At 43.0% G+C, this 144,179-nt stretch overlaps 3 protein-coding genes across 3 annotated transcripts in view; 1 reads left to right on the forward strand and 2 right to left on the reverse strand.

Moving 5' to 3' along the window:
- Positions 1-37,876: 37,876 nt before the first annotated feature.
- On the reverse strand, positions 37,877-50,673 carry abhd5a (abhydrolase domain containing 5, lysophosphatidic acid acyltransferase a; the record flags this gene model as incomplete). The annotated part of the gene is made up of 8 exons (XM_080006098.1): positions 37,877-38,488; positions 39,259-39,445; positions 39,587-39,698; positions 42,755-42,909; positions 44,919-45,291; positions 46,219-46,304; positions 48,035-48,076; positions 50,642-50,673. 8 exons carry the CDS (start codon positions 50,671-50,673, stop codon positions 38,399-38,401), a joined length of 1,077 nt encoding a protein of 358 aa, XP_079862224.1. The 3' UTR covers positions 37,877-38,398.
- A 140-nt stretch (positions 50,674-50,813) lies between these two features.
- On the forward strand, positions 50,814-94,309 carry ano10a (anoctamin 10a). Its single transcript, XM_080006027.1, has 14 exons — positions 50,814-50,940; positions 53,095-53,250; positions 57,064-57,273; positions 57,781-57,915; positions 58,822-58,941; positions 59,162-59,346; positions 60,478-60,862; positions 60,970-61,025; positions 61,160-61,234; positions 62,692-62,880; positions 64,930-65,121; positions 65,213-65,341; positions 84,156-84,272; positions 93,148-94,309. Exons 2-14 carry the CDS (start codon positions 53,115-53,117, stop codon positions 93,187-93,189), a joined length of 1,971 nt encoding a protein of 656 aa, XP_079862153.1. The 5' UTR covers positions 50,814-50,940; positions 53,095-53,114; the 3' UTR covers positions 93,190-94,309.
- A 4,197-nt stretch (positions 94,310-98,506) lies between these two features.
- snrka (SNF related kinase a) overlaps positions 98,507-144,179 on the reverse strand; it is a gene marked incomplete at its 3' end in the record, with an annotated part of 69,057 nt that continues 23,384 nt past the window's right edge. Inside the window, exons 2-7 of the mRNA XM_080004888.1 lie at positions 135,240-135,381; positions 121,829-122,041; positions 112,570-112,704; positions 102,875-103,076; positions 102,559-102,668; positions 98,507-99,671 (exon numbers count right to left, since the gene is read on the reverse strand). Of these exons, the coding sequence (XP_079861014.1) occupies positions 98,507-99,671; positions 102,559-102,668; positions 102,875-103,076; positions 112,570-112,704; positions 121,829-122,041; positions 135,240-135,381 (1,967 nt within the window). The remainder of the gene's footprint in view (positions 99,672-102,558; positions 102,669-102,874; positions 103,077-112,569; positions 112,705-121,828; positions 122,042-135,239; positions 135,382-144,179) is intronic.

Raw genomic sequence — 144,179 nt, forward strand, 5'->3', positions numbered from 1 at the left:
CTTTGTTTCTTCCTTTCTTTCTTTCCTTCTTTTCTTTTGTTTGTCTGGAGCACCATAATGCCCCCCTGGTCTCCTTGAGTTCTCAAGGTCCAGACTGCCTGTCGATAAAAAACTCCACACAAAATAGACAAGTGTACAACGGATACGCACGGCGGTCCACGGTTGCTGAGTGAAGAACGCTCTCCAATGAACTCCCCCGGCTTTCGCGGGGAGTATTTTTCAAGGTCTGTTTAAACACAATAAGCCTGTCTAAGTGGAGGCTGATTCATTGAAGTAAGTAGTGGGATAAATCAGCGTCTACTGTTATGCTTGCATCAGACGATGTTTTTGTCAGAAGTCATTCTTTGAGGTCATTCCATAGGAGAGTCCACACGGAAGTAACGGACATGCATTCAAGATGTGACAAAAATTGACACAACAAACACAGATATCGTTCTCCCTCTTCACCTTCTCCTCAGGTCACTGCTCCTCTTTCTCCATGTTAGCCGAGCACGCGGATCCGCCAGCGTTTAATAATTTGCAGCAGGATGAACACAGCTGTAACGGGAGTCGTTTTCAGGTCCACCATGCACTGGCCCTGTGGTTACAGTTTCAGTGTATCTACTTGCAAACGTCTTCACCTTACTCCACCCCTTTTTACACATGAGGAACAGAAGAGTTAACAGTGAGAGAGTTTAAATGTCCATTAATGCGCCTAATGGTCATGCGAAAAGGGTTCACGTGAAATATTAAAGACTAGGATGGCCAAGGATGTCAAAGGCCAAAGTTAGCCACTTTATTCATCCCCATGGTAGGGCTAGGGTTAGGGTTACTTTGCAGTTAGTGTTAGGATTAGGTAATTCAGGGGGGTTCCGCCACCGTGTATGGTTTGCTTGCAATTGTCTTCCGGAGCAGGCAGCTGGGGATCGAGCATCTTGCTCAAGGACAGTTTAATGTAAGGGACGGAAACAGCGATCCTATCTACCTTCTGAGCCACGCACCTCCTGGTTGGTACCGATGAGTGTGGTTATATGCAGTAATCCCATGACTGGCAATAATCAGGTTCATAAATAATTTCATCCCTGGCGGTCTGCTTTCTCAGCTTTGTCCAACTAAAAGGGTTTTCTCCGTTGTGAACAAAGTGTTAGGTCGTGGAGCTCTCTTTGATATTTTGGCTTTAGTGCACAATTGTGCCTTATAGACAGTTTTGATGGAAAAATCTATTGTGGTTTCCCTCTCTACACCAGTGTTTAAAAAAAAAAGATCTGTGTCAATTCATCTTTGTGCACAGTTTTAAAGATCTTCATCTACAGGCCATTCCGTCGGTTGTAATTTACTTTGCCAGATCTAACTACACAACTCAAGCAGTTTATAAGGTTTAATAATATTATGTCCTCCATTAGCCCGTCGTTATGCCACTTGGTTTTAATAGCCTCAATTATCATCTTGTCGCTGTTTCATTTACGTCCTTAAACTTTTGAAATACCTCTGTTTCAAACATTGCATTTTCAATCACTGTTGAATGATCCTATGTTACAAATCAGTATGTTTTTTTCTGATCTGATGTTCAAATTGTTATTATTATTAGGGGTCCAGCCTGCAGGGCCCCTAATAATTAGTTATTCCTGGTTATCCAAGTCATTGCTGGGATTTTTTTATTTTTAATCTTCTCAGTGTTTTTGGAACACGGCAACGCATGGTACGCACAGACATGGCTGAGGTCTCGTTAGAACAGGGACACTTTAGACGTCTTGTTGTTCGAGTTTTATCAATAACGATATACATTTGGAGAAGAAATTAATAAAAAAACTGTCTCATTTTACCAGAAGTCGAAGAACGTTGAGGCGATTTGATCAGTTTCAGGACCGGCGGCTTTGTGACATCATCATCCGACGTTATATAGGTCCAATCTGAGTCTCTTAGAACTCATTCGCATCCAGCCACTTGCGAATGCGACACCTAGACGGCTTGAGCTGATGCTGCCGATGTTGCGTTTAATGGAGACTCAGAAAACTGTAACTTATGCTGCGTTTTACAAAACCCTGAAAACTATAATTGGTCATAAAAGGAGTCTTCACACCACAGGAAGTTCTAAGAACCTTTGGAGAATCAAGGGCTTGGTCATAGAAGGATCTTGATCAATTTCACAATAAAATCTTCCATTGATAACGATGAAAAATTAATAAGATTTTTATTTTGATACAGAGTCTGTTTTCCTCTACCTACAAAGACACAACATGAACAGCCAATTGTACAGCAGAGAAACAAACATGTGTCATGAACAGCCAATCGTACAGCGCAGAGAAACAACCATGTGACACAAACAGCCAATCGTACAGCCGGAGCGCCGGAGCTTCCTCCGCTCTATCACTGGCTGGGCAGCAGGGATGAGGCCCTACGGAGCTGACTAGGTGGGTCTTCCTCAAATGCTAATTTGGCTCCAACTCGCCCTCCTCCCAGCCCGAGCCCGCCGCAGACCCAATCCCCACAAAAGGAGAGCGATTAAAGAACATCTAACCTCTAACTAACCTAACATTGCTAAACTAGACCCCATGTATTGCTGCCTGCAGCTATATTCATAATAATTATAGTTGATGTTATTATTGTGATTATATAATAATAATAATAATAATAATAATAATAATAATATTTATAATAAATATTATTATTTTTATTCATATTATTATTACTATAAAGTAAATAAATACAGACACATTTGAGCATATAGATATGAAAGAAAAAAATCTGAGAAAAAAAAGTGGTAAATCTTGCTTTTGTAAAAATCTGTCTTGAAAACCATCTTTAATTCCTTGCTGATGTATGAATAAAGGAAAACTGCAATTGTAATCAGAAATGGAACTTACGGCGTTGAACCGGACACACAGGACTGCGCTGGATCCGCCTAGCTCTCTCCGAACTCTTTTATTGATTCAACTCCATTAAAAAAAATTGGCCAGATGAGCAATATTCCGAGAGCACATAATGGAAATAGTACTTGAAATACTCTTAAATCCATCAAATTCCTTGGTTGAAAGGAAATGCTGTATGTGTGTGTGTGTGTGTGGGTGTCAGTTCAGACTTCAACCTCTCCTACACCACAGGACCAATCATTTATCATACCATCACTTTACACACACACACACACACACACACGCACACACACACACTCCCATTTCCTTACTTCTTAGCCATTATCTCCATCGCTCAATCACCTTCTCCTCATCTCACGCTGTAAAAAAATAATAAATAAATAAATAAAATACCATCTTCCCTCCTATTTAGCACTGAGCCGTTTCAGATTTAACTTTCAGTCTTTGATAGTCCTCTCTGGGGAGAAGCCTCTTATTGTGTAACAGACTGTCTGTCCATCACCGAAACGCTGTGTAGGTGCAGAGCGCCCACAGTGCAGACCTGCCTGCCTGCATTTATGAATATATTACTGTGTGAAAAAAATAATAAAATACAACTGCCTTTTGGAACCACACTCGATGGATAGAGGAAGGCGGACGACTGAGAACCATAGAAATATGGACAAGTAAGGAGGAATGAAGCAGGAGCGGCTGGGCTGGGATCCAAGGTTGGGAATGCGATAGTTACTTTCAAAATAACGGTCAAAAGAAACCTTTAAAATAAAGAGATGGGTCTGCACGCATTTCATAAATGTATCTCTGCGCCAAATCAAATTGTTTTGACACCCTTTGAGGTGCAATCAATTTGAACCCTTTTTAGCTTTTTTATGTCAATACATTTATTCTTTGTTGCTTTTATACCATGACTTCTTGGCCTCAGGTAAAGCACTTTGAATGCCCTTGTGTGTGAAGATGTGCTATACAAATTAATTTGCCTTTCCTTAGCAATCTTTATGTAGTTTCTATGATTTCATTTTAGCAGTCGCTATTTGTCGCTAATTGCCCAATGTTACAAATTGGTGGTGTAGAACAAGGCAGGAGTGAAACACACCAAAAAAGAATATGTAAAGGTAGTTACATAATTAAAATATCATACATGACATATAAAAAAGGTAGCATGATTGGCATAACATCCAAAATTGTGAATTCTAAAATTGTGAATAAGTCGCATATATAAAATAATGACGTTATTAACATTAACGTTGGATGTCACCATATTCTCAATGCATCTCTTTCTATGTTAGTGAATTGTGTGTATTTATTTTTCACAATTTGCAAACACTATACAAAAGAAATTTTAAACTCACATTCATGGAAAATGTCAAGCTGAGCAAACTACTCACTGTACTAAAAAAACACATGTTGTGATGCCAAACTCATACAGTACGCAGTTCATCCGACGGCCACTAGGGAGGAGGATCCAACTGTCACGGATATGCAGTCGTTGTGAAGTGGGATTTAATAATTCCATATCGCACTGTGGCCATCGACAGGATTTTATTTATTTAGGTATTCAGATTACCGCATTTGTTCTATTGTGTTGTGCTACTGCCCAAACCGCTGCGGGGAACAGGAGAATTTATATACGAGCCGATATGGCGGCACTTACTGCAAATCCTAATTCTCCCCCATCTTTGCACTGACTCAATAATGCTCAGCTAGTTTGATATGAAAGATTGTAATCACTGGCTGCTACGTCTTTGGGCAGGGCGGCCAGTGGCGCAGTATTGCAAATTACACGGTTTGTCTCTGTGAACAGCTTGGGTCTCACAGAAAGCGATGCCCAAAGGTTTGTCAATGTCTCATCAGTGCTATATCAAGCAACGGATGGATGGATGGATGGATGGATGGATGGACGGACAGACAAACAGACAGACAGGGATGGATGGATGGATGGATGGAATTGGGAGTTGCATACTGGAATGCATTTGTATGTTCGTTTTGTGCCTTTTACTGCAGATCCCATGAGATATATTCAAAGAAAGCAGGGGTGAGTGTCTGCCAGAAAACAGCCATATCAGATTTAAGGCACCCTAATGACCCCCAAACACACACACAACACTAAGACAGCACTTCCTCCCCTGCGTAAAGAAGAATAGATACTACAATATACTGTATAGCGGCTTGCTTCCTGCTGCACTTTATCATCTCTAAATGTGATCTAGCTGCTATAATACCTGGGGAAGTAATCCCCGGGGCTCAAGACGAAGCTTGACATTACCGGGCCTGTTAAAATAAAAAACAGCAAAGAAAAGAGAACTGTCTTCCAGCTGCCCGCAGACTAAAAACAGCCGTCCCTTTAATGAGCGGATCAATTTGAAGAGAATTTAAAGAGAATTCTGTCTTTATATAGTTCAATTATAAATGGTTCAAGTTTGACAGAGACGGATATGGCACAGGCCATAATTTGAACATAAAAAACTTGTGTTTTGTGCTGTGGTTCAACTGCCTTTGAATGGCTCTGGTGACACTGAATGACAGAAAAGTGTGGGATTTATTTGGAGAGCTATTTATTGAGAAATATATAGGGGGTTGCGCTCTCTCTCTCTCTCCCTCCCTCCCTCTCTCTCTGGTGACGAAGGTAACTTTCGTATTGCGTTTAGTGATTTGAAGTAAGATTCCTTATAAAACTGACATCTAGTGGCATATTTTGTGAAATATAAATTATAAATCAATGCAAATATATGTAAGGGCTTTGCATTTATTTGGGAGTACATATACGCTACACATTTGTGCAATAATATATCACCAAAAATAAAATCCTTTATATCACCTATCTTTCTGAATAAGGATATATTTAAAATATATTACAAAATCTAACTCAGAATGACATATTATTTGGAAAACATATGCTTTTACATTATTATTACAATTGTTGATATATAATATAGTATATATGCCAAAAAATATATTTGCAATATGTCTTTTTTTATTGACATATATTGCACATATATTTTTTTATTATATTTTACTTTATGACACAGATTGCCAACATACAGTATCTCTTTGCAAACTCTTGAATCAGTGATATATGCATTTACATGTTGAAAATTTTAATTGATTAAAATAATTTAATGACTGAAAGACAAACAAATAAACAAAAAAGTAACAAATTCCCATTGGTGTAAGGGTAGATATACCGATCAGCCATATTATTAAAACCAGTGACAGGTTAAGTGAATAACACTGTTCATCTTGTTCCAATGGCAGCCCGTCTGGTTTGACTCCATAGAAGAGCTACTGCAGCACAAATTGCTGGAAAAGTTCTTGCTTGCTATGATAGCAAGCGTTAGAACTGCTGCGTATGGGCTGCGTAGCGACAGACCAGTCAGAATGCCCACGCTGACCCCTTCCCACCACCCAAAGTGCCTACAATAATGCACATCAGCGTCAGAATTGGACCACAGAATAAAGGAAGAAGGTTGGCCTGGTCTGATGAATCACGTTTACTTTTTACATCACGTGGGTGGCCGTGTGCACGTACGTTGTATACCTGGTGAGGTGTCTTGGAATGTGTGGTGTCCCAAGACAGTACCCATTGTATAAGATAATTATTAACAGACGGTGCCAGGGGTCTCAAGAGAGAGAGAGAGAGCCAATTGTCAGGGGTCTTGCTGATAAGGGAGGTGAATTGGGAATGGTGACCTATGTAGGGGAACTGGACATGCATAAAAGCACCCGCCCGAGTTTCATTCGACAGAGAATACATCTGTCTCGGTTCTCTCCTGAACATCCATGGCAAGACTGGTCTGACGCTTTTCTTTTGAAATAAACCTATTATTTTAATCAAGTCAGTGTCAGCGGTCACTCCTTTTTCATCAAGACATCAAATTCATCAAGAAATTACAAATTGGCGTCACAAACAGGATCTGTTGGGCCCCACCTGGCGATGCTGCCTGCTCCAGCTAATTACCACTTTAAAAAACCTCAGGGTGAGTGTTCCATCACAAATTGAGCTGTGTGTGATTCTTGAAGTGGTAGTGTTTTGTGCAGATAGGCTGCACTGACAAGAGCAGATTGTGCGGAGATGGAGATGATGTGTTGATGTGTGAAGTCATTTTCCGTCCAAATTGGGGTTTATTAAGTTGTAAAATACGTAAATAAGGGGAATAAGAGAATAATAAACGAAGAAAAAGAGAATTAAGTTGAAATAGAGAATAGAGACAAGAGAAATAAAAGATGAAGTTAAAAGTAAAAGTTAAAGGCTTAAAAGACGTGGAGAAAGTTGAAGTAAAAAGTAATTGTAGAATGTCAGAACTAGTAGCCAAAAGTTATTTAAATAACCATGCAAGACTAATGAAGACAGGGCCCGTATCTCCTTAAAGGGTAAGACGTGTACATTAAATGCTGTGTGAAAGTTGGCCGTATGAAAATATAATATAGTCAAATCTGTGTAGGAAAAACAAAGAGGAAATAACCCTGGCCAAATATAAAATTATATGAATGAAGATGAAAAGGATGAAAAGTGAAATAGAGATAAAAGTTAAAAGCCGAAAGTAAGATGAAAAAGATGAAAAGTGAAGTAAAAAGAATTACAAGTTAAAGGCTTAAAAGATGAAAAATAAAGTTTGAGAAAAAATGGGCAAAAGCAGGGCTGAACCAGCCTAGGAGAATGAGTGCACATTGAACATGCCTGCTGAAAGAATCTGATTAAAAAGATAATTGGTTAAAAGTTTGGCCAAAGTGAAAATTTACAAGTCTGGCCAAAGTGAAAATCTTGATGAAATTAGAGTGTGCTGCGGCTAAAGATGTGTGAAGAGATTTGTGTATTGTTTGTGTATATGTTTAAATGATAGATAGAATATATCGATTATTAAATAGGTATACATATGTGGTGAGCAATTGAATAATACATTCAGAGAAACATTTTTTGCCCCTTTAGTGATCAATATATATGAGCCTGTTTACGGACTTTGTAAAGTTGATAATAAAGATTATGAGCCTTTCACAGGACTTTATATATTTGATAACAAAATGAGCTTTCTTGAGAGAAGGACTAGAATCACCAGAAACAGTCTGCCTACACATGAATGTACACATTCAGAAAATAAAAGAAAATCTCCTGCTCTAAATTTTTGGGTAGGATTTGGGGATTGTTTGATTAGTGTGGGGGTTTTTTCTTTGTCTTTTTGTGCTTGGTGTGTGTGTGACGGTGCTTGCTGTGAGTCCCGTTGGTTAAAAGACCAGATACTCTTGTTGGAATAGAAGGAAAAGCTGGGTTTGGATGCAAGAAAAGAGGTTTTGTGTTTCGGCTGCTGAGTGAGAGAAACCAGCTTTGATTTATGACTCTGTGTGTAACTGCATTGGGCTGGGCTGTTCCGATGGGGAGCAAAAACAGGATGTTCACTCGCTGACAACCAGGGCAAACTGGAAGTTGTGCCTAAATTTAAGAGGTGGAGCAAGGTATGGTGCTTCATACAGAGTGGAACTTAGTCGACTCCCCCTGACAAGAGGGGCGGAGAAGAAGCGCCCTCCTCTCTCTCTTCTTTCTTAGTATGATAGAAGAAAATAAATAAATAAATGAATATTAAAATAAAATAAAATAAATAAATCAAAATTAAATTAAATTAAATAGGAAAATAGAATAAAAATAATTAATTAGAGGTGATATTAGATTGACTCATATACTCTTTAGATTTAAATGCGTCGTATGAATAAAAGTAACCATTGCTTTATTTCAAATGCGCGAGAAATAAAATAGCTGATAATGTATGTCTCATTGAATTGTATTATAGTATGTATAAGAATTTAGAGTGGTGGATGAAAAGAATGAGGATAAGAGGGCCAAAGAGAAGGTTTATAGATGCGCAGAACAGAAGGTATTATAGGTAGATAATGCACTGCGGCACCCCGTAAGGGGAGCAGCCGAAAGAAGAGGATAGTAGGTGGAATGAGGAAGTAAAGGAGCAGCTATGAAGATACACTGATGATTATCTTGATAAAGAGCATGACATTGAGAAAAGTGTGCCACATCTGACTTTACATTTACATTTACATTTAGTCATTTAGCAGACGCTTTTATCCAAAGCGACTTACAAGGGAGGATAACATTCAAGCTACATTGCGACAGAGACATTAGTGTAACAATAAATACTGCTAGGTAGTGCTAAGTAATTGTAGGTTAGGAGAGGAGGTACTCACTGAAGAGCTGGGTGTTGAAGTGCTTCTTAAAGACAAAGAGGGAGGTCCCTGCTCTGGTCATTTTTGGCAGCTCGTTCCACCAACGTGGAACTACAAATGAGAAAAAACTGGATTGCCGTGGCTGTATGGCCGGCAGAGCCAGGCGACGCTCATTTGACGAGCGCAGCACCCGGGGGGCAACATGTGCTCTTACAAGAGCATTTAAGTATGTGGGAGCATTCCCAGCAATCACTCTGTAGGCCAGCATAAGAGACTTGAACTTGATGCGGGCGGCTACAGGTAACCACTGGAGCTCAATGAGCAGCGGAGTGACATGTGCCCTCTTTGGCTGGTTGAACACCAGTCGCGCCCCCGCATTCTGTATCATCTGCAGTGGCTTCACCGCACAGGCCGGCAAGCCTGTTAAGAGAGCGTTGCAGTAGTCGAGACGAGACATCACCAAGGTTTGTACAAGCAGTTGAGTGGCATATTGGGTCAGGTACAGCCTGACTTTTCGGATGTTGAATAGTGCGAAGCGGCAGGACCGGGAGACGGCGGCAACATGGTCCGAGAATGTCAGTTGGTCATCAATAATGACACCTAGATTCCTTGCAGCCTTGATAGGAACAAGAGATAGAGAGTCGATTTAAATATCAATTTTGTGATAAATACCTTGTTTGGCCGGGAAGACCAGCAGTTCCATTTTCGCCAGATTTAGTTGAAGATGATAATCCTTCATCGATGTGGATATGTCAGCGAGACATTCCGAGATCCGCGTCGAGACAGTGGGGTCGTCGGACGGGAAGGACAGATAGAGTTCAGTATCATCCGCATAGCAGTGATATGAAAAGCCATGCGAGCGGATGATTGGGCCCAGTGAGGTGGTGTATATGGCAAAGAGGAAGGGTCCTAGCACCAAGCCTTGGGGCACCCCTGTGGTGAGGTCGTGAGGCACAGACAGCTGGCCTTGCCATGTCACACTGAACGAGCGCCCAGTAAGGTAAGATTCTAACCAGGAAAGTGCACTGCCCGTTATGCCCATACTTGAGAGTATGGACAGGAGTATGCTGTGATTGACAGTGTCAAAAGCAGCTGACTTTAATGTTGGCTGAAGGATTTGAGCAGAAGCATATAGGATAAATGATGGCATTTGAGACAATCAAACAGAGGTTACAAGAAGCTCCAGCGCCAGCGCTGCCAGACTACTCTAAGAACTTTTTGCTGTATGTGGCTACGTCCACTGGGGGCAAATATGCATGCGCAGTTCTTTGTCACCCCACAGAAACAGGGACAAGTCCTCAACCTGTTTCGTATTATTCTATTGCCTATTCAGAAGTAGAATTTGGGCTACCATTGTGCTACAGAGCAATTGTGGGAGTTTATCTAATGTATGACAAAGCATCATCAGAAACTAGGGGTTACCCAGTGACAATTCTCAGAAATCTTTTGAACTTTGGTAAATGTACATTGACCATGTCTAGGCTAAGAGACTATCATAGGCTCTTAGAGCAGGAAGATGTCACCTTAGTAAGGTGCGTCACGGTAAATCCAGCTGAGAATTTGCCAACACCAGAAGATGGGGAACCACATGATTGTGTTCAGGAAGTACAGAGATATGCAAAGCTCAGATCAGACTTGCAAGATTTACCACTGCATGTGTCAGATGTGGAGTATTGGACTGATGGGTCCTGCTATCGAATAGGTGACACATTGAGTGCTGGTTATGCAGTAGTCAAAGCCCAAGGAACTGAATTCGTTGTTGAGAAAGCAGAAGTAATACCACAACCTGCTTCTGCACAGCTTGCTGAGCTTGTGGGCCTGACGGAAGCTTGTTTATTGGCCAAAGGCAAGCGAGTGACAATATGCAGTATACAAATTCTGCATATGCACATAATGTGTGTCATCTATTTGGATCAGTGTGGAAAAATCAAGGATTTAAGAAAACCGAGGGTTCTCCGATACGGCATCATGTTCAGATAATGAAATTGTTGCATTCAATGATGAAGCCAAAGGAAATAGCTGTAGCCAAGTGTGCAGCACACAAAATTAACATGTCAAGGGTTACACAAGGTAACAAAGCAGCGGATGAGGCTGCAAAAGCAGTTACAGGAGCAAACAAAGCAGGCAAAGTTCTTCTTGTCACCCATGAAGTGGACTTGGAAGATAAAATCATGCTCAGAGATGTGATCTCGATGCAAGAAGTGGCGTCAGCCATAGATAAACAATTATGGTTGGACCGAGTGGCCACACAAGAGTCTACTGGTCTGTGGAGAAATCACGAAGGACTGATGGTAGCAACCCCCGACCTACTAGGTCTGATGATTCAGGAAGCCTGTGTTGCAAGGGGGGAAGTTAGGAGAAAAATCACGAAAGAGTATGGTTTTTGGGCACCATACTTGCTTGAGCAAATTGATTGTCATAGGCAGATGTACAATCTGTCTTAAAAACAATGTTTGGAGGGGTGTGTCCACCTGGTCACATTCCAACTCCGACAGGTCCCATGCGTGAGTTGGTTGTGGATTTTGTTGACATGATAAGACCAGTCGGAGGTAAAAGATACATGTTAGTTGTCGTGGATAGATTTTCACGGTGGACTGAAGCATGTCCAACCAAGCGTAAAGATGTTCAGTCAGTTGCCAAGCCAAGTTCTTGTGTCGTGAGATAATAAGCAGGTGGGGACTTCCAGATCGCATATCTTTAGATAATGGGGAAGAGTTTGTGGATAAAACAGTAAAATTAATTTTGCAAAAATTGGGAATTTAACAACGTCTAAGAGCTGTTTATCATCCGCGAAAAGCCAAGGTGTTTGTGAAAAAATGAATGATGTGCTGAAAAATCATATTGTTAAAATCTGTCAGCACACAGGGCTGAATTGGGTAGTGCTGCTTCCGTTGGCATTAATGGTGTGTAGTTAGGAGCTAACACTAGTAGAGAAATATCTGTTCTAAATATCTGATTCCGTCATATACTCAAACCTATTTTTAACTGGGAAAATGCATGGACAAAGGGGGGAAAAGGAAAATGATAATCATATATTGGACTAATGTTAAAGTGTAATGCAAAAGCGAAATTATTATACTGTATTTGATGTGTGTGCAAGATACTGGCTGGTGAATTTTTCTTTCAGGACCAGTCTGAGGGTGACTGTGTCCAGAGATCCTAACAGCCTAATGGACTTGAACACTCAAACATGGACATTCAAGATTGGAGGATGAAAATGGACGACAGACCCTGAATGAGGACATCATGATCAGGAGTGTTGAGTGAAATAGCATTGAAGATTGATGGTGTTAAAAAGCAACAGTTCAATACATACATATGTGTTATGCAGGTTTTTACAATATTGGAGTTTGTTTAAATGTAACCTGTATTATGGATGAAAAGTCTGTACTCTACAGTAGATAATTTTATATAAGCTAATATTTTAGATAATGATTTAGTATTGTTTTCTTTGAAGTTTTCTGTAAAAGGGTGAAATGAATATATTGGGACCTCAGGTGTTTTCTTTTTTTGCGTGTTTTGAGGGACATTAGTGATAGGCAGGGAAAGGTTCACTGAAGGTCCGATGGGTCGACCAGCCTGACTTTGGACAAAATTTTTGATTTATTTCTGAGGTTCTGAATGTATGCATTTAAATGTAACATCCTGTACAGTTTTCTAAACCCTTCTTCTTTGCCGTTAATTAATTTGGAGTGCAATAGGTGGTTGCCTGGGGCAGAGGGACTGTGAGAGAATTTTCCTGTCATGATTGTTTGATGAAAGAACTAAGAAAGGAAGCTGCCAGATGGGTTTTTCACTCCACAAATGTATTGTATTGCTACGACTAAGCATGTTCAGAAGGGTATATTATAATCAGTCTGTTTGTTAGTATGTGATTTCTGTTAAGCCAATTAACGACATTAGTTCAATTACTCTTCTCTCTGTCGAGACTTTGTGTAGTCTCGAAGGGGGGGAATATGAGGTGTCTTGGAATGTGTGGCGTCCCAAGACAGTACCCATTGTATAAGATAATTATTAACAGATGGCGCCAGGGGTCTCAAGAGAGAGAGAGAGAGAGAGCCCATTGTCAGGGGTCCCGGTGATAAGGGAGGTGAAATGTGAAAGGTGACCTATGTAGGGGAACCCAGATGGTCAACGTTGTCTCTGGACAAGCATAAAAGCACCCGCCCGAGTTTCATTCGACAGAGAATACATCTGGCTCGGTTCTCTCCTGGACGTCGATGGCAAGTCTAGTCTGATGCTGTTCTTTTGTAATAAACCTATTATTTATAATTAAGTCAGCGTCAGCGGTCACTCCTTCTTCATCACCACATCAAATTCATCAAGAAACTACACTGGTCAAAAGATGGCACCACGATGCACTATGGGAAGAAGGCAGGCCAGCAGAGGCAGTGTGATGCTTTGGGCAATGTTCTGCTGGGAAACCTTTGGTCCTGGCATCAATTGAAGTAACTTTGACAAGTAGCACCTACATAAACATTGTTGCAGACCAAGTACACCCCTTCATGGCAACACTATTCCCTAATGGCAGTGGCCTCTTTCAACAGGATAATGCACCCTGCCACACTGCGAAAATAATTAAGGAATGGTTTGAGGAACATGACAAAGAGTTGAAGGGGTTGACTTGGCCTCCAAATTCCCCATATCTCAATTCTAACGAGCATCTGTGGGATCAGCTGGAACAACAAGCTCGATCCATGGAGGCCCAACCTCACAACTTACAGGACTTAAAGTTTCTGCTGCTGATGTCTTGGTGCCAGATACCATAGGACACTTTTAGAGGTCTTGTGGAGTCCATGCCTCAACGGATCAGAACTCTTTTGGCCTACAGAATATTAGGCAGGTGGTTTTAATAGTGTGGCGTACATGTGAAAATGCCCAGAATTAGTAGGTAGTTTTCTGCCTCGTCATCCGCCGACAGCATGCCTAAGCAGGTGTACTATGTCATCCCTGTTATTTCCACATATTATTTGAACACAATTGAGCACTTAACACTCAACATAATGGATATGCAAAAATTATGATGTGCTAAATACGGCGCCTGCGCACCGATCGGGACGAATTCCAGACCGAAATTGAGGATTTGAACAGATGCTCCCACCCACCTGCCCCAAGTGGCGTTTCAGCTATGGCCAAAGTTAATGCTCCAGCTATAGTACTACTGCTGATGCTTTGGGGCCTGCTAGCGCTACCCCTACACAGCAGTGATTTATTTAGGCTATTTAGGTAAAATTATAGAGGTATTGATTGCAGAAACAGAACAGGTTTTTAATTTTTTATTTTTATTATTTTACAGAGTGGCAGAGACAGGATCAGAGGCAGTCTGTCTCAGGAAAGCACTCCCACTTCATTATCTTATTGTGCGTTTTCCACTACCCTCCCTGTCCTCCCAGACTCTTTACTCTCCTCTTCTCATCCCTCTGTCTGCGATCTCCTTACCTTCTTTTCCCTTTTTCCTTTCTTCTCTTCGCACCCCCGTCTATTCTCTCGATACCTTTTTCCCGTCACAACGTCACTGACCTCCCAGCAATTCTCACTCTGGTTTTATTCCTGCCTTTATTCCCCACAGCGCTCTAATAAAATCCCTCCTTTCTCTCTCTCTCTCTCTCTCTCTCTCTCTCTCTCTCTCTCTCTCGCCTTTCCTTTGAGGAGCCATTATAATTCATTTCGAGCCCAGGGACATCAGCCGTGCGTCTCATTTCTCAACTGGGCCCCAACCTATTTCTATACCTACGCTCATTCACATGTACGCTCCATTTAGACTTCAAATTGAAAGGGTGTTTCTTTTACAGTCTTTTATCATTTATTATTAATTATTTATATTTATTTATTTTATTTTTTATAAAATGTTCATGTATTTTTATTGTATGTATTTTCCTTCATCCTCGCCCATGATGAGGGTTTTACCCTAATCCTAACCCATACATTACCATACTACCTCACATAGTAACTTTCTTTTTTTTATGTATTTTTCTTTCTAAAGTGTCCTTCTTCCCTGTTTGCCATCGTTCGCCATGACGAGCATTTAACCCTATCCCCTAACCATAACCCCTAACCCCTAACCCTAACTTGGAGGTGAACCCCTAGTATACTGTAGCAGTGGGGAGTGCAATCTCCACCCAACAATGGGTAGGCTCATCCCCAAACAACCTAACCTGCGAGGGCCTTGTTACGTGGTGATCCCTCCCCTTCCTACTTCCCCTTAATTCCAAAACTTACCTTATACAGGGGAAACGTGTAGGAAGAGGTGAACCCCGAGTATAGCAGCGGCGAATGCATTCTCCACCCAACAATGGGAAGGCTCATCCCCAAAAAACCTAACCCTAACTCGAAGACTTTGGGTCCTCCATCAGTGTCAGATCCTTGAAACCCAATTTGTCCTCCTGCATCCGCCTTGATATTGCATAATGTGCAGCAAGAGAGAGAGAGAAAGAGAGGGAGAGAGAAAGAGAGAGAGAGAAATAGAGGGAGGGAGGGAGAGAGAGAGCGAGCAAGAGAGAGAGCGTGAGTGAGAGAGAGAGAGCATCCACAGTAGTTAGCCCATTAACCCTAATGTGTCGGAGGCATGCTGTGGGCAGAGATGGCTTACTCGCTCACGCTGTGCGACTCAGCACATCGCTTAACACAAACCTTGGCAGTTACTGTACATAATGTACACACACACACACACACACACACGGTAGTTAAACTGTGTCTCTTTTCCTAGCATTCTCCATTAATAATCTTATTTCTACTGACCGATTTGATTCACCAATCGCCAATGGAATAAAGCATGGAGAGGCTTTTGGATGGATGGATTACGGCTCTCGGACTGATTCACAGTCCGCGGGGATGGCTGACAATGAAGTCACCAAGTTGTTTTTATTTGGCTTGATTTGATTGATTTCAGAGATTTTATTGATGGAGTGACAGATCGAGGTCAAACGGGGTGGCACTCAAACTGGATAACGCAACATTACAGCAATGCATTTCCTCCTGCTCCTCCTCCTCCTCTGTAGTAGTAATGCTTCCATTTCCTCCCCTCTTCTCTCAGCCAGGGTGTGTCCAGTGTGTCCGTCTATATGTCCGCCCGTCCAGCTGGCCATGCAACGAGTGCTCCCCATCATGTTCGGCAGAGGAGCTGCCCCAACTGGCCAGACCCCCCTCTCTCATTACCCTGTCTACCCCTGCCTCTTCCTGAAAATGCACTTTTAAAGTGTAAAATCTTAATTGCATTGGGGAGATAACCCTTGTGGGGGCGCAAGACACGAAGCCTTGGCCATATAGAGCTTTAGGGGTCTGGATGGCAGAATGTGTGTGTGTCTGTGTGTGTGTGTGTGTGTGTGTGTGTGTGTGTGTGTGTGTGTGTGTGTGTGTGTGTGTGTGTGTGTGTGTGTGTGTGTAGTTTGTGGAATGGTGTAGTGAAGGCTCTTTGTGTCAAATCAATGGCCCATCCAGAGGCTAATGCAACTCTGGGCAACTCCTCAGGAAGCATTAGGACTATTAGTGCAGGCCTGACAGGAATGCTCGCTGGACACACACACAAACACACACACACACACACACACACACACACACACACACACACACACACACACACACATACACACACACACGCGCATTTTAACAAGCCATAAAAAAAACAACGAGAAAATCAACAAAAGACCATTCTAGGGATTTATTTCAGTAACTATTCGTAACTTTTTCAAGAAAACAGCAACAGACTTAATGCTTACTAAGTATTTCAAGACATTTCCTGTTATTTTTAAGATGACTATCAGGTGTTTTCTGTGGCTTTAAGAAATGTTTACAGAGTAAGATATACTCCATGCTCTCATCTCCTTGACACTTAGTTTTCATCGAGTGAAGTATTTTCTTTTCTAATTCTAACTTGTCTTCTCTACTTTTCCGTTTTTTATTTTTATTTGAAGTGTACGTAGATTTGCACAGACAAACAGAGACACATTTGTGCACACAACTGTGTAAATACATCTGCTGATGCCTCTGGACACATCATCAGTGATGTTCCTGGAATCATTGGGTGTTTCTGGTCTTTCAACATCATACACCCTCATCCAGGTGACCCAGCCGGTGCTGATCAGACCACGGCTTGTGTCCAGATGGCTAACTAACTACCATGTCTCCACTGTCAGTCATTCATATACACATTTACACATTTACACACTTACACGCACACACACGCACACACACACACACACACACACACACACACACACACACACACACACACACACACACACACACACACACACACACAAAGACTGTATTTAGGTCATATTGTTGTTGGTGTTTTTTGCATAGGCTTTCTAGAGCAATAATTAGAATATAAAAATAAATATCACTATTCGAATGCTGAAATTGACATATGATTGTGTATTTTTCTAATTTAAAAAATATGTAAATATTCAATAAATAATGGATTATAAATGTTTAAATTAAATAAAACTTAATACATCTACAGTTTTTATTTGCTTTATTTTGAGAAGATATCGCTCTGTTCAGAGCTGCGTAACCGTGCGTAATGCCCATCCATATGAAATTTGACCATTAAAATTTTCAATATATTGGAATATTAAAAATAATAACGCATACAAATTTAAATGGGGATTAAAGAGGTGTATCTGCAGCCCTACTCTGTGGCCTCTCTTTTAAATTGTAATTTTGCAGTTGTACAGTCAATTTATATATATATATACTTCAATCCTAAAAATCCAACAATAGCTAGAGCTCTCTATTCTCTTTTATAGGACAGATTCAGCGTTTTTCCAACGCAAATTTTAAAGAAGGCCTGGATTGAAAAATTAACTTTTTAAGAATCAACATGATCTGATTTAGACTGATATTAGACATGACATTAAAAACTGAATCACAACACCAAAATCATCTCCTGATGTTGTTTAGCCACAGCCGTGCCATTCTGTCCCCTGGTCTCCTCATGTGTCTCTCCTCCCTTTCCCTTCTAGTATGTTTAAGAAGAGGAACAATCTTTAATCGTCACACAGCACACCACATGCACGCACACACGCTTTGGATGGTGGCCGGTGAAATGAGGCCTCTGCGTTTAACCCATCCTGGCTGTGCATGTTTTTGGTGGGGGTCCTTACTGACATTAGGTGGAGGAAACCCCATGTGAGACGGGGAGAACATGCAAACTCCACACAGAAAGGCTCCTATTTGGGAGGGAATTGAACCCAGGACCTTCTGGCTCCTCATCCAGACCTTGTCTGATCGCACCGTCAACAAGTGTGCTATTCTCCAGACTGCGTGCTGTTGGAGTTGCATGTATTTGTTGCGCTTGCCCCTCCAGAAAACCTCCTGCCTTCCTATGCATCACCATCGGCCTGTCAACACTCCAAGCCCTGTGCCTTCAGACTGCCCACCCGGACCCCGAATTTTCCCCCTTGTAAATAAACCCTCTATACTTCCTCGTGGTGTGTGCTGCGTCTGGGTCCTATCCACCCCATTCATGACAAAACGATCAGACCCCCTGACTACTCAGTAGATTTCCGGGATCTTGCGGCGGAGACCAGGTGGAACGAGGATGCCCTTTGTGACGTATTTTTGCACGGTTTGAATGAAAACCTGATGGATGAATTGGCACTGCAGGATACATCTCTGGACATTCCGATCTCTCTTTCCATCCAGCTGGACCACCGCATACGGGAGAGACGCCGCAAAAATAACTACAGCTCGACCTCCAGCGCTCATCCTGTCTCCAACTCTGACAAGAGTCACTCCAGGTCCCCAGACCGTGTCCAGCTCTGCTCGTACCCTCGCCACTCCAAAGGAGGAGCTGATGCGAGTAGGTAGAGCCCCCGTCACACCTGCAGTCAGGTCATTTCCTGGCATCCTGTCCGGCCAAAATACAACCGTAGCCGTGGGTAGACTGGTGAGCTACACTTCTGAACCGAAGACCCCACCCCCAAGGTTGCAGGTCCAAGCCACCCTATGCCACAATCTACTAGCCCTTCCATTGTTAGCTTTGGTGGATTTTTTCGTTTTTTCATTTTTTCGACTTGCGTTTAGTCTCCTAGTACAGCATCTCTGTGGAGCCCCTTGATTGTCCCATGAATGTTGGTGCTCTGGATGGTAGCATTCTGGCATAGGTCACACACCAGACCAAACCCCTGCGGCTCATATTTTCTGGGAAGTACTGAAAATACATTTGTTTTTCCTCACCTGGTCCTTGGACACCCCTGGATAGGTCTGCACAGCCCCATTGACTGTCAACAAGATTGTTTTGTGGAGTTCCCTGTGCCTTTCCAAGTAAGGACCAGGTTTTCTCTGCCACCCCATTGCCTGTACAACTGTACGATTGATCTGGTGCCTCCCTGCCCTCCAGCAGTCTCTACAGCCTGTCCCGTCCTGAGTGTGAAACCATGGAGAGGTACGTCACAGAGGCACTCGCTGCAAGGATTACCAGACCTTTCTTCTCTGTGGCTAAGAAGGACGGGTCCTTACGACCCTGTATTGATTATCATGGACTCAATAACATCACAGTTAAAAAAAAGTATCCTCTGCCTCTCATCAGCTTTGCCTTTGAACCCCTCCATGGCGCCACAGTCTTCACCAAGCTGGATTTGCCTAATGCCTAGCACCTGGTCCGCATCCGGCAGGGGACAAGTGGAAGACGCCATTCAACACCCGACTAAACCACTTTGAGTATTTAGTGACGCCTTTTGGCCGCTCCAATGGCTTCTGGTTCTAGGCCTGGCTGGCACAGCTAATCCTCGTCACACTCATCACCAGTCTCAATAAGAAACCGGCTCCTCACCCAGACCTCGTCTGATCGCACCATAACCTTATGTGATATTTTCCAGACTGTTCTGAGTTGGATTCTCATGTATTTGTTGCTTCTTGCCTTATCTGACCCTGTCCGCCCCTCGCCTCCAGAAGACCTCCCACGTGCCTGCCTATGGCTCACCACTGGCCTCTTCACACTCCGAGTCCTGTGCCTTCAGCCTGCTCACTTGGACCCCGAACAACCCATCTACCCTTTACTCCATTCCCACATAATTTTGTTCCCCCTTGTAAATAAGCCTTCTATACTTCCCCCGTAGTGTGTCCTGCGTCTGGGTCCTATCCGCCTCGTTCAAGACAGATGTACTCTGTTGGTTCACCTCATATAATTTTATACACAGCTTTCACCGTTGAATGATGGACTCGCTGCAAACATTACTTCTCGAGATTCAATTTTAGATTCTATGTGCTCTCCTGCTGCTAGGGTAACGATCTAGAAGCACATCTAACTAGTCGGCGAGGCTATGAAACAATCCATTCCGGTTTTACCTTGATTGATTCATATGGTATGGGCAGAAATGTCACTAGAAAATGAATTTGAATAATTTGAATTGCTCAACCTGAATGATTGAATTATAAAACTGAATTTGAATCAAAATTTGTATTGTTTAACTTGAATAATTACATTAAATCTGAATTGCATAACTTAAAAATGAAATATTATGAAATTGAATTAATTTGCTCTGAAACACATCTGATTCTCACTGAAAATTCATTCAGTTCTCACAATTTCAGTTACTTCTGGAAACGGAGGTGTTCAAAAATTGGGCGGCCACTATTGAGCTCTATAGTCGTTACAGTACGTGAAATGCAGTTCTGTGAATCTACATTTCATTGCTTTTCCTCAACGAGTTGTCTGCTGCCCCCTTAAACAATATCGATTCAAATTCATTTTTTAGTGCAATTATTCAAGTTGAGCAATTTAAATTCAAATATAAATTATTAACATTCAGTCTGTAGTTACACATATTTCTGCCCAAAATAGAGTGCTGCAGGAATGAGTCCTAAAATCATTTGTGCTACAACCCTAGTTTTACAAATGAAGAACGAGAGTTCTTACTATGCCTTAAGCTGTCTTCAGACAGCTCCACTGAATAAAGCTGAAAGCCCTTTTTAACCAAGCAAGTCTCAACTTGGCGTTGACAGGCTGTGATTGGGCCCATCGTATGGCCCGCCCCCCAGTATATATACTGGGTCACCACCTGTCATACTCCCTCTGACATATTATTCAACTCTTAAGCGAGCTGGTCAGTGAGGCAACCGGTAAGATCAGGTAAAATCAGGGTTGTAGCACACAATCCACACATTTTATTTCATTTTGACCTTGAGTTCTTTCTATGTTATTGTATACCCACCGCGGGTGTTACCAGCGGGTGTCCTGCATGAACCTGAAAGCCAAAGTATGACTACCCAGTGGCTTGCCATCCATTCCATTATGACAGGACGATATGGCGGCCAGAGACACGTTGAGGGTGGACTGTTCCAAGCCTTTTACATGCAGACCTTGGAGGAAACTGAGAATGACCACAATATTACACAGTAATGGGTTCTCTTCGACCAGTTTCCAATTGTGGGGAGCGGGATGGAAGTTTTCTCCCACTGCCTGCTCGAGATCGAGCAGTACCGTCTGCAGCGCGACAAGGAGTTCAAAAGCAAGGAGGCTGCCGCGCTGGATTTCCTTCCCCCGTGAGTTTAACATCCAACAAGATGGAGGATTTGGCGATGAGCGCTGGCTTTTTGGCCTTCTTGGCTGCGTACTCTTCCAGGCGCTTCTCTTTGAGGCGCTCTGCGCCTCTTCATCGCTGCCGAACAGGTCTATGTCATCGTTGTCGTCAACGATGACATGGTTGACAACAACGACAACGATGAGGTTTGGCTGAGGCAGGAGCACCCAAGATGTACCCACGTCGAGGGAAAATGTCCGCAAACAAAGTCTGTGTCGGCCACCGAGGGGCCATAAGAACCAGTTCCACCTTGTCCTACCTCACCTTGTCCAGCACCTGCTATAACAGAGGGAGGGGAGGGAATGCATACAGACGAGCCCGAAGCCAGCGGTTAGATAGGGCATTGTGGCCTAATGGGGGGTCGCCATTCCGAATGGAGTACCATAGAGGACATTGAGCCGCATTTCATAAAGCGAATAGATCTACCTCTGCTTAGCCGAATCAACGCCAGATCATGTCCACGACCAGCAAATGAATGCGCCAATGCAACGCTTGAGGCCATCCTATCGATTAAATGTTTGCTCCCATGTTTTGCCTGCCCTGAATGTCAGATGCTGACAGGGAACAGAGGCTGAGACCTGAGGCTTTGGGCTCATATTTTTGTCTCGGACCTTGACACTCATATTTCTGAGTAGACAGGGGGCCTCGATAAAGACACTGGGAAAACACACTAGAGTGAGGGAGGGGAAATAAAGACTGTGTGTATGATGTGTCAATTAAGCGCATGGATTTTGCTAGCACGGAAATTGGTACAGCCCAATGTTTTTTTCGTGCTAAAACCAGAGGTCGAGCAGATGGTCCAGCGGCACGAATCCCCTCTCCGTGGCGGATCAGGTCCTCCACACCTTCCTGCCCCTCACGCCAAAGCCTGTGGCTGCTGGGGAAAGCAGAATGGATGCGTGTTCCAGCCCCTCATCCCTCGTCCCGCCCCGTCTCCCGGGCCGGAGCCCCTACACTCGGTGTCCACCCGGATCCTGACTGTTTCCACAATGAACAGGGGTTCTGCTGGGGTTCGCAAAAGCAGGGACTGCTCTAATTTGTGGGTCATGGAGTCCACAATGGGCTCGGATAGGCCCGACACATTCACAGTAGCATTCAGCAGCGCGTTCTTATCCTTCTAAGAGATCTGTTACAGATTCAGCCATAAGAGGTTGCGTTGCCACCGAAAACCCCATTACATGCCCTGCGTCTTGCGTTGGACCTTCGGCCATTGTGAGGCAGAAGTTGATGGCCTTTAGAAGTTGGACCCACGATTCGTGGATGGCCTTCCCCTCCAGGTCCCGTAGGAGCCTGGCCTGGTAGGCCTACAGCAGGCAAACTTTACTAAGCAGGGCCTCATCCTACCCCCCGGCCTTGTAGGATTTCTCTGCCAAATTCGCTTTCAGCCTGTATGCCTTGGATCCCCCGCCTCCATAAAATATGCCCAGGACAGCATGGAGGGAGCAGCATATTTGGGGTCTGCCAACAGGATTCCCAGCTTTGCCACAGCTTGCTCCAGGGGGCACAACAGCTCCTGGTGGAAAGGCCCCTGGGATGGTTTGTGAGTTGCACATTGTGCCTCCTCACCTCGCTCTTCTCCTTCCCCCTGCTCCTTCACCTCGGAGCCCTTCTGATCTGCATGGAAGTCCCGCAACTCCTTGTGCGCTGGTAACTCCTCCTTATCCACCTTGCACGTTTGTGGGGGGGTCAAGAGAGGCGGGAAAGCGCAGCCTTGAAACAAGCCCCAAGTACAGGAGAGCCGATTCCTCCTCTTCGCCCTCCCTCAGGACGCTCATAGGGAGGGAACCGCAGATGTTGGCCCGATGGCGGATGACTGTGAGCGGCAGACACGAGCAGTAGAAATTAAAGTCGAAATGAAGTTAAAGTGTAAATGTTATAGCATTTTTGAATTTCTGGTTTACGTGTCTGAAAGTCAATGGGTGTTTTGAATAGGTTTTGTATGGAAATAAGGTTGACCCAAGCTTAAAAGATTTTCACGTTTTGTTCTGCAAAATGAAATACATCAGTAAACAGCCCACTCCTTAATTTTAAAGCTTTTATGTGGCTTAAAAAAGGTAGTTATTAGCAAGTGGCTAAATGAGACTACAGAGGCTGTTGGGGACATTAAGTATCATCACGCTGAACACGTAAAAGTCTTCTACTCACTAATACACCACTAATACAGGCTCTAGTTGGGTTTATACTCGCACTCTTGCAAATATATATATATATATATATATTAATGTAGGCTGACCACATTTTAAAACCAAACTGGAACTCTAAAGTGTACTGCATGTTCATGCACGTGCACATGCATGCACCATCCAATCCATTCCTTTTTATCGAGGTAACCAGGTCGATTCTAACTTCCAGGTTTGCTTACAAAAATGGCACTCTGCAGCTGTAGCTGTGTGTAAGTAGTGCCATTGTGTTTTTAAGAACCAGATCCAATTTAGGTCGAAAACCTGGAGAAAGACTATGCTCTCACTTCATTGACCAGCTAATTAAACAGCTTAGTCCAATGCCTCCAACAATTCTTAGCCCCTGGAGTGTGTTTCAGGGTTGACAAAAAAATATTGGCTAATTGTTATTTTTATTTTTTAAAGGGGATCTGTTATGCTTTTCCTTATTTTCTGTCATATACTGTATATGATGTTACAATGTCAGATGTTCATACTTCGACGTTGTCAAAGTATCAAATAATGAGGTGAACTAATGACAAAGTAATCGCTGTGAACAAAACACTGAGGCTTCCAAACAAAACCAATAAAATTAGTGTCTTTTTATTGTAGAAGTATTTACTTTATTTCATTTTCCGACATTTACGTGAAAAAAAATCCCCACGTGCGAAAGTCCTGGTGCGGTGTCCGCAGCTTCAATAAAGCTTGAAGAACAGCAATGAAAGTCTGAACAAGTTTTTGAATGAGGGCTTGTAGATCTAATCTGAGTGAAGATTCAGCAACTGGATCACTTATTTCTCGCCTCAAATTTGTTCAGAAACAGATTTTGGTGACCTGATAAGGTGAAATCAGTCAAAGTTATGGAGTGAATAGAATGAAACCCAGAAGCCATGCTCAAACACCATTGGCTAACAGAATCCGGCACTCGTGCTCAAATCCCACTGGCTCACAGAACTAGGGGCCTCAGGAGGGTGGCTCACCCACTGAAACAGAACATCAGTAATACAATGGATTGAGAGATATGTTAGGATGGCTCTAATGCATAATCTGATTGATACTTTCAGCAACTTCAAAAACATGTTTTAGGGACCTCAGAGACCTTTGTTAATTTGTTTAAAAAGGAGCATAATAGATTGACTTTAAACACGAGAAGGTTTGAGTTAAATCTAGCCGATATCTTTGGACCTCCCAAATCATTATTACCCTGAGGGCAAACCGGCTGGTTGCCTGAATCTAGATTTACAACGGCAGCAACTAAACCCCGACGGTATGGGACTCTTTGGACTCTTCTTTTTCACCTTTTCAAGACAATTTTTTTGACAGAGTTGTTTTCATGTGATGATGTTTCCTTCCAACTTGCACAGCATTTTAATTTTTTTATTTATCACCAAAATCTGTTTTATTTTTAAAGGAGATGATGAGTAATGAGACTATGCTGTAAAATCATAAATGAATTATGATGTGTAGCTTGCAGAGCTTGTTTTGTCCGACAACTTGACTGCGGCACATGCTTCCACGCCCTTATGGGCCGTCCTATTTAAGCACGTCCCTCCTGTCCTACCTGCACAAATTGCTCTGCTGCCTGCTTGCTTGCTGTGTGACTGGCCTCTACTCTTCCATGCAGTGGGGGGATTTGACTTATTATATTTGTAGCCCACTAAGTATGCCTATGTTTGCTGTACACATCTCAGGGAGTGATGAGCAGTAGAGCCCAGTAACCAAATTCAAACATTGCATCACAATAATTATTAGGATAATTTCAAAGTCAATCTTGTCCGTCAGAAATAGTACTATCTATTAATACTAGTGGTGGTAACAGTAGAAGCTGTAATTGTTTTATTCAAGACACCCAAACCGAGTCCAAGTCAGGAAAAGCAGGGACTGAAACCTGAGTAAACATTGCGATTGTGTGCGTACATTTGTCCATTTTATTGTTCTTTTCAATTCCAGAGACCAGCATTTAAAAAAATAAGTTCAAAGTTTAAAGTCCTAAGCAAATTAGATTGCTCTTTATCTATCTCACTGTATGTTTTGATATTGATTCAATGGATAGTAAATATACCTTTCAGTGTTGGATTAATATGACATCACGACACCACACCGTCGGTCGAGTCAATACGCGGTCAATATCAAAAAGGTATTAAGTCCGAAAATACCTAATTTGAAGACGTGAGTCTTCAAATTAGGCTGTGCCCAGCCATGTTTTGAAGTAATATTAAAATACATTATAATATATATAATATATAATATAATATAAATTTCAATATAAAGTATGTTTACTTCTGCAATGGTGTGTATATGACACTTAAAGGATAGGATGTGGAAAAGACAATGGACTTTACAATTCAATACACTGGATGAGTGTGTGTTTGTGTGTGTGTGTGTATGTGTGTTTGTGTGTATGTGTGTCTGTGTGTGCGTGCGTGTCCATGTGCGTGTGTATGCATGTGTGGGCGTGTGTGTGCGGCCGATGTGTCCCCTACGCCGGTGTCTAGCAGTCGAGATGTTTTTTTTTCTCAAATGCACACAGCCACGCGCTAACACCCCCATGTGTCTCCATGGTTATGATGATGATGATGATGATGATGATGATGATGATGATGATGATTATTATTATACCTACCTGCTCGTGTCTGTCTGTCTGTCAGTCAATCACTCAGGTGAGAGCCAATGCCAACCCGTCATCTCGTCCCCAACCCCCCTCCGAGCGAGGTTGCCATAGTAACGCAGGAAATTCCAACAGAAAGGAGTCAGCAGGGTGGGTTGGTAGGTGGGTGGTGACTGAGACACACACACACACACACACACACACACACACAGACACGCAGGGCAGCAGCGCTGCGAGCAACTTGTGTCGTTTGTGTCGGTGCTATTTAGAATGTAGCATGTAGTAATAGCATAGGCTTTATTTCATTTATGAGGTTCATTTATTCATTTTAATAATTCATTTTTTATTTAACTTTATTAATGTAGTATTTAATATAATAATAAAAACATTTAAAATAAAAAAATATAATATATTATAATAATATTTATATAATTGAATGTTAATATAATATAATTGTAAATTTTCATTCATTCATTTAAATAATTTATCTTATTTAATCATTGTTGTTTTATTATTATTTAAATGTTATTTATTAAAATATTGTTTTCAATTTAGTTATTTGCTCGCTGTAATCGTCACTACCACTAGACAGCAAAGTCTGAAGGTGTTACTCAGAGAAGTGTGAGATGACTCACACATGGGCGACACACACACACACACACACACACACACACACACACACACACACACACACACACACACACACACACACACAACCACACACACACACACACACACACACACACACACACACACACACACAACCACACACACACACACACACACACACACACACACACACACACACACACACACACATACGCGCGCACGCGCGTGTGCGCCCAAGGAAGGAGGAAGGGAGACGTTTAAAGTACAGCCACCATATGCACCACCCACACAGACATTCACAAAAGGATCTCATGCTTACACCAGCACACACATGTGCACACACCACACACATACACACACATGTGCACACACCACACACATACACACACATGCATACATGAGACGGGATTAAAAATGATACATTTCTCGAAACGACCCAATTAACACACACAGACACACCCAATTTGCATTGCGTTGCGTTGTGTTGTCGAACTCAGCAGGCACATACTGTCTATGACAGCATCTGCTGTCAATGGTGAGTTTGTTATGAGGTGATTAAAAGACCAGGGTCATCGCGCGCGCGCGCACACACACTCACACACACACACACACGTGTGTGTGTGTGTGACCTGTAAAATCAGGTCTAGCGGACTTTCGGGGGGTTAGAGGTACAGTACATGGCAACACAGTGCCACAAAATGAGAGGAGAGAGGGGGAGAGAAGGGGAGTATGGTGAGTTAAAAGGTCCTTGGAGGTGGGGTGGCAGAAATGCTACCATCATCCCTCCCCGCTCCAGACACCCTTTCATCTCCACCTCGCTGTCTCAGTTGTCTGGCATCTGTGTCGCTTTGTAGACATGAGTCAAGATCTGAGCTTCCTACGTTCTCTCATGATCAATGATACCCAAGCGCAACGTTCATTACTCAAGATCTGACACTTTAGTGAGCCTAAAAGTGTGGAGGGATTTTTAGATTGAAGTGCAGTGTGAGAGGCTCTCATCGTTGGATGAATTTTTTGCTGAGCGTCTAATTGGCCGGATCACAAGCGGCCTCGCTGTATTTACAAGTGTAGTCTAGCCTCAGCTAGTGATAATCCGCCGCTATTTGAACCGTCAACTGTTGGGATGAACCCGAAAGGTCGGCATGGACGCTGGAGTGTATGATGTAGTGGGGGGACACGCCGGGGGGGCGGGAGTGTTGATGGAGAATGTGTCCCCATCATGCACCGTGCTTGTTTCGTTCCATAAGGAAACACGGTCAAAATAAAATATCCTAATTCTAAAATAAAAACAAACTGTTCTGCACTGTTTGTAGCGATCGCGGGCACATGTTTGCTGGCGGGCTTTGGGCACAGTCGGTACTGCAGAGAGGGAGTGATCGGGGCACGGGCCCCAGCTCTGCGGGGATATTTTAGATCGGGGGATATTCGTAAAACATTCGGGGCTGAAGCCCCGACGCCCACCCCTAACGATGCCACTGTCGCCAGCGTTCCATTACCCTAATGCGGTGGTACCTCGACTTACAACTGCATCTACTTACGACTAATCCAAGATACCAGTAGCCGCGAAAATTTGTATCGGCTTGCGACCGACTGCTCCAAGACACGACCGTGGAAATTTGCAGTTGGTGCGTCGGCGGCCGGTCAGCAGTCAGTCAGCGGGCGACCTACATCATGTGTGGACGTAGTTCGTGGCTTATCGATATTTTTTTGTGCTGTGTATTTTGTTTATTTTCACCCTTCATGATTTCATAATTTATATGGGAAAAATGGCTTCGACATACGACTGTTTTAACATACGACCGTTCTTATAGAACGAATACAGTCGTAAGTCGAGGTACCGCTGTACCTGAAAGTGGAGGCATAAAAAAAATCCCTGTCCCCCCTGTTCAGGCATCCCTGACAGTCAGAAGTCAACATTTCTTGGACAAGTTTGATATGGAGGAAAATGCAGGCATTGCAAAGAGATACCAATCAAAAAGAGATAAGAAATAATAAATATGTACATATCGATCCATGCAAGTTAACATGAAGTAGCACTATGCTAACTAGTTGCACTATTATGGCAGTTACAGTATTGTGGCACAATAGTAGTGAAAGAGGCATACAGAATGCAGTTAGCACAGGGCTGAAAGAAATATGAGAAAGAGTGGTGTGGGACTAGTAGATATCGTGAATGTTGATGTGTAGATATCTCTATTGGCCTCTATTTGCTTTAGGGTACGAACAAAATGTGTGGACGTTTGGAAACATACGTATGGCAAGGCATTACCTTGATTCGGACATGGAATCAGTTACAAGTGTTTCAAGTCTAATGTTTCAATATGTTTGAAGACCTAATAAGCTACCAATTATAACCAGATTAACAAAGCTTGTTCAAAGTGATAAATGGCGAAATATAAAAGGACCCCAGAGCTCTCTGTCAACAGCAATTTGTGTTTGCTTTAATTGAAGCAGCTAAATGTGCCAATGGGGACAACCAATTCCGCATGATTCACAAACAACTGAGTTTTGTGAAGCATTTTGAAGCAAGGGGGCAGATTTCATCTTGTGTGAGGAAAATCCCAAGCTTCGTGGCAATCTGTTCACTCGCAGCACATGCACTGCAGGTTCTGAGCCCATGGAGCCGTGACTCGGAGGCTCGGCTACACCCCCGAGCTTCGCTCCGTAGGTCAATGAAGACGATGGAGAAACTCCTGGCTGTGAATTTCAACGTTTGCGGGCGGAGCTAAATGCGGGGGATGCCACCGAGTCAGAGATTGGGATAAGAAGCGGAGGGGGCTTTGTTTCTCTGCATGTCTGTGGCTGGAGAACAAGTACATTCATCTGGCTGACAGTTTTGTTTTTTTCCATAAACCTGAGGCAGTGGCGGTAGCAGTGGTGGCGTCGGGGAATTACAATGAGACAAAACAAGCCGTTGGTTTTGGCTGAGCCGCGACGCATACGAGGAAAAAATAGGAAAATCAGAGTTGACGATGACTGAAGGGAAAAACTCTGAACTTCTAATTTCACATTTCCATTCCCTAAATATGGCTTGTTTTAAATCTCCATTCGCATTTTCTAGTTCTAGACCATTACAATCAAAGCCCAGCCAATCACACATCAATCACAATCTTAAAAATAGAAACACTGTATTTGGTGTAGGTACACCTTAGCGGTTGCCGTGCTCATATTAAACCACATTAAAACACAAGCTGGAAGCTCTACATTGCATTCATCTGTGACTGTTTAAAGTAGTGATGAAAAGTTTGGCTGTTTTTGGAGATTCGACTCTTCGCGAGTGACTCAGTAGAAATCTTTGTTAAATTTCCCGACTTTCCTGAATTTTCTTTGTTCGTTTGATCCAGTTGGTTTACAACAAGTCAGAAGAGTTGGTGGAGATCAACTTGTGGGTAGAGGTCGAGTCGTGAATGGTATTCTTGACAGAATGATGGCTGGCACCCTCACAAAACAAAAATAGGGGAACTAATACAGTAAATTTACAGTACATTCTAGGTTTTTAATTATTGCCTGTCAGCAATAATTGCAATATACATAATTGCAATATAGAGCATAATATGCTCTATATTGCAATTATATTGGAATTACTTATTACTTATTACTACTTTCCATACAAGTATAACTTGTATGAAAAGCAGTATGTGGAAAGGATTAGCTGCGGAAATATTTTCCACAAATTATTTTATTTTCTAAATGATTCTAAGTACATCTGTTTAATTGAAAATAGATGATGTGGAGTCCATCCATAATTTCACATATAGTTTTCAATATGTCAATATACAGTATGTTCAGTCTGTAAGGGTGATGAGGCCAATGATGCCTATTCTTTCCATGCAAGTGTTATATAATATTGTATCATTTTTTTACTGTTATTATGATCAACTGAACCATGCACTCTTCCCTTTGGTAGTTTGGTGCATTTCAGCACCAATAATAGAATATGAAATCAGTAGTTTCCACCTCCATTCCTCCCCCTCCGTAGGGTAAAACATTTCAGGAGTAGATAAGCAGATTCGTTACAGGCTTTTTAATGGCCTTTTAAAGAAAAATGAAATAAGATAGGTGTTTTGGCTGTACCCGGCATCACATCTCATCTGGTGGTTGGTGGTGTGGGGTGGTGATGGTGGATGGGATGGGAGGGTCAGTAATGGCCCCCATGGGTAAACCCTGATTTGCTGTGTCACTGTGTCTGTCCGCGCCGCGAGGAACGAGGCTTTACGCGGGTAGCGTCAGCGCATCTGATCTCATTGTGGCTGCAGCTCCTGGGAGGAAGAAGTCTCCTCCTAAACTGGGCAGTAGTGATGCAAGACTCACAAACGATTCGTTCATTGCGAGCAAGTCTTTGAAATGACTCGGGAGTCATGCCGGCAAAAGAGTCTTTGGTTCGCGAATGAATGCCTGCGTGTCACGTAGGCATTCACTGAGACTCTTGAACGAAAAGAGAGTCCCAGATCCCCCAAGCCCCACAGCGAATCTTCTACAGTATGTGCGACCAGAACACAACTGCCAAGACTTCAACGAATGTGAGAAAGGATGAAGGCATTTGGCATAATTCTTATTGCATGTGACTTCATATTGCATGTCCACTTTGTATTCTTCCAAAATTAATCATTTTCATAGAATTAAATGATTCTTGTGAGAATTCCATTCACAACTCAGAGACGAACCGACTCTTCTGACTCTCGCTACACTGACTGAATGAAATAATCGAAGAGTCAAAAAGTTGGAACTAATCTTTTCAGCAAGTTATTCGTAAAGAGCCAAATCTCCAAAAACTGACAGACTTTTCATCACTACCGACCAGGGCGGAGGAACGTGGATTTTTTTTTTACTACGAATATGGGGGAAACTATTAATCAGCGTTTTATTAATCAGAGAAACCGAGAGGAGAGGCAGGAGGGTAACGACAGGGAAACTATTTTACTTAAAGTGTTCCCTCACCCCAAACCTGTCCTGACCCCGCCATGATAAGACGATGCGTAATGGTCATTTTGAATGGCGCTATAAACAAAAAGGCATTATTGACTCCAACTGATTTAGGCCCTGTCCACATGTCGACTGCTTTTTTGGCCTCTGGGTTCACATGAAAATGGCGTCACTGGAAACAAGCTTATGGAAAACACCTTCCAGGGGGGAGGTTTTTCAAAACTGTTTTCCATGTACCGTATTTCCTCAAATATTGACCGGGTCCTTTGTTTCCCTCAACTGCAGAGGATACCAGGCTTATATTAGATGAAGGCTTTTATATCTAATTGCCACTGTTTTATATGTATATTTGATAATATTTTAATACGTGTAACGGATTCCGTGGGGACCCAAACAAAGAAAAAAAGGTTTATTTCTGGGATCAGGGATCATAGCAGCAGGAGGGACGACAGAAATGGCTGCCGGACGGAGTGGGAGGCAATGGAGAATCTGCTGCGGGGCCAGTGGTGGACCCGGGGCGAGGAACGTCCAGCCACCCCTCTTCCGAGAAGCAGCCTACAGAAGATGCCGGAGGGTGACGATGCCGAGGGATTCCTCACCACCTTAAGGACGGCGGAGCCAGCTGGGTAGAACCCTGAGGGGAGAGAGCTACACACGCTCCTCTTACTCACAGGGGAGGCGCAACTCGTGGCCCGGATTACCACACCATCAGGAGGGCAGTCCTGGACTGCATGGGGAGGACCCTGGGGTTCCAGGGACTGGACTATGCCACATTGGGTCGCCCCTTCGCTCACGACCAACAACTGCAGGATGGGGCCCGGAGGTGGCTGTGACCTGACCGTCAACCCGGTATCTGGTCCCCGGACCAGATAATCGACCTGGTGGTGTTGAAGCACTTCCTCCTTGACCTTCCGGCCAGGACAGCCCACTGGGTTCAATAAGACACTGAAGGACATGGTTTGTAAGGTTGTGCACGACGATAGCCGTAATTGGGATAAGTGTTTGGACCCTCTGTTTTTTGCGGTGGCTGAGGTTTCTCTGGCCTTCATGGTATTTTCTCCCTTTGAACTCCTCTTCAGTCGGAGACCCCAGGGGTTGCTAGACCTAATTTAGGAAAACTCATCATGGGAGAATTTGCTCCAGGCCCAGGATCGTCAGCACCGTTTATATGACATAGGGGCCCTAGTCAGACAATTTTCATCGGGTGACAAGGTGGTTGTATTGCTCCCTACATCCCTACAAGTGGCAAGGACCCTTCGTGGTCACAAGGCAAGTTGTGGATGTCGATTATGAGGTTGAGGTCAGACAGGGGTGGGGCGACTCAGATTTACCACCTAACCTCCTAAAGTAGTGGAGGGAGAGGGTGTATGTGTCTGGCCACCACGGTGATCTAGGGGGATGAGTTGGGGACGAAAGTTCCAAAAGCAACCGATCACACTTCGGCCACAGGTCAGGCCGCACGGCACTCGTACACCACTCCGGGGGTAAAAGTACGCTCCCGGTCGTATCGCCTGTCCAAGCAACAACGCAAAGTTTACGGGCAGAATAAGAGGCCATGTTTGACACGGGTGATAGAGAGTGGGCTGGTGGCCGGACGGCTCCCTAAGTCGGGTGGTGGGGGTATGTGACTTTTTATGTTCCGACTCAGCCTGATCAGCCCGCTGGCGCTGATTGGTCCGAGTCAGCTGGGAGAGTTTTCTTGTGTTGTGTTGTGTTGTGTTGTGTTGTTTGTCTTGCAGTGAGGATCACATGGTGCAGGAGCCAGGAGCGTGCGGAACGGATCATGGAACAGATGCCTCTTGCTGCCAAAAAATAAATTATTGTACAAGGCCTCCAGAATTATCGTATTTCAGGGCAGAGTATCGTACGTTCAAATCCAGACTGCGGCGCAACCAGAACTGCGTTTGCGACTTATATGTGCCGAGGACCCCTTGATTGTTTTAAATGGGTTTTTGCCTTCTCGCATGGACGGGCAGATTTTCTCCCGTTGGTGTGGCCCAAAAAAAAGTGTTTTCAGAAATATCCATACACGTGTGGACGAGCTGGCCTCAGATAAGTCACGTGGCGTCCTTGGCGAGATAGCGGCTAAATATACATTTGGATTCTCGAGTGATGTGTCGTCTTTGCTTCTGGGGCTTCGCTTGTCGAGGTGTCTGATGAGCTGATTAACAGTCCAGTACAAAGAGCCTAAATATTATAATGATTTATAGATCATATTGACATTTTTTATTATTATTATATTTATTCCCCCCATTACTTTGTTGTTCCATGTCACAGACAGATTTCCATTTCACCCGCTAATAAATCACTAAGGCGATGGCGTGAGGAACTTGTGAGGGATTGAGGGCACCGTTAGAAGTCTGCACATCTAGAGAGCACATTTTAGTAGAAGGCTGATGCATCATCGCTTAGGAAACTAGACTTTCTCTCGACGCGAGGCAATATGTGCAGTGTGTTTGTGTGTGTGTGTGTGTGTGTGTGTGTGTCGTCTTTTCTGTGCCTGGGAAGTCGCAGAAGCTCTGGCCTGCCTGAGGCTGGTAGTCACGGCTTGAGGAGTGAAATGGGGGAGGCACCGCTTCACGAGAGAGAGTCGAAATGAAAGGGAGAGACATACACGTGCAAGAGAGGGAGTAAGGGAGATAAGCTCGGTGGAGGGTGGGAACGATAACGGCAGATAGGGAAAGCAGGGGAGAGGCTGATGTAGACAGGGGAAGAGGCAGGAAGACAGAGGGAGAGAGAGAGGGAGGAGGCGAGAGGTAGAATTTAATAAATTAGATCAGGCGCCTTGCTGGTTTCCTAGCAACCCAGACCGGGCGAGCCTGGTCTGGCCTGGCGTGTGCTCCAGAGGAAAGGTCTCTCTCTCTCGCTATCTATCCCCTCCTTCTCTCGCTCCGTCCCCCTTTTCTATACCTTGCACCTCGCCGAATGCTTTCAAATCACCTCTGTGCTGAGTAAAAAAGAAATGATGATGGAAAAATAAAGGAAAATGACTTATCGTCACTTTACTGAACAAGTGTTTCTAAGAAAGAGAGAGTTGGTAATAGAAAGATGGAAAGAAATCTGCTGTTCATCTTTGGCAGCGTAAAGCGATAGCGTATCTTTTGGTTAAGTCTTAAAACTGCCCTATACAGGTCGCAGTTAATTACATACAACAGTTGTAGCCTTTCAGTTCAGCTCAGACTCATGTCATAAATGAGGCGCTTCTTGGCTTCAATGGGTTGGGGCAAATGAGGCCATTCGGGCTCAATGGAGGCGATTGTGTACTTGCGTTTGTGCAGAATGAAATCACATCATGACTCACGTTCCCATCTTGTCACTGCGTTTGTTGCATACATATTTTGAAAGTCTAGTCCGCTTTCATCCCTGTGCGTCCAGTTAAGCGGGTGCCGAAACATATTTCAAATGGCGGGGAGGAAGCAAACAAGATAGCCTTTTACTAAAACCTCCTTTAGCTGGTAATTTGTAAATGGTCTTTTATAAAAAAGACACACAGGCAATCTCACTTGCACTATAGGCCAAATATATATACATAAAATAGAGATTATCTGCCTTGAAAAAAAAAATAATAATAATATATATATATATATATATACACACACACACACACTACTTCTTCCTCCTCTTCTTCGTCACTGGGGGAATTTTGAACTGGCGCAATTCAAAATTCCACTTCGCCTCTACACGGGGGCGCCCCCCGGTGGCCGCGCACGGGAACTACAGAGGCTTGACGCTAAACAACTGATCGTGAACAGAAGCGCTTTTCCTCTGCCAGACGTCCGACAGCCGTGGAGCGATAAGGAGGGACGGAGGAAACATATCGACTCATCTGTCACCTTTGTTCCATCCAAGTGAAAAGCAAGGGGAGGGGGCAGAAGGATATAGCGTTGCCGAGTGTGGAGCAAAATAAAATTGGCCAACATTATTCATCGTAAAAAAAAAAGAAAGGAGAGAGAATAGAACAACAGGCACACAACACCAGACATTTTATTTTCACGTCTCTCTTATAAGCAAAAAAAGGGTTCGTAGAAAATTAAATGCATTCCTCATGTGATGAAAATTGTTTGTATTTTTTTTCCGCCAGTAAATTATTTTTTTTTAGTCCTCTCTACAGCAAGCACCAATGTCGACATTTTTTTTTAAACACGCGATTTCTTTGTGGTGCAATGGCACATCCCATTCCCAGTGAAGTGCGAAGTGAGGCAATATGGCATCATCCCATTTTTAAAACACAACTGAAGAGGTAGAACATGCTTTAAAATCAGCACTACGGCAGTAAATATACACAGCAGGATTTCCAGGATTGAGAAAAATAAACTGTTTTCTTTCATGCCCGAAATTCATGAATGATTGGCATATAACGAGATAAAGGGAATAATTAAGTTGCCTTAAAAATATACAGGGCACCGAAAGGAGGACAAAGGATAAAATGTATCTTGGAACGGATCTGATCCAATAAGCTTTGAAACAAAAATAACAAAAACTCTCATGCAAAATACTGTTCAACTGCAGGATGAGATTTAAATATGGCCTCATAGTCTCAGACCAGAAACAAATATATAATAATAATAATAATAATAATAATAATAATAACATACTGTATGTTGCCAAAACCACTTGCAACTGGCCCATGAGAATGATGGTATGGAGATTTGGGGTTCTGGATCATAAGCATGGGGCAAATCCACAAGCCACAGGAGAAAGAAAAGGAAAGAAAAAAAAATCACTTAATGGGAAAAGCTTAATGCACAATAAAAAGGCACTGTGTGTGGTGTGCTCGGACTAATATCACCCATTAACATGGATCCGGTTGCCGTTAAAACAAATTGACATGTAACTTGATATTATAATAACGCTGCATGGAATCGTAGGGACCATTAGTGGGATTGGCGGAAACACAAATGCTTAAAAAAAGGGCATACAGTATGTGCCAAGATAGTTTTCTTCGCCATAACATCTGTATATATCATTTTGTCCCCACAAATACCATCCTCATACTGTAAATCCATCCAACGTAATGTTTCAAATTCTATAAAAATTCAGATTTTTTTTTTTTTAGGCAGAACTAATTAACTACTTCAGATTGGGAAATTTTAATATAATATGGAATTAAATAAAATCATTTTGCCTCATTCATCATTGTATCTTTTCATGACATGTTGTACCACATAATCGAAGAACAGCGATGAGGCGTCTGGTACGCCCCACAACACCCCAAGAAAAATCTAGCGTGTCAGAATACCTTCTATTTTTCTGCCTGCCTATGTCGTGTTCCTTGACGTTGACCAATAGGATGACAGAGTGCTCTCTGGTGCACATATGTAAACATGGCGAAGAAAAAAGGGAGATGCTGCTGTTGCTGCCGTCATGTGGTACAATGAAAGCGAGGAAATGTTCGTTGAGCAGTGGCAACGATACCACTGCCTTTTTTTTGCATTTCCTCGAGGTTGTACCATGACAGAGTCAAAAAAGACAACTGTTGGCGAGAAATAGTGGAGGCCAGAGTTGTCAAGTCTCACAATTTGACCGTGAGACTAACGCACATAAACCTGTTCACACGCTACACCTTGTCGCGCTGAAAATCCCAAAATACGTAAAATGTCATTTAATTTTTTTTCTACGTTTTTTAATTTCCTCTCTTGAGCTTGGTTGAATGTCACTGTTTGCGTGGTGAACAGGCGATCCTTTCCGCACGCGCGTTACGTGAATGATTGGAGGTGAAACCAGCACTATTTGTTTTTATAGTTGTGTCTGGATGCTGCCCAATTGATTTTTTTTTCGGAACACGACCTCTGAACTCACACAATGTCGTGAAAGGCAGCTTGTAGTGCTGCCAGTCTCCCGGCCAAGACCTGGCAAGAATTTATGGCACTATCATCGCGTAATCTGACATGATGACCAGACCCGGCGCCAGAGGAAAGTAACTGGTCGGGCATTTGGTTTTTATGGGCAGGCCCCAGGCCGGGGGCGGGGGGGGGCTGAGAAAGGGTCCGTATTATGCAAGGGGCTTTTTTTGTTTTGTTCAATAAGGAAATGTGGTAAAATAAATACATCTAAAATAAAAACACACTGTTTTTATTTATTTTATTTGGAGGAACGGGGCGCGGGGATGTGCAGCTTCCGCAATCTCCGCTCCACTGCTCCGTTGTGCCCCGATCGCTCCCTCCGTGTTACGGGCCTGGCCCCCCTGGGCCCGCCCATAACACCAGGTCTGATGGTAACCGTTGTGAAAGACAAAAATACTGTGTAGTCTGATCCTGGCCTTACTGTTACAAGTTTTGCCACATGAATCAATTCGAAAGGCAAAAGAAAAGACCAAATTAATCAAAATAAAATGATCCGGCTCAGAGAGATTAGAGAAATCCGTTTGTACAATTTGAATATTGCCTTAAAGTGACTAGGACCTTGAGTCCACTAAAATCCACCAAAAACAGAACAAAAGAAAAACAGCCTTCCGGAATGTCTGGAGATTAATTGACTAATATAAACCTGAAATCATGTTTTATATTATGTATGAGTCAAAAATTTAAATTATTAAATCAATTTGCTGCTAATTCATTGTCTATGTCTTTAGTCCACACGATCGCATGCTTGCAGGACTCTGTGGTTGAAGTCCTCCGGCTGGTCGGCATACACGTAGTGTCCCGCCCCGCGGATCGTCTGAGGGGAAAGAAACAAACAAAAGCTAGTGAAAAGAAATGTAATAAACAGTCACAAAGTGATGGCTGAATGAACATCGCCAAAATTGTAGCGTTAAAAAAAGACGTTAAATACTTGAGGTAAACATGGGATTAATACAAACAAATAATTTAAAAAGACCAGATTAGCGCTGTCGCAATAATTACATAATCTTCCTGATCTCATCTGTGCGAGCGGACCTAGATAATTTTGTTAAATGGCGAAAGCCGGCTTTACACCGCATCCGACAAATGACAAAAAACAAACCGCAAGTTCATCCATCCCGATGGAGAGTCAGATTCCATGCACCAAAAGCTATGTGCAATTGGGGCTCCGGGAATGCATTAACATTTTTTGGAACTTTGTTGGAACTCTACGTTTCTGAGCTGACACGAGTATGGAAATTTAAGGTTTGTATTGGAATTGGGCTCAAAAATAAGTAAATAAATCACATATTTAATGACCTTATTAACATTAATGTTGGATGTCGCCATATTCACTTTCAATAAATCTAACTTTATATAAGTAAATTGTGAGGGTTTTTTTTCCACACTTTGCAAACACTATATAAAGGGGGTTTTAAACCATCATTCATGGAACATGGTAAATATCTGGAAAAGAAACACGCTCTCCCTTTGGATAAGGATAACCCGTGCTTTTCTCCTCAAATTCACACCCGAACCTCCACCTTTCTAACTAGAGCGACCTACAGGTCAGCGTGGTTCTATACAGCGAGTGAAGAATGAACCTACAGCGATCTCCACGTGAGAGTCCGGCCTCAGGTCCTTGATGGTGGCACCCGAGTTGCCGTCGATGCTGGAGCGCGAGCCGTAGATGACTGTGATGGGGATATTGGCTTGCAGGCCGCCGATCCTCTGCAGCATGGGCCTCTTGGCCCAACCGTACGGAACCGTCATGTTTTTAAACGCCGTCTCCCCACTGCGACAAGGAGGACACATGGAAAACAGCCGCGTCTGGGTGATTGCGCTCTATGCTAATTTGTCAAATCGATTCCAACGATTGACCTATTTCAACAACGAGATTATGTTGCATTAGATAAGACAAAATGTGTGCGCAGACCTGGGCGATTGCACGTTGAGGTGGTAGATGTACTCTGAGACCGTGTTGTCGCTGAACATGGATGCAAACTTCTTTTTGAAATCCGGCCTCAGGGTCTGCACCAGGGTGGGACCTTGGAGGGTTGACCCAGGATAGGATGTCATTCTTTCATGAAGCAACGTTAAGTTGAAAAACACTATGTTTTCCCATGACAGCGGGAACAACATTCGACAGTCGGTGATTCAAGGGGAGGATCTAAAGATGAGACTTAAGATATAGACGCCTCCCCAATCAATGGCATAGGAGTCTTGCATCATCAATGATTGATTGACTTGCGAACGATTCAGTCGTAGTGAACAAATCTTTGAAAATGTCTCTGCAGTCAACATCTTACTCGTACTGTATAGGTAATTAAAGAAAAACCTTTTCCAGAATATACAAATTTTTACCAAAAACAGATGACACTTTATCTCTACCTACCATGGAATGGCAAACAGACCTTGCTGTTTCCACCGATATCAACCTGTGGAAGCATATTTGCAACAACACCTATTTTATGACCCGCAATTCCAAAATGCAACTCATCCAATATAAGATTTTACACAGAGCTCATATCACCCAAGAAAAAATGTTCAAAATGGGGTTGAAGACGTTTGTTCTCACTGTTCCCTTAATACCAGAGATGACTACTTTCATCTCTGGTACTGGGGGGTGCCACTGGCCGGCCTGCTGCGCCCCTGCGTTGATCTGGTTGTGCTTCGCCTATCTCTCCCAGTGCCAAAACTAATACTCAGCACATATACCACACAATAGGCTGCAGGACGGGTGGGATGCGAGTTATGTGGGTGGGGGTGTGGTGGGCGGCTGCGATCTTGCTCGTCACACTCCTGCCCTGTCGTGCATCTCACCCGTCCCGAAATTTTTATACCACTCAATTTTACTCTGAACAACACTCTACCAGACCATGGTCTGCGGGGCAGGAGGGGTGTGAGTGACTCGGGTTCGACTTGCTTGGAGGACTCCAAGCAAACCCCACGGCCCGCAATTTAAACTGCAATTGCTAAATGCACACGTTGAGCACTGGGGTTTTCCTGGGTGGTGGGTGGTGGGTGGTAGTGGGTGCGCGGCTTCTCTGCGGCGGGTGCCCTGGGTGGTGGAGGGCCGACACATCTAGCGGCCTGCTGGCATCGGCAGGGGCGGGAGGGGCTGGCACTGGTCGCTGAGCACACTCTGCTACATGGATGGGCGATCGGGGCTCGCGACTTGATGGGGCGGGCCTCGCCCTTGCGCTCGCCTGTGGGGTGGGCGGTTCTGGCGGGGTGCCGCGCTTGTCGACGCGGGACCTGGCCCTGGGCCTGCGGTCCATGCCTGGTGCCCACGGCCCCATGTGCCTGCGTCCTGTGCATGCACATGGGGGTGGGTTGTATGTGTGTGCATTGAAGGTGCCGTGTCTCCTTGTGCTCTCTGGGACTGGGTTATGCTCCTCGGGGCCAGGCGTGGGGGTTGCTCTGCGGGCATCTGGCTTCTCTGGGGGCCGGGTGCTCGGGGCTTTTGTGAGGTGTCTGTACGGCTGCAGGACTCAGGGGTGGCTTCGGGGCCTTTTCCGCTGCTTGGAGGTGCTATGATAGAATACCGACCTCATACATCAGAACCAATTGTGACAAGTCCTGTACACTCACTGGTGGACACATCTCTCACACACACACAGTTACCTCAAGGTGGTGTCCAGGTACCCCAACACACTGCCAAAAAGACTATGGATACTGAGAAACGTCAGAATTGGCTGAAGTACTCTGAAGCCAAAACAACACAAGAACAAAACTGGATGGAAAGGATGATCGGCCTGATATTGGGATGGGATGGAGGCAGCTGGAGTACATATGATATTGCAAAGCTATGTAAAAACTAAAGTAGCAGAATAGGTAGTTATTATTGCCTTTTTATTTTTAATTACTGTCTGTCTCACACACACACACACACACACACACACACACACACACACACACACACACACACACACCACACACCACACACCACACACACACACACACACACACACACACAGAGGCAGTCTCATCACAGGAACACACACCACGAGCACCTGCTTTGAACACACCCCCAGCACCCTCCTGGTTGCATCCCTCTCCTTTCCTCCCTCATTTACTGCCATAACTATGACAGAAAGAGGCCACATGCCCAATTGCTGTCCCAGTTTTCCTGGACTTAATTAACTCTGTTTAGTCTAAACATGTTGTTGTCTGATGTTTATACTTTTCCATTTATGTTTTGTAGTTTTTTTCTTACATTTATGTTTTGTCCATGTACATGCTGTTGTTTGGTTCTATGTTTATTTTTCTCACCCGTGGTGATTCTCCCCCTCTTGGAGTAGTGATTAGTTTTTTTTTAGACCAAAACATGGTAAGGTCGTTTTTCAAAGAGGGGGGTTGGTGGTAGTTCTGTGTAACAAAAACTGTGCTCTTGTCATCCCACAGGTCATCCACAGGACAGTTATTGCAGCAATTCTTGATGATTAAAGAATAAATAAAGAGTTGCATTGCAGGTTGAACTCCACTTGCAGACTAACTCTGTCCTTGATCTAATAGCATACGAATACTCTGTGTTGTATGCCTAGCATGCTGACAGCACAGGTTTAAAAAAATAAATAAATACTGTAAATAAAATGGAAAAAAGAAAATGACTCTGAAAACTTGAGTTACTTTGACAAAAGAGTTGTTAGTTCGTTAACAAAGACAGACACAGAGTCCTTTACAGGGGCTCGAACCTTGATTTGTTTGATAAATGAAAAGCGCGACGTGCCCATACATGCTTGTTGAGTTTCAGAGATTCAGTGAGTGGCGAGCGAGAGAATTTTCATCTTCAATTCACGTTGAATGTGACTGATTTACACTTTGTGATTCACACACAATTTTGAATGAAATGGTTTTTGATTCTTCCGATTCTCGTCCATCGTGCAATGGAAGTCCTCCCTCACTCACACCAACTGAATCAAACGAGCAAAGAGTCAGAAAATTGAACTCATCTCTTTGCTGAGTGGGGCGTCACAAAGCGACTCTCAAAAAAAAGAGTCAAACCATTCATCGCCACTTACTGTCCCTGAGTGATGGCAAGGTAGCGCCCGAGTCAACAGACTTCTCCTAAAGAGGCACTGCTGCAATGCATTGGCCGTACCTAGCGGACCCACCATTCGCAGCCCGGCGAGGGGGTTAAAGGGACTGAGCATGGCGCCCAGGGCTTTGATCCACACGGGGATGGGCCGGTCCTGGTCCGCCGTGTCGGGTCGCTCAGGAAAGCCCCAGGGCTCCACCAACACCATGTGCTTCACTCTACAGCCAAGGGAAGGAGGGAGGGAGGGAGGGGGAGGTTAGTTTCCCTCTGTAAAGAGGGATTTTTTTCTTTCTTTTGACTGACGAAAATACCAATTTCATCCCTGGCGACGGGCTACATGAGGCCCCCTAACCCTAACCCTATCCCTTCGAGGTTAGGTAACGAAAGCCCTTCGGAGAAATAGTTCTAAATCTGCAATATGGTCTCAAATATTAATCAATTACAGTGTATAGCAATGTCGATTTTTTTTCTTTTTTTTATGGTTGAAAGTGGCCGCATCTCCTGCAAGATCATTTTCATCCTTTTTCCTTTCGTTACCAACCGTACTGACGTCCACAACCTACAGTGCATGGATGAATTCAGCCTACACCTTTTCTTTTACGCACGTGGTTCCACGTTAAATAAGGAGCATTTTATTTTTTATAACTCGGAGGCATTTGGAACATCGAGATAACAGCTGAAGGGAGGGCAGGGAAGATGTTTTGGTGTTACTGATGAAGGAGAGAGATAAGGTATTGAGGACATTTTAACTCGCCATCCCTCCCTGGCAAGAGCTGGGAGGAGGGTGAGCGAGAGAGAGAGAGAGAGCGAGCGAGCACTCGGGGGAGATACGGTCCTGTTGGGAGGCGGGGGGGTGGAGGCATGGAGGACAGTTCCGTTATCGCAAGCCGCCAGCACCTGCAGGCATGCTACGACTGCATCCTGTGAACACGACGGAATGTTCTGCCCCCGCGCTTTGCAGCTTCAATGAGACCTCCCTCCCCTCCCCCCAAACCCCTGTTTTACTAGCCTTCGCCGAACGCTGGTGTTCTTTGTGTCTTTTCATTGCTTATAGTCTCATACACTGACAAATAGCATTCATTTTAAAAGTAAAAATAAAAATTTGAGAGACTAATATAATTTTACATGCCACCAAATAACGGAACAGAGGCTTTTGCTGTCGCAAAGGAAGTGATGTAGATTAGGTGTCCAGTTGGATGGTCGACAACTAGAAGAAAACGGTTTTCTCTCCATTTTCGTATCTCTGGCCTTGCTATGAAAATGGCATGTCATACTGTTCTGTATCTAACACCTTTAATTGAACTGAAAATGTATCAAATGATCACCATAAGACTGGTTGACTCTTAAGCCCGATTCACACCAAATCGGACAAACGAAAAGAAGAAAAACGGAAGTCCATTCATTCCTGTGGAGAGCCGGATTCCGCACCGCAGTTGCAGCGTGCGTTCGAGGGATGCATTTCGGTCCGATGCTATGACCTTTGGAATTGGTTTTAAAACCCATTAAATAAGTCACGTATATAAAATAATAATGTTGTTACCGTTAACGTTGGATGTCACCATATAGGCAATCAATAAATCAAATTCAATATAAGTGAATTGTGCATTTTTTTTTTTTGTTCGCACTTTTAAAGGACATTTTTTTACTGTCATTCATGCAACACGGTTAATGTCCAGCTGATCAAACTACTCCCTGCTGTACTGTAAAAAAACCGAGCTCTCCAACCTTCTCAGACATACTGTATTTTGTGACGCGAAACTCAGACGCAGTTCATCCGACGGCCACTAGAGGGGAGGCTCCGACTGTCGGATGCGATTACGGATTCGGTACGAAGCCTCCTCTGAAGCTAGTTCTTCCTTGTAAAAGTTGAACAGGAAAGAACTTTGAGATATTTCGTTACTCGCAATATAATTAAGGAAAAATGAAACAAATAGAACAATATTTTTGTGATTTAAGAAATTGAATATGAATCTCCACTTTAGACTTGAATGCGCCCATGCTTCACGCTTAATGACAGTTGTGATTCACTCCAATTTGTTTTAGCCCACCGTGCGTTTCATCTAAATCCCACTGGGTGACTATCAAGCATATTGAATGCGCCGATTGCCTAAAATGAAAAGAAGCGTGCCAGAGTGGTGGTGGTGGCAGCGGTACCAACATGAATCAAAACAACACATTAGCACGGAATGAGAACTGAAATATTCTGAGAAACCCAACCCCTACTTACCTGTCTGGGTATCTGAGTGAATACGAGGCCGCCAGGTACCCTCCCAGGTTGTGTCCCAGCAGGATCACGGCATCCAGGCCCACCTTGGCCCTCCATTGCTCCACGGCCTCCACGAACTGAGCCTCGGCCTCGCTGGCGTCCGTGGAGAACGAGGGCCTGCTGCTCTGCCCGAAGCCCAGCAGGTCCAGGGCGTAGACGGGCCGCTGCTGGGAGAGGGCGTCCACATTGTGAGCCCAGAGGCCCACGCCGCCGCCGAACCCGTGGAGCAGCACCATAGGCGTTCTGCCGCGGGAGCTACTGTCTAAGGCCAGGGTCCACAGGAGGTTGCCGTCGGCGATGGGGACATACTGTTTGGAGAACTTGCTGCATACTCCTGGTTAGACACATCAGAGGACAGAAATACATGTTTTTCAACAATTTAAGAGACGTTAAAGGTCCTTCAATATGTAAGGACTAGTTTTATGTAAATATTTTCCTCAAAAGGTTGCTTTACTTATTTTTTACATTCTTGACTGTTGTTCTGTAAGTACAAGGGGCGGTTTAAGTTAAAAGCCCACCCGTATCCAGAGTGTTGCGGGGATATCATACAGAACAGAAATTCCTTCGCGAGTGGCAAGCTGGAGCTAACAGATGAAGATTTTAATGTGTTTTTCTGCAGTGGCCGGTCGAGATGGTGCTGACGACAGGAAATCTTTACAGAAACTTTGTCAAAGAACATTGGTGTCCAGATAGGATGTTTTAGCTTTATGGGAAAAGTTTCATTTTTCAGTGCTGGCCGAGTTTGTGTTCTCTCTTAGCCAAGGAGTAATCTGGGATCCCAGTGGTCCTTTTCAAGGGTTTCTTTAGTCTTTGGCAATCAATGGTCAGCCATGGCTCATTTCAATAAGCATGTTATTGTTCTGGTTTCGCTGGTCAGGTTGTTTCCAATAGGGAAAGATTCCATGTGCTGACGGATCCCCGCCCCCAGCAACATGATTGGTCGAAACATATAGGAAGTGAAAGAAGGTGAAACGCCCTGTTTTTGAAAATAGTCTGAAAAATTGGATCCCTAAGCGTTCAAATAAAATAAAGCATTTTCTTGAGTCGAGATCACAATGAGATTTTCCAAGTTCGAATAAGTCGAACCCTCAGCCAATCAGGGCAGTGGCTCATTAACACAAAAATCAACGGCGCCAGAAAACAAACTGTTTTCAGAGACATCTAACAAATAAGAGATTTAAACATATGTCAACATTTTTTTTTAAAGCAAAGGGATTTCCTAATTGCCAATTAAGAGAACAATATGTCTCAAGATGCCTACGTCGCAGCATCCTGTCCTCTGCGCTTCTCAGCTGATTCTGAGAGGTGGGGCACCACGCTGGCAGCCAGCTGGGGATCCAACACCACCTGCACAGACAGAGACACCCCATCACCATCCTTCAGTCCGTATCATGCGGGGCGAGGAAAGATTTGATTTTTTTTGGTCAAAAGCAGAGGGTTGACGCACAGGACGATCGGTTGGTTTGCCCGCCTTACCAGATGTTCACTGATTGGTATGCAGGGCTTTGCTGTAGGCTCCCCACAATGAGAAACGGCTAGATTGTAGTAATGCAAATGACAGATTTGCAGAAGAATCTCTATTAGCAACAAAGGGATTTCAAGTTGAGAATAGCGGCGAAAGCATTTGGGTGACAACAGAGAAGTTGTGGAACTTGGGTTGAAATCTGGGTACATACAGTTTTGAATACAGGCGTTTTTCCGTTAACTTATTCAATCTTTAAATGATTGACTGGGCAGGGGAAAAATTGGCTTGTAATTAGAATCTGAGTCAGAGCCAGCTTTATTCTATCTGATACATTAACATATACTAGGAATTAGTTCTGGTGAGGTTTGGAGTGTTACAATGCAGACTCACGAGAATAAAACAATTTAAATTAATAATAATTAAAAAAAAAACCTTTATAGCTGGAAAAAAATGAAGAATAAAACAATAAAATAAATGAAAAAAAATATTTTTTAAATTAAATTTTAATTAAATGGTCAAATAAATACAAATAGAAAAAAACATAGAACATAAACAATACGATATTTAAAATATATACAAATACTGTATACACAATGCAATACTATGCACAGCATAAATTATTGTTACGGGCATATATAGGGTATAAATTATAAATACGAATTATTAATACATGCTTACCAGCTTATTACAGTATGTTCTGTGTTGTACTATGTATAATACATTATGCTATTTTCCAAGCTGAGTTGATATATGGGTGTATGCTTATTGTTCTTTTTTGAGGTTTATTGCCATTCTGTTTACTGTTTTTTTTTCTAGGCTTACATTTAAGCTTTGGTCATTAGGTTTATTGTGAATTACCAATTTGTATTGTGTACAGTTAACCGTTTTATTTATTTATTATTTATCCATATATTGCCATTTTATTTTTTTTATATTTAAATAAGTGATCTATTCAATTATCTATCTATCTATCTATATGTCTATCGATCAGCTTTCCATTTGGGGTGCCAGGGCAGGCCCGGGAACACAGGGTTAGTTAGTAGCAGTCGCAGAGGAGGAATACATCACATGCAATTTAGTTATCACATTAGTTTCAATGCATGGGGGGTATCTATAAAGACAAGCTTTTCTTTAGGCTTCAACGTATGACAAAATTTGCTTCAGATTGGGTTCAATTCAAAAAGAGGATAATTTGAATTAATAATAAAATTTGTGTGAGGCAACAGCAATCCAGTTTGAAAAATATATAAAATGTGCTACATATTAAGTACTGAAAGTTATAACTAATACAAAAAAAGGGCGATTTTTGTTATTTAATTTGATAATTATATCGGTTAATTGTTATTCCTCTGGCTGTTTAAATGCATCAAAAAAGAGCAAATAATCATACCATATAATATTCAGAAATGGAAAAATTGACTATATGCCTACATCGGTCAAGGTTTGTCACGTTTACATCCGGGGTTGCATGCATATATGCATACATAAATCAATAGAGCTTTAATCAGACAAGTTAATTGCACAACAACAACCAAACAAATGCGCAATGGAGCGATGGAGGACACATGCGGGGGGGCTCACACACAGACACATGGGCGGGGGCTGGAGTTACCTCAAGGTGGTGTCCAGGTACGCCAACACACTGCCAAAAAGACTATGGATACCAAGAAACGTCAGAATTCGCTGAAGCACTCTGAAGCCAAAACAACACAAGATCAAAACTGGATGGAAAGGACGAACGGCTGGATATTGGGATGGGATGGAGGCAGCTGGAGTACATATGATATTGCAAAGCTATGTAAAAACTAAAGTAGCAGTTATTATTGCCTTTTTTCTAAATTATTGTCTGTGTCACTCACACACGCACAGACACAGACACAGACACAGACACACACACACACACACACACACACACACACACACACACACACACACACACACACACACACACACACACACACAATATCTGGAAAGTTTTCAGACCCCTTCACTTTTTACACTTTTTGTTATGCTACAGCCTTATTTTAAAATTGATTCAATTATTATTATTGATTATTGTTATTATTATTATTGTTATTATTACTCCCCCCAAGTCCAGGCTCTGGCCAGGACACTCAAGGACATCAAGACACTCCACTCCTGTGTTTTCTTGGCGCCGTGCTGAGTGTCACTGTTCTGTTGGAAGGTGAACCTTTCACCCGGTCCAAGGTCCTGAGTGCTATGCAGCCGGTTTTAATCAAGGATTCCGCTGTACTTAGCTGCGTCCGTCTTTCCATCGATCCCAGTCCCTGCTGCAGAAATACATCCCCACAGCATGATGCTGCCACCACCATGCTTCACTGTATGGATGGTATTTGCAAGGTGATGCGCGGTGCCATACATGTCGCTTGGTATTCAGACTTAAGAGTTCAATCTTGGTTTCATCAGACCACAGAATCCTGTTTCTGATAGTCTGAGAGTCCTCCCTGAACCTTTTGGCAAACTCCAACCAGGCTGTCATGTGCCTTTTACTGAGTAGTGGTTTCCGTCCAGCCACTAAAGGCCTTATTAGTGCTGCACACATGGTTGTTCTTCTGGAAAGTTCTACCATCTCCACAAAATAACTCTGCATCTCTGTCAGCGTGACCATCAGGTCAGAACCTTCGCCCTCCATTGCTCAGTTTGGCCCAGCAGCCAGATCTAGGAAGAGTGTTGGTGGTTCCAAGCTTCTTTCATTTAAGAAAGATGGAGGTCACTTTGTTCTTGGGGACATTCAATGCTGCAGTTTAGTTTTTTTTATATCCTTCCCCGGATCTGTGCCATGACACAATCCTGCTCGCAGGTCAAAGGACAATTCTTTCGACCTCATGGCTTGGTTTTTGCTCTGACACATACTCTCAACTGTGGAACCTTATATAGGCAGGTGTTCCTTTCCAAATCCTGTCCTATTAATTGAATTTACCACAGGTGAATTCCAATCAAGTTGTCGAAAAACATCTCAAGGATTATCAATAGAAACAGGATGCTCCTGAGCTCAATTGCGAGTGTCATAGCAAAGGGTCGGAATACTTATGTAAATGTGATATTTTTTTATAAACGTACGTTGGCAAAAAATTCTATAAACCTGTTTTTGCTTTGTCATTGTGGGCCATTGTGTGCACATTGATGAGGGGGGTCAATTAATTGAATACATTTTAGAATAAGGCTGTAACAACAAAATGTGGAAAAAGCGAAGGGGTCTGAAAACTTAGATATATATACACACATATACACAGCACCTGCTGGACCTGCTGCACATACTGAATGATATATACAACTTATTAACTTGTTAATGTACTTAAGTACATTTTCAAAGTATCTGTACTCACTTAAGTACAATAAGTTCCGGAGACTTTTACCCCACCACATTTGAAAGCAAATATATATGCTGTTTACTGTACTAAACTTCTAAGGATTGACATGAACAACAAACACATAATATAATAAAAAATAAATAAAATCGGGGACTAGATCTATCAAACTGACTATTTAGGATTGCTCATACATTATTCGTGAGGTCCATATCTTTGCAAATGACTATTGACACCACCTATACTATTTTTTTGCAAATTGAAATCAGGATATGCATGAGCATTAGTACTTTGTACTGTAAAATCTACTATGTATTATACTACTACAACTAGAGTAGAACTATGCTGTACTATACGCTCTGTTATCACAGGGCACTGGATATGACAGACACTTTTACTTTTAATACTTTAAGTATATTGAAGAGCAAGTTTTTATGTACTTTTACTTCAGCAGAAATATCAGTTAGTTAGTTTAGTGAGCTGTGAGTGCAACTCATAACAAGGAAATATATATACAATATATATATACATAAACAATTACATTTTAGATCAGTTTGAAATAAATGATCATAGTGAATGCAAAACAATCTGACTAACTTTCCAAACAGCGCACATAGACAAATGACGTCATTCAGTATTGCATTATCATAACGACTACAGCGTGACGATGTTTTTTATAATGTGTATAATTTATACCATGGTGCCTATAGCGATCACCTGAGTAGTGTGAATGCACAGAGTTCATAATTTATAATCAAACCAATCGGGCTGAAAACGGTACAATTGTGTGGACATGTAGCATACTGAACGTCATACACGTACAATCAGTGATATATAAATATAAAGATCGGTTAAATGGGAAAAAAAAACCGAATAAAAGTTGAATTCACCCTCTCTCTGTTGACACTGCCTGTTCGGCCATTCTGCCTCATGACCACGTGATCTGGGCCACTCGGTTTGGCCGTTCGCGACATCTCCGGCGGGCGGTGTTTTTCCGTTGGGGTTGTTTTTTTCTTTTACAGGCTAAATACGGCGCCGAAGCCTGGCCCCGTGGCGCGTCGAAACGAGCGCGCCGCAGCGACGCCTCCTGTAAAGGCGGAACACATTGCGGAAGAAGTTCTCCTGTCAAAAAATAAAAAATAAATAATAACATTTACCCAAACACCGCGTCCGAGGGAAGGAGAGCTTGGTATGTGCACAACGAGGCGATTCCTTTCAACGAAGCGGAACGCGGGGTTATTTGTGCTGACGCTCGTCATTCTACGCGCACCCCTACTTCATAATAATAATAATAATAATAATAATAATAAATGAGTTGGTTTTCACCAGTTGTGGGAAAACCCGTCTGGAGCTTAAACGTTAAAGAACCAACTAGAAGAACTATGGTTTGACAGGCAGGACTGGTGTGTTGAAACGTGTCCCACGCCGTTGTGTTGCGTAGAAAATCGCATATTATACATAAAAACAAACGAGAGGGTCAGACAATTAAACATGTATCTGTTTTTTTGTGCACAGAAGTAATGACTCGTGGTTTACTCAGCGAGTCAAGGTTTACAATTACTGGCTTCGACTGTATGATCATATTCAGCTTGAAAGCAAATGTCTGTGTTGATCTCAATACGATCGTGTTGATGCTGTTGTACCAGATGGTCAAAGAGATGATGTTATCATGAGGCGTTATGCTTGACGACCCCCGCTAGCCTACGCATTGATTTCTTTTCTGTCCGCGGAACCGTTTGGACAACCACTGTCACTGTCCTCAGATCAGTTCGCTTGACTCCAGAGGGTGTGTCGGTGATGTGTGTTATCCTTTCGACAAACCCCCCTTTTCCTCTCTGTATGTACATTTCTAGGTAGTAGGATGTCTTGTTGAACCCTATAAGAGAGCACTGTGGACAAATAAATGTTATAAACACCCGGGAGCATGCTCGTGTGTAACATGCCTTCTCTTGAGCCCAATAAAGTTATCTTTATTTGTTCCCTCACCGACATTGGAGGTTCATTTATTAAAATAGAAAGGTGAATTTCCACTGTTGGGTGTGTCAGCGAAGTGACGTGGAGGTCCAGTAGCTCAGTGGCTCCACATCATCAAAAACACTCATCGATCAAGAGTCAGTTGATGCGGCTATAGAAGTAAAAGATATTAAAGGTTTTGTTTCATTGGCACCTCTTTTTTTTCTAAACACACACGACCAGACAAGTGGCATGAAAACAGACACAATGAAAGATGCATTAAAAAGGAGTTGGCATCAAAACAAATGTAACACTTAATAATAAAAATAAAAAAAACATAGAAAATCTATAAGAATGCAGAGGAAAAAGTAAACACAATAAAATATAAGTTAAAAACAAACAAGCAGATAAAAACGGCAGTATTTTGAACTTGATTCTATTTAACAGGGAGCCAATGAAGGGAGGCAAGAAACGGAGTGATATGGGACTATTTAAGATTTAAATTTTTTTTTATTATGTCTGTTAGTATAATATTGCTCATCATCAAGTTGCTTGTAACTTTTCAGCTTTTATTAGGACAAATCTGCCCTGTGTGGCTGCCACATAAGCTCCGCCCCTTCTCTAGCTGTTAAGATCTCAGCTGTCACTGTCAGTAAACCAGTATCTGCCAGCTACTCTCCCGGACAGCCGTTCAGTTATCCCGATACCTCATATGTAAAATAAATGCAGCAGATCAGATCCAGACGGAACATAAATTGACTGAAGGAATATCTGACAATGTGAACCTTTTATGGCTTGGATTAGACAACACATACTTGTGTGGAGCACTTCTTGGCACACCTTCTTGTCAGACCTCAAGTCAAATCACACTTTATTTATAAAGCACATTTCATACCAGGGCATAACAATGTGCTTTACAGAGAAATACAATCGAAGAAAATATATAAAATGTCTGCGCAACCATAAGAACAGTCAGTGCAGAATAAATAGATCTCACAGCATACAGAACACACACACACACACACACACACACACACACACACACACACACACACACACACAGAAGTCAATGCAGAGTATTTACTTTGACTCAAGCACTTCTCACGGTAAATTTCCATGTCATGTCTTTAACATCTTTACCCAGAAGTTATTTTTGTAATCTCGGGCTGCACTTTATCTTTGTTACTTTACATACAGTATATTACCTCTACATGGTAAATTGTCCCTGTTGACGTGATATAAGTTTTATAGCCCAAATGAATTTGACTAATTGTCAGACTATTCATTATTGCCATCACAACTAAAGTAAATAGCAATAGTTCAATGTAACCTTTCCTCAGTAAGATGGGTGTCCATGCCTATGACATTTTCTTCACTGTGGCTCGTGCAGGCTCTTTGGGAGTGGAGAAGATGCTGGAACAGCCATCAGTGTATGGCGATAGCTTGAAGTTTATCCCTCTTGTGGCGGTGGAGCTGGCCTCAGATGCCAAGGAGGAAGCCATTGCGTGGCTACTAAATAGGATCAGAGACAAACAGCGGAATGGAGGTATGACCACAATGAACTATTTGCCTTCTCACATTGGGCTTATATGCAAGCAGTCCCAAATCTGACATAAGCAACAGAATGTTGCCCATGAACAACAGTTATACACTGTTTTTATTTAAAGGAAACAAGTTAGATTCTCCTTTGAAACAAAGAAAGTCAACCAAGTTCCCTTTGCATAGGTTTCTATTTGAAAACATGACTAACTTAGATCTAAACTTCAATGTGGTTTCAGCTCCTGTACAGATGCATATTGAATTCATAAGCACACATTTGCTGTGGGCGTCTATATTTTCCAGAACAGAGGCAATGGAAGACATTTAGCTCAGAAGTGGGGACTACCGGGACAGAATTACCGATTTCTGACTTCCAATGAAATGCAGTATCAGTTTATTGGTGGTGGAAGAGGCGACACCTTTGCCAATGTAGTTGTAGTTGCTATAGCTGCCTTTAGTGTTCCATATTTACTGGTTGCTCCTTTAAGAATAGAAGAATCCATCATACAGTCCACTGTAATGGGTGTAATGCACTTGATTGTGGAGATATCCTGTGTACCCAATGCTGCCACCGCCATCCTGAAGCCACAAGAGGCAGTTATCATGGTGCATTTTGATTCATTAGTCAGGACACTGAGGAGAGCCATCACACTCACCACTGTAACTGACATGGAAAAGTAGGATTGCGGTTATTATCATCTCGAAGAAAACTGCATCTCCGTTTTCATATACAAGACTTTGCAGCTAAAACGGCCTAGATTTCTCACTCCTTACAATAGGAGCCACTTGAAAAGGGCTCTTCCAGCTGGCTGACAGCCGAATTGCAACCAGCTTCCAATCAACTTCCAGTCGACCACCAGGCGCCTCCCAGTCGGCTGCCATTCGGCTGGAACCCCCCCCCCCCTTCTCATGTGTCCTGACAGGGCGTGTTTAATTTCAACTGTAAACACAGCCATTTATAAAATTTCAGCGTGTCACCATGAGATGGCGCTAACTTTAGGAAAACACAATCACATTCCGAAAGAGATTTCAGATTTTCACTCCTACACTCCTCCCACCCTAACCCATTACCTGAGATATTGTCCTTTGAATCCTGACCAGAGGTCATCTTTCAAAGTTCAATTTATTTTTTGTCATATGAATAAGGACCAGTCTTAATGCTTTATTTTAATCTACATGTTGCACAGCTTTTTAATTTCAAAATGGGAGCTGTTTTTTATTTTTTTTTAATTTAAATTTTTTTCAATAGCTTTGTAATGAGAGCGCTCAAACTAGGTTTATGTTATTATAGTTTCAAGTTTATTGTCAAATACTTGATAACAATGCAAGCATCATTACCAGTAATGAGATTCTTAGTCTCAGAGCTGACTCAACTTTACATAATATGTAAAATAAGGGTATAATAGTGAGTAAAATAAAACAGTATTTAAAAACAGAATTTAAAGAGTATTTAAACAGTTCATTTTTAAACAAAATGTAAAAATCTAAAATGGAAAGTAGTAGTGTAGTATAAGTAATATAAAAGTATTTACCTAAAGGAAAGATAAAATAAAGTGCAGACAATAATGACAGTAGGTCAACTGGAGAGTGGACATCTTAAATAGTCGTGGGCCTAATATACTATATATATATATATATACACACACACACACACACACACACACACTGCTCACAAAAAGTTCGGGATATTCGGCTTTCGGGGGAAATTTATGGAAAATGTAAAAAGTTCACGCTACAGTGATATTATATCATGGAAGTAGGGCATTTAAGTAGAAGCATGCAATGGTGATTTCCTCATCTCAAACAATTTATTGAAACAAAAGCCAACAACAGTGGTGGGTTTACCACAACAAAAAATGTCAATGTCTCAATAACTTGTCATGTGCCCTTGAGCATCAATTACAGCTTGACAACGACGTCTCATGCTGTTCACAAGTCGACTTATTGTCTGCTGAGGCCTGGCACCCCACTCTTCTTGAAGGGCGGCCCTCAGGTCATTGAGGTTCTGGCGGACAGAGTTACAAGCCTCTACACGGCGACTCAGCTGATCCCATAGGTTTTCTATGGGATTCAGGTCTGGAGAAAGTGCAGGCCCCTCCATTTGAGGTGCCCCAGTCTCCAGCAGCCGTTCCCTAATGATGCCACCTCCATGAGCTGGAGCATTGTCGTCCATGAAGATGAAATTAGGCCTGTGTTGTTCATGCAGGGGCACAATGACTGGATTAATGATGATATTCAGGTAGTATGGGCTTGTCACTGTACCATTCACCAAGTGTAGGGCAGTTCTGTATTGACTAGACACACCTGCCCACTCTGTACCACCACCACCACCAAAGGCCCATAATTTCTGCTCAACGTGAATCAGCTTTCATCAGAGAGCAGCACTGAGGCCCACTGGTCACTCATCCAGCGTAAATGCTCCCTGGCCCGTGCAAGACGATGATGCCTGTGCCTGGTGTGTGGTCAGGTACCCTTGCAGGTCGTCTAGCACGTAGACCATGCTGATGTAAACGGTTTTGAATGGTCTGACCTGACACTTGGGTGCCTCTCACCTCCCTTAAATGTGCCTGGAGTTGAGTGGCATTCATCATCCGGTTCCGCAGGGCACTGTTCACAATGAAGCGGTCATCAGTGTGGGATGTGGCCAAAGGACGTCCACTTCTAAGCCTTTCTGTGACTCTTCCAGTCTCTGTATCTCTGTTGCAACCTGCTGATGACACTCGGTGACACTCTAAGCTCAGTGGCCACTTCCCTCTGACAACATCCTGTTTGAAGCCTCGCAATGGCGAGGTAGTGTTAGTCAGTTAATCAATTGTTAGTTGTCCTCTTGGTCTCATGATGTCAAAATGTGAACAGCATGATGAAGAGGACTGTTTAAATACCAATTCTAATTGAACCAGGAAATGTATTGGTCGATTCATGGATCAAAAACCTGTCGTGAATTTTGCCGTTCAGCTCCTTGTTAGAGAACAGCAAGTTGTGCAAAAAGTACTGAAACATTGAACAGTTGGACATGTGCATTCAAAAGTTTAGAGAAGGTCAAATTAAGTTCACCTGTAAAGGTTATAGTGCATTTTAGGTTCATCCTGAAATTTCACCCGAAAGCCGAATTTCCCTAACTTTTTGTGAGTAGTGCAGTCCTCTGCAATCTGCTACATATATATATATATATGTGTGTGTGTGTATATATACATGTGTATATATATATATATATATATATACTTTTAAGAGGTAAAAAAATAAAAGTTAGGCAGTACTTGATAAATTAAAGTGACTAGTTTTGAATTTTTACAAGCTTCTTTTTTAAGTGTGGGGATTTTTAGGTTCTAGTCTTCAGCCTTTTGAATCCAAAATGAGGGGTTTTGAACTATCAAATTTTTATTTTACTTAAAATAATTGTGAAATATCACAACAAATTTCTGCACTTGAGCCTCTCTGTCAGAGAAACGGTCCCCCCGATCTAAGAGATTGATTTTCCAATTTCCAAAAAAAACAATGGCACAATAAAATGGTAAAAATCAATCAATAAAAATAAATCAAATAAAATCAACACCAGGGATATAATAATAATTTATAAAAACGTTAAAGAGACTCAACAGTATATGGGTCCTTCTGAACACTCAAGATTGCTTAACTGTTGATACAGTTTAAACTCCATGGTTTACTTCACAGATCAGTTGCCAACTATTAAGTAAATCGGCATATCATATTAAATTGAAAATTTGATTCCCCTTTACAGAGAGGAATTTTCACCTCTCAGTGAGAAAGGGGTGGATTGCTCCATTGGAATCCCTAGACCCTCTTTATATTCTGCTCCCAGGCGCTGAGCTGCAGGTCGAGCCACTGAGTCCCGGAGCGTCAGGATCGGAAAAGGACAGAGATGAGGACAACCCCAACATGTACCTGGTGGGCGCCTCCTGGCAGAGGCTGCTCTCAGGGGCAGAGGACGTGGGCCTCTTCAAGGAGTTCATTGACGGCTCCATGAGGGGCTTCACCTGCTCCAACAAACACAACTTCAAAGCCTTTAACGGTAACATCAAGGGGGGAGATCTGCATGGAGACCACTTGAGATAGAGTGCGGTAGATGGGGTGGCTTTTATTATGGTTCTTCAGAGTGAAAACATCGCTCTTCAAAAAATATCTATTGATTTATAGTTCAAAAATGGTTGAAAATGTTGGATTTTCAGACGGTAAATAATAAAATGCAGCTGCTATGCAATCTGCTGACGAAGGCTTAAACAAGTGTGGAATCATCAAATTACTGTTGACTGTTACTCAGTCATTGCTCTTGTATTCAATAATTAAAAAATGTCCAGCGCTTGACTTCTCATATTATAACGGGGATAAAAGAGAGCGAGGGGAGCACTCGCAATGTTGTTCCAAACACATTGACACTTTGTAACCACAAATATCCTTCACATTTTATGTTAAAATGGTGAAACCAAATCATTCATGTATGCACATCCATTCATCCCCGTTTAACAAGCGTTCTCAGAGCTTTTGCCTTTTCCACGGGTCCATGGTCTGCCCCTCACAGGGGACGGGGATGGCTTCCTCAGCATGGCTGAGTGTCAGTACATCGTAAAACATGAACTGGATACGCTCCGGGCCAAGGATGAGACTCATGTACCAGGATACACCCAGGCCAAGCTCTACCCAGGGAAATCCATCGGTGAGTCTCTTATTTCGGACCAACTGACGGTCTAACTGTCTTATTAACTGTCTGTCACTCAGCCTTTGAGCCTGCCTCGCTTCATTTCTGCGGCTCTGTTTGACTCTTTCTTTTGGTGAACAGTACAGCACCTGTAAATCAAACAGTGACAGCCTTGGCTTTAGCAATTATAATGACCAATTAAAACGTATTGTTTTTTTTGTAATCGACTGCTGTGAATACGTCACCCAACAAATTCTACTTTGCAAGATGTCATTATGAGCGAAGAACAGTGAAGTTGGCTTGTCATTGCGTTTCATTTAGGTTACATCTTCATGTACATATAAGTCCGATTTTACAAAATGCGCCCATAGTTTTTCAGTTGTTTAGTGTTTTTCAATGAAGTAGATGAATGAGATGCATGGGAACAGTTTGAACATATACGTCTTTCTCTCTCTCTCTCTCTCTCTCTCTCTCTCTCTCTCTCTCTCTCTCACTTTGCGGCTACAATATGGAAACAATAAATATGCAAATTAGGTGAATTATTCCTAGAGCCAGATAGGGATGTAATGAACTTGCGGGGGGGGGCCCTCTATTCAGCGTTGGCAGTTGACAAATTGTCAGAGCACAATGTAATCATTGGCGACAAATGATGCACTCCAGAAATGACAGATGAATTGATAGTGTGCTTGTATTTAGGCTGTCCCTGTTAGACAATGGCGGTTATTGTCGCAGACAATGCAGCGCACTCAATCGGCGTACCCTAGCCATTGTCTGAACGTCCTTTTTTTGTTTGTTTGTTTGTTTGTTTGTTTTTTCCGGAAATTAAGTTGTGTGCTGACTTTTGCCAGGAAAGACAAATGAGCTTGAGAAAGAGTTAGCTTGTTTGGAAATAAATCCCCACGGCTTCTGTGTTCTTTTTCGCAGTTCGCCGCCTGCAATCCAAGGGGATTTTGGTGCAGGTGTTCCCCCTCCACGAGAACGAAGAACTCAAAAGACTTTCCTTCTCCTGGTTCCAAAAAATCAAGCTCTCCTACCAGCCACTCGGTATTTTTTGAGGGACATGCAAATACATGCACTTCAGAACCCTTTCCTTGTTTTGAATTATTTCCTAGATTTGAAATAAAACAAAACAAAAAACCTTTGACTTTACAGGTGGCGGAGAACGGCAAAGGCTAACATCCATTTATTGGCCCATAGGAAGATGATAGTCCTGGTGTTTAGCAGAGTGCAGCTTCAGCCTTCCTTTCTTGTCTCCCTTGTCCAGATGACATCAGACATTACTACGGCGAGGGCCTGGCGCTCTACTTTGGATTCTTGGAGTATTTTACGTTGGCTCTGGTACCCATGGCTCTCATCGGGGTGCCGTACTATCTGTTTGATTGGGAGGATTACGACAAATATGTAGTCTTTGCCGTCTTCAACTTGGTCTGGTGCACTGTGATCTTGGAGGTAGGGAGGTCTGTCCGTAGGAAACCTTTTATGCCAAGCGGCTTTCCGTCGGAACTGGCTGTTCTTGCTGTACCATGTTTACTGCCATGTAATTGCATTCTGGGAGACATTTACCACTACTAAAGTTGCAGGCCGGGAGCTGCTTTCAGTGAATTCGATTTTGCAGTGTTTGAAGCACGTCGGGAACCATTTAGCGCAAAAGCAGCTTCCTATTACAAGCCAATGAGCTTCCACTCTGTTCGTTGCATGTCAAAGAACAATGAAATGGCTCGAAAAAAAAGCAAAAGTACCACGTTGTTATTTCTACTTAAGTGAAAGTAAATAAGTATTTACTTTTAAATGTACTTGTAGAAGTACTTGTTATATCCCGTGCCCTGATATAAGCTTATAACACACCATAAAGTACATACTGTACCATTTTTTTTCTTGCAGATTAGCCCTTGTGGATATCCTGATTATAATTTTAATATATCCAACTTGGAATTAGCAATTTATCTCAATCAGAACTTGATTGAAAATCTAGTCCCTGCTTCTTGCTTTTGATATATACAGTGTATATATACATTTTATATATATATACACATATATACGTGTGTGTGTGTGTGTGTGTGTGTGTGTGTGTGTATATATATATATATATATATATATATATATATATATATATATATATATATATATATATATATATTTGTCTCTGAATATAAGTAAATACTGATGCTTAAGTATCATAACTAGTAACTTAGTACTTGTACTTTTCTACTTTTCACCACTTTTGTTATTGCATATACTACTAGTAGAGCAGTGTACTAGTAACTAGTAACCAGTAACCAGTAGTAGTAGTAACCTAATACTAGTAACCTTTATTTTTATAACTCATTTACAAAGTAGAATAGTAAAATAATGAAATAAATTAAAAACAAGGTGCACCAGCTGCCTCCATCCCAGCAACATTCCGTCAATTCCCTTGACAGTCACAAAGTTTTTATACTTTGCACCAGTTCTCTCTTTACCAATCTAGATGAATATCTTACATATGTCTGACTGTAAACAAACACACAAACAGACAAACAAACAAACAAACAAACAATCAAATCATGAATCAATTATTCTACCCATACACCTGCTCCACAGGTGTGGAAGCGGCACAGCGCCTCCCTGGCGTACAGCTGGGGCACACTGAGCAGGAAGAAAGCCTTCGAGGAGCCGCGGCCGGGCTTCCATGGCGTCCTTGGCTTCAACCCTGTGACGGGACGAGAGGAGCCCCTCTACCCAAACTCCAAGCGCCTGCTTCGCATCTACCTGGTCTCCGTGCCCTTCACCGTGCTCTGCCTCTACCTGTCGCTCTACGTTATGATGGTCTACTTTGCCATGGAGGGTTGGGCCATGGCCGCCCATGAGGTGGAGCCCACCTTCTGGACGGGCATCCTGCTGTTCATCCCAAGCATCATTTATGCCGTGGTGATCGAAGTCTTGAACCTCATCTACAGATACGCCGCCGAGTTTCTCACCGGCTGGGGTGAGCAGCAGGGGAAGTCACAGGGTGGGGGCGTTGAGATTACCGTTGTGTTTTATTTCTCAAAATGTTTTCTTTGTTATGTTTTTCCTCTCTGTTTTTTGATTTAGAGAATCACCGGCTAGAGTCTTCATATCAAAATCACTTGGTCCTTAAAGTGCTGGTTGTGAGTATGCATGACCTTCTGTTGTCTGTTCACATTCTGGAATGAGCCCAATGCAACTGCCTGGGTGTCAGCGCAGATGTTCTTCCTCAGACTCATCATCGTCCTCATCATTGTCTTGTGTCCTTCCTCCCCAGTTCAACTTCTTTAACTGCTTCGCCTCGCTGTTCTACATCGCCTTTGTGATGCAAGACATGGCACTACTCCGACAGGTCGGCCTCATTCCCTTTCTTTTTGGGATGCACTGATTGTGAAAATCTGGGCTGATACCGATGTTTAAAATAACATTCTGAACGATAGCCCATGCTGATACCAATGTTTTACATGTTTGTGTTTGTATATTTTCTCTAAAAAGCTTTTGTTGGTAAGAAAGATGTATTTGCAGTACTTCCGACAAGATCTGTTAAAAGTTTAATTTACGAACTCACTCGCTCAGCCCTACGTCACACATTTGGTTGCTCTGATTGGTTGTCTATCCAATTGCATCTAGGCCCATCACAAATTTCGTTGGACAATATATTGTGCAAGAAATAATTGTGATAAAGTATATTATTGTCATTTTAAGACCATTGTTTGCCACTGATATACTAATGATATAATAGCATAATAATGCAAGTACACCCTTCCAAATAGCAATGAACTTTTAATTCATAAGAACATTCAGACATTGTTATGTGACGTGACATTGCAATATCCTAAATAAATTAATAAAATGGACTCATGGGCTAGAGTAACATGTTATCTTCACCCTGGGGTGGGTGTGCGTGCGTGCGTGCGTGCGTGCGTGCGTGCGTGCGTGCGTGCGTGCGTGCGTGCGTGCGTGCGTGCGTGCGTGCGTGCGTGCGTGCGTGCGTGCGTGCGTGCGTGCGTGCGTGCGTGCGCTGCCTGAGCCTCACAATGAAACTCTGACAGAGAGCCGATGAGAGGACAGAAGCAACATGTCCAGAAATTACAGCAAAATGTGTGTCAGCATATATTTTTTTTCCCCGTTCATTCGGGAAAAATCATTTGTAAAATGGTTTAGTGGTTTGCACTATATGTATTTGTGAATTGTGACACATAATTCCTTCCATAATGCGTTTTTATTAACTTTGAAGCGTAGAACATTTCGACTACCTTACGTCATTTAGCTGGCACTTTTGTACAAAGCTATTTCTAAATATATTTTTCCATAAGTTCAAATATAAGTAGAGGAGGTATGGATGTAAAAAACAGATTGATCTTGATCATATATTCCCACGTGACTTGAAGGCAGCACCAGTACAGTGGCAGCCGTGTCCACCGTGGATTGTAGCATGGATAAAACTCAGCTCGGGACTGTGATCATGGTCACTGTGAAAACCTCTAAAGATTAGGAGGAGATTGCGATTTCGGAGGATTCTTCTGTCGCCAAGATACCGTTTAGGTTTTGTCACGTTAATACTTGGAATAGCGGTGCCACTCCCCAGCGCTGTGAACAAACATTTATTTATTTATTAATATTAATCTCTTTATCCCTCTGTCTTTTTAATCTCTATGTCTGTATTTCTTTCCTCTTTACTTTCCTGGCTTACTTCTTTCTACTCCCCCTGCTCTCTCCCCTTCCTTCTTCACCCTAAGTATGCCAGGTCTTGACTCATCTCTTGCCCCATCTCTTGCCCCCTGTTTCCTCCGCTCTCCCTTCTTCCAGAGTCTGGCCACACTGCTCATCACAAGTCAGGTCCTGAACCAGATCATGGAGGCCTTCCTGCCTTACTGGCTCCAGAGGAGACGTAATAAGAAGATGATCCGCAGAGTCCAGAAGAGGAGAACCCTGGGGGAGAGGGAGCTGCCCCTGGCTGAGCAGGTCAGGCTGGAGGCCGACATGAGCACCTACCTGGTGGGTAAACACTGCTTTCCACATTCTTGAATTAAACTATGTATAAGGAGCTTGTATTGGTATACGTAATGTTGTGGTCTTGCTATTACATTAGAGGGCTTATTACATTAGCTTGAGATAGTAGAGACACAAGTAAGAACAATGTTTTATCACATGCATACTCCTAGTATATAGTACTCCCCACCACAATTGAAATTAAATGAGTGCCACCCTCTACCTTTTTAGATTTTTGGTTTTGCATTTTGCAAATTAAAATTTTGCTCTGTGTGGGCTTGTTGTCTTGGATAATCATTTGTGCTAAACTCAGTCATTTATAAAAAAATGTGACCCACCACGTCTCAACCCGGCGTATTACGCAGCGTTGTACTGGCTGTGTGAAAAACATCATAAATTCCTTTTTTGGTCCAAAATTAGATAGATTATGGCAGATTTATGTTCCTCAAGTGGTTTTCTATTTCTCAAACCTTTTTTCAAGTTTGATTTCTAAATATAAAATTGATATTAAAAAGTCGAGGCTAGGTGCTCCATCAACAAGTTGTTGAACAAATGGCAATCTTACAGTTCCCTTTGGTGTAATTGGTAGGGAGGACCCTGTCATTTGCATTCTGGGAATTGCTGTCCCCTGGTGAAAGGGTCTCATGTGCACGATCTGAAATGTGCTACTTTCTTAAAAACTATCATTGTTACAAAACAATAAAGGCAGAAAATGGGAATGGGAATTACAGTATAATAGTCATGCTGGTATAGTGAGCATTGATTTAAAATTAAATTAAAATTAAAATTTAAAGATAAATGTATATTATTTCACAAAAAAACCCACATTCAACATGATCTCATTGAAGTACAGTTTCTCGGTGACTCTCTCCCGATCACCCCCTCTCCATGTGTTATGCGCAGAAAATTATATTAACTAGCATACGAGTTGTGCCCTATTCCCACAATGTTTTTAGTTGTTTTATTTGGAGAGCCGGACACGGACGCGGACATTTCACACTAAAAATATATTTATGATTCCCCTTATTTATAATTCCTCATTGAAATGTTATACCGGTACATTTTGTTAGCTTCTATTTGTTTTATCATTTTATTGTAATACATACTGAAAGTCAAAAAAGAAAAAACGACTGCTTGACTTGAAGAATCTCAGTCGACTGACGAGTTTCTGACTCGTCGACTTTCAGGGGGCAGCCCTACCCTAAAGTATGCAGGGATCACAAATGTATGGTAGTGACTCTGCATTCAATGTATATAATGCAGAGACTGCCGTAGAAAACATTTAAATAGCTCAAGCATGCAAAAAATTTAATAAATACTGGAGGTAGCCTTCAAAGATTAGCTAAAGGTGAGATTGCATGGTTGACGAATAACCCGGTGCTAGCTTCAAACACCTTCAAACACAAAGTAAAGAGGCCTTTAAGAAGAGTGCTCCAAAGTATAAGTAAAAGTAGTTCTCCAAATCAAAGCTTCGGTAAGATTAATAAAGTCTTAAATCTAACAATTACTTAAATTTAAATTTTTTTTTTTAAGTAAAGGGCTTTTATGTGTCCCAATTGTTACTATTTTAACATCGGGGCAAGTGGATTTTTAGAATCAGGTGCTAAAGGGAGGAAGTTAAAGTCCCCGTAAAGCGAAAGCATGGGGATGCAGAGTGGAGCGGGAATCTCGGGCGGGAATTGTGCCCTGATCGCTCCGTCTCCATGTTAGTACACAATTTGCGCCCCTGTCTTCCTCTCACTCTGCATTTTTCCCTTGGGTGCTCGACCTTCTCGGTGGGTGCTCGGGCTTGGAAGCACCCACGGGATCGGCGCCAAGACTTTGCATGAGTTCATGGTCTCCCTGAAGACGCCTTTTACTCCAGGTGTTTATTCCCAAAACAGCGTTTTATCCCAAACTGGACAGTTAGCTTAACTTATTTCACCACTGATGCTCCGATTCCGACCTGATGTTTATATAGTGTTAGGTGAGGCGCCATGCCAAGTATGACCGCTCCACACCATGAGTCATGATGTTGAGTATGTATGTATAATGTGTGCTCTCCTTTCTCCGCAGGGTACCTTCGACGACTACCTGGAGCTGTTCCTGCTGTTCGGTTACGTCAGCCTGTTCTCGTGCGTCTACCCGCTGGCCGCTGTGCTGGTGGTTCTCAACAATGTCACCGAGGTTTACTCAGACGCCTTCAAGTTGTGTTGTGTTTTCAAGCGGCCCTTCTCCGATCCTGCCGCCAACATCGGGGTCTGGCAGGTGAGAGACGCCTCTCCGGGGGGGTTTATTTTATTTTCCATGAGAAGTTCCATCGATTGTCCAAAGTTTTGCATCTCCTCCCGTCTCCCAGCTCGCCTTTGAGGCCATGAGTGTAATCGCAGTGGTGACCAACTGTGCGCTGATCGGCATGTCCCCACAATTCAAGGCGTACTTCCCCGAGTCTGACACGCAGCTCATCCTGTGGATGGCGGCTATCGAGGTATCGTTGGACTCTGATAAAACACAACACTGCATGACTATTCTCTCTGCAAAGATCTCTCTGCTAGAATGATCTGGTATATACAGCAGATGGCGCCAAAGAGTCACGTTGCAAACTCTGCAGAAGTTTTGGTGTGATGTGTAAATGTGTCTCAGCCTGCGGGAGTGCATATGCGTGTAGTGACTTGTTGTCAGGTGTGTGTGGACTTGTATTCCCATAGTGTCTAGTACATCTGTATGAGCGAAAAAGCTTGACGTAGACAAGTGTACTGTATGTGTGTGTGTTCACATAAGGGAAGGATGTAGGGAGGTCCTTTTCAGCCTTTAATACACCTCCTATCAGCCCATGCATTTACACACTCTCAAAATAACCACGGGGAGAGGGAAATGGCAGGGCTGGGGGGAACAGGAAGTTTGTTTTTTGTGCCTTTCCTTTGTGCTCTGCAAGTGCCAAAGCGGGTCACATTACCTCAACACCAAAAAAATTGGAGAGCACGACTGCAGCAAACGATTTGAAGAATTTGTTCCAACTAATTGCTCTATTGACTTTTGGAATAATGTATGTTTGTTGAATCTTGGGTTTTTGCAAAGCCGTCAAATTACAGCCAGAGCAGCCGATGTAAATTGCTGCAATTTTCAAGTCGATAAAAGCACACACACATTGAAAACTACTAGAAAATCATCGAGTCGTCTCATCTTCTGTGTTTGATTACAGCGACCCTCTGTTCTCCTTCAATGTGCTCAGCATTAGAGATGTTCCAATACCATTTTTCCTTCCTGATACCAATTCCGACACCTGAACTGGCCGATACCGAGTACTGCAAATAAATGAAAATAATAATTGCTATCATTGTTGTATGGCCAGGCTCAGAATAAACCTTTTGTAAAACATGAACAGATACATATTGAGAATGAATGCCATAGAACTTTCTTTTATTATCTAGATGAACAGTCAGTCATAACATAAATACATAATACAACATAAATAAATACATCTAGGAATAAATAACAATTCCTTGGATAAAGTGCAGCCACAATTTAGTAAAATAAGACATTTAAATAGTACAGCACAGCATAAATGAGCTATCATTGTTACATCTGGCACTGTTGCGACAGCGCAGTGTTCCGTTATGTTAAAGTTTGCGACAGTGTAGAGTCTGTTTTACGTGACTGGTTTTCTGTTGTAAACTGTGTTGATTAAATGGTGTAAGCTCTGACTACGGTTGTGGCTACACTCTCCGTTATTCAACATAACAATCATCACCTGATAAATAATGTGATATCGGATCGGTGCATAGACTCGCATGCTCGCCGATACCCAATTCAGCATTTTAGGATGTATCGGAGGCATTTCAGATTCTGGTATAGGTATCGGAACAACTCAACTCTCACTCTAACTCTACAACATACCTCTTGTCACTTGAACTCAAACAGGACATTTATCTATCGATTGAAAGCCCTTCACTAGACTTTAGAGTTCTATTTAAGCTATCATTCTTTTCCCTGGTAACAAATGGTTCAATGTCTTTGAGGCAGACAAAAGCTTTTCTGTTCCCAAGGCTAGAGAGTGCAGTCAACGAGGCCATTGTGGTCACATCCTCTTCACGTCGGGAGGGAATACCTTTTCATTTTCTTTCAGGGGTCACCAGTTTTAACATTAGGTTACATCATTTAGAGGCTTTCATCCAAAGCAACTTAGAAGATGAAGAAGAATCTTTATTCATCACACGACACACCACACTACAACACATGCGTATACACACACACACACACACACACACACACACACACACACACACACACACATGCACATGCTTTTTGGGTGGTGGCCGGTGAAATTTGGCCTCTGCATTTCTCCCATCCTGGCTTGTCCTTCCTCCGGGGGGGTAGCCAGGAGCAGTGGGCAGCATTCGTCGACGCGCCCGGGGATCTGCTTCCAAATGTCCATCGCTGGTCAGACGATGGTACGACTAATGTCAAATTTACGACAAGTAAATTTGACATTAGTCGTACTCGAATCACAGTCATCGGCAGCAAAGCCTCCAATAGGAGATATGACTTTCTCCTATTGAAGGCTTTGCTGCCTTATTATGACAATGGCTCTTATGAAATAAGCTCTGCATGTGTCTGTTGTGCATCTGATCAAAGTGCATGCGTTTGTGTGTGCCTGCCTGCGTGCGTGTGTGTGCCTTAGCTAATCAAATAGAATACCAATATGCCAACATGAGGAGTGGAGATGGAAAACAGGGAGATAGTTCTGGAAAGCGAGATAGGAGTTGGACTGAGAGAATCAGACAGAGGAAGAGAGAGACTGCAGAAACCACTGTGAGCCACCCCACTGATGAAGCATTTTTGATTTCAAGGAATATGATTTCAGCTTCAACTATTGACTTACTTGGCTTAAATGGCAGGCAGGGGGACCCTAACACCGACCCTAAAGAAATACAGTATATAAGATTTTTGTGTTGGGTAGATCAGTTTTTTTCAAATGGGCCTACTCCTGTACCACTAGGGGTACTGCAGGGGGTACTCTGAAAAAAAAAAAAAGGGTTTAAAAAAGAAATCACAGACATATATGATGCACATACAGTACATAATTTATGTAACTTTTTTTTTCTACCCAATGCCAGTGATGGGGGTACTCAGCTGGAAAAAGATCTTACACTACTGAAAAAAACAAGTTTGAGAACCACTGAGGTAGATTCCACGGAAAGTCCCAGAATTCCAGAATTCCATTCTCCAACATTTCTTCACAATCGTTTTTTTCACTGAACACCGTCATATTTGTATGATTTTTTTCATTCTTGCTGGGAAAGGCAGACCCCACCACCATCAATAGAAATATAAAGGCATTATAAGCAGCACATGCATAAGTCAAATGTATTGAATGGTTGTTTCTTAAAAAATCCCAACTAAAAAATTTTAAAAGTATCAAAGATGATATGTTTTAACAAAATAATCTCACAGATTATCACTTTAAAGCTCTGCCAAGCACTCAGAAGTATGCAGCTGAAAATGCATAACTTATAAAGTTTATAATTGTTACTGTGATTTATTTTTCCATTTCATAAATTACCGATGTTTAATTGTTCGCCCTGCTTTGCAAACAAACCTCCTGTTTGCATTGTCTTGCCGTCTTTCAACCACTCCTTCTATTCAGGCAGCAAGACTGATGAGTTTACTCAGGGGCCCCCAGCCACACCTGCAGACATACACACACATTGTTTATTAACGCTGCATATAATGTATTATCATTTTGACAGCCCATCTTATCTAAAGATGTTAACGGGGTGAGTGCATGCCGTTGTTTTTTTATCATGCATCCCCCCAAATCCCAGTGGAAATAGAACTGTATTTTTCTTGGAATGCCACGTGTAAAAAATAGATTATACATAATTCTCTTTTTTTAATGCAGGCAATCTTGTTCAAGCGCATATACTGGTTTACGATTAATGAAGAATTCCTCTCTGTATTTATTGCTTGTTTTGCAAATCGATAAATGATTCACTTTAGACAATGTTGGCTCTACAGTAACTACAGACAAAACAGAAGCCATTTAATAGTTAAAATGAAAGGCAGAGTTTGTCGGTAATTATGTGGACATCTACTAAGTGCTGCTTTTTTAGCTGATCCAAACACTTTTTTCCCTGTTCCGACCATCTTGAATCCTACAATCCGGTGAATGCATGATGATACATTAATAAATTAGTCTTCTGCGCCACAATGCATTGCACTGCTGCCTCACAGCAAGAAGGTCCTGGGTTTGATTCCCACCTGGGGCGCTGTTGGCACCGTGCTCCGGCGGGTTATCTCCCAAAAAGGAGCCTTTCTGTGTGGAGTTTGCATGTTCTCCCGGTGCTCACATGGGGTTTCCTCCACCTCACGTCAGTAAGGACCCCCCCCAAAAACATGCACCCATCATCGTCTGACCAGCGATGGACACTTACCAATTGGTCCCCGGGCGCGTCCACGTATGCTGCCCACTGCTCCTGGCTGTGCCCCCGGAGGAAGGACAAGCCAGGATGGGTCAAATGCAGAGGATCCATTTCACCGGCCACCATCAAAGCATGTGCATGTGTGTGTGTGCAAGCATGTGTTGTAGTGTGGTGTGTTGCGTGACGAATAAAGACTGTTTCTTCTTCTTCTTCTTCTTCTACAAGAATAATTTTGTGACTCAATGAGTCTTACGAACCCTGCGTTTGTAATGGTGTACTACATACTACATGTGCGTACCATCATCCAGCATGCTTTTATTGAGGAGGGAGCGGAGTCGACTAATAATCTGAAGATTGCTGGTTCGATCCCCGGCTCCCCCTGATAGTATGCTGCCAAGAGAAGTGTGCTTGAGCAAGAGATTTAGGCTGCATTCCATTTGAACTGGGAAGTTGAGTCGAGTTCCCAGTCAGAAATTTCAACGGGAACGCTCCCTGAAGTCGGATTTCAGACTCGGAAAGTCGGAAGACCCTCACAAACCCTTACCTCAAAATCCAAGATGGCTGCGCCGTGGATCAACAATAAGTGAAAGCTGTAGTATCACGGCTGTGATGTTGACAAGTTTTTTATTTTTTGTATTAAGTCTATTTGGACGTGTGCATATTCAACCACCCCCAGAGGAGCGCTCCATTCCCCGGTCCCATATTTGTTCTGTTGTTGTCTGTATTCCAAAAGAGCGAGCACAACAAAGGTTTTCCTGCAGGTGTCTATCTTGGTTTTCCAATTTGTTGTCCTGGAACGCAGTCAAATTGGGTGTGACGTCATTCCCAGCTCCGACTTCCTAGGTAAATGGAATGCAGTATTAACCCCTTAACTGCTCCTGATGAGCCTTGCATGGCTGCATCCATCAGTGTATGAATAAGTTGTTAGTCGCTTTGGACAAAAGCGTCTGCTAAATGAAGTAATTTAATTTAAATAGTAGCAAGTATGCCATTTCAGACACAGATTAAGTGTACAAACCTTTATTACATTTTTAGTTTTTTTTATATTTTTAGCTTAGAAGCTGTAGAAATGAACTGCATGGGTATAAAATGTTGAATTGAACATCACAAAATCTTTCATACAGTGTCCAATTTCAACAGTAATAAGTTTCTCCCTTCAGACTCTGAACGTGAAATTAATCTTCTCTCTTTTCACTCAATCTTCAATGCCTCACGTAACCTTATTTATGCAGTCAAAGTAAACCCACAAAGGGCAGCGTCAGAGTTTCTGACACCACCCTCAGATAACAGGTTGAGGGGGGTGGGAAAGTAATTGAAGTCGGACCCTCCCAACCCCTGCCTCGCACCGTGTGTTGACAGTGGCACCAGAAAGTTAATTATCATAAAGAAATAATTTAAAAAAAGACAAAATAAAACTCCTTTGTATGTTGCTTGTGACCATGGAGGTGGGTGTACGGGGCAGTCGCGCTTCTCCATCATTTTCCAGATGCCATGCTATGATACCTGGGTAATTACTGTGGTATCTAATGGGGGCTCGCATGCACTGCTGAGCAGTAACCAGGCAACCGGCCAGCCTCCGCACAGACACGGAAAGCACCAGAGATGTTTTTCGCTGGAGTCACAGGTCCGTCTATGTTTATTTAATTTTTTGTTAATCTACGCCGGCTGAAGCAAATCACCGCTTTCTAAAGGAGTGTTCCTATATGAAAGGGAATGATACCCGCATCCTAATTGAATGGCTTTATGGAACTGTTATCTATGAGCTGTACGGTATCTCATGGGAAGCAGTTTGTAGAGGACAGCAACACAGCATAGAAGATGAATGAGGTATTTTTTACTGCATTTGGAGTTATCAGTGTTTCTTTGTTATGGGTGCAATGGTGTCTCAGTCAGTTGGTGAAAGTTAAATGACCTTGACCTCCGCCATTCTAACTCGTATCACGACTGACCGTGAACGACGTTCCCCGGCCATCCAGGCTTTCCTACTTGGGCCGTGATTAAACTCTGCGCACGAGACGTCCGTGGCCGAGCAGCCAACTGCATGCGGGCACGGGCGCGGGGTGAGAGATTAGAATGCAAAAGTGTGACGAAAATCAATCGAGCATTCACAACAGCGAAAAAAACGCCGGTAATGCTGCCGAGGCTGGAGAGGAGTTGTAGCGAGAAACTGTGTTTGTGAGTAGGTTAACTTTGGATCACTGCCTCTCTACAATCACTAAATAAAATAGACCACATTATATTTTTCACTACATAGAGAAGAAGATACGATGTGTATTTCTGGGCTGAAAATATTGTGAGAATTGTGTTTAAGTGATAATAATAATAATAATAATAATAATAATAATAATAATGATATCATGCATAAAGAGATCTGATTTGCTGCGTCAGGGACTAAAATAATGCCAATTTTCTGACAGCTGAGGAAAAAAAAGAAAAATAGTGATCCGCTATCATGAGACAGAAAATCGTGACAGAAACTTGGTTGGCTACCGATGAATCTACCTTTGGGAGATGGGCCCCAGGGAAATTAACATAAATAACAAGCGCAATAATGACATCCAGCATCAAGTAATTCATCAGTCTGTATTCAAGCCATCTATTGTAACTGTGTCTAAATGCCCCCGTTTACAGGCTCATATATTAACAAATAAAGTACTGCATGTCCGAGTGGTTACATTTTAGGAGGTAATAGAAAAAATATTGTTGCTTTAAAATCAAGGCATAGATGAATTGAATTTGCTTTCAATCTGCTTTCCTCCAACAGCACTCAGTTGATTATTTGATCAGAACAACTCATATTCAGGGTAAATAAGTAACTGTTAATTCTACACGTCGGATAAAGTTCTTTCTGGAGATGCACCCTGAATGGGTTGCCAGTCTATTCCAGGGTGCACACAAACGCCAGTCACACCGAGGGATAAATTTGAGTTTCTAATCACCCAAACCTTCATATGTCAGACCGACATCTGAGACAACATTTCAACCCAGGTCTCTGGAGCTGTTGACTTTAACCATGATTTGAATGAGCTCAAATGATCTTCAGCACATGCATGTTGTGACTCGTACGTGTCTGTCACTTTCTCTGAGGTTATTTTCAGGGGCCATCCGGAGAGCAATTCCATTATGCTAGCTTCCACTCAATCAAATTAGCATGCAGCCAGTAGCAACAGAAAAAGTAAAACAGTTCTGGGTTCACCATTAACATGACATGGCGTAGCAAGGCCTATCCTCGCCTAACATACACCGCGTTCCAAATTATGCAAATTGGATTTAAGTGTCATAAACATTACATTTTTTGTTTTTCAATTAAACTCATGGATGGTATTGTGTCTCAGGGCTCTTTGGATCACTGAAATCAATCTCAGACACCTGTGATAATTAGTTTGCCGGGTGAGCCCAATTAAAGGAAAACTACTTAAGAAGGACGTTCCACATTATTAAGCAGGCCACAGGTTTCAAGCAGTATGGGTAAGAAGTAAGAAAAAGGATCTCTCTGCTGCCGAAAAGCGTCAAATAGTGCAATGCCTTGGACAAGGTATGAAAACATTAGATATTTCATGAAAACTTAAGCGGGATCATCGTACTGTGAAGACATTTGTGGCTGATTCAGAGCACAGACGGGTTCGTGCAGATAAAGGCATCATGAGGAAGGTTTCTGCCAGATAATTCATCGGATTAAGAGAGCAGCTGCTAAAATGCCATCACAAAGCAGCAAACAGGTATTTGAAGCTGCTGGTGCCTCTGGAGTCCCGCAAACCTCAAGGTGTAGGATCCTCCAGAGGCTTGCAGTTGTGCATAAACCTACTATTGGGCCACCCCTAACCAATGCTCACAAGCAGAAACGGTTGCAGTGAAATACATGAAGACTAATTTTCAAACAGTCTTGTTTTCTGATGAGTGCCATGCAACCCTGGATGGTCCAGATGGATGCAGAAGTGGATGGTTGGTGTGTGGCCACCATGTCCCAACAAGGCTGCACGTCAGCAAGGAGGTGGTGGAGTCATGTTTTGGACCGGAATCATGGGGAGAGAGCTGGTAGGCCCCTTTAGGGTCCCTGAAGGTGTGAAAATGACCTCGGCAAAGTATATAGAATTTCTGACTGACCACTTTCTTCCATGGTACAAAAAGAAGAACCGTGCCTTCTGTAGCAAAATCATCTTCATGCACGACAATGCACCATCTCATGCTGCAAAGAATACCTCTGTGTCATTGGCTGCTATGGGCATAAAAGGAGAGAAACTCATGCTGTGGCCCCCATCCTCCCCTGACCTCAACCCTATTGAGAACCTTTGGAGCATCCTCAAGCAAAACATCTATGAGGGTGGGAGGCAGTTTGCATCAAAACAGCAGCTCTGGGAGGCTGTTTTGACATCCTGCAAAGAAATTCAAGCAGAAACTCTCCAAAAACTCACAAGTTCAATGGATGCAAGAATTGTGAAGGTGATATCAAAGAAGGGTCCCACGTTAACATGTAACTTGGCCTGTTAAGATGTTTTTGATTGAACTAGCTTTTGATTTCAGTAAATATGACCTCCTAATGCTGCAAATTCAACAAATGACCATTATCAGTTCTTTACAACCTATAAACTGTTTTGGAACTCTGTTGTGCCTAATAATTTGGAACAGTGCATTTTGAGTTATTTATTTTTGAAAAAAATACTGTTATCATTGGGAGGTTTGTTTAATAACATTCAAATTATTCCCTAATGGTTGATGACTTGAAAATTAAACTGACTGTCATTTGCATCGAATATTTAGGAAAATCAGATAAAAATATCATTTGCATAATAATTTGGAACGCAGTGTAGTTTAGCGTAGCATAGCATTGTGTCTCTGTCTTTGTGTTCTGGTCAGGTTAATCTTCTCACCTTACTGCCTGCTAAGATGACCGCCTGATGACAGTATACATTCTAGCGTTTTTATTTTCTGTTGGGCAGAAAGACTAGCAGTAGGGGTAGGCCGATCATGTGATAGCCGTAAACGGATTTGTATCCATAAAATACACCCCAATAGTCATGATCGGATGGTCAGAATTTGAAAAAAACTGAGGTTGCCTAAAAAGTTAGTAAAAGAGCTAACAAAAAAAAATGGTAGAGATTGTGAATAGTAATGGGAAGACGTGTGTATAGGTCTAATGTTAGGCTATTAGCAGCTGGTGAACTCAATGGTGCACAAGCAGGCTAGTGTTTTCTAGCTAATACTTACAATTGGCTAGTAGTGTCAATGCTGCTGCTTGGTTTAGCTTTTGTTTACTGTCTCGATGCCACCCGCGAGCACTTCCAGTCGGCGTAGCCAGATTGGTAGCCTTCGGTGTCTTGGCAATCTCTGGAATGAGCTTGAGATCGCCAAAAAAGTTGTCAATATTGCAAGATCCGATGCCCAAAAGTTCTTGTCGGCTGTACGATGTGTACGCAAGACTGTTCTGAGTGAACAGACTTGAAACAAATAGGCAGATAACTACTAATTTGCAGAATTTTGAGAGAGGCTGAGCCTTGCATCGTACCCGTGCCGCCACCTTCCCCCTGAGGCTTTGGGGCGGGACTATGGGTGGGAGGGACAGTATGTGCAGTTCTCCTACCACGTGAGCTTGATCACGTCACGGCACGTATTTGTCATTGACGGACAGCAGATTTACCCAATGAGACCAAATGAAAGAAACATGTAATTTCTCCGGATATAAACTCAAAATGATTGATTGTCAATCGTAATCTGACAGAACACAATTTCCGTAATGGATAGTCGTTTCATCCGATCAATATACCCACCCCTAACAAACGCATAGACTTGTTCTAAAATTTTGCATCATTCTCTTCGATTTAACTCTCATGCAAACTGCTAATGGCAGTTTTCCACACCAATTTTGGTTGAAGCAAAATGTTACCACATTGCTTTGTAGTGGTCAAGCTGAACCAACTGTTGAAGTGTCTCCACTTTAGATAGATAGATAGATAGATAGATAGATACTGTAGAAACAGGGTGCTTTATTCATCCCCAGAGGGAAATTGAGGACAGTAGACTTATCAAAAACTTTTGTCATTCTGACTACGCTTTAAACCTCTAGGAGCAGGTTCATGATTATGAGCCTTCATGTAGGAGGGGCAATTGTTCTGGTTCTAAGTCAGGAGGCTCCGCCCCTTAGGGGCTACGCTCCTACTGGTATACATCCAACCCTGCGTAGCGGAACTACTGGAATTCATCACATGCACTCGCTTTAGCCAATCAGGATGGAGCATCATAGCCTATATGAACCCTGGGAGCAGTGTTACCAGGGCCGCAGTTTTCCTGTGGAATTGGGCTATTTTTGAAGTGTTGCCACGGGTTGAGTAGACCTATTTTGCATGCAAATCACTTGAATAATAGGTATGAATAAAAAGAAAAATAATTAAAAATGGCGCTGAGGATGATGTATGGAAGGGTATTGAACGAAAAAGTATGGACCCCCCACTTGGATTTCCACAGGTTTTGATTAGCCATTACGCTGGTTTTGTCAAACAGACCTGGCAATCCTGCCCGGAAGTGCCCCTCGTCCTCTTCTCCGATTTAGCAACGACTGATATGCATGAGCACTCACCGTATTTTCAAGTTTCAAGTCCAAGTTCAAGATCACCATCGTGGGGTATTACTGTGTCTTGAATTGGCTGTTCTTCCAACAATGGCCACCTGTTTTTGTGAGCGGCTGACACTAGCAGGTGACGCCCATGTGGGTCGGCCGAAGTGAGTTTTTTACAAACCTTGTGTCGACGGGCCAAACCACTGTGGAGATGAGGGCGCTGTCACCGCCCCACACCACCGTTAGGGAGGACGATGAACCCCTCATCGTAGACGGGGGGACATCTTTTCCCAGCCTCCTTCTCCTTCACCTCCCTTCAAGCCCAGCGGCGAGCGGCTCGATGAGGACCATGCCTCCATCGCATCGGCGCACACCGTCTCAAGGAAACTACAGATCCAGTCCTACCGGGGCGGATTTCTTCGGCCTCCTCGCCTCCGCTGCGGCTCGCCTGGAGATCCCTATGCCCTCACCACCATTGGCCACAGATTTGGACCTGATGGTGGGTGGGATGCCACTCGTCAGGAGCGACGCCGTAACCGTTGGTTATTCATGGATCCCCATCACGCTTGCTGAATTGGTTTCAGAGGACGGGGGGGGGGGGCACTTCCAGGGCTCAAATAGGCTCTGCTGCTCCATCCTGATTGGCTGAAGTGAGTGAACATGATGAATTTCAGTAGTTACACTACGCCGGGTTGGATATATACCAACAGGAGCCCCTAACGGGCTACTCCTCCTCCACAGAACTGTGGTGCCAAAGCTACAAGTAACTCTGGTTACTCTGGGATAGTCCTGAGCTTCAGTTGGTTTCCCAAGTCCTGGGGAATCTTTGAAATATGCAATGTCCCTGTTTTAACAGTTTATAAAACACCCTGGTTTATTAATACAGGTACTCCTCACTTAAGGACCTACCTGTTTAACGACCGTTCAGACTTACGACCAGCTCTCTGACCAGTCTGTATCGCACACTGCGTACACTACCACGAGGTGCGCACTGTGTTCGCGGCGTCTCAGCGTCAAGCATCTCATTGCGCATCACCCTTTATACAGTATACTATATACAGTACACTATATATACTATATATTCTATATACACTATACAGTGGGGCAAAAAAGTATTTAGTCAGCCACCAATTGTGCAAGTTCTCCCACTTAAAAAGATGAGAGAGGCCTGTTATTTTCATCATAGGTAAACCTCAACTATGAGAGACAAAATGAGAAAAAAAATCCAGAAAATCACATTGTCTGATTTTTAAAGAATTTATTTGCAAATTATGGTGGAAAATAAGTATTTGGTCAATAACAAAAGTTCATCTCAATACTTTGTTATATACCCTTTGTTTGCAATGACAGAGGTCAAACGTTTTCTTTAAGTCTTCACAAGGTTTTCACACACTGTTGCTGGTATTTTGGTCCATTCCTCCATGCAGATCTCCTCTAGAGCAGTGATGTTTTGGGGCTGTCGCTGGGCAACACGGACTTTCAACTCCCTCCAAAGATTTTCTATGGGGTTGAGATCTGGAGACTGGCTAGGCCACTCCAGGACCTTGAAATGCTTCTTACGAAGCCACTCCCACTCCCGCCAGGCGGTGTGTTTGGGATCATTGTCATGCTGAAAGACCCAGCCACGTATCATCTTCAATGCCCTTGCTGATGGAAGGAGGTTTTCACTCAAAATCTCACGATACATGGCCCCATTCATTCTTTTCTTTACACGGATCAGTCGTCCTGGTCCCTTTGCAGAAACGCAGCCCCAAAGCATGATGTGTCCACCCCCATGCTTCACAGTAGGTATGGTGTTCTTTGGATGCAACTCAGCTTTCTTTCTCCTCCAAACACGACAAGTTGAGTTTTTATCAAAAAGTTATATTTTGGTTTCATCTGACCATATGACATTCTTCCAATCCTCTTGTGGATCATCCAAATGCTCTCTAGCAAACTTCAGACGGGCTTGGACATGTACTGGCTTAAGCAGGGGGACACGTCTGGCACTGCAGGATTTGAGTCCCTGGCGGCGTAGTGTGTTACTGATGGTAGCCTTTGTTACTTTGGTCCCAGCTCTCTGCAGGTCATTCACTAGGTCCCCCCGTGTGGTTCTGGGATGTTTGCTCACCGTTCTTGTGATCATTTTGACCCCACGGGGTGAGATCTTGCGTGGAGCCCAAGATCGAGGGAGATTATCAGTGGTCTTGTATGTCTTCCATTTTCTAATAATTGCTCCCACAGTTGATTTCTTCACAACAAGCTGCTTACCTATTGCAGATTCAGTCTTCCCAGCCTGGTGCAGGTCTACAATTTTGTTTCTGGTGTCCTTTGACAGCTCTTTGGTCTTGGCCATAGTGGAGTTTGGAGTGTGACTGTTTGAGGTTGTGGACAGGTGTCTTTTATACTGATAACGAGTTCAAACAGGTGCCATTAATACAGGTAACGAGTGGAGGACAGAGGAGCCTCTTAAAGAAAAAGTTGCTTGTTTGTAGGTGACCAAATACTTATTTTACCGAGGAATTTACCAATTAATTCATTAAAAATCCTACAATGTGATTTCCTGGATTCTTTCCCCCCATTCTGTCTCTCATAGTTGAGGTATACCTATGATGAAAATTACAGGCCTCTCTCATCTTTTTAAGTGGGAGAACTTGCACAATTGGTGGCTGACTAAATACTTTTTTTGCCCCACTGTATATTCTATATACACCATATATACTATATATACTTGTGGTGGATGGGATGGCTTGAGGAGCCACACCTGATGCTGGTTGGTTGGGCTAAAAAGCACCAGGTCCCATCCACACACTCATTCAGGATGGGAGTCCTGTGTCATGTTCCATCTGCACCTGGTTAATTCCACCTAGTCTCATCTCTACAATGAACTGGTGTTTACAACCCCCCCATTCTCTGTGCCGGAGGTCCCTGAAAACGCCCCTTGGGTGGCGTGTGGTGGCGAAACTGCCACAATACTGTATATACTGTATATACTATATTTACTATATATACTGTATGCATCTCATCACCGTTCTCAGTCTCAGTGTCGTTCACACAGTCTGTCAGTATTCACTACACTAGTGTTCACAACGGCCACGCCCCCTTACCGTGAAATAACACGGGTCCTGGCTTATCGACCAATTGACATAACGACCTGGTGCTAGGAACGGAACTCGGTCGTCAAGTGAGGAGTACCTGTACATAAATAATCCCATTCAAACGCTACTGGGGCCTTTCTGTGTGGAATGTGCACATTATCCCCATGTTTGCGGGGTTTCTTGTGGGGGCTCCAGCTTCTCCAGCATGTCAGGTTCTCACTCCTGGGGATGCCCTTGACCAAGATGTTGCCTCAACATCTGGAGTTGGTCCCCGGGAGTTAGGATGGGTGAAATGCAGAGGACATATTTTCCCACTGGATCAATGAAGTAATTCTTTGAACATTAAAACGGCAACCAGATGCTCTTCCTCTTGTAAATGTGAATGTTCTCTGAGCACAGCCATTGTTGTTGAGTCTTCGTAGTAATACTTAGCATGGCTGCCAGGTTGCTGCCAAAATACAAATTGATACAAAGTATAACATATTGACAAAGTATAGCATATTGACATGCTAACTGTTTAGCATTATCTGTTTCATTTGGGTTACGTGCAACTCACTATGTTAAATGTATGTATGTATGTTATGTCAAGTTCTCTCAGAAAGTTTTGTCAACATTCATGGACTGCTTTGCAAATCCATCCAAGGCAAATCTGTGGCTAGGTCATATGTCTATATGCAAATGAGGTAGTCATTTGCATAGTCATTGCACGTGTGTGTGTGTGTGTGTGTGTGTGTGTGTGTGTGTGTGTGTGTGTGTGTGTGTGTGTGTGTGTATATCTATACTGTGTGTGTATGTATATATATATATATATTATTATTATTATTATTATTTTTCTTCATGTTTCCCAGAGAGCGCGAGTTCCGATTAAGAATTCCGCTCATGCTGCTTGCAGATGAAATGGCAGCACTAGTAGTTCCTCATCAGTTGGATTGAAATGCAAATTTTTCCAATTAACAGTGAAGGAGTGCCATGGCAACAGCATGAAGCACTGAATACTGAGTGGCACATACAGCAGTGGCACCAGGGTCCCATGATCCATGTCAATTTAGTCATTCTGTTTTTACTTTAGCCGCTTTCTCAGGGAGACAGATGTGATCCAAGGGCTGTAAAGCAGGTATGACATGGACGAGCTCCCCGGTTTGCTGTTTATCACCGTGCTCTTTAATACCTTGTTATCCATCAGACTGCTTTCCACCACACGTGGGGCCTTTGTGAATGAACAGAGCGAGCGAGGCGGCAAGCTTCACATTGAAGGCTACTTTGCATATGTTCTTACAATTTGGCTTCTAATGGGGCACCCTGTTGTAATTTTTGATTCCAGAGTGACAAATAATTGATTTAGCACCAAAATATGACAAGCTCATGTTAGAAATATACTCGGCAAAAAGACACGTGATCATGAAAGCTGGCACGCCCACTCACCTTGAATTAAAATGTCCTCAGACTGGCTATGCTTCTTTGCAGATATCAAGAAATGTCGGCAATCCTCCACCTCAACACTTAGCTTCGCTTTGTTGCCAAATTCACTTTCACTTTCCGTTATTGATGCTAGCCAGTAACTTGACATTGGTGATAATCTGCATTATTCGATTACCAACGACAACCGCATTTTCCATGAGGAGAATGGAGGTAGCTCTTTCAAGTCCGATTCTATCGCCAGGTCTACACACTCTGAATATCAACAAGACAACCAGCATACGTTCTCAATCTGGTCGTTTCGGCATTCACCGCATCCCATCGGGGCTGGATTTATAGACCTGTCAGTACTTGTCCTTGGAAAGAAAGGGAACAGTTCACCTTCCTTTTTTTATACTAAGTTACTATAAAGGTCCCTTCACAGGTTTTTTAATCTTGGCCAGCTTCTCTCAGAGTCTCAAGGCAGAATAGCATACAATATAAATTAGCCTTGAATAACCCTTTTTTTCATATAGCTAAAGGCTGTCAGGTTTATTCTTTCTATTTCAATCAATGTGACCAGCCACTGATGCAGGGTATTTCTTTGGACCCTTTGGCCTGTTCTCCAGTGGAACTGACTATAACTTGAGTGGCATTACTACACCTTTGGAGTCCTTGAAAAAATGGACCTTTGGCCTTTCCTTCACTTTTGTCCCCTCTACTGTAGCTAATATTTTGTTGAGAGAACTTCTTGCAAATACAATCAGCCATTTATTTTCCCTAAGCCATTAAGAAGCATATAGACACCATCACGGTCCAGACCGCTTAGCTAAAACGCGCTTAGCTAAATGCATTTTCTTCCGAATAATGCATGACTTCTGATCTACTTTCTCGCTCCACCATCCGTTACGCCAAGCATGCGGGAATCCATTACTCTGATGAGAAAAGAAGGGTTAAATCACAGGAGTTGAGGATAGTTGGCAGACCTCCAAATGGGCTGCAACAGTTGTGTGTATCAGTCAGTCAGTGAGGGTTGTGTGTGTATAGTATGTGTGCTTGTGTTGCATGCAGATACAGATTTTAAGTGTGTGTGTGTGTGTGTGTGGGGGGGGGGGGGGGGGTCTGACCTGGCTCGGTTTCTTGAGTTTCCTGGATCTCTGTAAAAGGAGACTTGAAACACTGAGAACAACATACAACAACGCCACTATAATTTCTGGAATTAAAAGCAATATGGAAGGTTTGTAGAACAAATGCCACCCACCTTTAACACTCTCCATTGACTCCCATTGCTTTTTGTCATGAAAAAAACAAAGGTCGAAAGAAGGTCTTGGTTCTCCACACGGCGACCACAGAAGCTTCTGGTAAAAGTGAGCGTTGTGTATGGAATTCTGTCGAGGTAAAGTCAAATGATCGATAAATACGTCCATGTTACCCTGAAACCATACAGTACTAAGAGATAAAGAGCATTCGTCCTCAGCCCTTCACCCCTGCGTGCCACTGTTGGTGAATATTCATGGGAGCTGTTGTTTATTCAGAACTCTGACTGGATATGCATTTTTAATGTCCTTCTCAATATTGCTTTATCCCTGACTGATTTTTTTTTTTTTTCATTTTTTTTTATGGTAAAAACTTCCACATCCTTTAATTGGATCTGATTGTTGGTATCAGCTCAACACTTGATTGTGTTGTCGTTATTATTTAATAAGGATATTAGTCAATGACTAACCCAGTAGGATGCTGGGAAGGCTTTACTGTAATTAAGCTCAACCTTTTGACGTCTTGTCTGGAGGCATAGGACGAAGAGGTTGTCTTCTCTGAGCCGACGTTCCACTCAGTCAAGCCTTTTCTCGTTTGTTTTCATTTGCCACTTGACAGTGTCCTATGAAGGACAGAAACGAAATTGAGTTATGTCTCTGTGTCTTAAAGGGGACATATTGTGAAAAACTCACACTCAGGCTGATCGGGCAGAGCCAGCGCCAAGCCAGCCCCCGTCACTTGCAGACGTGACTTAACCACGCCCCCTCTTCTGCCACATACATGTTTTATGTTTTTATATGTATGTATAAACTGTTTCTTCTGTTTCTGTTTCTATGTTTGTATGTATGTATGTATGAATATATATATATACAGTGGGGCAAAAAAGTATTTAGTCAGCCACCAATTGTGCAAGTTCTCCCACTTAAAAAGATGAGAGAGGCCTGTTATTTTCATCATAGGTACACTTCGACTATGAGAGACAAAATGAGAAAAAGAAATCCAGAAAATCACATTGTCTGATTTTTAAAGAATTTATTTGCAAATTATGGTGGAAAATAAGTATTTGGTCAACAACAAAAGTTAATCTCAATACTTTGTTATATACCCTTTGTTTGCAATGACAGAGGTCAAACGTTTTCTGTAAGTCTTCACAAGGTTTTCACACACTGTTGCTGGTATTTTGGCCCATTCCTCCATGCAGATCTCCTCTAGAACAGTGATGTTTTGGGGCTGTCGCTGGGCAACACAGACTTTCAACTCCCTCCAAAGATTTTCTATGGGGTTGAGATCTGGAGACTGGCTAGGCCACTCCAGGACCTTGAAATGCTTCTTACGAAGCCACTCTTTCGCTGGCCGGGCGGTGTGTTTGGGATCATTCTCATGCTGAAAGACCCAGCAACGTTTCATCTTCAATACCCTTGCTGATGGAAGGAGGTTTTCACTCAAAATCTCATGATACACGGCCCCATTCATTCTTTCCTTTACACGGATCAGTCGTCCTGGTCCCTTTGCAGAAAAACAGCCCCAAAGCATGATATTTCCACCCCCATGCTTCACAGTAGATATGGTGTTCTTTGGATGCAACTCAGCTTTCTTTCTCCTCCAAACACGACAAGTTGAGGTTTTACTAAAAAGTTCTATTTTGGTTTCATCTGACCATATGACATTCTCCCAATCCTCTTCTGGATCATCCAAATGCTCTCTAGCAAACTTAAGACGGGCCTGGACATGTACTGGCTTAAGCAGGGGGACACGTCTGGCACTGCAGGATTTGAGTCCCTGGCGGCGTAGTGTGTTACTGATGGTAGCCTTTGTTACTTTGGTCCTAGCTCTCTGCAGGTCATTCAATAGGTCCCCCCGTGTGGTTCTGGGATGTTTGCTGATCATTTTGACCCCACGGGGTGTGATCTTGCGTGGAGCCCCAGATCGAGGGAGATTATCAGTGGTCTTGTATGTCTTCCATTTTCTAATAATTGCTCCCACAGTTGATTTCTTCACAACAAGCTGCTTACCTATTGCAGATTCAGTCTTCCCAGCCTGGTGCAGGTCTACAATTTTGTTTCTGGTGTCCTTTGACAGCCCTTTGGTCTTGGCCATAGTGGAGTTTGGAGTGTGACTGTTTGAGGTTGTGGACAGGTGTCTTTTATACTGATAACGAGTTCAAACAGGTGCCATTAATACAGGTAACGAGTGGAGGACATAGGAGCCTCTTAAAGAAAAAGTTACAGGTCTGTGAAAGCCAGAAATCTTGCTTGTTTGTAGGCGACCAAATACTTATTTTACCAAGGAATTTACCAATGAATTCATTAAAAATCCTACAATGTGAGTTCCTGGATTCTTTCCCCCCATTCTGTCTCTCATAGTTGAAGTGTACCTATGATGAAAATTACAGGACTCTCTCATCTTTATGAGTGGGAGAACTTGCACAATTGGTGGCTGACTAAATACTTTTTTGCCCCACTGTATATATAGTATATTTCCTAACCCAGGACCTTAACTGAGGAACAATACTAGGACCTGTTGCATGATCCAGGGGTAAAGATTTGGAAAGTCTGACTTCCTGTTTATCAACCTGTTGTGTTTTTTTCTTTGTGGTTTCAGCATGGGCTGCTGGCACTCAAGTTCATCCTGACATTTGTTATCCCAGACGTGCCCAAGCACATCCAGACCAAACTATCTCGACTGGAGTTTGAATCTTTGGAGGCCCTCAAGAAGAAGGTAAGGCTATCTATCTATCTATCTATCTATCTATCTATCTGTCTATTTGTCTATCTGTCTATCTATCTATCTACGTATCTATCTACGTATCTATCTATCTATCTATCTGTCTGTCTGTCTGTCTGTCTGTCTGTCTGTCTGTCTGTCTGTCTGTCTGTCTGTCTGTCTTAAACTGTTTTCTGCTCTCATACAATACATGGGGGGCATGTTAAAATGTTGTATGAAAACATCCACCAATTTATAATTTAGATTTTTTATTATCATACCTTTTTTTCTAACATGACACCTTGGAAAAAAATAAATAAAATCTCATAACATTAGTTATGTATAATGTTCTACCTCTGCATTATTTTGCGTTATCTGCACATATGTATACAGTATAGATGACATATCAATTACATTTACATTGTATACAGTAAGTGGTTAGTGTTGATTATATTGTATAACAGCATCCTGACACATATTTTAAAGTGGCAGTGTTACTTGTGCCCTTTTTAAGAAGCTGATGAGTCAGTTCAAATCAAAACATCGCCACGCTCCACAGTAATTGGCTTTCTAAACGCAAGCAGTTTACTGGCAGCCAGTGGCGCGGTTTACAAAGACTGACTCTCCGGCACGGAGTCATATTCACTCTGTCGCTCGGTTTGCCTAACAACAGACAATAGCGGGACCCGAGTGAAACCATTAGCCAGTTAGTCGTCCTCCACCGAGAGCGGCGTCGCGCCTCAGTGACCCACATCACAGAGGCTTCGGTCACACTGATGACCGAGTTGATGGAGGTTTTGAAAGCCTCATCAGTATTATCACTGCACGTGTATTATCCTGCCTCATCAATCTTCTTATCTTGTCCTGATCACTTAATGGACCCAAAAGGCGAGCTTGCCCCCCCCCCCCCCCCCAGCTGTTGGTACCGCTGCTGCTCAGAACGCTGTTTAACTGCCCTTTGTGTTTGGAGATGTGCTGGGTTTTGTTTAGGTGGGGGCGGGAGGTCTCAGATATTTTGTCTCTTTTAGCTTATTCATGCCTTGCGCCAGTGATGTCACAGAGCGTTTAAAATGCCGTTTAAAATTCCCGGGTCCCGCTGCATTGAAGTCTTGGAGTAAATGGAAGGAAGATTCGGAAATGATTAATAAAAAAGAAATAAAAAAAAATATTGGTACGGTACTACAGAGTTGGTCCACTAGTTGAACTCAAGGACTAGTCGGATAAGCATATGCTCAACAGCCTCTAGATTTGAAGCTTTAAAGTTTGTTTTCCAGTTTCTTTTTCTTTTTCTGTGGTATGCTGTCAGCAGGCTCAGTATACAACACAAAGTATTAGTTTGCCATTGCAGAACGATCTCGCCATGTTTTGATTTATAAACACCTAATCATCATTACTCCTCCAAGAGGGGGAGGGAGAATAACCATGGGTGAGACAGATAAACATAGAGACAAACAACAATATGTACTTGACAAAAAATAAACATAGTAACATCAGACGACAACATGTATAAGACAAGACATGATTTATTAAGTCCAGGAAAATTGGAACAACAATTCGAGCACATGGCCTCTTCCTGTGATAGCTAAAGTAAAGGCAGTAAATGAGAGAAAGGGAGAAGGATGAAGGATGTAATCAGGGGTGTGTTTGAGGCAGATTCTGGTAGTGTGTGTACCTGTGATGTGTGTGTGTGTGTGTGTCCACCGGTGAATGCGTGGGACTTGGCCCCATTAGTTCTGGTGTGTGGGGTCAGAAGTGCCTCCAAGCAGCGGAAATCAAGAAAGTTCTGGGCACAATGCAAGGCAGCCACAGAAGACCCCCCCAACCCATAGAGAAGCTGGGAGCCTGGGAAACAACACCCACGCGTGACACCAAGGTGCACAAACCAGTCCCTGCACTCCTGAAACGCACACATACAACCCACCCCCATGTGCAGGCATGAGATGCACTCGCAGGTGCAGAATCCGGGCCACGGGCATGCGGCACGGACCACAGGCCTTGAGCCGGGTACTGCGGACGACAGACCGGCACCCCGCCATGACCCCCCCGCCCTGTGGGCAAGCCAGCAGGACCACCAGCAACTCCCATGCAAAAGCGAGTCCCGCCAGGCCCAGAGTCCTGCCCAGTACCCAGCACCAGGGGCAAGCTTCCAGGAGCCACTGGGTGGGACCGTCTGCCAACAGCCGGCAGGGCGTCCCACTTGGTGGCCCCCAGCCACCCAGGAAACCCCAGTGCTCAATGTGTGCTGTTTGTGTATGCAGTTAAAATTCCGGGTTGTGGGGGGGGAGCCATCTAAGCATATTGAACCCAAGTCTCGCACCCCTCCTGCCCCACAGACCCCGGTCTGGTAGTGTCTTGTGTAGAGTAAGATTTGCGTGTGTGTGTGTGTGTGTATGTGTTCTAAGCTAGTATGAGGGGTATTGTTTTGCAGTTTCTCTGTGCAGGTTACATTCATAGGGCCGACATGTGTACAATAATACCCAGGATCTAATGTGAAACCCCTTGTGTCAATAAGGGGGCTACACTCAGCAGTCCAGCCCAGCTAAACAACTTCATAGAGAACCTCAGGTTGTGCTGTCAAATCTCCATAAACCAGCTCTAAAATGGGAACCACCACAAGTGCCAGCGAGAACTTCACTGAGGTTATCCAGTGGACATCCTCTTCCACTGATGTTTCATTGAATTGGCCCCACTTGCCCTCCAGAGGGCTTATAGTGTAAACACTTCAACTTGAATTCTGCATCAGCAAGACTGATAGAAACGTCTCTCCTCACCTAGAAGTATTTCTAGTCAAAGGTACAATATGTAATTTCTGCTCGGGGTCTTGCAATCAAAACAATAACAGAAGATGGAGTTTGATGACGTTGGGAAGTAGCGTGGGATCTTGGGTGTTCACCCATAGGCTTGCGCTTTATGGCGACAGCTTCACCAACAGAAAACGCAGCAAACGACAATAAATAATCGCGCTCCATCAAACAATAGTTAGTAGAGTAATAGAGCAATACAAACAATAGTACAATACTGTAACTAGCTAATGTTAGCTACTTTGTCCAGTCCCTTCCTTACTCGTTGACATATCACCCAGTGTTTTTCCTGGAACTAATAGCAAGTAAAGGTAAAGGGGATATGACGCCATTAGGCAACTTAATAAAACGGCCCCTTACCTATATTAAAATTAAAGATTTCTCTGGGTTTGAAAATTGGTGGGATAACAAAATAGAATAACAACATGATAATAAATAACAAAGGAAAAAAAAAAGAACACTTTTTTTAGTTTTTAGAAATGTATAGAAGAGTTTCAGCTGTTATCAAACAGATGAATTTCGTGCCATTTATCATAGACTTCAATGGAGCAGGAAGCTCATACCGTTTCCAATCATTCATCACTGCCAATGAATCAAACGTCTGCATGGTTCTGTGCTTGAACTCCCTCGGGAACTCTCAAACAGAAACAGGCCAGTCAAGTCCCGAGCAGGGACCGTGTGCTCACGGACACTAACAGTCCCAATAGCCTTCCACTAAGTATTCAGAAGTAGAGCCCCTGACGTGTCTCCCAGAGCACTTTTCTCAATACAAATGTGAATTATCGATATACCAACCACCATTCCCTCGCTCTGGCTCTGGAGCCATCTGTTTGAAAGCGACTGACAGGGCTGAGTGCTTCTGTGAGCTGGTTTTCACTGATCGTCTTTTTCTCATCTCCTGCTCTCCGCTGGATGGGCACGTGCCCCTTGTATTTTGCCGAAGCAGGGGCCCGGGTAAAGGCGTGATTACCGTGCAGTTTGCTTCACACACATTTGGCGCTGCCTCCAGACCATTTCTCAACCCACATGAAAAGTGCTACCAATGCTGAAGAGAGTAATTGTACCGCACAGCAGTATTGTTTTGTTTTTTTATTGGAACCTCCCATTTGTGGGCGCATTTCATTAACTTCTTGTTGTGCCAGCCAATATGAGTCAATCCTCGGGCTGATATGCATTGTTCTGTGGTCTCTTGGTTTTGTGTAGAGCCTGCATCCCGGACGGTAAGTAGCTCTGGTTGTGGTTTGATCACATTAGCTTGTTGACTGGGTTTGTCTGCTATGGCCTTGTGTTTTCACAGTTTACCCATTGGACCTAAAGTTATCTGTTTATTTCTGAGCTGCTAATAATTTGATAGTCTAACAAAGTGATTCCCAACCTATGGGCCGCGACCCACACCAAAACACATCGATTTTATAAAAAAAAAAAAAAAACAATAATAATTTTTGATTACAAAAACGTTTTTAAATGTAAAAAAAATAATAACAGTTTTATGGTATTTTTCCTTAAAACCTTCAAAAATGCATCGTCACTGACAGATAGGAACTTATGGTACGTACTACGTCCAAGCCGGACCACGATCGACGTGCGCCTGTACATTTTTGAACTTGAGGTGATAATCAAAATGGATCAGACAGGCGGGACAGTCCTGCCTGTCAAACAAAAAGGAAAGGTTCAGCTTTTTATGGAAAATGGATATGTGGGCCAGGCGAGTTGACTGGTCAAACTTTGACTCGTTTGAGAATCTGTCTGATTTTTTGACAAAGGAAGAAATGGGGCTTCCCCCTCACCGTGATCAATCATGTCAAAGAGCACCTGCACGGTTTGACGACCATGCTGCAGACAAACAATACTTCCCTATCCCAGATGTGCAGTGCAGCTGGATGGAAAACCCCTTTGCCAGCCAGTGACGAGACCCTCGCAGGCCTGAGCGCAAAAGAGAAGCACGGTCTTGTGGATCTCTCCTGCGACAGCGCATTGAAACTGGCTTCCTCCCAGAAGTACCTGACAAACTTTTCACTTCATGTTGCTTCTGAGGATCCTGATCTGTCCAACAGAGCTGTGCGCTTTCTGGTGCCTTTCCGGACGACGTTTCTCTGTCCGACTGGCTTTTCGGCGCTTGTGGCATTGAGGACAAAATACAGGAATAAACTGAATGTTGAGCCATATCTTTGCCTGAGACTGTCGTCCTTTAAGCCAGACGTCAGCATTTGATGTCTGCCGTGCAACATCAGCCTTCTCATGAGGTGAGTTCATATTAATGTGCTCCTCTTATTGTTATTTTTTTACGTTGCGGACATTACGTGAAGGTTCCGTAGATATAAGGTTAGTTTTAACCCACCTCTTTTTTTGTTTTCCCCACTACTGCACTGTAGGTATGAGAATGCATATGATTGTTAAAATATACGTCCTCTGAGAACGCACTGTTTGGCTCCAGTATTACTTCTGATCGGATGTGGGCTGCAAACTCTTTTGGGATTTCCAAGTGGGCCGCGAGTCCAAAAAGGTTGGGAACCGCTGCTCTAACGTTAAAGCTTGTATTGGGAGTGTGATTCTCCAAGGCTCTCAAGAAGGAAGCCTGGGGTTTTTATTGTTAAACATCAATATAACTTTCCACGTTACTCACTTTCCTTCCATGACCTCACTAAAAGCCTGACAACAGATAGTATAACAATCTTATATCAGAGCTGTTGCCATTTTTGCAAAGGGTCCTCATAATGAAGCTGTAGCGGAGGACAGTGTGTCCCGCTCAGGGTATCCTAGGTTTGACAGTCAAGAAAACACAAGTATCTGGAGAAACAATATCTAGTATCTGGAGAGGTAATAAAGCAAGACAAAAAAGTCACGTACAATGCTTCAGACATGGAAATAGATGGTCAGAAAGACAGTTACCCAGGCAAACTAAGGATAATGGAAGTTAGTCCAAATCCTTACAACAATTTATTACAGAGTTAAAAAAAAAAATGGAAAAAAATGAGATTTTAAAAGTATTCACTTTTTAAATCTATTTTTTAGAAGTATTCACTCACTTACCACCAAACAAGAATGGCACTTGTTATAGAGGTTACTGTGACGATTAACTGTCAACTGGCACAACAACCTCTGAGGCCTTGCACAAAAAGAGCCTTTATGGGAGAGTAGCAAGGAAGAGGAAAATTCAAATAAAAAAATAAAAACATTCCTTCTCTGTAAAGAATTTGCAAAGATGTGACAGGAAGTGTTGTGGTCGGATGGTTGAATCGAACACTGCACATAAGCCAGGTAAGATGTCCACTTTAAAGAATGGTGATGGCAGCATCATGTTATGGGGACACGTTCCAGCAGCAGGGACTGCCAGTCTGGTCAGGGTTGATGGGAAGATGAATGGTGAACAATCCAGAAAGATCCTGGATAAAAAAACCTGCTTCCCTCTGCTAGAAAGCCTAAATTGAGGTGGATGTTTGTCTTTCAGCATGACAGCGACCCAAAGCACCCTGCCAGAGCAACACTGGAGTGTCTTCAAATGAAGAAAATGGGTTCCCGACAGCAAAACTGTCATCCCCCGCCTCTGCCCAACTCACCTGGCATGGCTTCAGGAATTTAACAAAATGAATAGTTCAGCCTCATCCAGACTGGCTGTAATAGCAGAGAGAGTTTGTTAATTCATGTTTTTTAATTGTTAATGATTTTCTTTTCTTTTTGGGAGGCACAGTGATTCAGACAGGGATTTACAAATAACAATTCCCAGTCAAATTGATCAAAATCCCAAGTTACAGGAAATCCAAATCCAAATCCAAGTTTTTTTAACAACAGAACAACAGCCTCCAATGCCCTGTGCATTTTCCTGTCAATTTAACAGGGTAATACTTCCTGAAATTGCAAACAATATTAACCCAATAATTACATTACAGTGTTGGATGGCGGGGATTTTGTATGATAGTCTCCCAACATGCACGCACGCACGCACACACACACACACACACACACACACACATAGAAAGACTGGGTGGCTTTCATGGTTCTTCCTGAAGCATTTCTCAGGGTTGTGATACAGTATATGGATGGAAACTGCGAAACTGCGTCGGGTGGAAGGGTAACCTTGCACCCAGAGATTCTGGAGTTGCACAGTTAGCATGATCACCCTCTGACAGAGTCTATGAGATATGTGCACACACATGTACATACGCAGCTTGGATTTTGACAAGTTATTACTGTCTGACTACACCTTGCGCACACACACACACACACAGACACACACACACACACAGACACACACACACACACACACACTAGCCTTTCAAGCGCAAAGTATGGATTGTGACAAGCAATCACTCCTGGGTTTTCTTAACACGCATACACATGCCCACACAATCGCACACAAACACAAACCCAATTTACTTGCACACGCACACACACAGGCTTGACAGAAGGATTTTATCGCGTAGCTCATGGCTGTAATAACCCTGGTTCCAGTGTACCATGGTCACAAAATGTAGACTTCAAACTACAAACAAAAAGAGAGAGAGAGAGAGAGAGAGAGAGAGAGAGAGAGAGAGAGAGAGAGAGAGAGAGAGAGAGAGAGAGAGAGAGAGAGAGAGAGAGAGAGAGAGAGAGAGAGAGAGAGAGAGAGAGAGAGAGAGAGAGAGAGAGAGAGAGAGAGAGAGAGAGAGAGAGAGAGAGAGAGCATGTGCTTATGTGTGTGCCACTCATGCATGGTTTTCCAGAGCTGTGTGTGTTTGCTCTGATCGATGCCGACATATCAGTGGAAAGAGATGTGCACGTTGAGCACGACCAATAAGATCATCATCACCAGCCAGAAACTGCTGTTAGTTTGGGATGTCTAAGATAATCAAAATAAACTGCCTGGGCGCCAAGGGAGCTGGTGCAAAACCAACCACACAGCTACTGGTGGACATGATCAGGAGCCTTAAAGTTGAACCAAAACCATCTTTCCTCATACTCGTGATGTCGTCAGATACGCTCGTTTACATACAGCCAATCACATCGAGACCTCCATTTAGGAAGCCACGCCCACCCGCGTGGTCTAAACCTATTTACGCTGACTATTATCCTCGGCCCCCCCCCCCTCTCTCTCTACCCATCCCCCCTTTCACCTCATAACCTACCAGCCCAGGCTGTAGAGAGCGCTTCCATTTTGTCAGCCGTCCAGATGCTGTAATATTGTTTCCTTTGCGTCCTCCTGATCTTTCCAAAGAATCAAAGAGTCCTTCAGCGTACCCCGGGGAATTCATCACTGTCTTTTTTATTTTTTCCAAATGTATTTGACCCCTCAATGCTCATTACCTCAGTACAATACAGTCCTCGAGACGTGGCCCTCTGATGACCTCACACAATTCATCCAAGCGCAAATTCGCTGGCTCTTGCGTCTTGTAGCCGGAGGTGCAGTGGAATTAACTGATTAAGATGTAAAGTCGGCCAAGACAGCCGTCTGGGGAAGGAGAGAGAGAGGGTGGAGGGAGGGAGGGAGGGGCCCTTGGCCTCAAAGGACCCCCCTCCTTTGAGGCCAAGTACACCACAAAAGGCCATAATCTCTCTAAGCAGCAGGCGAAGAGAGTCCCCGGGCTTCCAATCTTTCACTATGGCACCTTTTCGAGACCCCCCACACACAGACACATATACACAGGTACATCAAAAATGGTACAACTATGGTAGAAGCCAATGTACAAATTAAAATGATTGGATGGAAAGGGTTCTCAGGGTGTTAGGGAGTATTTGGTAAGTCCTCTGATTTCATTTCATTCGGAGGAATATAAGCTTATCTTAACTTTGACAAGTACTATCGTGTGCTTGCAATATCCCCATATTTCTATGCGCCATTCAAGGAAATTACGTCCACCTCGTACCCAAGGGTAGCCTCACCCAAACCCTGACCCTGCACCTACGTAGGTTCTCCGTCACGGTCTCCTTTCTTCCAGACATGGCCGTCTTCGGCCCTTAAAATCGAATTGTAATGTTTATGAAAATGAAAAAAGAATGTCAACAACTTTTTTCCCCTTTCACTGGTAACACTCCTGACCCGCCCTCAAACTCCCATCATTCACCGTGACACTGGAAATAATGCATCCATCCCTTGTGGCGCTCTTGTCTTTCAGAAAATGCTGGAAGCCACGGAGTTGAGCCGGGCCACCCAGTGAGTGAGAAGAGACGAGACGACCGCGGAGGAACGCTGCTGACGCTTTACACCAAATCCAAACTTTGCTCACACCTCAGGCCTCTTCACGTACAGTAGACTAAATTATTTAGTGTATGGAAGAAAATATATGCAAATGGATGTCTGCACTAGTTAAAACACAACCTTGTTATTGGCCTTGGAAGGTGTTCATTCGATTTTGTTTTCCCACGATTGCTGAGTTTATGCTAAGGGGTGTGCTGTGTATTTCCTGCAATATTTTGACTTAAAACTTTGACTTTAACCTGTATTCGGAATATAATACGGCCCTCTCGACTAGTTTAAATGTGTTGCTGTGTTAAGACGGTTATCGCAGCGGGACTATCGATTGAATGTACTTCACGTTATTTGAGGATAATGCAGTGTCGGCATTGCCAGTTTTGCACCTCAAGATGATCTCCTCCAGCTGTAGCAACCGAAAAACGCAACTAAAGTGTCCGTACGAACGTGTTGGCTTATCATCCAGCTGCTATAACATCCACTACAGTGCTAAATGATCGTCCTTCCATCTTTTTACGGCCTTTATCCACCTTATTAACTTCACAGGTTTGTTACTTTGCTACGTGCTTCCACTGTCCGAGGGGATATTCCGCCAACGCCTCACGGTGCCTTGAGAAGCGACGCCGATCAACATTATTACCAATATTGACAATAGTGTGGGGCGGGGGGGATGACAAAAAAAATAGGATGAAATAAAATCTAAAATAAGTACAAGACTTGTTTTGAATGTATGCCTTGATGGGAAACAACATTTTAATAAGGTCTGGGTTGGGGGGGGGGGTGACCTACAAATGAAGCCACTAGGTGTTTGTTTACTCCTGGTTATTTTCCACCAGACAGTGTGTCCTAGCTCTCAGCTTTTACTGCTCCCGTTAAGTTACTGCTGACCGCCTTTCAACACCTTCCGCCTCTCTGGACGTGAAACAAGTCTCTGGCAGCAGAGCCGCCTGGAAAGCAGCGATCTACAACCCACCCTCTACCAATCTATTTTACATCTCTCAACCTTTTCGGAGCTGATTTTAATTATTTTCTCAACATCATATTCATACCATGAATATGATGTCAGTGAATATAATAATGCTCCCTGAGAGGGTCACGAAGCTGACCATGTGACCACTACACTGTTGAAAATAAAGTCCTTACATTTTGCGGTTGCAATGGGAAGTGTGTTTAATAACTGACATACATATGTTCCTTGCAAATATTAACCTCCTTTCACCATTGCTGCAGCCAAGATGGGAAACTAGCATTTAACTAAGTCAATATTTTGGACGCAAAATTAGTATTCGTTTACATTTTAAGCATGTCCGAAACCATAGTATGCATCAAATAGTATGTCAAAAGTATCAGTGCCTATAGATAGATAAATCAATTTTAAAAATAAAGACGCAGACAATTTTTCATGAGACGAGTTTTCCACAACATTTTTTTTATTTTGGATATTACCATAGCTATATGTAACGTTTGACAATAGGTATCAACTACAGAATAATACACTGAATAATTCCGCCATTTCAACCTCAATCAATCAATCACCTCCACACACACACACACACACACACACACACACACACACACACACACACACACACACACACACACACACACACACACACACACACACACACACACACACACACACACACACACACCATTTTAGCCAGAACGCGGTGCCTTGGTCCAGTAACATTATTTCTGTGGGTTGATCCCATGCCATCGATCCTTCTCCTCAAGAGCGGCAAGGAAGTCGAACATCGAAACACATGCACATGTCATTCACCTGCGTCCAGCTCGGCAGCGACTTCCACGTTATGAGTAGAATTGTATCCCGGTGCATGATTTTTTTATATTTATTTTTTTACATTTTTTTTCTTCCTCAAGAGACACCCATGGTACTAATTATAATAAGGCTATATGACTGTACAGCTATGCACCTGTTCTAGTTTTTTGTTTTTTTTTAAGAGCACCATATTTACAACTATTTACACACATCAGGGTTTTTTTTTTAATTGAAAAGACAAAAAAGAGGAAAAAAAACCCCCAGCAAATGACATTAACAGAAAACTCTAAAAGATAAGCTTTTGTATTTTTTGATCCTCCTTTACAGTCCAATGTGGCCATTTTAAAGGCTGGGCAGGTTTGAAATTGAAAAAAAAACAAATCAAAAAAAACAATTAATAACAGCTAAAAAGAAAATGTTTATGTACAGATAGCTGCAACATACTGTATAGCTTATTGCCAATGCCCTTAAAACGTTATATTCCCACTTTTGTCATCCCACTTTGTCGCTTTTATTTGTTCCACAGCCCGGCCCGCTACCATAACACACACACACACACACACACACACACACACACACACACACACACACACACACACACACACACACACACACACACACACACACACACACACACACACACACACACACACACACACACACACACACACACACACACACACACACACTAAAACCACTGACCGGGGAAGTGAATAACATTGATCAACTCGTTCCAATGGCACCTGTCAAGGGGTGGGACATATGAGGCAGCAAGTGAACAGTCAGTTCTTGAAGTTGATGTGTTGGAAGCAGGAAAAATGGCCAAACGTAAGGATCTTTGCGACTTTGGGGGTCAAATTGTGATGACTAGACGACTGGGTCTGAGCATCTCCAAAACAGCAGGTCTTGTGGTTAGTATGTATGAAGTGGTTAGTACCAACCAAAAGTGGTCCAAGGAAGGACGACCGGTGACAGGGTCATGGGCGCCCAAGGCTCAATGATGCGCATGGGGAACGAAGGCTAGCTCGTCTGGTCCAACCCCACAGAAGAGCTACTGTAGCACAAATTGCTGAAAAATGCTTACTATGATAGAAAGGTGTCAGAACACACAGTGCATCGCAGCTTGCTGCGTATGGGGCTGTCAGACTTCCCATGCTAACCTCTGTCCTCTGCCAAAAGCGCCTACAATGGATGTTCTTATAATTGACGTACATGGGCCAAACGTGACTGTCAAACAGACCGGGTGGGTCTGGCACAGTGTAGCTCTTTGAGCATCAGAACAAGGTGGCCTGGTCTGATGAATAACTTTTTCTTCTACATCATGTGGATGGCCGGGGTTTGGGTCTGATCCAATCGAGCATCTGTGGAATGAGCCAGAACAACAAGCTCGATCCATGGAGGCCCCACCTCGCAACTTACAGGACTTAAAGGATCTGCTGCTTACGTCTTGGTGCCAGATACCACAGGACATCTTCAGAGGTCTTGTGGAGTCCATGCCTTGACGGCTCAGTTGTTTTGGCAACATGAGGGGGAGCTAAACAACATTAGGTCAGGTGGTTTTAATGTTGTAGCTGATCGGTGCGTATATGTATGTATACAGACAGACACACACACACACACACATGGGAAATATAAAAATGCTGAGAACAAATCAAGTTCCAGACCATAATTTTAAGTTTCATTAATCAAGTTTTGACAGCTGCCAAAAAACATCTGAAAGGATAAATTTACAAAATAAAAATGATCAATCTCCACTAAATATTAATTGTTATATTAAATATTAATGGTTTTCTAATGTTGATGTTCTTCTTATTAAGCCAATGATTAGAGGTTTAAAAATCAATTTTTGCACCAATTTTTCCAATGCCCTTGCTTGTGAAACGCTTAAGTAAAAAAAACCAAAAAACAATAAAACTACACAAATTTATTCCCGTAGTATTTCACCAAAGAAGTGAATATTTAAGGTGTTTTATGGGAAGCGGGGCTTCGGCCCTGGTAAAGTAAAGCTAGAACATCTACAGAGGACTCAAATTTTCCTCTTTTCAATGAGGCAATGAGACGGAGTGCACCCGCTAACCACACACACACACACACACACACACACACACACACACACACACACACACACACACACACACACACACACACACACACACACACACACACACACACACACACACACACACACACGGCATTGACTTCACCTCTGACTTAAGGGCCCCACATAAACACAGAAATTAATAAAACAAAAAACAGAAGTAAAACACAGCTACACAGATCCCTCAAGGGTCCGAGTTGAAAAATAAACATTTCTATTCCACATATGTACAAATTCACCTCTTACAGCCTTTTTTATGTATTTATTCATTTCTTTTTAAAGCTGCGCCCTGCCGCCAGTCGGAACAGACAGAAAATTCAACCGAAAAAGGGGGACAAGTCGGGAGATGTCCTTCGGTGAATTCTCAAAATTACCAAAAGATTAAAAAAAAGATTTATGGGAGGGGCCACATCATCATCATCATCATCGTGAAATAACTCTGAAAAACGAATGTCGTCATTATTATTATTTTGTAATAACTCCATTTATGACATGGTCAGAAGTAACATTTCCCCGTCTATAACACGTTTTAGTTATTAACTTATTTGCTTGTGACCTTATGTGCTAGGAGAACAGAATTCACAATTGTTTATTTAATAGAGGGGGGGGGGGACATATTTGTAATTATATCTACTAAAATAAAGTACATAAAACAGATTGTCTGAGTGCAAAATGGAGTTAAAAGCTATGAGTAAACTTTAGTCGAACAAACCCCCCCCCACCCCCTGCGCGCAACCTCCGAGAAATTTGGAACGGGACCCAGACTCATCTTTCGCACTAATCCTGCAGAGATATGGACGTAGGGATGAAAAAAAAAAAAAAAAGAAGACAAAAAACGACAAAGAGAAGGAGGGAAAAGAGGCTGGAATGAGGGAGGGAGTGTTGGGATCCGAGGTCTCCGACATTTTTGCATAAATGCCCCACGAAGCCCCTGCTGCCCCGTACATTCTGCTGCTAGTGAGGAACCAAACCTGTCGTTTTAAGTGCTTCGCGTTTGAGCCACCATGCTTCTATCAACCAAACTTCTGAGAAAAAAAAACAATAATAATAAATAAAAAAAAAAAAAAGGTGCATTTCTGTCCCAAATAACACCACTTCCACCCTAGACATTTTCGTAAGCTGTCGATGCAACCTATTGAAGAGTTTGTGAATGAGAAACACGCACACGCACTGCAGTTTAAAAAGAACGTTATACAACCCCCCGAGAGGAAGGGACCAGACATGTACACACGGACACACGGACTTGTTGGAGCCATTAACATCGACCATCTAACATGGTGAAGCGAGACTGGAGCGAGTGGTGAGGTGCTGTGAGGTATCTGCTACAGCCGGGTGGTTTGGGGGGCTATCGAAGCAAAACAAAAAGGTGTGTAGAAAACAGGTGGTTCAGGAGGGAGGGTGTGGCTAGACCACCTGGCAGCAGCTGGCGGGGGCGGCGTTGCAGAGCAGGCCGTCCCTGGGGCCGCCGCCCCCACGCTGGATGTTGACCGAGATGGTCTTCTCGCACAGAGGTAGTTGCAGCACGCCGTTCTTCAGGGCGCTCAGACCACCGCCGCCGTCCCTGAGGCGGGTCCCCCAGGACCTCAGGCCCGGGGGCCCCGCGGCCTTGCGGTGCGCACTGTGTACCCGCGGCGGAGGAGGGGGATCGGTGGTGGGCAGCGTGACCGTGTCCAGGCCCCCGGAGCCCACGCACATCTTCAAGGAAACTTTCTCCTGGAGTTTGACAGCTGCCGTCGTCGTCAGAGCGGCGGGGTCCGCCGCCAGCCTTCCTGCCGCCCCTCGGGGCCCCGCCCGCGCCCCACGGTGGTGGTGCAGCTGCTGCTGCTGCAGTTGCGCGCTGAGACACAGGCTCATCAGCTTCAGTCCCTCAGCCAGCTCCACGCCACGGGATGCTGTGCGTGATGAGCGTGTGGAAGCGGCGGCAACCGGGGGCCCGCTGCTGCAGCAAGAGGAAGGGCTGCTCTGTCCGTTCCCGTTCCCGCCGGGGGGGCTTCCTCTGTCCGGGCCAGACGAGCCCCCGCCGCCTCCACCACCGCCACCGCTCCCTTCCGACGGGGGCTTCCCCTGCCCCGAGCCGCTGCCCCCGCCTCCTCCGTCCGTGTTGCCGCCCCCGCCCCCTCGGCCGCCGTTGCCCCCTGAGCTGCCCGGCGGCCCCTCGCTGCTGTCGCGGCGGTTCCAGCTGTAGCTGAAGCCGGAGTCCTTGTCCAGGCGCCGCCGGTGACTCTCTGAGTCGTCGTCGCTGGTCTCCGAGCTGGAGCAGGACGAGCCACGGCCCTGGCTTTTGCGGCGGTGGTAACGCTTGTGCGCAGAGCCCGGCGAGGACGTGGAGGAGGAGGCGGCGGCGGCAGCCATGTTCATCTTGAGGCGGCTGAGCTTGGGCGGCAGGCCCTCATCCAGGTCAAAGTCGTCGTCCGATTCACCCTCCTCCTCGAAGATCTGGTTGAGAACTGGTGCGCTCTTCCGTGAGGTCAGCCGGTTGGTGATGGAGGGGGGCTTGCGCCGCAGGATCACCTGCGTAGGCAGCGGTGAGGGGTCCCGCTCTTCCTCCTCCTCCTCGTCCTCCTCCACCCTGAGGGGACAGTCGGACACAGGTCAGATGACGGCCAACGTTGTTATTCATGAATGAAAAGACAGTTTGGCGAACCTACACATATTTGGAGATTATTTGTTTTTGTAGCTTCACTCATTGTCTTTGTCTAAAAGTCTAAAAGACATCTGTGTATGTTGCAAAACTAACTTTTTTCTTTAAGATTCTGAAGACGTCCATTATTTGAAAAGCATTTATCAAATTGATACTTTTTCTTTTAACTTCATAAATTAGATTGTAGTTGGAAAAAGGCTACATGTCATTTGGTTATACGTTATATGCACCTATGGATTTTCCATCGCCACTGTGTAAATAAAATAAATAAAAACTATTGCCGCAAACTGAAAATTTGAAGAACGTGAGAGGACCGATATTTTGTCCAATGATAAACCAGGATTGGAATGTTGTCCGAAGTTCTGCGGGTTGAAACTTACACCGACACGGACGCTTTACAGTCACAATGAGTACATCAGACTTGATTTGTCGGAAGGCGAAGCTACCAAAGACGCTCGCATGGACACAAATCAGAATATGGAGCAATTTAGATTACGGTACGTGTAGGTTGACTACGTTATAATAGTCGTCCAGTCGCCACCGAGATTAGATTCTACGAACAATTCTTCAGAGTTTTTGAAGGGGTCCATTTCCCAACATGTCACCCGGTTGGGACTGTTATAATGAACATTCCATTGCGAGTTATTGCCTTATCGAACGAAACACTCAAACTTGACGACATCCAGTAAAATGACCCTCCTGAGAAAGAAAATCTCAAATAATATCTATACATTGAGCCGAGGGAAAAGTGATGACTACTGACTCAGTAGCCGTGCAAGCCTCCCTAGGAGCACCAAATATGGGTGCCTCGAAGTGGAAAGTGGAACAGTTGTTTTAGTTCATCTACATTTGTTTTTATTTCCATTTATAAGCTTTAGTGGAAAAGAGGAACAGAGAATACATTTTCTGATGATGAATGATGATTTCTGTTGTCATTTACCAACTAATTTAGTACTTTAATTTCACTTTTTATTTTTTTTTTTTAACCTGTGCTGTCAGCATGCTGGGCATACAACACAGAGTATTTGTCTGCATTGCATCTAGAACAGAGTTAGTCTGCAAGTGGAGTTCCACTTCTCAACCTGCAATGCAACTCTTTATTAATTCTTTAATCATCAAGAACAGCTGCAATAACTCTGTCCTGTGGACAGCATGTGGGATTACACAAAGCACAGCTTTTTGTTACACAGAACCACCACCAATCCCCCTCTTACCATGTTTTGGTCTATAAACAACTAATCACTACTCCAAGAGGGGGAGAATCACCACGGGTGAGAAAAGTAAACATCAACAAAACATCATGTACATGGAAAAACATAAACATAGAAACATCAGATGACATGTATTGACAAAACAGAGTTAGTGAATTCCAGGAAAACTGGAACAGCAATTTGGCACTTGGCCTCTTCCTCTCATTGTTATGGCAGTAAATGAGGGAGAAAAGGAGAAGGATGTTACCAGGAGGGTGTGTTTAAAGCAGGTGCTGGTGGTGTGTGTGTGCCTGTGATCAGACCGCCTGTGTGTGTGTGTGTGTGTGTGTGTGTGTGTGTGTGTGTGTGTGTGTGTGTGAAGTGTCCACTGGTGAGTGTATGGGATACCCAATTGGTTCTGGAGTATAAAGTCAGTATTATATCGTAGCGCCTCCAAGCAGCGGAAAATGCCTCGAAGCCACCCGCGGACGTACAGAAACCCCACAACCACATGAAAGTCCCAGCATCCCTCCCTGCAGCCATCATGCGGCCCGCGGGCTTGCAGGTCCGGTAGGTCCGGCCCAGAGAGCATGAACCAGTCCCAGAGAGTGCGAGGAGACCCTGCACCCGTGAGGCGCACACACACACACACACACACACACACACACACACACACACACACACACACACACACACACACACACACACACACACACACACACACACACACACACACACACACACACACACACACACGGCACTGCAGGCAACCACCAACGCTCCACGCAAGGGCGAGGCCCGCCCCACCGCAACCAGCCAGACGCCCTATCCAGCCGTACTTTCATTTCCATTCGATAAATCCCATGTTGATCCTCAGCTGCCCTAAAGCTAAATACTTTTTTGTTTACTCCACTAAGACTTTAAGAGTGGGGTTTGGTGGACATGTCCTAGTCTTGGTTTAAAAAAATTCTTGCTTCCAGAAGGAAGATTAGAGCTAATCTAGGTCTAAGTGATGACTTAAATTAAACCTTGTCAGAGGCAGGTTTATTTTTGGATTAATTGATGTAGGCCTCCAGGTCGACCTTGACAATCGAGAAAATGGATTATCCGGACTATTTCAATGATGATAACTAGTCCTTCATTACCGTAGTCTAGGACTTCCTTGTGTAGAACAAATTAATCTTATATTAAGTAACATCTCAGAAAGGCATTTTTAAATTCTGGATTAATTTAAATAGGATTAAACCCTAAGGCCCTTAGGCCCTAAATGAGATTAAACACCGTATGTGAAAGGGCCCCTATGTGTACTGATTTATTCTTGATGACATCTAAAGCTTATGAGAGTAAATTCTCAGTGTAGTTCTTTATGAATTGTATGATAATCAGGGCAACACAATTCATCGTTTGAATGATCACAACTTTCAATCTTACAAGTTGCAATTTTCTGATCAAAGGTATGAAATTCAGCGTGTTTTACTCCTTAATCTGCAGGCAGCAGGATGTACATTTTCTCTGGGGACGTACGATGATATTTCGGATAAACAGTTCAGCCATAGTTGCGTTCTATGGTGTCAAATATTAGCACATTGGTATTCATATACTAATCAGTTTTCAAAAACACACACCTGAATAGGCAGGTTCTCTGCTTAGAGGCGGCTGGAGCCGAGGCCGTAGGGGCCCTGAGGAGCCCAGAAGTGGATGCGCCGGCGGGGCCAGAGGCTGTATAACAGGCTCCCTAGAGAGAGAGAGAGAGAGAGAGACAGAGAGAGAGAGACATGATAACATACATTTTTGGGATTTACCTTGAATGGCTGTATGGAATTTATAGAATCCTTTGGGGATTTCTTGTTATTGAACATTGTGAAGCAAGCTTCTTTTAAAATTCCAGGTTCCCAAAGGGTAAAACAACAAACTAACAAACAAACAAAAATGTGGCACTACCTGCACAGGCTGTCCGGGGGAATCTGTCACCATGCTCTCCTCTCGCCTGCCCATCTCCAACAGGGCCTTGGAGCGGTGGCCGTTGAGCAGATTCTCTGCGCTGCGTGCGGGGGACTGCGGGCCGCCGGCGTGGGAGATGGACGAGGCTGCTAGGCTGTCCTCTATGTCCTGGTGCATGTCCACCCTGGTGGGCCAGGACTGCCTACAGAGTACAGGGGGGGGGGGTCTGGCTTGAACTGGAGTGTTTGATCGGAAGAAAATTGTTCTGGGGGCAGTGGATCGCTCCAAACAGTCACAGGTCAAAGGCACAAGTTGTATTTTGGATTTTTTTTTCCAAAGCAGTCTGTTAAATCTGGATTATGGCATTGTGGGATATGCTTACTAGCGTAGGGTGCCGTGTTGGCATACATTGTATTACCGGATGTAGTATGGCATGTCATGCTGGTACTTTTTGCATACTGTACTATGGTTTGAGGCATACAAAAAAATTGTACATACTAATTTAGCGTACAATTCCTAGATTAATTTAAACTCAGGGATTTATAAAAAGTTATCTATCTTAAATAGCATGCAACTACAGTATGTCACTTCAGACAGAGCATTGGAGTAGATGTACTACACATGGCACTCCTGAAAGGAGTGCCAACATTTGGCGGCGGCCAGTCCAGTCTAGAAAACACAATAACCTGCCTACATGTTTGCCAAGCTAAAAACTATCGGTTACTATATGAGAAAATGTTATTTAAAGGGGATAATAAAATACATATTTTTTCCATAACCTTTTCAAACGACTACTGTTTATTTATATGTCCGTGTATAGTTATGGAAGTTGCATCAAATATTAGAGAATAAAAGATGTACCATCACAATGTCATAACTTTCAGAAGTAAATCAGTTGTCCCCATCCACAAGGCACATATTAATAAAACATCAACTCACAGTATTTCCCTCCATAAACAATGAACCGTCGCTTTAAATGACATAATTTAAAGGGGACCTATTAAGCTTTTCCTTATTTTCTGTCATATATAATGTTACAATGTATTTTTATTCCCACTCTCAACCAGCTATGTGCTTCTCCAAACAAAACCGATAAAAATTGTGTTTTTATTGTAGATTAATTTTCCGTCCGAAGGGTCCAGGTGAGTCACGGTGCAGTGGCCGTGTCTCCCACAAGCTTTCAGAGCAGCAACGAGAGTCGCAACAAACTTTTAAATGAGGCCTTGCAGATCTGAGTGAAGATTCAGCAACTGAATTGCTTATTTCTCACCTCAATTTTGTTCAGAAACAGATTTTGGTGGACTGATAAGGTGAAAGTTACACCATTGGCTCACAGCACTCGGGGCCTCTGGAGGGTGGCTCCTCCCACAAAAAACAGCTTGTTTTGGAATAAGAGGGTTATAGAGGCACGTTACAAGGTCTAGAATGCATCTGATTAGTATTTTCAGCATCAAACTTCAAAGACATGTTTTGGGGACCTCACAAACATGTAAAAAGGAGCATGCAGAAATGGCCAAAGGTCCTCGTTAAGCCTTCCGAGGAGCTCAATTTCAAAAGTTGGTAAATTATAGTATAATTTATGATTGATAGTTAGATGTTTTATAATGTTTGATGGGGTCTGTCAAGCATAACTTATCCACCCCATCACTGATAATAGAGAAAAACGTTTACACAAATTTGTGATATTTATTTGTATTTTTATTTATTTGTAAATTTGTATTTACTGTTATTTACTGCTTGTCATTAGCATATGAATCTAACCCTGAATATATTTTTTTTGTATGGCAGCCATTTTAGGATGAAATGTTGCACCCCATAACATTCCCCTCGTCACAGGTAATGCACGTGTAATGGATGATAAAAATAAGGATTTTGTGCCTGAAATTATGTGAACATATGTTCCCGGTGTTCTCCACATAGGTGGGAACATATGTTTTCTGGGATGTTTACTATGTATACAAACCGATGAAACGTAAGATAACATGTATTCTTTATTATTAAAAGTTCTGAGAATAAAGGTCAAATTGCACCTATCAAATGGCGTCCATCTCAGGTACTGAAACTGATATCAGGTCTTAATTCTCTGCTTACAAAACTAGTGGCATCAGTAGCTTATTACAAATGGGATTACAAGCGGGATATAGTGACAATCAGGCTTATGATGGAGTGGTACGGCAAAGGTAAATTATTCAGGAATTATTATCTGTACATTGTGGTTCAGCACACAAAACAACAAATACCCTCACCTAATTTAGTATATTTATAGTAGGATCTGAAAAACAAGATGTAATTGGTATTTGCTTAGATACAAGTTGGTCCAACATACCACTACTTGCAAATCAAACTCACACAAAAATCCTTTTTGAGGGCTTGAGAGTGACTGAACCAACTCAACTATTTCAATGTTAAAGTTAAAACCTGAAAAAACAAAAATCCCAGGTAACTTGTCAGGCAACACTTTTTAGAAGCCATTTAATTGGGAAATAGCTAAATCCAATAAGCAAATGACTTTGGGGATAAGTCATTTGAGACAATTGCATGCCCTGTAAATAAAAGTTTATTTTTTACAGTATTGTACCCGAATGGCTTTTCATAAAAAAATTATTAAAAAAGGCCTGTTTGAGGGAACGCTGATGTGTGCTTATCGTGCCAGTGGTGCTGCTCGGTGTGATTACACAGCTCGACAAATAGCGTTGTGGGAGGTTTCTGTTGACAGGGAAGAGCTGAAAACAAACAGCGGGACCGAGCTGGTGGCCCATTCACGCCGCAATTGGCATCAGAATACCCAATTAAACCAAGGCTAGGCATCACCGTTGGCTCAACACACACATAAACACACAATCACACACAAACAGTACTCTGACTGACTTGAACACACAGTTGCATTAAACATGCGTACATAAGGGTAAGACCGGCAAACATTGCAGAAACTGATGTTCGCACAGATGACCAACCGACCATGTGACAAATTTGGACCAATTACAGACAGGGGGAGGTCTACAAACTTCCGACGAACCGTTGAGGTGCCCAGACTAAACGACTTTCAACATCCTGACGTCGCTGGGGTGTTCACACTATACCATGCGTCCCAGACGAGGGTGTTCACGCTACATGATCCTAGTTAGAGTTGGAGGTAAATTATTTTAAATTATTATCATTAGGGGTCCAGCCCGTGCCATGTCCCTCCTTTTATTGAGGCATTCGAGCCAGTTGTAACATGCAGACTGTAGGAGCCAATGATGCATTCCATTGGAATCTGAAAATTATAATTTGTCTCGATAGGAAGTGATGCTGCGTTTCACAGGGAGTCGGAAAACAATAATTGGCGACTGTAGAAAACAACTAACCTGGACCGCTTGTATTATTGCACGGATTGTTATTATTATTTTTCTACTTGGCATTTTTCCGTTAAAAGTGTCTGGCCCAAGACAACCGCTGAACCGACAGACATGGTTATGGTCTCGTTAGCTTGTTAACTGGGAAATCTCAGACATCTTGTGGTTCAAGTTTGATCCATATCGATGTACATTTGAAGCAGGAATTAGTGAAAAAGCGATGAACATCTGCCTGAAGTAGCAGAATGTATCGCCAATACAGCAACATTCTACAACTTCTGGTCAGGCGGTCGAGCGAGATCTGTTCGTGGAGCGGGGAACTTTGTGACATCATCATCAAATTCTTCATATGTGTGCAGGTTGTGGCTCTAGGGGGGGCATTCAAATCGTGCACGGTGCGTGGTGGAAACTCCATCACTCTGTAGTGGTTGCTCTCAGGAGTATCTGTGCTGGGTCAAGACAACTTGACAACACCCAGCTTTTCATTTGATACTTTATCTTTTTCGCCATTTGTTCGCATCTAATCCAGTGCAGTGTCCGTCCTTATTTTGCAGCATTCGAGCCAGTTGTAACTATGGTTTGGTACCGAAACCGAGTGCCAATATGGTACTGCTTCCTATAAGATCGGTTTCTAAATATTTCTCCTCTGAAACCATATTTTCATTGTCATAGCGATATGAACATGTGCGATAAACACATCGCAAAGACTGCCTGAAATGCGATGACTAAGAAAAAAATAATAATTTAACTGCGCCATTCAAATTGAGCTATATATAGCTTAGCCCCCCCCCCCTTCCTCTTAGGCAGTAAACAGTGGTGATAGCTCAGTCCAATGACCTATATACATAGTTCAACATAGTTTCAGTCTGTCCATAGACTGCGACTATGTTACACCAGCTGGATCAGGTTTTGGTTCTAACTGGCTGTTAACTGCCTTAAATCTGCAATCTGGTATAAGTTTATTGCTACTGCATGAGGCATTGGAAACATTTGGTCGCTATGACGCATGTTGAGTCAAATATAGTTTGTTTCAATGAGACAAGCAAGCACTTTACTCTGCCCTAACAGAGTAACCACTTTTCTTAAAAAAACAAACAAACAAAAAAAACAAACGATTGTCCCAATTTAAAGATAAAGGGAAACTAAACAAGTGAACAACAATAAACAAGTAACTATGGAGAGCTACAGAAAGCCAGAGGAGCTACATTGGCAAACGCATCTCCACGTCCACGACCCGACCTCTAATAATAAAAAAACTACAATAATAATAATAATAATAATAATAATAATAATAATAATAATAACTTAAATATGTATAGTGCCCTTCAAAGAACCCAAAGTCGCTTTACAGGAGAGGGGGGAGGGGGTGGGGGAGACAGATTAAGGGAGAGAGGTACAAAACAAAGGAATAGCTAGACTAACTAACTAATGGGGAAAGGCTACGGTGAAAAGGTGGGTCTTGAGGGTTGTTTTGAAAGTGTCCAGGGTTGGGGCGTTATGGATTACGGGAGGGAGAGAGTTCGAGAGGGTGGGGGCTGCCATGCTGAAAGCTCTGTCCCCAAAAGTTTGTAATCTGGTACGGGAGATGGACAGCAGACCCATGTTTGAGGACCACAAGTTCCTGGATGAAGTGTGCTGGTAGAGGAGGTCGGACAGGTATTGCGTGAAGGGATTTGTATGTGAGGAGGAGGAGTTTGTAGGAGATGCGGAACTTGACCGGGAGCCAGTGGAGGTGGATGAGGATGGGGGTGATGTGCTGCCAGGGCTTGGTGTGAGTGAGAACCCCGGCAGTTGAGTTCTGCACATACTGGAGCCTGTCCAGGGCTTTGTTGGAAACCCCGGACAGCACTCCGTTACACTAGTCCAAACAGGAGGTGATGTAAGCGTGGATGAGGATTTCAGCCACGGAGTCTGAGAGTGAGGGACGGAGACGGGAGATGTTTTTGAGGTGACAGGAGGCGGACTTGGTAATGGATCTGATGTGTAACTGAAAGGAGAGTGTAGAGTCCAGGGTGATACCCAGGTTTGCGGACCTCGGAAGATGTTTTGATGGAACAGCCGTCGACAAGGGGGAGGAGATGTCTAACCCTCTGGTGCAGCGGCTTTGGGGCCACAACCATGAGCTCTGACTTTTTGCTGTTGAGTTGGAGTAGGTTAGTTGTCATCCAGGTTTTTATGGCATGAAGGCAGTTGACCAGAGACTGTGGGGGGAGCAGAGTGGATGGTGAGGTGCTCAGATAAAGCTTGTGTATCATCAGCGTAGCAGTGGAAGTTGAGACCATGGTGACGAATGATCTGGCCGAGGGGGAGCAGGTAGATGGTGAAGAGTGTTGGACCGAGCACAGAGCCTTGAGGGACGCCATGGTTGACTGGGGCATAAGAGGAGCAGGAGCCGTTGATGTTGACAAACTGAGTTCTGTTTGATAGATATGATTCAAACCATGAGAGAGCTGTACCAGTGATGCCAAGGGGTCGGATAGGTGTTTGAGGAGGATTGTGTGGGAAACCGTGTCAAAAGCAGCGGAAAGGTCCAGGAGGATGAGGATACTAATGTTACCGGAGTCTGCAGCGAGGAGGTGGTCGTTGGTGATCTTGATTAGGGCGGTCTCTATGCTGTGGTGTGCTCTGTAGGCTGACTGCAGAGGTTCATAGAGCTCATGGTTGGACAGATGTTGATGGAGCTGGCCAGTCACTGCTCTTTCCAGGACCTTACTGAGGAATGGAAGGTTGGAGATCGGCCGGTAGTTGTTAATATCGTCAGGGTCCAGACCAGGCTTCTTCAGGATGGAGGTGATGTAGGTGATTTTGAGACTGGGGGGAACTGTACCAGATGTTAGGGAGGAGTTGATTATGTCTGTGATGGAGGGGCAGAGGGTAGGAAGGCAGGCTTTCACCAACGCCGTTGGCATAGGGTCCAGGGAGCAGGTGGAGGCTTTGGTCACCAACCTCGAGACTAGTGAAGCATCCACTAGGGAGAAGGAAGAGAGAGAGCATTGGGGGCGGAGGGGGGCAGCTGAGGGCACACTGCCCAGTGTCTGGGACACCTTGGGAGGAGAGGCGGCAGGAACCAAGAGTTGTTGGTGAATGGTGTCCACTTTAGCCTGGAAAAAGTCCAGGAAAATGGTGCAGAGGTCAGGGGCATTGACAGTGTAGGAGACAGCAAGGGGGCGGAGCAGACGGTTAATGGTGGTGAATAGTGTTCTGGGGTGGTTTTCTGACAGCCAATAAGGGTAGAGCAGTAATTGATCTTGGTCCTGGAGACTTCCTCCTTGTAGGACAGCTACAATTACATTGGCAAATGCATCTCCTCGTCCACGACCCCAAACAAAACTCAGACCTCTAATAATAAAATAATAATAATAAGCATAATAATAATAAATTACATTTGTATAGCGCCCTTCAAAGAGCACAAGGTCGCTTTACAGGAGAGGGTGAAGAGGGGGGGGGCAGATTGAGGGAGAGAGGAACAAAACAAAGGAATAGCAAGACTAACTAACTAATGGGGAAAGGCCACGGCGACTCAGCTGATCCCATAGGTTTTCTATGGGATACAGGTCTGGAGAAAGTGCAGGCCACTCCATTCGAGGTACCCCAGTCTCCAGCAGCCGTTCCCTAATGATGCGACCTCGATGAGCTGGAGCATTCTCGTCCATGAAGATGAAATGAGGCCTGTGTTGTTCATGCAAGGGCACAATGACTGGATTAATGATGTTATTCAGGTAGTATGGGCTTGTGACTGTACCATTCACAAAGTGTAGGGCAGTTCTGTATTGACTAGACACACCTGCCCACACTGTAACACCACCACCACAGGCTCGTCTGATGACAACAGTGGCTGATACATAGCGCAATCCTTGACGTCTCCAACATCCTTGGCGGCCATCATTCCTGCTCAACGTGAATCGACTTTCATCAGAGAGCAGCACTGAGGCCCACTGGTCCCTCATCCAGCGTAAATGCTCCCTGGCCCATGCAAGACGATGATGCCTGTGCCTGGTGGTGTGGTCAGGTACCCTTGCAGGTCGTCTAGCACGCAGACCACGCTGATGTCAACGGTTTTGAATGGTCTGACATGACACTTGGGTGCCTCTCACCTCCCTTAAATGTGCCTGGAGTTGAGTGGCATTCATCATCCGGTTCCGCAGGGCACTGTTCACAATGAAGCGCTCATCAGTGTGGGATGTGGCCAAAGGACGTCCACGTCTATGCCTTTCTGTGACTCTTCCAGTCTCTCTGTATCTCTGTTGCAACCTGCTGATGACACTCTGTGACACTCTAAGCTCAGTAGCCACTTCCCTCTGAGAACATCCTGTTGGCGAGGTACTGTTCATCAGTTGTAAGGTGTCGTCTTGGTCTCATGATGTCAAAATGTGAACAGCATGATGAAGAGGACTGTTTAAATACCAATTCTAACTGAACCAGGAAATGTATTGGTTGATTCATGGATCATACACCTGTTGTGAATTTTGCCGTTCAGCTCCTTGTGAGAGAACAGCAAGTTGTGCAAAAAGTACTGAAACATTGAACAGTTGGACATGTGCATTCAAAAGTTTAGAGAAGGTCAAATTAAGTTCACCTGTAAAAGTTATAGTGCATTTTAGGTTCATCCTGAAATTTCACCTGAAAGCCGAATATCCCTAACTTTTTGTGAGTAGCGTATATATATATATTTTTTTATCCAAAAACTGATCCGATCCGTGACTCAAAAACGTGATACGATCCCAATCATGAGTTTTATAAACCGTTGCACCCCTACCAGGTGGGGTGGGAAGCCTGTCTGGCTCAGCTTCTTCATCACATAATTTCCGGCCCCCTGAGTAAGAGGGAATTAGAGGCAAGTGTGTGTTTGGGCCACCCTGCTGAACCGCTATCTTTCCTTATTTGGCCCTCACCTCTGTGGTTCTGACTTCTATAAAGGCACTCATGAGAGTGCCATAAAGGCTAAAAAGGCCAGCTGAGATGAGACACCTGACAGTTGCTCTGCTCCACTCTCCAGACTCTGGGCGCCCGAGTTTGTAAAGATAATTTTTTAAACATTAGTTTTAGTTTCTTATATAATTTCCCATATCCATTACAATTTCCATTAAGTGTGAGTTAGTTAGTAGATCTTGGGTTTCAAAGATGTGAAATGCATAACAATGAAATGCTAATGACACAACAATGCAAGATAAATAGAACCAAATAAGTCAAAGTGATTGAAATCAAATTAAAAGAAAAGTATACAACAATTTAAAAAAAAAAAGGAAAAATTCGAAATCAGTTCAGTTCTGCTAATTCTGCAGAACCGAAGTGAAAAGTGCAAGGTAGACAGGTGTGAAGATAAATGTAAAAATATGTTTAAAATGAAACATAGATGCAGCTCTGCTTTCATCTGAATTAATATCAATATGAATACAAGAAATTGGAAGATACTGGAACCATCATACATTATTCTTGTTTTTGTTGATGTTGACTAGTTTCAAATTGTTGTATTGACATAACGCACTAAAAACTCACAAGTACTTATCATGCCAAAACATTTGTTTTATATTTTCAAATTAACTCATAACTTCTATTCTGATTCCTTATAACTTCTATTCTGATTCCTTATAGCATCTTGCACTTGCATCTGGTTGAATGAAACAGATGCTCATGCACTTAAATTTGAGGTTGCTGCAATGGTCGATGTATGCTTTGATTGCTGATAGCCTCTAATGCAAGTCACTTGAAACAAAAGCATCTGATCAATGAATAAATGTAAATGTGATAAAAGCATTCAGCATCAATCTTTAGCATATCAATCTTTCCCCCCGTTGTTTATGTTTTCTGAGATCATCGTGAAACATCACCATCAAGCATAAGGGCAATATATTCACAGGTCGTCCAGAATGAATAACAAAGAAGTTTGATTCCATAAGAAGCTAGTTTCAGTGACAGTTTATAGCCCTTGATAAGCGTTATCCAATTTTCAAAACCTATTTAATTGCAGCTTACATAAATACATTACATTTTAATTGTCATTAGTGAATTTCAGAATTTTGATATTCTGGAATTCCTCCAGAATCGTGCGTATTTAGATTTTTCACAAACAGTTTTTGTTCAAATTCTGGCCCTCCCGAGAAATCACCTTCCTGCAATTACTTCATAGCATGTGTTGGAAAATGGATGCTTCGTTTTCGGTTTGCCTCTTATCAGACAAAGATAAAAGCCAATGAGATGGGCTGAGATTGAGATGTGATATGAGTGTATATAACAAATGGGCACGTAACAATAAAGTTCTCTTCCTACGTGAGTTCCAGTCTGAGAAGAGCTGATGCCTCACTGTGTGATTATTCATCCGCAATCCAACGGGGAGTCTGCCTGGATGTTTTTTTTTTTTACCTGAAGTGTGCCTTAATGTTGCTAGGGCTGGAGGAGCGGGTCTGGACCTCTTTCTCCTGCTTCTCCCTCAGGATCCTCTCTGCCAGCAGGTAGTAGGTGGCAGTGATGTGGTTGTATTTGTTGGTCTCCAGCGCTCTGAAACAACACATGCACATTATAAAGATGTAAAAACAGAGAGATGAAAACACAGGAGAAGGTAAGATGTAAGCCAAAAGTATAGGAGGAGGAATGCATCAGGACATGTGGTGAAGAGGGACGGAAAGGATGGTTTATAGTAGCCGTTCCATTGTTTCAGCAAATACCCCCAATATATACGCATGCGCGGCTGCTTTAATTAACATTTTACTCAACACAATTTTGATCAAATCAAAAAAAAATATATATATATGGCAAGTAGGTCTAATTAAATAATAAAAGTGTAGTGTTGCACGTCTTGTGGACATATTTTACACAATGGATATTTACCGTCTGCTTCGGGTCAGAACTTAAATATAATAAAAATTTAAAAAAACAGCCAAACTATAGATGTATGTGTCCTTGTTGTCACATTATATCATCTTTCTGCTTTTCCTTAGAGTTCCGGATACTGTGGTCTATCGCTGCTCCGTGTGTGTGTTTAAAAGCGTAACCTATCCACGAGGGAGAGGGTGGGGCTAAATTCTATGTCAACTTACATGATTGGTAAGAGGCGAAAGGTCAGCTTTAGATCGTCCAAACCGATTGGCTTACTGTTGCAACATGCCGAACACGGAAATGAATAGACCTGCAGCTTTTTTATTATTATTTTCTTTTTTATCAAATTGATCGGGTCTATTTTATTTTGACATAGAGAACAAAATATTGTGATAATTATCGCTATTGTTTTATCACCCAGCATGAATTAAAATTGTACTTAGAGCGAATTATTTTCACCGCACATTATGACTGGAGAGATTTAAATATGTCGAACTTCAACACATTCTCCAGGTCAAAAACTGGTAAATAGCGGATAACAGAAACCCTGCCGTAAACACACACACACGATCTGATCAAGCATCTGTGGGATGTGCTGGAACAACAAGCCTGATCCATGGGGGCCCCACCTCACAACTTACATGACTTAAAGCAGGGGTCTCAAACTCGCTGCCCGCGGGCCAATTGAGGCCGGCGGGACAATATTTTGTGGCCCCCTACTTGACATCAAAGTTTAGTGTAAGTGCAGCCCATGCGTTTTTCTCACACACACCTTTTTGCCGAGTCGTTGCCCTGGGTGTTTTTTTTTTGTTTTTTTTAATCACTTATGGGCTACCATAGGTCAGCTTGACAAGTTAGCCAACGCGTTAGTCACTTGGTTGAAACGTGATTCCAGAGTGACACTAAGTAGAAGGAAAATATATCCTGTCACCCAGTGCAAGGTACATAGGATTTAGGAAGTGGGCGGACTCAAGAGTATTCAGTGACCTCATAAAGACAGCATAGTGTTGCAATAGCAAAGGGAAAAGAATTGTACTTTTTTTTGGAATACTTGAAACCCTTTCTTTGTGGAATACTTGATGAGGCCCAGCCTCACCCAGACTCTACCTCCAGCGGCCCCCAGGTAAGTTGAGTTTGAGATCCCTGACTTAAAGGATCTGCTGCTAACGTCTTGTTTCCAGATACCACAGAGGTCTTTACACCTTCAGAGGTCTTGTGGAGTCCATGCCTTGGCGGGTTCGAGCTGTTTTGGTGGCACGACAGACCTACACAGTATTAGTGGTTATTAGTGATGGGTTTTAAGTTGTGGCTGATCGGTGTACACACACCCACCCACCCACCCCCACACTATGTGAAGGGATGGTTATACATGAATAAAGGAATAGCATTTAATGTTAATTATTCATTTAATAGAAAACTCCACAGGATGAGTTTAATAAGATAGGATTGTGTGAAGTGGTTTTATCAGCTGGGTTTTTGTACCCAAAACCACAGTGCAATGTCAACAAAAACAATGTCAAGGCATTGCAGAGGAAGGCAATTACTTTGTCAACATCACACAGGCCGCAGTTTCTACACTACAACATGGGCGTTATACTGTATGTTGTAATGATAGAGGAAATGACAGTAGCAATGTGGTGCAATACCACAAAGTATTTCTCTAAAATCTTCATTGGCCGGCCACTCTAAACAAGAAGCTGGAGCCCACAGTGTCGACGATGTTGCCCGGCGTGTAATGTAATATTAGGCTAGAGTAAACACCATCATCGTGCTCCTGGAAGAGCACATCACCAAAAGGGCAGAAAGAGCAGGGCAACAATGTGGAGAAGAACACTGTGCTGTTTGGATTTGCTGCCACTGCTAAGGGTACAAGCACGGGCGAGTCACGCTAACAGCAGAAGGAGCAAAAGGCGCCAATCAGCATGACATGAGGAAGCAGGCCTGGCCCTCAGGGAAACCAAGGTCCTAAACGCTCCAATTATCCTAGTATCTGACTAACTGCATTAATCTCAACAGTGCGGTGCTGTGAAGCCTACACTTCCACACAATGATTGGTCCGGAAGGAGTGAGTTATTGCACATTTTGCCGTATCCAAGCAACACGCGCAATCCACTGTCACCAATCACATTGCTCCAGTTCAAGCCATCGATCTTCATATCCCAACATGGTCTCTCCTTCAATATAATGTAAACAAGGAAGAAGCAATTCAGTGTATTGGCTATATGACATGACAGATTTGTTAAGGCAACGAAATGCCCAAGTGAAATATATGAATATCCAAACTACAATCTCTCCCCAACCATATTCAAAGTGTCATATATGTATAATGTCTGAGTTAAGCCTGACATGGGCAATCTCACAGCTTGATGTGATCTGTGAAAGGATCATTTTCCTTTGGGGAGGAAAAAATCCATGTTTCCCAGACTCCCTCAGCAGCTGGATTAGTGCTGTATCTCTCCATGATAATGAAGAATTTCGAATTCATCTCTCCCAACCAACAGCACTGACATTCACACACACAAAAGGACCGTGTCAGTAGAGGGGTACACTATGACTGAGCCTTTCAGTGCTTTAACATCATTTCTAAAAGAAGCCAAGGGACCATTTCTTATGCATAACTTCATGACCCTATATTATAAAGATCCAGTAGTTAAAAAGGTCACTTACTTTTCAAATGTTTAATACCAACACTTTCAGTTCAGTGTCCACTTCAACGCACTCTATTAAGTGGAGACCACGTAGAAAATTTAATTAGCTGATTGAGAGGATAGAAAAAAAACCTCATCTTTATCGATCTGGTTCCATTGCAGAATCCTGCTAGGCGGAGCTCAGTTGGAGGGGTCAACCCTCAACGCTAGCAGGCAGAGTGAGCTAGAGTAAGACAAAGACCTAGTCAGCAATGTGAGCAGATTTTATTTCCCTGAAAACTCCACAAAAATAAGAAGTATAACAGTGAAGCCGGCAACTCTTTTCAATCAAAGCTTGGGAAAAAACCCTGGAAAAAAACATGAACACTACACTGTTGTAGCGGAAACACCCAGTACTGGTCCTCTCTGGAATCGCTTCCTCCGAGATTCACATAAGGGGTAAATGAACCCCTTGCTGAGATCACAGGATCTGAAACACTTTTCTGCATTCCCAAACAATTAAGATGCCAATTGGGATGGAACGAAGACAGAGGGGACCACATGTCTCTGCTTTGTTGTCTCAGCCGAGACTGAATCAACAGACTCCCCCCTCCTCTTTGCCTCTCTCTCGTCACACGTAACTTGCATTCTATTGTTTGATCCAAGCCCCATGGAGAAGCCTTGTCTTCCAAGACCAGGCCATAAAATGTAAGACTCAACTGAATGATGCAATTTCTCTAAGCCTTTCTACTTTAGCCTAAGTCTGTTAATGTGAGCCAAGGTCAAACCAGCAATTGAAGTAACATTATTTCCGCAGATGATTCTATGAAAAATGACCCAACTCTCATCACTGTACCATTTAAATTGGCAAAGTTACCAATAATACTAATTAAATTATATTTGTCGCACATATTAACTTTCATGTTGCCAGGTTGTCATCTAGTGGCCAGCAGGTAGAAACCCCGACAACCATTCAGTTGTACAATGTCTTTTTATTTATTTATTTATTTTTTTTTTAAACTTGTGCTGTCAGAATGCTGTGCATACAACTCCCCCCCCCAAAAACGCTGCCCAATGTGTGCTGTTGGTAACTGCAGTTAAAATTGTGGGGTTGGGGGTGCAAGTCCTTCAGGCAAGTCGAACTGGGATCGCTCGCACCCCTCCTGTCCGGCAGGCCCTGGTCTAATATTTGTATGCCATTGCATCTGGGACAGAGTTAGTCTGCAAGTGGAGTTCAACTTCTCAACCTGCAATGCAACTCTTTATTAATTCTTAAATCATCAAGAACTGCTGCAATAACTCTGTCCTGTGGATGACCTGTAGAATGACAAGAGCACAGTTTTGGTTATGGAGAGCCTCCACCAACCCCCTTTTTTGGAGAACTATTTATCATGTTTGGGTCTATAAACAACCTATCACGACTCCAAGAGGGGGAGAATCATCACGGTGAGACAAATAAACAGAAACAAACAACATTTACACAAAAACATGAACACTGGACGACAACATGTATTGCAAAACTGAATTAGGGCCAGGAAAACTGGAACTACAACTGGTCCCGTGGCCTCTTCCTGTCAAAGTTATGGCAGTAAATGAGGGAGGAAAGGAGAAGAAAGCACCCCAGGTTGCTGGGGTGCACTCCAAGCAGGTGTGTATGCGTGCGTGCGTGCGTGTGTAAGAGGTACACCGGTGAGTGTACATGACTTATCCCCATTGGTACTGGTGTAGAAGGTCTGTATTATGTCGCTGCGCCTCCAAGCAGCGCAAGGGGCCCCGAAGCCCCCCTGAACTCCACAGCCCCGCGGACAACCCCTGGCGGCAGGAGATCCCTGGGTACCCCGCCTTGCGGGGTACCCACATACAATCACCCCCCGGGCGCAGGCACAAGACGCAGCCGCCGGCACAGAACTTGGGCCACGGGCACAAGGCACGGACCGTGGGCCCAGATCACGGCCCCACGGTGACAGACCGATGGCGGTGACCGGCCCGCCCGAGCAGTCCGCCCCATGGGCGGGCCGGCAGGACCCCCACGCCCACCCATGCCCCGCACAAGGGGGAGGCCCGCCCCACCACAGCCGACCAGACGCCCCACCCGGCTTGAGTGCCAAGTGACCATAGACGTAGCAGCAAGTGCCCAGCAAGGGGCACCTCGATGTTACACCCCCTCCCCAGCGATGCCAGCAAGCTGCCAGGTATACAGGCCCTCCGCCACCCCCAGCACCTGGGGCGCCCGCCACAAAGCCCCGCCGCAGAAGCAAAAGGCCAACAGCTGCCCCCCACACCCCAACCCACACCCACAGCGACAAGTAGTCCCCCCAGGGGCCCCGGAAGGCACCCGGTGGCGCTTTCCGCAGCCCCGCCAGGTCGCGGCACATCCCAAGGCACCAGGCGCAAGCCGTCAGGACTCCAGCCCGACCGGGAGGGGGGGGATGGGCGGGACCGCCAGGATGGGCGGGACCTCACTTGAGTTTAGGAACTATTCTTTATATTTTATTTTTAAGTTTTTCATTCCTTTTCTTAAAGTCCTTGTTTTCATTAAGTTTGCGCTCAATTTAAACTTTATTAAACAAGCCTGCTCCAGCCACACAGCTGAAGACTTTTTTTTCTTATTTTATTTATTTTATATCACTAAACCTTACCTTTTTGTGCAACGTCACATTATTTAATTTTATTTTTGTTTTCAACTGATCCACAAAAGATTCAAGCCTTACTGATTAAGTTAGTTTGGCTAGATTAATTTGATTCGACACTCAACCACAACAAGAGAACACATGGAAGTCATCGGCATTCAACCCGGAAGTCTTCCGAGAGTCTCATCAGTTCGCCTGCACCAAATCAGTGACAGTGAAATCACGGCGCACCCCACACGACGTGGCTGAAAATCACTCGCGGATGACACAGGCTGCCGCGATTATCCACGGATCCCACATAAACTGTAACTCCCCACCACGACTTGACGAGCAGTGAGGCAAAAGGCTTCCAAATCTGCTTCTTGATACGGGTTGATGTCAAATTAATTTCCAGTTTTTAGAGAGGTTAACTGCCCGTAGTGCGTGCTTGGTTTTATTATTTTGATGAAACAGTCACATAAATTCCTAAACAAGTATTGTCTCTAAGTTAAAGTGTGTCACCAATTTTAAATCCTGTATTAATGTGCGTTTTTTCCCTTTATTATTAATATTTATCATTTACATACATCTTTCTATTATTGATTTTACTCAAGTAGATTAGCATGATAAAATAGAAGATAAAAGTACTGAAGTCCTGTGCCGACCTGCTGGCCCCATTGTTCACCATCACATTCAACCTGCCCTACCTGCTTCAAGAGGTCCGCTATTGTCCCTGTGCCCAAGACATCCAAGCCGGCCGACCTCAATGACTACCATCCTGCCGCTCTCACCCTGCTGGTCATAAAGTGTTTTGAGAGACTAATAAAGGATTACATCCACTCCTTTCTCCGCCCCAACCGATCGACGGACAACGCAATTACCCATGTGCTGCACACCACCCTATCCCTTGACAGCGGGGTAAGGGTGTGACTATGTGACAATGCTGTTCATCGACTATATCTCAGCTTTCAATACCATAGTGTCCTCCAGACAGGTCACCCACCTCAGGGACAGTCCACCTCCATGTGCAACTGGACCCTAGACTTCCTGGTCGGTAGACCCCAGTGGTATAGAAGGGCTGCCACACCTCAAAACCCTGCACCCTAAGGTGGCCACCAAGGCTGCGTCATAGGTCCTCTGCTGTACTCTCTGTACACTAATGACTGTGTGGCCAAGAGCAGCTCACACCATCACAGTTTTCTGACGACATAATTGTGATGGGTCTATTCTCAAACACAGTGAGAAGGCCTACCTGGGAGAGGTAGAGGACCACACACGGTGGTGCCAGGACAACAGCCTCTACCTGATCTATAGCCAAACTAAAGTGCAGGTTATGGACTTCAGAAGGACGCAGAAAATGACTACACTCCCCTCACCATCAACAGGGCCCCAGTTAAGAGGGTGAGCAGCTTCAGGTACCTCAGTGTATAGACATTCGCACTGGTGAAAAAGGCGAGGCAGCCCCTTTATCATCTCAGACAACTGAGGGAGTCCCTCAACAGATTCAGAAAACCTTCTACTCTGGTGCCATCGAGAGCATCCTGTCAGGGTGCATCACTGCCTGGTGTGGGAACTGTTCCTCTCAGGACTGCAAAGCCCTGCAGAGAGTGGTACGCTCGGCTCAAAGTACCATCGAGACGACACTCACCCCCCTACAAGAGTTATACACCAGGCGGTGCAGGACCAGAGCTAAGTGGATTATTAAAAATCCCAACCATCCCAACCCTGGACTGTTCCAGTGGCTGCGGTCAGGCAAACGACTCTGCAGCCACAAGACCAGAACAGGGAGACAGAAAGAGCTTCTTCCCCCAAGCAATAAGAACACTGAACTCTGTCACAACCTAGGACTCACCTCATAAATACATGGCCATCTCATTGTTGTACTACTTTGCACACATTTATATTTTTTGATTTATTATTATTCTTAGTTCGCACACATTGCACAGCATATATTGCACAATGTACATAATGATATACATTTTTAGATATAGTTTCTGTGGACCCATTATTTTTTTCTTTTTGATGCTGTATATAGATTTGCATTTATTTTTAGATTTACTTAACTCGTTTTTTCATTTTTTTTCCTTTGCATTTGTACTATGCCCAGCACAGTCTCTGGAGGTTGCCAAAAACAATTTCACCAGGTTGTATGTACAGCGCAATATGTATGTGAGATTGTACTCAAAAAAGGTTCACAGGTGGACATTGCAGGTCAAAGAAAGTAAAAAGTGCTCAGCCAGATGAGCGAAATCGTTGGTTGACTGCATGTTTTGGGCAAGACTTTTACTATGTGAACATGACAAAGATAATCGCGGAAAAAAAACTGATAGACTCCACAGTGGGCTGGGGTGGGGGCTGTCAGTGGTGTAAAGCAACAAAGTAAAAATACTTTGTTACTGTACTTGAGTGTTTTTGGGAGTATCTGTACTTTACTTGAGTTAATATATTTCTGTCGACTTTTACTTTGCTACATTTAGCCCCAAAAAAGTATGATTTTACTCCCATACACTTCCCCTGAACAACTTTGTTACTTACTACAAAATAAAACCAGAGGAAAAGTGGTTGTCAATGATGTTGGCAATGGCTGTTTACTTAAACTGTACAGAGTAGCTCATCCAAAAGAAAAAGAAGAGGAGGAGGAGGATGTGGAGCGTTTCAATGCTTAACAGTTGTGTGGCTTAGCGTTTTTCTCTCTCTCTGTGTGCAACAGGCGTTTTAAAAAGCACCGTAGGAGGAAGGCGGAGGATGAAGGTGAGACAATCAAAAAATAAATGAATTGCAATGTGAAGAAAAGGCTGCGCTTTTAAATATACACTTGTTTTCCCTCTCTTCTCCTTGACAGGAGCTTCTCAGAGAGTGCTGCCCGAGAGCTTTTCTGTATGTTGAATGTCTGTCAGAGGCACTATCCAACATAAACAACACACTGTATGTGCGACGTGTGTAATACAGCAAGGGTAAAAGGTCATGAACAGGTTTGACAGGGTTTCATATCTTCAGGGTTTCAATATAAAAAGGCTAATGTGTTGAATGTTGTTGGTATATAATGACTGCTATTAATGTAATAATTGTCACCCACACAAAGGTTAACAGGTGAATAACTAAGTCATCCATCATGAAATAAGTGCACGATTCACTGCATATATATGCTAAATACGTATTGATCGTATCAGAATGTCCCTGGCACTGAAGATACAGGAAACAATCTGTAATCTTATTTTTATGGTTATACCAGAGTTTTCTAGGCATTCTATCAACTTGACAGCTTGGACATTTGGCTGATGTCTCAGCAAACCGAATGGTTGTGGTTGACAAATTCAGCTCATGTGGCAAATTCTCTTGGCAGCTGATGCTACCTAGCTAGTTCTTACAGCCTTAAATTAGTTGCCAACTAGTTACGTGACAGTATATTCCTCAAATTACTGCAGTCATTGCTATTACTGTAGGCATTTCTTATGAGAGAACACAAACCCATATGTGGTTCCCCCCCTTTCGAACAACATACAGTATTAAAGCCAAGTCGCCTAACACTTGAAATGGACACTATATATTTTCTTTGTGTGTGGGACTTACTCCACAATGGCCTCGCGGTCGGCTATGTCTCCCAGCACCATGCGCTGGATGATGCTGTTGTGCTCCTCGTCGGACAGGTTCTTGTGGGAGACCAGGGGCGTGTTGTACTTGGTGGCTGGGGAGGGGTCCACGCCCTGGAGCCACGCGTGGCCCTCAATCTCCTCTAGGGAGGCCCGCCTCTTGGGGTCCCTCTGGAGCATGCGGTCGATCAGGCTGGGGATGGGAGGGCATAGGCAGGAGTGGGGGAAGGGTGGATGGATGGAAGGCAGGGAGAAAAGAAAAACTAAGTCCAGCATGAACTCAACAATCGTTTAGCCTCCATGAGGACTGAAACGCATTATAAGTGGAGAGATTTACGTTCACAACCTATAACGAGGATGGTTTTAGATGATAATACATTGTAGGTTTCCATTTTACATTTTAGTTTTAGGTAATAATAAATCCCCTCTAAATGAATACCAAAGCTTTTTTTATTACCTTAAGCACAGTCAACATCATCATTACCGTATTTAAATAAAATACAGACCCTTCAATGTGTGCTGAGTAGTCCTTAACGGCTTAACATTCCTCACGCTAATGGGGTGTCAAAAAGTATGATCACAACTGCGATCGCATAATGAGATTGTGGGCTGGGGGATGGTGGCTCAGGCGGTAGAGCTGGTGGTCTAGTGATCTAAAGGTCGCTGGTTCGATCCCAGGCTCCTCCTGCTAGCAGGCTGTAGTGTCCTTGAGCAAGACATTAACCCCTCATTGCTCCTGATGGCTGCGTCGGTCGGTGTTTGAACAATTGTAAGTCGCTTTGGATAAAAGCGTCTGCTAAATGACTAAATGTAATGTAAATGTAATTGTAACATCTATTAAACATAGATTTTGATGAGCAGCAAATTCTGGTGAGAAGGTGAAAATTATTAGGCCTTAAAAAAGCTCAAACATCTAAAAGCGGAGCAACTTCAAGAAAGTGGCATGCATCGTCAAACCAGACAATGAAATCAAATTGTCGATCAAACAAAGGAAGGCACAAAATGTTAGTACATTGGGGAAATGGCCTAAAGTTTGATGAACTCTTCTTCAACTTGGGTAATTATTATTATTTTTTTTTTTAACTATCTACAACTCAGGAACCCAGAAGCTGATAACTACCCGGTTACATCAAGGCAGTACTCCTCAGCTCCACTTGTGAACAGAATTCAGTTTGGCAAGCCTTCTCCAAACCCTGAGGGTAAGAGTCTACAGATTAGGCAGAGCAGAGCCCGGCTGTCAGTCAGCAATCTTGGGGATTTTTATATAGAGATAGCTGGGGCCTCCTGTGTCTAAAAAGTGTCCAGAGGAGAAGAGGAGGACAGACTGAGGTGGCAGGATGGGTCCGTCTATCTCTGCGCTGTCAGTCCACCAAAAAGATGGAACTATCCCCGCTGTGCTAGATTACCGTGAATGCACTTCTGCGTGTGGAGATGGTAGTGCTGGGTGAGAAAATATTATGTCTTTCCAGTTGTCACTCGCACATATATTTACATGCATTTGTGCTATCTGTTCTACAGTTTGGGCTTTGCAATGCATTATGGCTTGATACTGCACTTGTGCTAGTATCGTAAGATTCTTTGTCTCAATTGATGACCCCAAATCTGAAAATGGGTAGAATATTTATCCTATTTAGTCAATGCATTTTTGTAAATCTTCTTTTATGAGTTTATTCTTACCCTGTTTTTAACGTAATTAATAATTTAATTATTCTACTTCGTAAATTCATTTTTGCTTGTTTGCTTTGCTTTTATTGTTACTATTTGATGGCCTTCTTTTAATGTAAAGAACTCTGTAAATGTAAAGAACTCTGAGTTACATGTCATGTGTGAAAGGCGCTACACAAATAAAGATTATTATTATTATGTTAATGCTATAAAAAAATCTTTAAGTACTGCACTTTTAAACTATTTTTTATGATCGCTTGTTTTTTTATGGACCTTTTCTGAACTGTGTATTTTCTTGGAACAACTGTTGGCATAAGGAAGGAAGAGGACAGGAAGAAGGGTCCCTCTATATTTACACTGACTGGCTGCCGATCTTCCATTTTCTCTCGCCACAGGATACACAGTGCACAAGCTGCCGCAGGCGGGGGAGGGGGGGCTGACAAATCATCCGGCACCGTGACAAGGAGTCCCTAGTCCAAGGAGTTACAATTTCCAGAGAGAGGTGGGCAGTGTGAACCCTGGGTGTGCCTGCGTGAGTGTTCACACGTTTGTTGCGTGTTCCCCGTTGTACAGTAACGGCATGAAGCTTTGGCTGAGGAACGCTGTGTTCCAATGCTCAGCCTTTTGGCTCAACAGCCTATGGCGGCCCTCATGATTTCCAGTACACACATGCGTCACACTGAGAAGAACACATTCAATGTCTCATCCCTAGAAATCAAATCAACGATGAAGGCAACAAACAACGCACAGGGAGGGTTTGAGGGGGCGGCAGTGTGCTAAAATGAAGCGGTCAATCAGTTATTAACTGTGACATGCAAATGCAATTTTTTTTTTTCTTTTGTTTACTGAGCCAATGGGGGAATTCAGAGCGCAATGAGATGCAAGCACCCACAGCCCCCCCCCCCCCACAGCCCCCCCCCCCCCCCCCCCCCCCACACACACACACACACACACACACACACACACACACACACACACACACACACACACACACACACACACACACACACAGCGAGAGAGAGAGAGAGAGAGAGAATTAAATCATAATAGGAAGATTGAGTTAGTGTTAATCCACTTGCTTGGCAGTGAGAGGACAGACACGTGTCACTTATCTGGAGGAAGCTTCTGCACCAAACTGCACAGACTTTGAAGTGAGCAAATTACATGATCCCATTTGACTTTTTCCCGAAATCGAATGCGAAGAGGAAACCGAAAGCAGGACAGCTACATTATAGGTAGGGTTGCCGTGATCATATTGACAATTTCAGTTGACAATTAATTGTCATACAGATAACTGAGATTAGCAATTTGTCTCTTTTGCTAATTTTATTCCACTATCAAGTGTAAGCCTGAAATGGCTTACAAGACTTACAAAATGTAATCAAAAAAAATTGATACAAATTATCTTATTTTAGTCAACCTGAAAAAAAGACAAAACAAAAATTAAATAACAAAAGAATAATACAGCAACAACAAATAAATAAGTTCAAGGCTCCTCTTAATTTAAAGGTGGAGTTTTTTTTTTTTTTACAATCTTTACCATATTTATATTGAGATATTTTATAATTCATTGTATAGTACACTTTGTTCCAAAGATCCACTCAAAAATACCCTTCTCCTGTGATCAAGGTAATCCAGATTTTTTTCATCACAATGATCCCAAATCCTATGTTGTCAATTTTGAACTACGCATTTTGAAGATTTGATCCAGGTTATAGCTTGGATTAGATTTACCTAATCCCATCTGATTTCAAAGTGATCCCAATCCTGATTTTTGGTTTTCAACTACCTATTTGCAGTGTTAAATCCAATCCTATAGCCAAAATCTGATCAGATCACATTTGAACTCCCAGGCTCAGATGATCATCAGAATCATCAATTTCAATACATGGGTCAGTCAGTCAGTGTCTAGGCAAGTATATTTTAGAATTATTGCTGATGTTAATGTTTGAGTATAGTAGTGCATGTCATTTACATTTGTAGACCAAATAAGATACTTCTTAAACTATACTAACAAAGCTTGTTCAAAGTGATTCATGATAACATATAAAGGTACTTTCAAAGGGCTGTCAAACAAGAGAGAAATGGAAATTAGTTAAACTTGACATGGGGAGAGTGTCTTCAGAGAGCACAAGGATACAATATTTTGCAATTCTATTCATTGTTCTTTTTTCCCCCCACAAACAACCCTCAAGTCTGCACAACCTTTTTGGTGTTGAAAGGGTGTCTATACAACTCATCATGCATATGCCGACATACAGTTTGGGAAGATTTGTTCAATTGTTGAATCAATCGTTTTTTCCATAGTCTCTTTCCTCAGGCACAAGTGAGAAGTGAAGTTTTGTGAATGAGTAACAGCATGTGCTCCTGTAAAAGTCAACTCTCATCAACTAAAAAGAAAAGGTCTGGAGCTGAAATTGGTCCGCTCACATTTTATAAGCACCTCAACCAGTTCTTCTATAATATGATGCTGTCATCCCACCTTGACTGCCTCTAAGTGTGATCTCAGCTGTCTCGTGACGTGCTGAGAGACGACACCTTTGTGGGTGGCAATTGTTGATTAAACTCATCTTCTGATTTAGCAGTGCGAAAGAATTGCATAGTGAAATCCTGCGGCATTGAGGTGGCATCAGGGTGGACCAGGTGCGGCTGTGGAAATTCTATAATTGTGATATTGACACCAAGTTCACGAATGGAGAGCGTCAAGGAGCAGCAGCTCACCGCAAGACAAACACCTTCTCCACTCTCGCAGTCACAACTAATCAGATTGCTTACAGCCGTTGCTGCTTGGCTCCTCAATCTAGACATCTTGCCTATGAAAACAGAGAGGAGAGAAGTGTCTGTTTTCGCAGTCTAAAAATAGTGCCGTGTGCAGCAGGAGAGTAAAAATAAGAGAATAGGCCTTGGCAATACGTCCGATAATCAGGGGCTATGCTGGTGAATCGCAGACTGGTTTTCAAAAATTCATGTTAGGAGAACTAAAAGCATTTGCGTTCTTTGAATAGCTGCCTTTTTCAATTTTCAGGTTTGTTTTTTTTCGGCAGAAATTCAAAAATAATATATACTGTCATTGCACTATCCTTATGCAATGCTGTTATATTAAGAGTGAGGTCAGTGCACCCCCACCCCATCACCTGCTTCCTCTGTCGCTTAGTTGGAACAGGGAGTGTTGTTAGCGTCTAACCCAATCTAATGAAGTCAGGAGGCAGAATTCAATAATCCACCGCATGGTCAGATGGTTGTTCAGATTAGCGTTACTGTAGAAGATTCATGTATTAAATAAACAACTTGGATGGATCTAGGAACAGTTTTACGTATATGTAAATTTATGTTTCTGTCAACCAAACATTTGAGTCCACCAACCGGATAAATAGCTTCCGACAGTACAGCGGAATATTTCTCTATGGCCGTTGACAAACTTGAAATGCCTTTCATCACTGCATTATCAACAGCACTGAAATAGGGTGTGTTAGATATTTGCACTCCATTATGTGCTGGGCGCTTTCTTGAATTTAATTCGCACTTTTACTTTCCTACGGTTTACGGAATGGCTGAACCGCAGAATCCCGATTTAAAAAAAAGTTCGAATTTTTTTCCCCCACCCCACTTTTTTTTTTAAATCTTATCGTTTTGGTCCCTTAATGGGCACCGTAGTCTCTCACTTGCCAGAATGCACATGTGCAAAAGTCCTGTGGCCCCCATAAAGATGTCCACGCACATAAATGAAGATCCCATTAGTAAAAAAGGCGGTGTTACTTCCGTTGTATGGAAGTGGTTGGGGTTCAAGCATTCAGACATAACAAACATGTTCTGTGTAAGGTTTGTAGGAAATCAATCGCTGCAAAATATGGGAACACAACCAACTTATTTTTAGGACCTGTGACAGAGACAGGTAACCTTGGCAGCAGCATTTTCAACAGCCGTCATTCCTTATGACAAGAATTAGCCCCGGTGGCAGACGATCACAGATGCGGTGCCATTAATTCGCAAAAGATATGGTCCCCATCTATAACGTCGAAAAAAAACAGCTGTTCATTGAGATGCTGCAATCGACTGACCCGAAATACCAGCTCACAGATGCGGTGCCATTAATTCGCAAAAGATATGGTCCCCATCTATATCGTCTAAAAAAAAAAAAAAGACTTCATTGAGATGCTGCAATCGATTGACCCGAAATACCAGCTACCCAGCCACAAGCGTTTCTGCGCAGTTGCATTGGCCAATTTACATAAGAGCTATGGTTGCAGAGCACCTGCAAAACATATGTTATTATTCCACCACTACCAACCTATCGCCAGCCGAACCACACAGTCATATTTGAGTATGGACCTTACGAAGCATGTGCCTGAAGACATTGTACTTTCCGGATGACCACACTGGTGATGTAATAGCCCAAGGGCTGAAAGACTTGCTGGCCTCCTGGAAACTTCAAGAGGACAGTCTTGCCTTGAGACTGACTGAGTGAGTGGCCCAACCGCCAACGCTTTGGACACAGTCTGATTCACAATGCCATTGGTAAGTGGCTACACAATGCATAACAAAGTGCTACATGGGCTGTATAAAAAGGAATTGAATGGATTATCTTACCCAAGACGACCTACAAGTCATGACAGAACAGGGACGACGATTGGCTTCGAGTTGGAACATGGTCACAATTTCCCGAGTCCCGAATCTCACTGAGCTGCTGTCTGCTCCACGTTATCATTAGGTTGCATTGATTTACAATATGATGTGTTCAAGCTTTATTCAGTAAAAATGAGTATTGGGCCAACAAAGGTAAATTCTAAGGTTATCATGATGTGTTCAAATGTAATCTTGTAAAATTAAGTTTTTGGTGAGAAGCTTGAATAAATACAGTTGTTTAAAGGAGAGATTTGTTTAGGTTTTCACACCAATATAAAATTAATATAAGAGAGGGAATTATGCCTGTTTAACTTGCTAACACTAGTTCTAACTAGCTTATAATACATAATTAAAACTAAGCTGGTTTCACACATGCACGCGGGACAATGTCCGGACCTGATTATCTGGACATTGTCTGGAGTTACCCGTTTACATATGTAGCAAAAAAAACCAGCAATTGTCCGCACAAAGGTATATAACTGGTGCATGACAGAGACGTCATCGAGACGCCCACTCGCTCGCTGTAAATGATCCAAACAATTACCTGCTCTGTTCACTAGGGGTGCAACAGATCACAAAACTCACGGTTTAAATCATGTCACGGTTTTAAATCACGGATCGGATCATTTTTACGAAAATAAATAAATTAAATAAACAAATAAATAAATAAATAAAAAGCGGAGGTTAATATTATTTTGCTTTCCAATTATTCTGTAAAACACTTAAAGTAAGAAACGTTTGCCCATGGGCTTAAATGAAAATGCCATTCAAGAAGTCCAATGTTTAAAACATCTCTTAAAATATATAAAACATTCAATACTCAATTGTTAAATTAAAGTGCAATAAGGGACAGTCGTTGTTGTAGAGAAGTCTATCTCTCAATACACAATTCAATTTAAACATATGTATGCAGTTTTTTCGGCACTAACCCTAACGATCTTGATTTGTAAAGAAAACACTTGTTTCTGAATAAGTACCTTTGAGCCCAGTCACATTTAATCATTTTAAATGTTGTTTTTTTTGTGGTGGAATAAATATAAACAAAATATTTCATACTATTTCATAAATGAAATAAATGCTTGGGAGCCGTAAGAGTCTGCTCTTTTCAACACACTGCAAGTGCGTCTCTTATCCCCCACTGCGTCAGTGTCCACTCTGTATGTTCTTCTCTTATCTGACTTTTTACCTCACTCTATTATCATATCACAGCATCATGTTCCGTTTAACAATATTATCTTATCTTTGATATCACAATCCAGATCATATCCATAACGTTAACTGCTCTTATGGAGCGTGTTCCGGCACTTCTCACAAGTTGTCAGCCTCTGTTTTGGCCTCTCAAATGGACAAATCAAGTGGACATATTGTAAAATATCATATCTTATTGAATTGGAGCACACTTTTTCTTTAAATTATTAGAACGCACAAGCTGCGCTCCAGCTGAGCCCAGGTCCTGCGGCTCAGGCTTCAGTTTGTTCAATTAACCACTATGGATGATAATAATGTAAAATTATAACATTTTGAATTTTAGAAAGTTTACACTGACTTTCCGGATGGTTGAAATAATTTTTCTGGACATTTCTGGGACAGTGGTGTCTGGTGCCTTGAATGCAGCTGTAACATTTTAAAAAGTCACTAATACCCATCTCCCACTGCAACAAAAACCCGGTAACACTTGCTAACATCAAGCATTTATCACCATTGGGAAAGGAAAAACCTGGGTTTTATACCTTTGCAAATGACCAGGCAATAGACCCAAGTTTTAATCAGCTCCACCGCCGGCTCTGACCCACAAATTTAGGCCCCTTTACCAGCGCGATGCGATGGGCGTTGAAGTTCCGGATGTTGGCGTATAGACAGGAATATCCATGTATCATTCCATAATTTCCAATTTTTTTTCCATCATTCCATTTCCAGAGTCCAAAATCAAAATCAAAAGTTATTGACTTAATTTCTACATGAGGGACCATGAAATGTGGTGGAGCACCTGGTGGAGCACAGCAGAGAAACCCCACTCTCCCCGACGGTTGCTCCAGCATCGCCCCAAGCCGGTCACCACTCCCCACCACGCAAGTATGTGAGTATTCTGGAGTATCCTCCAGAATACTCCATGCTGCCGGTGCTCCATGCTGCTTCTACTGTAGTGTTGGGTCGTTCATGAATGATCTGATTCTTCTGAACGGCTCAAAATATTTTTTTTCCCAAGTTTTATAGGTTAATGTCATTGTTGCAAGTTGCTATCTCCTCTACCGAGATGCTCCAGACAAAAAAATGCATTTCTCCTGGTAATGGGAAATGTGTCAATCAAAATGTGTCAATTTATATAGCAGATTCACTCTGGTTTAAAAAACTGGGGTCAATCCGCTTATTTTGGTGTGATATACACATCACCAAGTTGCATACAGCTTTGGATCTTAAAATGTGTCGACTAATTGACCGACTGTCGACGGGTTCCACTTAACCACTAATTTAATTATTTAAATAATGACAGGTGATTGCTCTGGATGTTACAAACTTGTTGAAAAAACGTTGGTGAAGGCTATAGGCCGAGCCCAAAACATAGAAAAGAAAGAATTTTGAACATCCGTCTCTGCTCCAAGCTATTGTGGTGCTAAAAGGACACAGCGCAGACACAGTCTGGATTAAGTGTGGAAAAGAAAATCCATATCTGACGGGAAAATAAAAAGGCCGATCTGGGAAAATAACCTTACATTAAGTACATTTTGCAGTGAATTAAGCCATATATATATATATATATATATATATATATATATACGAGTGCGTTTAAGCCGATAGGTCTACGTCAGGATTAAAATAAATGCACACAAAGCGTCGACTACCAAAAAAACTGCTATTAACATCCCTGTTATTTGTTATGTATTATTATTATTCATTGTATTTTCATTGTTTTAAATTTCATTTTTATTTGAAGTTTTTTCAGGAATGGCCTACAAGAGACATTTTTTTCGAGATATTTGATTTAAAAAAAAAAAATTTTGCACAATAATGACAGTCAACTGGTCATAGGCCTGCCCTAGCCTAGACTACTTGGTAATCAATTGGTATTTTTAATGTGCTAATAAAATAAATATTTATTTATATTTTGCCTTGGTTTCTTCGGTTTGTTTAGAGAGAAACAGAAAAAAAAAAATCTAAGTTCAAATCGAAAATTGTCCATTAGCTAGATTTTATTTTTAGGCCAAATATAAAACTGAAAATATGTATGATTTCTTTGATTAACGTTATTTCATTATGTTTTAATATGTTGTAATCGTAAAAACTTGTACTCTCCTCAGCCAAAAAGTGCATCTTGGTTGCTTGGCTACTACGTCCCGTCATGTTCTGTAAGTGCCTGAAACTGACAATTACCGTTGGCTGAGTCAGTATGTCACTACAGCGCCCTCTTGTGACCAGTGGCTGTGTGTTGTTTACTACTAACTAGCTTGCTAGCTAGCTATCGCTGCAAGAAGTAGACCTGTCAGCTAGGCAACACAAATTGTTTCGCAAAAAAATTAAAGTGCTGTGGATGCAAGCCCTCTATAACGGGAAAAAGCAAAAATGTTCTCGAGGGGGAGGCCGCAAGCGAATTGGCACATTCATCCGCTGATCATGGATATGATCTGGCGTTGATTTGGCCAAGAAGAGGTAGCTCTGTTCGCTTCAAGAGACATGGCTCATTGTCCTCTATGGTACTCCTTTCAGAACAACAATCCCCCATTGGTGAGCCATGATGCTGACATGGCATGGCATTAGACTTGTTTGTACGCATTCCCAGGACAGGGTGGAACTGGTCCTGGTGGGCCCTTGGTGGCTGACACAGACTCAAACAAAGGTTAACCCATTGAAGTGGTGCAAATAATTCAGAGCGCTAGAGCCCCGTCAACCAGAGCGCTTTACACTTCCAAATGGCTAGCCTTTGAGCGCTGTTGCGTGGCCTGTGGAGATGACCCATTACCCTGTAATGTTGGGGTCATAATCAGTTTCCTCCAAGACCTGCATGAAAAAGGCTTGGCACCATCCACCCTCAAGGTGTCCCTGGCTGCTAAATCGGCCTGTCATAATGGAGTGCATGTCAAGCCACCGGGAAGTCACATTTTGGCATCCAGGTTTATGCAGGGCTCCTGTCGGCTGCGCCTGTGTCTGCGATCGCTGACTCCAAAATGGGATTGTGTTTGGTGTTGAATGCCTTAATTAGACCCCCCATTCGAACCTCTCCAGGTGGAGGGATTTAATTTTTTGTCGATGAAGTCAGCACTGCTTCTGGCACTTGTCTCAGCAATGTGTGGGCTACCTGGCCAAACCCTGTCCGTCCACCAGTCCTGCTTGGTGTTGTCAACAGACAATCGGAGGGTCAAGTTGAGAGCCAATCCGGCTTTTCAGCCCAAGACCATAAAAGTGGGATACAAATCAACCACGACTGGTCTCTCTGTGTTTTCTCCTCCTCCCTTTGGGTTAGAGGAGGACGAGCGGCTGCATACTCTCTTTTTGTCTGTTATGGATCTGAGACAATCAGGAAACCACTGTCCAAAGATAGTCTCTCACTGGATAGTGGAAACAACCTCATTGGTTTACTCAGGGGCAGGAACCCCAAGAGGGTCTTAAAGCGTATTATATTAGGGGCATGGCTACCTCGTGGGCCTTGTTAGAGGGGGTTTCAGTCGAGGAGGTGTGTGGTGCTGCTTCCCGGGGCTTCCCCACACACACTCACCAGGTTCTATAGTCACTGGCACAGGCTGTTCTAACAACCGCCAGGTTTTAGCCTGCATACAGAGTCAGGTGATATAAGCTCAGCTGTTGCAGAATCCCCACCCATGAGCATTGTGGTGGGTTTGGTAGGTTGGCAATATAATTTACCCCCGCACTCTATCGATGGGTTCAAATCTGCTGGGATTGGGGTTTGAAGGCGCATCTGCCAGTTGGTCCGTAGAATATGTCTCTGCCTTTGGGGGCTTGCAAAGGACACAATTGGTTCTCACCTTGAGGGTTGGGGGAATACAGTATGGTATTATAAGAACTCCTGTTTGAAATGAAGTAAAATGTTTGGGTTGTGCAACAACCCTGGTTTTATGAATGAAGAATGAGAGTTATTATCGTTGGCCTCACTGACCAGCTTGTTCAAGAGTTTATAATATGTCAGAGGAAGTATGGCAGTATATAAACTGAGGGGCGGGCCTCATAAAGGGTGCCCTAGTGGCCCTGTCAGGGCCAAGTTGAGACTTGGTTAAAAAAAGGGCTTTCAGCTTTATTCAGTGGAGCTGCCTGTAGACAGCTTAAGGCATAGTAAGAACTCTTGTTCTTCATTCATAATTCCAAGGTTGTAGCACAACCTCAACGTTATACAGCCTTAGCTTGTTTATCACTAAGTGGTCAGTATCGGGATGAAAGGCCTCAAATTTTTGCGGCTCCGGGCAACCTCAAACAAAATCTCAAAAATGGCTCACCCACAACTGAAGGTTGTCGACCCCTGGTATGGACCATCTACTGTATGTGAATAATTTTAGAGGTGCAAGGCATGAAGATTTATGCTTAACATCAAGTTTTTTTAAGAAACTGATTGCAGTATTCGCAAAACCTTAATGGGTAAAGCATAGGTATTCTTATGTTAACTAGATGTGTCATTTGTTCTCAGGTCTCCCTATAAAACTTGATAAACCCTGCCTGACAAAATAATGCTTCAGATAAAGTGATGGCCTTAAAAAGGGAATTAGAAAACTAAAGATGAGGTAATGTTATACCATTTGCAATATTACAAAAACATTGTGGTGCCTACAAAATGCTACTTGCCATCGAAAATTAGTCAAAGGTCATTGGCAGGCCCTATAATATTACTACAGATAGGACAGAGGCGCTCCAATATCTGTAACTGGTGCGGATACTGACATCATTCAATCATCGGATAACGGACTGACATCGCCAATCCACGTGCCTATCCAAATTCCATTCCTTGGCCTGCCTCCTCAAGAATTGATCTTGCCAATTAAACAAGTTGTAAAGCGCAATTCAAAATGTGCACAGATAAGAACTGGCGGTTGGAGTCACTGATTGAAGCAGCCATTCAGCTGTGTTGGTCCTCAAAATAAGACATCATTAATGCGACGTATACATTTTGCGCCACCATAAAGCTACTGGGAGTTGCAGTTCTATTTGTGAAAGCTTAAAACCAAAATAATCCCAAATCTGGGATTTTGTATAATTTTTTGCAACGAGTTCTTTCATGATAGCATTCGCTGAAAATCTTTGCTCCACCCGCGGGGCCCCACCCCACGCACATACCGCACGGCATAGATGTTGCATTGACTGCTTCGGCTCGTTTCTGCAATACGTCAAAGTCGCGCAATATTGGAACAGGCAAGCCTGGCCCGTAAACAAATACAAGTAAACAGGGGAGCTGCAGTTTTTCTGGATAAAAAGCACTATAACATTTACATTTCTCAGCTGATTTCAATGAGTCGTTTTTATATTCAAGGGCTTATGATCTACATGGAGTAGGAAACAATTTTTGAAAAACAAATAAAAAATAAGAACTCTGGTATCGGAATCAGTATCGGTATCGGCACATTTGTATTGGAATCTGAACTGAAAAAAAGTGGATCGGTGCATCTCTAAATGTAACTCAACACGAATAATAAAAATAGCAATAATATAATAATAAAAGCATATTTTTATGTGATGGCAAAAAGGACATCCAAAATGTTATTAGCCCATTTTTTTTGGAAGGGCATTTGAACGAACCAATACCAAACAAGAGGTTGTTTGTGTAACAAGTTGGTAACAATCTTGATATTAATCATCCCGACAGTACGCAGATTATGAACAGTTTGATGCATCTCTCAAAATCGTTACATAAGCCCTGTTAAATATGTTTATTTAAATATCTGTCTGAGAACAAAACATCATTACTTTTGAACTTGATAAAAAAGTATTATGCTTTCATTGATAAGACTATTTTCATTTAACTTGAACCATGGTAAAGTTTTTGAACTCACATTTGAAGCTAGAAAATAAAATGCTCCCAATTACATTTTACAAGTTGAAACATTATCAAAATATCAACATCATAAAAGTGCAAGGAAATATTTGATATTATCTTTTTCCCTACTCACTCTTTGCAGGCATTTGAGACATGAGCGGGCACAGTGTATTTACAGTCCATGATCATGGTCAGGGTCTCGCTGTCATTTGCCTCCTGGAAGGGTGGCTGCCCACACACCAACATGAAGAGGATCACGCCAAGACTCCAGATATCTGAGAGAGGAAAAGAGAGGAAGACAGAGAGAGAATGCGAGACTGGTCAGAATCATCGGTTCTGCCAAGAAAATGGAGCTGACATTTCACTTAATTGGATGGATACAGGTAGAGCTGAGTGAGATGGCATTTGAAGGCATACTGGTGAGGCTTTGACAAGAAAATCATGTTCTCCACCCTAGCCATGATATTTGAATAGGGCTTTAAACAATAACCCTAAAATAAGAAATTGTAGTGTGAGTATAGCGGCAATACACTCTAAATAAAATGAACTAACCTCTATGAAAACAAAGAGTTTCAATGCCAAAAAATAGCAGAATAAAAAAAAACTCCTGTGACCCCGTGGCCAATATTCCATGGCCGGGGTTGGGTCGTGAACCAGTGTTTGGAAACCACTGTTGTGAAGTTACAGTAGAAGTACACCAGGCGCTTTGACGCAGCCGCAGCATATGGGCACGCCGTGCCGCAAGTGCATGCTTCCTATTAAATCAATGTTAATTCACTGTTGCAGCTCAACTGGCCATGTCAGTCGCGCTGCATTTCTGTTTTTGAACAGAGGTCGATTTTATTTTTTTTCAACTGCGCACGGCTACACAGCCTTTTCCAGAGAAACATGAGATAAAACTACATAGAAATGTTTTTGTAAAGAGTGCAATCATTTTAAATGTGTTTTATATGAGCCTACATTGTACCAGAGACCTAGAGCCGCTGTCGGATTTGCTTATTGATCAAGACCTGTTTTTAATACAATGAACTAACATACATGTAATAGAAGTAATGCAACACAGTACAAACATATCCCACTGACCAATTTCAATAATTACAGTTCTAGCTCGCATTTCAATTATATTAAAAGTTATTCATGGCAGACTATTATAAAAACCTTTATTAAATACTTTTTAATTGCATAACTGCAAGACCTTGTTTCACTTAAAGTGTGAAGACTTGGAGAGCATAGGACATATTGTGAGACAGTCTAAACAAGATCAACATGTTATGTCCTTTTTTAAATAAGGAATAAGCAGAAATGTATCTTTATTTTTCACACAATAACTAATAAAAGCATTGGTGGTATTTCAGACATAAAACGTATTGTAACGCTGTGTGTGTATGACTGTGTGGAGAGAGGGGAGACAGGGGTTAAAGTTCATTGGTGAGTTGTTATAATGTGCATAAGTTCATTTGATTGGAGGGGAGGTGTCCAGGATAGTGGGTAATTGGCACAGGGCAAGTCTCCGGGGAGTGTGGAAGGAGGGGAGAGATGGAAGTGAGGTGAGCGGTGGGGGCGAGTCGAAGGGAGAGAAAGAGTGACTGAAGAGAAGTTCAATAGGTAATAATCATATAGGCTCATTAATAAAAATGGCCACGACCATCCCAGGTTGTTATTTTCCAACTGGAGAACTCAACCCCGGGGAAGTTGTAACCTAGCAGGCAATAAAACCGGCTTCAGCTATCCATGGAGGTTCTGTCTGTCTCCTGTATTGGGTCTATCTGGTCGACCCCTCCAAGCGTCACAGTAACATCAAACTGTGTGTTAAAAAATATTTAAATCACTGTTGTTGTCAACTTCTCTCTCTACACAACACTGACGCATTGCTTCACCACATAGCCGGTGGAGCCGGTGAAAAACCACGCTCTGCGCCGTGCCCGTACAATGTGCAGTGCACCTGGTATACTTCTACTGTTAAAGAAATGAAAATAAGAATAGACTACTCAGATAAAACATAATAGTACAGAGGAAATATGTTGCAGTTCCGCCTGCCACATGCCCTCTGAGTGGCATGTGGCAGGGCCCTGCGACACAGAGACACTGGCAGAGATGTTGCAAACACACTCATTTATTGTATAGAGTGGCAGGATGTAACAAGCCGGGAGTAGGTGGAATTGTCATGACAGTGTGTCAGGATGGGTGATATACCTGTTGCTCGCTGATTGCTCCAACGAGCAACAGGCATACAGCCACCCTGATCCCAGAAACAATTACCTAGACTCAAAACGGGTGTGGCTGCTTAGACAACACCACCGCCACACCACACATACCATTTTTCTGGTTCCAGAACCAGTTCTTTTGCTGTTGAAATGTGAAGAACTGGTCCCAGTTTAGGGACCGGCTCCAAACCGGCCCTCAAAATACCTTAGTGGTAACGAAAACACAGGCAGATATGTTGCCAACACACCAATTTATTGTACAGAGTGGCAAGATGTTACAAGCCTGGAGCAGATGGACACATGTCATGATAGAGGTCCTGGGTGGGGGTGTGTGTGTGTGTGTGTGTGTGTGTGTGTGTGTGTGTGTGTGTGTGTGTGTGTGTGTGTGTGTGTGTGGATTGGTGATTTAGCTGTTGCTAGTTGATTGCTGTGACGAGCAACAGGTGTAGAGCCACCCTGATCCTGAGTGCTTTTACCTAGCCACAGGACAGGTGTGGCTGCTTAAACCACACCACCCCCACACCATACTATGTTTCACACTGTAAAAATCTGTGTAAATAAAGATCCATACCCCCACAATTCAGTCTATGCCTCACACCACGCACAAATATACTACATATCACAAAATAACAAATTTGTGTATGTGTTGGCCACAAGTATAAGTTGAGTGTAAAACAGGAGTGAAATCCAGAGGATGTTTCGGACATCCTATCCTGTAAAAGGAAAAGGAGGCTGGGGAGGGAAAGACGGGGGAGGGAAAATAGTAATAAAGAGATGGAGAGAGCGAGACAGAGCCTAAAACATTCATCTCTCCTGTCTCAGGACACGGAAACCAACCCTGTTTTGTCAGATCTGTCGTTGAACCGGTGTGGGAACCAAACAGTCTGTGCAGAGAGTGCTAATGGTGTGTGTATGTATGTGTGGGAGAGATATGCATGAAAACATGAATGTGCACTTTTAGAAAAAAAAGGTTACTATGCATGGCATTGTGTGTGTATCCTGGGGAAGCCTGTCAGTCTACACAAGCACTGGATCATGTTGACTGCGCGCACGCGCTGCCAATGCCCTTAGAACGTTATATTCCCACTTCTTTCTCGCTTTTATTTGTTTCACAGCCGGCCCACTACCATAAAACACAAAAAATAACAACCCACACACACACACACACACACACACACACACACACACACACACACACACACACACACACACACACACACACACACACACACACACACACACACACACACACACACACAGTGTCTGCTAAAGCCTGGCCCACAATACAAGATTCATCAAATCTTAACAGACTTCTTTAGTAGTGTTGTGTGTGGAGTAGGGTTGCTGCGGTTATCGGTGTTACCTGGTGTTCGGGCATACACTGATTACATTACCCGCCCACCACCCCCCATCATTTTATTATATAGAAATAAAACCCATTTAGTTCATTTTCGCGTATCAGCGCCCATGTTCTTCAAATAAAAAATATGTGTAAAATAATTAGCGTGTTATCAATACTTAGTTGGACAATACAAAATGAAAGTGAAAGTGTCTGTTCAAGTCGTGAAGCACAGTCTGCGGAGTCAGAGTTCACTTATCACGGGCGAGAGGAGAGAAAGAAGGCTGTAGAAGATCATTGATCAGGTCGATCGGGTCCTGTCTTGCCCTCCATGCGTAATCTTCGTGCGTAATTTACAGCCATGATCTCCTTCCGCTGCTCTTCCCCGTTCCTCTCAGATAACGCATTAAGAACATTGTGTTTTTTATTGTTTTATTTTATAGGTATTTTATTTTACTTTTTATTTTACTTTGTTTTACTCCCACGCACAAATTTGGCTTTATTATCTTGTACTGTGTACCCGGCTTAACAGAAATCAATAGACGCTGGTGAGAATGAGCCCCCAGCAAGTAGTACGCTAAAAACAACGGCATCACTTATGGCCACACATCGTCTCTCCATCTATCTGTCTGTCCAGCTGATGGTCTCTCTCTGTCTAGCAAACACGGTCCGCACAGAATGAAAAACTATCAGCATAACACTTACAAAACTGCACTACTTGAATTAAACAGCAAGAGAAAAAGTGAGATCCACTCAGTTAGATGACATAAAAAAAAAAAAAAATGAGGCAGAGATGTCTGAACTGCTTCAGTCAAATATTGGCAGGTCTGCAGTCATTTCTATGATGAGCCTTTTAAGTAACTTTCTAATTAAGCGGATGCCCTCAAACACTTCATAGATTGGCAGAGTGGTGCTCTTCCTGGCGCAAAGGAAAGGAAAAAAATGACTTTTTTTTAAGGGATTCGGGGTCTATTTTTGGAGAATGGCATGATAAGGACTTTGAAATCTTTCTTATCCCCTAGGCTGTGAGTACAGCTCGGGGAAACAAATGCTATGAATTGCATGTAGCCAATGGCTCAGCCTGGGGCAAACAGAATTGCATTCTAAATCGAGATAACTCCGTCTGTGGCCCACAGTAGGGTAAAACACAACTTTGATGGTCCGTGCTAAACTCCAACACTAACCGAAGTTATGAGAAATTGTGGAATGAGCAGAAAATAAATACACACCTGACCCAAGACTAAATTATAAGCCTGCCACATTGCTGGCCACACCGCCTCCTGAGATAAAAGATGCTCTGAACTTGGCCAAGTTTCTGGGAAAATCTAAATAAACCCTTTTTGGCAATTCATTTTAAAATGCTCTTAAAGATGAGGGACAGAATCAAAGATTAAAAGGGGGTAAATAAGACATTAATAAGTCAAAAGTCATGATGTGAGGTTATTATGGATGGCCACGTTGACTTGAATATTTATAACCCCAAAAGGAAGTAGCTATTTAAATATTGAATTACATATTCCAATTGGCGGGTGGGGGAAGTTTAATTGGGGAAATGTTTGTAATTGAAATATTATTAAACCCAAACAAAACAAACTCCAGGACATGCTCCCTCTCCATTACTGATGTTAGCTCCTAGTCTAGTATTGATGAGAATCTGCTTCATTCGTCACTGGTTGCCATGGTGTCACTAATTTGTGACGTTCAATTTTTAAACCACGGCCCCATTTACCATGTGGAGAAAAATAAAAGGGGAAAGCTGGAGGTGGACTTTCCTGCAGCAAGCAAAGGAAGGTTTGAGACTTGGAGACTTTGAAAAAAAAAATACAAGAGATATTTATTATGGTTTCCGACATTTTCGTAATTGATAATTGAAACAAAAAAGCCCCAAGCCCCCCAGTATCCCGCGGTGCTCCAAGCATCGCCCTGCTCCGGACACCGTGGTGAGTCGGAACAAACTTTTAAATTAGGACTTGTAGATCTAACATCATTGAAGATTCAGCAACTGGATTTCTTATTTCTAGCCTCAAATTTGTTCAGAAACAGATTTTAGTGTACGGTTAAGGTGAAATCAGTGAAAGTTTACAGTCTAAATTCAACAGAACGCAGAGTAAAGCTCAAACCCCATTGGCTCAAATGCATAATGGTGGTATTTTCAACAAAAACTTCAAAAACATGTTTTGGGGACCCCAGAGACCTATATTAACTTCTGCTTTAAATGAAGGTCCTCTTTAAATAACAGCCCCGTCAGCCAAAGAAGACGACAGAGCTATACATAAAGAGTTGGTCAACTTGTACACAGAGACTTAAGCTATTATTACCGGTAGTCCACACACAACTTACTCCTCAACAACATGCCATATTTGAGACCTAGGTAGACTCAAACAAAAACCTTGATACACAATGAATGATAGTATTTGTCTCACACATAAGCCCTTGCTTGATAACACAAAGATGGCCAGCAGAAAGAAGGATCTGTATTTGGCCATGATAGCATTCATCTTTCCACAGCTCGGTTGACTGAATTTCAATCATGGATGAATCTAGTGCCTCTGTCTGCAAGCGATTTCATTTGGATCCAAAGCAAATCCCAAAGGCACAAATGTGGCCAGTCTCACTGTTCCAAAGTTGTCATCTGCCGAGAAAACCCTGCACATGAGCCTGGTGTCTTATGGTTTACCGTCTTGGGCCCTGCTCCAGCTATAAGTGCCCCCTTCTTCTGCTGTGTCTGATCGGAAACAGCCGTCAGCAGTGCTGGCCGTGGGCGACATATGAAGCACAGGGACCTTTGGTTTATGTGCACTCAAGCTAATGCAAGTTAAAGTGGAAATACAAGCAAGGGTAATCTCGGAGCACATACGGAAAGCTGCCGTAGCAAAAACAGAGGGGTTTGAGGGGTTAAATTCTGGGCTACTTTACAGGAGCAGACTCCAAAGCCTAGAAGCAGTTTGAGTGGAGAACAATTGTAACAGCAACATTCAGCTATGGCTTAAGCTAGGTAAAGTGCGTAGAGTCATAGCACATCGGCCTTCTGTTAGCTGCGTGGGACTTCAAATTACAACAGAAGGGAATAGAGAATGAAAACTTCAATCTCACCGCTCAATTTATCTCTTCATAAGTTTGACTCCACAAAGCTTGCAAGTGAGCTTCCTGATGACTTGAAAAGGGCATAGGAGATAGAAAACTTTACTATATGCTCAATGTTTGCTGTACTTTATGTTTTGAGGGAAAGTAGCAGCACATAAGGACAAATCTCAATGTTTTGATCCCGAACATTTAACATTTTATGACAGCCTGCTCCATTGCCCCCAAGTAAATTCCCTGGTTAATCTGGTTATTATAATTATCAGGTCAAAACCAGGCCCAAACATCTTATCAAAGTATATCAAAAACTACTCCAAAGCAAAACGTAGGTTTATCAATTATCTTATAATTAACTGATATCAAAAACTTCGCTTTCAGGCTGAAATACAAGAGCTGAATCAATTATAATGGCATTTAGATCTGATGGAGTAGCTTGGAAAGGTCCAGGTCCTTAAACTCTGCACCTGGATTATTCTGGTTTAGCTTCACAGCTGTGAGCTCTGCACCAACCCCACTCTCCTCCGTCTCCTCTCCTGCTGAAATATACACCACCTGTATGCAGAGAAAGGTCAGCACAGCACGATGGAGTTGTGGCTGCTTGGTGCTCAGTGTACCAATTAGCCCTTTTACAATGTGTTGTCAAACACAGGATCATTGGATGCCAGTGCTCCCTGACTGAGGGAGTAATGCATGGAGTTCATGAATGGGTAAATGCATGTTTGGAACTGTAAGTAGTTCCACCGGCGTAAATAACTGTCAGGAATGCCTGAGCGAGTAGAAAAGTACACAAAAGGTTTTCTGGTCTTGGTTTGTCCAGACAACCAAGTCACAAACCTACCTTTTCCTTTTCAAAAACGGGAAACTCACATTAGAGCTTCACGTGTCATAGACAAACTTGTAAAAAATTCTGAGCTTCCCCGGTATTGTTGCACCAGCATTATCGATGAGTTAGCTCTGACCTCCCTATATAGGAAGGAGGGTAAGTGCAAAGACAATTTCCGTGTTAGGATAGATCGATAAAATATCACAAAAAGTGAGACATTTGGAAATGGCACAGAAATTTTACTTTATTGCATTTCATATTGCTATCGCAATATCCTACATCATCATTACCCTTTTCAAACCCAATTGTGTTGAAGAAGCATTCAATGGTCACCCATTATGGATGAATACTGGCCCAATAATTGCTCCTTAACAGAGAAATGTAACAATGTTAATGTTAATGTTGATGAAAGGCATATAAGCAAAGAAAGATCACTTTACTGCAGTATAGAATGGACAATGCATTGCTCCCTCAACGTTTAGTCTTTTTTGTGCAAAACACAATTTTGTAGCACTGCTGCTGAAATGTGAAGAAATACCAGGAGAGTTTAACAGTAGCCTCACTAGGTTGAAAAAACAGCACAGGGAGGGAGCCATTCTTGATTTTTACGACAGCAAGCCCCTCACCTCCCCACATTCCTGCATCAGCCCTACGTACTAATAAGTAGGGGTGTCACCATTCTGATTCGAAATCGAAAACCGATCAAGCCCCCAGCTCGAACCGCAGGGGTCTTGCAGCAGGAGGCAGGAGTTTGCAGATAGTGCGTTCTAATAATCGGAAGAAAAAGTTCAACAAGACATATTTTACAATCCGTCTACTTCAGAGGGCAAAACAGAGACCAGCAGCTTATGAGAAGTGTCGGTATGCACCGGTACGCAATCCATAAGAGTAGTTAATGTTATGGATGATTTGGATTGTGATATCAAAGAGATAAGAACGTTAAACAGAACATGATGCTGTGATATGATGAGTAGAATTTGGAAAAAAGTCAGATTAGAGAAGAACGTAAAGAGCAGACACAGACGTGGTGGGCAGAGGAGAAGAGACACGCACATGCAGTAGTGTTGAAAAGAGCCGGTTCTTAAGACTCCCAAACATCTTTTATCTATGAAATTGTATGAAATAATTTGTTCATATTTATTCCAGTACAAAAAAACAACATTATTTATAATGTTTAATGTGGCAAGACTCAAAGTTACTTATTGAGAAACAAGTGTTTTTCTTTACAAATTAAGACTCAACAGTCAAACAATTGCATAGCTGTCAGAGCTGGAAAAAAATACATATGTTTATGATTGTTTTGGATCGAAAATCAAATCCAGACATTAAAATCAAAAGTCAAATTGAGTCGCGAATTTGAAGAATCGTGACAACGATACTAATAAGGCTGAACGATCGCAATGTAATAGAACGCAATTTTCAAATCGCAAAGGCTACGATTAAAAAAAAATGTTTTTTTTATGTTACACAATAGCGGCTCTTTAAAGTTTTATTGAAAATGAAATAAAACAATTCTAAAACAGAACTTCAATAAATTGTGTCTGAGACATTTCTTGTAGTATTCAAACCTAAATTTCCCATTGGACACATCAACCTATGACCCTTCAAGAGAGAGTGCATCTATAG

This window comes from Zeus faber (genome assembly GCF_960531495.2).
Source record: "Zeus faber genome assembly, chromosome: 8".
NCBI classification, from domain to species: Eukaryota; Metazoa; Chordata; class Actinopteri; order Zeiformes; family Zeidae; genus Zeus; species Zeus faber.

Bases quoted from the DNA above. Each gene is read 5' to 3' on its own strand.
- ano10a (XM_080006027.1), top strand. From the start codon at position 53,115: ATGCTGGAACAGCCATCAGTGTATGGCGATAGCTTGAAGTTTATCCCT. The intron at 57,916-58,821 runs GTGAGTCTCTTA...TCTTTTTCGCAG, and splicing joins CTACCCAGGGAAATCCATCG to TTCGCCGCCTGCAATCCAAG. The intron at 61,026-61,159 runs GTGAGTATGCAT...CTTCCTCCCCAG, and splicing joins TGGTCCTTAAAGTGCTGGTT to TTCAACTTCTTTAACTGCTT.